Genomic DNA, 144,179 nt, shown 5'->3' on the forward strand with positions numbered 1-144,179 from the left:
AATGCTATTTGGCAGATTCATAAATCTAATATATCGCCGCATATCTGCGATTAAAATTAGCCGATACCGGTAGTCTCTTGAAACGCTGATATCGACTGATATTTCACGCTGCTGTGAGGTGCATGTGTGAACATCCAGGTGAAGTCATCTAGATATTTTCAGGAGTTCATATGTGAAAACTGTTGAAGAAGTTAGACTCCTATAAAAAAAAATGTTGTTATAAAAAAACACAATCAGGGTAATATGGGGGTCAGGGGCCCTCAGCTGATTCCGCCCTGAGGGCCCTGTAGTGGGTTAATCCGGCCCTGTTTCTCATCACATAGATCTCCTTTGCATCAACAGGCATTTCATCCAGAGAAATAGCTGTTGGAAAACGATTTTTCTTACATCAGCTTGGTGTTGTAAAGTATTTCTCACGCTCTGCTCTGAGGAGGACCCTCGGGAGTCCCCGGGGTCCCGGTCGGAGCAGCAGCCGGTGCCAGAGCTGCCACAACACAGCGGCTGGTTAGGGGTGATGGAGAGAATGCGGCAATCCATTGGCTGCAGGCTTAGTAAATTTCAGGCCGTGTAGTCCAATAGAGAGAGAGAGAGTGAGAGAGAGAGAGAGAGAGAGCTCTGCTTGCTCTCTCTAATCTTGTCCTCGGAACACACTCTCTCTATGAGAGCAATTAGATTCAGCAGCGCTCCCGTTGCCTCTGCAATGACTCATTGAAACATCTTCTGCGCTGATAAAGCCGCATCTCTATTCTCCCGCACCACACACACACACACACACTCACGCACGCACACACACGCACACAGGACGTATGGTTGGGCTGCCTTCAGTGCTTCGGGAGTGCTGCGCTTCTGACTTTGGATTTGCGGAGCGGCAGGCTGGACGTGGACTTTATTCTATTTTTTTTTCGTGCGTCGGGTGTTTTGGGCGTCAAGTCGGGACTTACAGAGCGGAGTGAGGCGGTGCAGATCCGGGTTGAGGTGAGTGAGCTGTCGGGCTTTTTCCCTCCGGCAGGAAAACAGACTTTAATGTATAGACCAGCGGCTGATTTCTGTGCGTTTTCCTGCGCTGACCCCCCTCCTCCGTGCTCCTCTGTCTGCTTGTCCGGACGCGTAATCTAAATCTAACACATCCACTGTTTACCTCAGCTGGACCATCGTTTTTTCCTTTAACTATTGCATGAAAAATCTCCTAATTTGGGCTTCATTTTGAGGTTTTTATCTAGAAACCCCGCAGCAGCAGAGGCTCGCTCTTGCGCACTTTCACCAGACTCCAGCTGATCATTTTTAGAGCCTAAATGATGACAGAATGGTGCTAAAAGGCTGCTCCCATTACAGATAGCACTCACCACACCGATTTAAAAGCAGCCCATTGTAAATTCATCTTTTATTCTTTGTGTGAGAATCGTTGCTGGAGCGTTTTTCCTGCGCAGACTGTGACGGTGCTTTATCCAAAACTCGGTGCAACAGCTCGGTTAAGTTTAATGCGACAGGACGGACAGCACGAAGCTTTTTCCTTCGACATGGCAAAGCATTCAAAGCCCATTTCACACCTGCGTTTTGTGCACAACTCGTGTTTGTGTGTGTGTGTGTGAATGAGCTGCAGCTGAGGGAGAAATCTGCCGGCATCTCCAGAACCCCAGACCCCTCTCTGCGCCGCGCGTCTCTTTCCATCCAGCCACAAGATGGTGGTGTGGATATCTGGATGTGGGGTTTTCAGGGAAAGTGGAAAAAAGAGTGGGGGGGAGGTGGAGGGGGGGAGGTGGAGGGGCTGCTGCTGCTGGTGGTGGTGGTGGTGGAGGAGGGCTGAGTGGGGTTTGTGCATGATTCTTTACAGCTACACCGCTGCTAATGCTGTGATTTTCAGCTTGTATTCATGCTGGGTGGCATTCACACTCCCTCTGCAGAGGAGCTGCAGCTTCCCCACAGGCTGCTGCTGTAACATGGGATGACCTTGTGTGTGTGTGTGTGTGTGTGTGTGTGTGTGTGTGTGTGTGTGTGTGTTGTCATGCACACACCTGCTGCAAGATTAAATCATCATGTTCAGAGTGGATTTAAAGAGAATAAGGCTTATGCATGAGGACACAAATGTCTCTCAAATCTGTCGTCATCTTTGCAGAAAAGCTGTGAGGTGTGTGTTTGTGTGCTCGACAAGGCGTAGGTGCAACCTTTTTTTTTGCATTCATAACCTGCTCAGGTGTGCATCTATGTTGCAAAATGCTCCATGAATGGTCATAAATGTGTCTTAAACGAGAGTCATCCTTAAAAACTTGAATATCTCGGATTTAAAGTGCTGTGAATGGCTGCCTTCCTTCGCCATCTTTAGCAGAGAGGGATAAAAAATGGCCATGCAGGTGTAAGATTCACCTCCGAGTGTCTGCAGGAGACGTGACTTGAAGAATATTCCTCCTGAGATCGTTGTGTGATAAAGATTCAGAGAGCAGGACATCTCCAACTTTTATTAATCTTGTAATAACGTTAAAAAAAAAAAAAAAAAAAATACTCAGTCATCCTCTTTCAATCATTCCTCCTCTCCTGAGATGTTGTTCTCCAATTTCCAACAAACTGCACGGGCTCATTCAGGTCATCCAGAGATGAAAAAGTCAAATATCTCCAACATGCACACATCATGCTGAGCAGGCTCGCTAATCCACTCGTGCTGCACGTTCCAAATCATATCAAGGATTCCTGGAACAATAAAAAACAAACAAAAAACAACATGTCAGGGGACAGAAGCAGGAAATTGGTTTTTATTCTTCTGCCTTTAAAAAGATGGACTCTGAGTTTACTTTGAATCTTATTACTTTCACACTGACCCAAATCTTCCCTGCTGCCCTTTGCAGAACGTGCAAGATGATTTAATTGAATGCAGAAAGTTTGAGTCTGCTCCTCTCATTATGTCATCGCTCCCACTGCAGGCCTCCTGTCATGTGTTACATTAACTTATCTATCTGACAGCTCGTGGTTGACATGCAGATGCTGAGCACGCACACACACACACACGCACACATGACTCACAGGTAGATGCAGCTGGAGTTGCGTAACATGTTGTGTTGTCATGATGTGTGACGGTTGTCTTTTATTGTGTGTAAGCAGAGCTCTGAAGGAGGGATTAATGCACAGTGAGACCTTCTGCTGCGTGTGTTTGCTCGAAATGCATGTAGCATTGATAGCATTAGCATTTCTCCTCTGGCCTTGGCCGATGTTGACTAGATTTGGTTTAATTTGTGACTTTGGGAGGATTTTAGACACTGAAGGGTATACATGAACTCAAATCTTTCCTTCCATGTCGAGGAAACCAACTCGTTTTGTAAACCTGTTTCTGTTGTTTTCATTTTTAAAGCCTTAATTGACATCGTAGTTTTTCACGAGCGGGGCTCAACAGGTGGATGCAAAAGTGTTCGAAGTACGGCCGGTTAATGTGAGTAAGATCTTCCCTCCTGCACGTGTGAGAAGAGAAATGAAGAACGTCTCTGCTCATCAGCAGCTAGCACAGACAGAACAAGTTATTAGTAATTAGTAATGTTTAGTTAAATCCTGGTTGTATATATTCTCATTCTTAGTTTTGATATTTTTAGTGTTTATTTACTTTGTATTTAATATTATATTGTGTTTAGATTTGTTAATATTGTGTTTTTTGCTCATATTGTGTGTTTGACAACCTGCTGCTGTAACGCCACAATTTCCCAGTTTGGGATCAATAAAGTCGTTCTATTCTATTCTATGTATTTATGTCGAGCTGAAATAATGCTAAAGTCGTAGTCTAAGTCGTAGCTATAAACGTAGTCGTCATGGGCACAGCTGTGGCTCGGTTGGTAGAGTCGAGGGTTCAATCCCCGGCTCCTGCAGCCACACGTCTCATGTGGCTCCTCTTCATGTTTCTTTGTTGACTGTCATTGACAAACTTTGCTTTTCACAGAAATCATGCATGAGACGAGGCGCGAGTGTCCGATGGGGCCCCCTTAGGGAGGCTCCTACTCCTCGCATCCTCGTTGTAGATAGGATCTACGTGTTGTTTCCTATAGATATCGATCAAACGACGTGCAACACGAGTGAGTTTAACGTGTTTGTACCTTCTGCTCTGATTGGCCGTTCCTCAGAGGCAGGAGAAGCAAACACAGAAGCAGAACAGAAATCAATCTTTGAAAAGAGGATAATGACTCAGATTTTCAAACAGTCGATCCTCTGAGACAGACGTGGCGCTGTGTTCAGTTTGTTCACAGAGAAAGAGACTAAATGTTTGTGTTAGAAGACATTTCTCCCTTTTTTTCCCTTTTTTTTATTTTTGGAGATGAATAAAAGACGTGGAATCAGGTCGATTCTTTGGCACAGGAATCTCACTTTGATCGTTTTAACATTCAGAGAAAATCTAAGTTTGACTTTAGTCCGCTGAGTTTCTCTCCAACATACAAACAAGGTTTGATATCAATAAAACTTCAGGTCGCACTTTAGATTCAGGACGAGAAAACGATCAATGATGAGCAGCTGATTAGCATAAATAACCTCAATATGAAGCACTGTAACTTTTAATCGTGCACGAGTCCCACATTCTCTGAGTGTTCATAACAAAATGCTCCTTTGTGTGCAACATCCTCGTTTTGTCTGAGTTATCGAATGTGACTTTTGCAAACACTTTGAGAACCTTGAATGAGCTGCAGACGCTCCTCTTCAGGTAACTTGTGCATCAAACATCGGCTCCCTCCGTTGTGTGTCTGTCGATAAAACCGCTAAGAGGCCGTCGGTGCATCGATTCTCAGGATGAAGAGTGTGAAAGGAGAAACGCCTCGGGGGGGTTTGAATACTTGTGCAAGACGCTCAAATTGTGAGTGTTCTGCAAAGTAAGAAAGATGAAGACTGGAGCTCAGAGCAAGTCGAAGTTTAAAGCATCCTGACAGAATTTTGGCTTAGGCTGTGGCTCAGTCGGTCGTCTCCTAACTGGAAGGTGACCAGCGTCCTCCCTCAGCGTCCTCATTTAGGTGTTCTAGTTAAATGTGAAGGAACACAAACAACGCCTCATTTCAACCTCCTGCTTTCAGCTTCAAGTGGAAGCCGTTCATGAAAGCAAAGTTTGGGAGATTCTCCCAGCAAACGATGAAATCAAACTGACTGTGTTTGAGTTTATTTCCCTCTCATGATTGATGAAGCACAGACATAAAGAATATTTAACGTCTGAAAGGATGCCGTTCTATAAAGTTTTATGGCTCAGGTAAATCTCATCACGACGCTTCAGAAGCTTCTCTCCCCTGCTCTTCATAACACATGCATCATATACTGGATCCAGTGTGTTTGAGGCTAATTACCATCCGCAGCGGTCCGGAGCGTCCGTGACATTTCATAGAGAGGAGGACCGGGTGCCTGTGACGGGATCATTTCATTATGATTGAAATGCAAATGACAGCGGGCGCCTTCATTGATATTCATAAGACTTATCTCCTTTCATCATTAAGAGAGGGAGAACAACATCCGCAATCTCCCGTGAGCTTGTGCAGAGGAGAGGCAGCGAGCGCGCTCTGCATTCACCCCACGCCGTCTGAAGGACGCTTTGTCATAGAAAAAAAAAAAAGCCCCATTATTACAAACAGCCAACACTGTGTCAATTTATCACATTCACAAGCGCGTAACCTGAGTGAACAATGAGCGGCAATTCAACCTGTGCAGAGCGGGGCGCCTCTGCTTTCAGCCCATTTCTGAGCGGCATGCGTGAGGCGGACACAGACGCTGGTATTCTTCATTTAGTGGTAAATGTCATCATTATATAAGCGCTGTGTTGTGGGTAAACAGCTGGTGACGAACAGCCCGTGTGTGCGCACTCAGACACACGGCAAAAACGATGCAATCAAATCAATGTACACTAAAGAGGCTGCAGAATGTGCCGCCATATTCTCGGTGAGACACTAAAACTGAAATGGAGCTGCACACACTGTTTTCATTTGTACCCGGGCCTATTTTAGAATACTTTGTGTGTAAATTACAACTATTATGGGATTCCCTGCATTCGATTGCTTCAGCCTGCAGACATGAAACAGGCTACAAACGTTACCTTTTGGAAGCAAAGGCAAAAAGTTACTGTAAGTGCTTTCACACCTGCAGAAAACTCCTGAAATACTCCTGATGTTTGCAGGGTGAGCTGCATTTTTTTTGTCTCTTGACAGACTTCAATTGTTATTCTTTGTGTCTGACAACGTTGCAGAAATGATCGACCTTTTTGTTAAAGACTAACATCTTTATTTTCTTCAGCATTCTCGTCAAAGACACCAGACCACATTGATAAAAACAGTCATTTTCCCCCTGCAGAACTTTACAGTTTCTGGTCGCTTGCAGCTTTAATCTGTGAGTTTGAAAGTGTTGCTGTGTGACTTAAATGACTCCAGTCGTTAGTCTGATCCAGCAGAATATGTATGTGACACCACAGACACCCTCAGATCCTGGACGCGGTGGTAGACGAGCCTTTTCTGTGTTCTGTATAATTAAATCACAGTTTTTGTCAATGGGGTCTGGCGGCTTTGAAAACAGTGATGTAGCAGCTTTTTGTGAAGAAAATAAGGATGTTCCCATTTTAACAAAAAGCTCGATCTCTGCAGGGATCCTTCCTGTAATGTTGTCACACACTGAGAATAACAACCTGAGCCTGTCAGGGACAAAAATAACAACTTTAAGTGGAAACACTTTAGTTCCCCCCATAGATTACGCCGCAGAGTCTCAAACTGTTTCCATCTATCGGTCTTCTTCTCTCCAGGTAAAGTTTGGCCCCGTGTCCTTTAACATGCTTCTGTTGTTACACTTAATATCATAGATTGGACCTCAAAGGGTTAAAGGAGTTTAAATATGAACATGTGCGTACATCACGTCTGAGCACAGAGGAGGAGCTACATGTCAGGACTCTGGCTGCGTGATTCTGAACAGGTTGAAGTCTTACATTGTTTGTATCATCGTGCACACGGTGCACACATTTTGTGATATGAAGGAGCGTAGTTTTGAGATGTTCTTTAAATAATAAAATGTCGTTCTGGTATTTGGACGTATGACGGTCAGAGATCCCTGTTCTGCTCGCTCTATTTCAATTTATGGACTCGTCATTATTCCTTACATTTGACAACTTTTGAGCCAGAAAAATAAATATTGAAAGGATTTAGAGTTTATCCCTCATGATTATATTCTTGGCAACAGAGCTGGATGACCAACTGGCCAAAGTGGGCATCGTCCCCGGACCCCCGGGGGACAGAAAGGCTCCCGATCCATCCCGCTGTTAGTTTGTGGTAATTAAATTAAAAGCATGTGAAGTTTACTTCCTAAAAAGCACAAAATGAACTGAAATGAGGAAGAGAGGGCCTAAAGCAGAAAGCAGTACCATGCATGCAGAGTTTGTTTTAGTGCTTCAGTTTGCACCAATTAAAACTTGATAAACTCAATAATAACTTAATATAACATGAGCTTTTGGTGTGGCTGCACAGAACAGGCTGTTTCTGTGTCTGTACCTTTAAATATGTAAATGAGCTGTGTCTGACCACGCCCCCTCTCTGGAAGGGCTTGGGTGTACTCGGGCTTTCTCGCTCCATGTCCTATTGTTTACGGTGAGAAGGCAGACTCAGAGGGCAGAACAAACACCTAGCTGTGGGAGTGTCACCCACCTGGGGGAGGGGCTACTGCCCTTTGTGATGTCACAAAGGGAAAATCTCCAAAACGAGCAGTTTGAGCACACATTTTCTGAAAAGTGGAGCAGGCAGAAGACTGAGAGGATGGACTTTTCTCATCATTGGGGGGTTTGTAGACAGAGTATTGAAACATGTTAGAGTTAGAGGAACATGATGAAGAGGATTTTACAGAATATGTGACCTTTAAAAATCTACAAAGCTGAATTGAATCATTTCCAAAGATCTAAAATGTGACTAATGCAGCGTCACGTCTTAAGTAAAAACCTTTTAAGAAGATCTGAGTGAGATGTGACCAGGTAGAGAGACTTTTTGACAAACGTGCATCGTGATGGAGTTATTCCAGCCTCCTCCTGAGCGAGCGTTTGGAGCGAGCGTGACCTCAGCATGACTTCAAATATCGCAGACTCTTAATTGAGTGGAGCTTCACGATGCTGAGGCGGAGACGAATGGATGAAATAGTCTTTTTGAAATGTCAGCAGCGCGTGTCTGTCCACTCTGTGATATGACTTCGCAGTCAGCTTGATCAATACGTGGACGTGCTCGGTCCCACAGCTGCTGACACTTTGTGGAGACGCTCCATTAAGAGCGCGGCGATCTGTGACGCGGTGGACTCGCAGCGTGTTTGTCTGAGTTCCTTCACACAAACGGCTTTTATGAAGAATACGGCTGGAAGCTGGAGGCGATGCGTTTACTGTTTAATGTGAGGAAGGTGCTCAGAGTCCACCGAGACAGAAAGAATAGAAACTGCTGCATGCTTCTGCTGGAGGAGTTTGTAAATGAATCACTCAGGAGGTCTAATAAGAGAGTGAGATTGATTTAAATGTGCAGAGAATGTTGCATGTGACATCCTGAAATCATCTCTTTTCAGTTTTATTTTCTGATACTGTGAGGTTGGAGGAAGTTTGCGTCTGCAGACGGAGCATCCCCTCTGCGCGGTATCTGTCAAAACTTTAAAATTTGATCTTCAGGAACACCTCTCCTCCTGCAGACTGCGTGCACACGCTCTGCCGGATGTCAGCAGCAGTCGATTCCAGATTTAAGCAACCTTTAAATGTGTTTACTTCTGGTGCAAAAAGTATGAACGAAAAACACATCCCACTGAGATCTGTTCCTCCTCTGCAGATTTACTTTGCAAAGACAAATCGATGTAAATGAAAGAGTGTGTGTGTGTCGTGTTTGCTTGTGTTGGAGTGTAAACTAAGCCTGAGAAACATGAGCTCAAGTATAGATTTCAGTGTCATGACTTACACAAAGAGTCCTGCAGCATCGGAGTGACATCTGAGCTGTTTATAGTCGACAGAGGGCCACACAGCTATATGTGCATGCTGATTTACACAAACATTTGCACAAAAAGTCGGATTATTTGATTATAAACGAAACCTCGAGCATGCAGGCCCCTCCCCCTCCCAGTTCGATTGACAGCTGCAGGGTGAGTCACATGAGCCGAAGTTTGAGACGCTGTTTTCCTCCGTATAAAACTTTTCTCCTCTCGTGAAATAACTCTCTCTCTTCACATTGCCGGCTCCACATCCTTGTTAGTGTAGCAGAAAATATAAGACATGTTTTCCTCCATTTTCTGGCAGTTGTCACTGATTGTTACCTTGGAAACGGAGAGGATGCCTCGGGGCATGATGGGAAACTTTTCCGGCTAAAAGGGTCGGTTTATATATGAAAAAAGGAAAAGAATATAAGTTTATAAGAACCCTGGCTAGTTATTGAGTTCTGCATTTCATCGTGTTTGTCAGTGTGCTCTCTCTACAGCTCCATACGTTCCTTCTTAATATTTAATATTGCAGCTTTCACAGTAAATAGTTTGAGTAAAAAAGAAAGCCTCAGCTCACCGCTGGAGTTTTTTATGAAATGTTACTCAAACGGGGGGGATTCTGCATTACTTTGGGACTATTTTCTGTGGCGGATGAATCCATTGTAGGTGTGTTTGTGGCAGCAGGACGGTCGGTGTGTGTGAGATGGTTCGATGGACGATTTTGGACAAACAGTGGAGCTCCATATCAGACTGCAGGAAACACAAACAAAAGAGATGCTAACTGGCTTACCTGTCACAGCACCACCTTTCATTCATGACACAGCTGTAGAGACCGTTTAAATACTCGAGTACCAGATTTTCAAGTAACAGTTTCCACGTCGTGTAGTACGACGGCATTCTCTGCCACTCTAGTCAATGCTACTATTTTCACATCAAGCGCCAAAACCGCGGTGCTGATGGAACGCAGCGCACACGGACTACGGGAAAATTGTGGGTGAGAGCCACTTTGAGGGCAAAGGTCATCCTGCAAGACCCTCTGCACCGTCCTCATGCAGAGTCGAGGTTCACTTTTATAAGGAGGACCAAATCAGACAGATAGCTTCAGAAATATGACCAATCAGCTGTGGGCTTTGTTGCCATGACACTGGCAACAAGACATGCAAATCTTGTAAAGGACAGAAACACAAATATCTCAGAGAGTCTGAAGTCAGAACAAACACACAACAGAGAGAGAGAGAGAGCGAGAGAGAGAGAGAGAGAAAAGGAAGGCACCAGAGTAGTAGACGGAGGGAGTGAAGAGAGACGCTGAATCTCCTGGAGGATGAAGACCCACATCCAAACATCTGGAATGTGGCAGCGACAGTCAGGAGAGGGAGACGAGACGGGTCCTGGGACGGCAGATGGTCCTGAACGGAGAAACAGAGGAGAGAGCAACGAGGAGAAAGTAGGAAGAGAGAGAGAGAGAGAGAGAGAGAGAGAGAGAGAGAGAGAGGCGCGCACACATCTGTGAGTGTGGGATCAAAACAAACAGTGGAGGTTTACTCTCACAGACAGAGCCCAGCTGCTCTTCTGCAGGATCGACTCCAGCGCCAGAGCTCATCGCTGACATCTTATGTTTATATAAGAGGGACAAAGAAAGGAGCAATATCGTCTGTTCCTGCAGGGGGCGCTGGAGTCCCATCGGTGGCGGTCTCCATGCTGGAAATGCTGTCTCAGTCTGACGACAGGCTGAGAGCTGGAGCTGAGGCGGGTTTTAAGACTCCTGACAAACCGTTACACCGCGCCCACCTTTAGGTCACATTTCGGTCTCTCTCACACTTACTGTAGAATAACAATCGGAGCCTTTCTGGGACTTTTAGAGAGAAATAATTAGCCGTCAAAGAGCTAATAACATCCGTTTCTCGGCGGTGAGCTTCAACAATTCAAAAACATTTTGTACCTCTCAGTCATTCAAACCCTAAACGCCTGAAAAGACTTCACAGGTTTTAGAAGAAACCACAAGCAGATTCTCTGCCTCGTCTGAGTCGATGTGTTCGCAGGCTGACACGCCGCCATGACAGCTCCTCAGTAACCGCCCCGGATCCTCTCGGTTCTGTTTCATTAATCCCAGTTGAAAGAGTGTTCAGTTTAAAAATCCTGCACGCAGAGATTGGCGTGTGCTTTGACTCTATTAGCAGAGCTGCTCTCATTTATTCATGCGGCCTTTTCATTTATATTTGATATCAGAAAGGAGTCAGTGGCGGTCAGCGCGAGACTGAATAATTGATTCAGGCAGACTTTGAGTGGCAGGCGCTGTTATTTGACCGAGAGGGTAGTTAATCAACAGTTTTGTGATTGGAGCGGGGGGCCCTGGGATTTTTCTTCAACCAAAAAACACTTAATTTATAAAGAAATGTCTAATTTAAAGCATGTCTTTAGAAAACGGGGTAATGGAATGAGACCGGATCTCCAACAGGTTATTGAATTATAACTCGCATGCATGTCATCTACTTTTGATGAAAATGTTCATGAGATCAGATTTCTGAGTGAGCAGGCTTTGTGAAATCCACTCAGAGAGGAGATTTAAATACGATTATTAACCTCTCCCTTTGACGAGTTTCTGCCAGTACATGTAGTTGTATAAACATTCAGTCGTCATGAAGAGAGAAATGAGCTCTAGAGACCCAAACTGTTTTTGTACCAGGATGTAAACATGTTTATTTCTGCTGTAAAGTTAGACATTTTAACATAGAGCTCTATGGGGACTGACTCACTGCAGGAGACAGACTCTAGTGGACACTGGAGGAACTGCAGCTGTAAAGTTAGACATTTTAACATAGAGCTCTATGGGGACTGACTCACTGCAGGAGACAGACTCTAGTGGACACTGGAGGAACTGCAGCTGTAAAGTTGGACATTTTAACATAGAGCTCTATGGGGACTGACTCACTGCAGGAGACAGACTCTAGTGGACACTGGAGGAACTGCAGCTGTAAAGTTAGACATTTTAACATAGAGCTCTATGGGGACTGACTCACTGCAGGAGACAGACTCTAGTGGACACTGGAGGAACTGCAGCTGTAAAGTTGGACATTTTAACATAGAGCTCTATGGGGACTGACTCACTGCAGGAGACAGACTCTAGTGGACACTGGAGGAACTGCAGCTGTAAAGTTGGACATTTTAACATAGAGCTCTATGGGGACTGACTCACTGCAGGAGACAGACTCTAGTGGACACTGGAGGAACTGCAGTTTTTGGCGCTTGTAACAGTGGGTGTATTGTTCAATCCTGCAGGTTGCTGCGTTGCTAAATAAGTAACTGACTGTTGTTTTTTTTGTCTTTCTTGCAGGATATTGGATCAAGCTGGAGCTCAGGTAACCAATCAGAGTCCTAGGCTTTCTCCTTCTCTGGACGGGGGGAGTCGTACAGCGGCTGCAGATCTCCAAGCAGGCTCTCATGATGGGGAGCACTGAGAAAGCTGCTCTTATTGGCTGGAGCTCTTTGGTTCAGCTCGCAGCCTGAGGAGGAACAGGAAGTATCTTGGTGGAGGGGCAGGGGGGGGGGGCGCGCCAAAGGACGACCCGAGGGTGGACCGTAACCACGACCTGCCAGGCTCAGGCTCAGCACCGCGGGAGCATGTCAGCGTCCGGAGTCTCTTCATGGATGTGTCGCTCCACGGCCGGGGTCAACCCCCTGCTGTTGGTGGGGCTAGCGTCCATTTTTGCGGCCGCTGCTCAGACCCAGCAGCACCCCGTCGTCACCACTAATTACGGGAAATTGCGAGGAGTGAAGGTTACGTTACCCAACGAGATCCTTGGACCGGTGGAGCAGTATTTGGGGATCCCGTACGCACTCGCCCCTATAGGGGAGCGGAGATTCCAGGCGCCGGAGCCGCCCATGTCCTGGCCGGGAATCAGGAATGCTACTCAGTTTGCTCCGGTTTGTCCTCAGTTCTTAGAGGACCGCTTTTTACTCAACGATATGCTGCCGGTGTGGTTCACGGCTAACTTGGATACAGTGGTTACCTACGTGCAGGAGCAGAGCGAGGACTGCCTTTACCTGAACATCTACGTCCCCACAGAGGACGGTAAGTCCACCGATACGTCCTCTTCCTGTCCTCTTCCTGTCTGTCCACGGCTTGTTTCCTGTTGTATCTTCTGGTTAATCTCTGATCGAGTATTGTTGCTTGAAGATGCACAAAGTGATTTTTGTTTTGCTTCCCACTAACGCTATAATTCATCTACATTTGAACCCAAGTTAACTCCTCAACCACCTGCTCATACCTGCAGATAAACTGTCTTTATCCATTAATTATTTCAAGGGGCTTCCCTCACTCAGAGTCCTGCAGCTGTTTTAAAGATGGAGCGGAAACAGAAACAGGACAGATTTAACCATTTATACCAGCGGTGTCCAAACTTTTTTCCTTGAGGGCCAAAATAGTCGTGTTAGAATCGCTTGCGGGCCACAGGTTTTGTTTTTTAAAATATAGTTTTAAAAATAGTAAGGCTTTGTAGATCAGAATCAAAAGGCTCGCTAAAGAAAACCTTTAATAAAAGGAAATCAAATATTTAGATTTCTTTGTTCTACTTTATTTGTTTTGTTCTCAGAATCAAGCCTGTAACGTGGTTCATGTTTCTAGAAAAGCTTTCTTCATTTAGCTCAGGTCATTAAATGGTTAAACAACAGTCCGCTTGTTTGCAAAAACTTTGCATATGTTTTTTTTTCATCGTTTACAAAAAAATGTGGAAAATAGTAAAAAAACAACAACATGTTACTGAACATTTTCTATTTTAGGAATATTGTTCAGCTCTTGTTAACATGAAAAAGAAAAATAAGATAATGTGCCGATCTTAATCGAGGCCTCGGGACAAAATCTTCTGATTCTTCATTTGAAGTCACGGGGCGCAAAAAATCCCCTCGAGGGCCGCAAATGGCCCTCGGACTGCACTTTGGACACCCTTGGTTTATGCAAACTGTTATTGAGAATCATCTGAACAGAAAGTTCACAAATCAAACGGCTCCTCATTAGACTCTTCTCCTCTGTCGCCCCCTGGTGGTGGAACAAACTACCAAACTCCATGTGATCTGCAGAGTCCCTCTGCACCTTTAAGAAAAAGCTAAAGACCCAGCTCTTTGTGAACAGTTGATTGTTGTAGTTGCTGCTGTGGACGAGTACAGAATGTTTATGTCCAGTCTGTGTTGAGCATGGTTAGGGTTACGGTCGTGCTGCTGTGGGTTTGCACAGAAACTTTCCGACTTGTGATGAAGAGCAGGTTACAATATCTGTAAGACACACAAGGAGACTAAATCTTTCAAGGCAGAGGTAGAAGTAGAAGTTGTTGTGCAGCAAACGAAGGCAGGAGCATCTCAGAGAGTGTTTTAAAGGTTCTGCCCTCCTTTTGAGCATCCTGTTCCGTCTGCTGATGGACACTTACAGGATGCACCACATATGTACTGTAAACATTCACCTTTTTATTCTGCTGCCCAGGGCTCTAAATTAGCTTTACAGCTAACTCCCGCTTAGTGGGTGTATTCTTCATGACCACACCTAAAAGAAAATCGACAAACTGATGGATAGGAGGCGGAGGGGGTCACCTTGGCTTCGCCTCAGGGTCTTTATTATGACAGTGATTGCATTCTTCTGCTTTTGGTAAGCTAATCAGTCCTAATTTAGGTTTGAAGATAGGCGTGAAATGCTGCAGAGTCACATGAGGCATGTTGTTTTTGAGTGGCAGCTGTCACATTTTCCAAAAGGTTTGATTTTCACACTGACTGGCTGCTGTTGAAATCATGAATTCAGCGCGTTGACACTTAAAATGAAAAGCTCTACGATGACGTTTTCGGCTTGTGGTTTCTTTTCTCGTCTCGATATGAAGACAAAGGAGTTGATGTCCCCTTCAGGAAGGTCAGGGTCATGTTTTACAGTAGAGGACCAGGTTAATGAAGCTCACATCTACTGAATCAGAAAGTCGCACATTCTCTCTTTAACTTGAATTTAAATGGCGTCCTTTCTTCTCAGGGCGTTTCCTGCCAGTTCAGCTGTTTCTACGCTTCTTTAGAGGCAAAGAAAGAGATATGTGTTTCCTTTAAGTGATTCAAAAATGATTTTCTACATGATTGAGATCCTTTATTTGTACAAGCTTGTAAAATCTTTTTTACCCCTGGTTAGTGTTTCGTATTCCAACAGGCCGTCTCATGACCTTGATGAGTAAAGATTTATTATTTTCTGTCTTTTAAAATCCCCCGCAGTCTAATCAGTTTAAATACGTCCCAAAGAGAGAATGGGAGCTTCTTAAAGTGCCGAGAGCCGCTTTGAGCTGCGACTGATAAGAGTTCAGCGTGAGATGGAAACAAAAGAGAAGCTCCAGATGTAAAAGTCTGCGTCGCTCTGAAAAAAAGAAGTGTGTTTCGACAGAAGACGGAGTGTCTGCAGGTCAGAGGGGAAGCACATTAACATGAGTGTGCGTGTGTGTGTGTGTGTGTGTGTGTGTGTGAGATCTCTGACAGCTCAGCTCTATATTTAGTCTGAGCTCCTCCGTACAGGGCAGATTAAAAAGTGCAGGAGGAGGATAATCTCACAATCCTGTGTCGGTGCATGGTCGGAGGCTTTTCTCAAATCTTTTATTGTAAAAAAAAAAAAGAAGAAGTTATTGTACTCGGTTTAGAGGTGAGCCAATAAATCTGCACACCTGTATGTGGAATAAAGTCTGCTTTTGTGCATGTCTGATAAAGTGGGAGATGCAGTGGACGTCTTTACTCACCCCGGTCTGTGCAGGTTTTAGTACATCTCATAACCTCTCTCCATTTTTCAGAAGCATCTCCAATGTTGATCCTAGTTTGAGCCCGCTTCCATCGCTGCAACACCTTAGGGTTAAACCTGATAACTGCTCTCATATCTGGGAAACCGAGGGCGTCCAAAACGGTGCCATCAAACATTCTGTGTAGTAAGAGAGTTTGGTGACACTTTTAATTCTGCAAGAGGGGAATAAATAGGTTGCAACACATCTTTCAGAGCAACTCATTGATGAACCATCAGCGTTGCAACGGTCAAGAAAGACTCAGATTGAATTGATAAACTCTGATGGGCCGTCTCATGTCCACGTCTGTAACAGAAGAAAGAGATCTCGTTGTGAAATGTAAAGCAGTCAAACTAGCAGCCTTGTTCGTGCAGGTTTCGAGGCAGTAAAGGAGCTTTATCTTCTGCAGCAGCTGCAAAGACTGACAAGGTTTGATTGCAGCTCTACAGAAAATACATCATAATGAGGACGGTTTCTTCTGGAGGGGCTATTTTGAAACAGGAAGACAAAAGCACTCTGCCTCTTCTGTGTTTTTAATTGTGGACATCTCTCACACCAGTTGTGTTTTAATGCCCTGCACTCATTCTGAATGTGAGAGCGTGTTCAGTATTAAAGCCGTTCCCTCCGCACGCACCGCCACCGGCTTCATGTTCCAGCAGCAGCCGTGATTTATTCCGAGCCTAAAAAAAGAGGAACATTTCTCAGCGTCCTGAGCAGAGCTGGAGCACGCCGCTCCTTAAATTAAAACAGTCTTTGCAGCACTTTATAAGGCGAAGATAAAACGAGGTAAACTGAGGGAGAAGAAAATGGCTTTAAGTCTGCATTTTCCGAGCCGCTGCAGCGCCACTGTATTTACTTACATCTCGATGCCAACACATCGAGTGATTATGTAATTTGTAAAGTGTAGAGTCAGCACTTTACTTAGAGCCCGTAGCCCAAAATCTGTGCAACACTCAGCCACAGCCTCCCTGCAGCTCTCAGAGAAGTCGAACCAACCCTGAGAGGAATATTTTTTTTATACTTTTCAAGGTTTTATTGCTGTGAAAAATGAAGTTATTAAAGCAACAATCTGTAACTTCTCCTCCTTCAAACAGTCATTTCAAAGTCGATCTAATAGAACAAAAACCTCCAACAGGGAGAATATATCATTCATCTCATGTCCACAGAGTGCCCAGGTCGCCTGTTTTCAGCACTATGTAACTTTGGCAGCAGTCTCTGTGGTGTTTGATACAACAGCTGAGGAGAAGAGGAAGAGGAGTGAGAGAGAGTGAGCGAGTGAGAATTAGGAATAAGAAGGCTTTCAGGTCCCTTGCTGTGGTTGTGTAGAAGCTGTGTGGATAGTTGCATACGGGTAAATGTTTCACCTTTTCCATTTCTGAGACTCAATTCAGGCAAAGAGACTCTTAAGTCGTGACTTGTGCACGATCCTCTCTGCACAAAATGTCACCAAAACCTGAAGTTTCCCTCCGGCTCCGGGTGACTCACGTTCAGAGGCTTTAGAAAAATGAATCAATCGGAGGCCTTCTTGGCAGAAATAAACGCTGCCACCTTCTTATAATCGGACTCCTTTTTTGGCTTTCAGTCTGTGTTTTCCTGCGCGGCGGCTGATGACGTTCAGACGCAGGGTGGAGGAAATGACTCGAGGCCGGGTCACGACGTGGCAGAGGAGAGACGGAGAAGTGATGTCTATGTCTGTGTCGCTCAGATAAGACAGCAGTGAGGATGTGACGTTTGGAGGCTATAATGTTGAGACATGCAGCGCTCGGTTAACATCAGGCTGTTTGTGAAGGAAAGACAGGAAATCACACAAACAGTGAGCGATACAGATCAACATGGAGACACTCTTTACTTCACCTTATATTTAGGAGTGGGTTTGTTTTTTTGTGATCGCTGTCTTTCAAATCACATCTCTAGGGCGCCGGTAGCCTCGTGGTCGGTGCACCACGTGTGGAGGCTGTGGCCTCACAGCGAGGAGCTTCCTGGTTTGAATCCCGGTCTGACAGGAGTCTCTCCTCTCGAGCGCTGACATTGAACTCATCTTCATGTTTCCTGTTGATTCAGTCTTGCTTGTAAGTCGTGTTTATTCCCTGTGTGTGTGTTTGTGTGTGTGTGTGTGTGTGTGTGTGTGTGTGAGCAGCCGGAGCAGATGTGTGTGTTCACGCTCGGCCAGGTTACAGCCACATGGCACCGGCGTGTGTTTGTGCAGCTTGCTCTCTCGGTGAGCGGCCGGGTTGTGCAAACAGAGGCGCTCTGCTGCCACATTAGCCGCCTGCTGAGAGCGATTCAGCTCCGTTTTACTGATCACAGAAAACGTCACGCAGTCAGAAGAGCACAATGACACCAGCGCGGGAGACGTGGCGAGCAGTGAGAGCGCCATTGGACAGCACGCACGAGCAGCCACGTTAAAAAAAAATCACATTTAGATCATGTGGTGTCACATTTAGATGTCATATCATCTGTGTGCAGCAGTAATCAGATCAGATGATATCTCCCGTTTTAAAGACGCACTCCATGGATTTGTTAGAGCACGATACCATAAACGTTTTCTCTGAGCTCAATGTTTCATAATGTTACACAGTTCACAGATTTTATTCTTCAAAACACACAGAGAGAGTTCATCTAAAGAGGAACGGTTCAATAGATGATGACGTTACAGCCTGTTTACCTGCTGCAGACGTTACAGTCTGTTTACCTGCTGCAGACGTTACAGCCTGTTTACCTGCTGCAGACGTTACAGTCTGTTTACCTGCTGCAGACGTTACAGCCTGTTTACCTGCTGCAGACGTTACAGCCTGTTTACCTGCTGCAGACGTTACAGTCTGTTTACCTGCTGCAGACGTTACAGCCTGTTTACCTGCTGTAGACGTTACAGCCTGTTTACCTGCTGCAGACGTTACAGTCTGTTTACCTGCTGCAGACGTTACAGCCTGTTTACCTGCTGTAGACGTTACAGTCTGTTTACCTGCAGACGTTACAGCCTGTTTACCTGCTGCAGACGTTACAGCCTGTTTACCTGCTGCAGACGTTACAGCCTGTTTACCTGCTGTAGACGTTACAGTCTGTTTACCTGCAGACGTTACAGTCTGTTTACCTGCTGCAGACGTTACAGTCTGTTTACCTGCAGACGTTACAGTCTGTTTACCCGCTGCAGACGTTACAGTCTGTTTACCCGCTGCAGACGTTACAGTCTGTTTACCCGCTGCAGACGTTACAGTCTGTTTACCTGCAGACGTTACAGTCTGTTTACCTGCAGACGTTACAGTCTGTTTACCTGCTGTAGACGTTACAGTCTGTTTACCTGCAGACGTTACAGTCTGTTTACCTGCTGCAGACGTTACAGTCTGTTTACCCGCTGCAGACGTTACAGTCTGTTTACCCGCTGCAGACGTTACAGTCTGTTTACCTGCTGCAGACGTTACAGTCTGTTTACCTGCTGTAGACGTTACAGTCTGTTTACCTGCAGACGTTACAGTCTGTTTACCTACAGACGTTACAGTCTGTTTACCTGCTGCAGACGTTACAGCCTGTTTACCTGCAGATGTTACAGTCTGTTTACCTGCAGACGTTACAGTCTGTTTACCTGCTGCAGACGTTACAGTCTGTTTACCTGCTGCAGACGTTACAGCCTGTTTACCTGCAGACGTTACAGTCTGTTTACCTGCTACAGACGTTACAGCCTGTTTACCTGCAGACGTTACAGTCTGTTTACCTACAGACGTTACAGTCTGTTTACCTGCTGCAGACGTTACAGCCTGTTTACCTGCAGATGTTACAGTCTGTTTACCTGCTGCAGACGTTACAGCCTGTTTACCTGCTGCAGACTATACAGTCTGTTTACCTGCAGATGTTACAGTCTGTTTACCTGCTACAGACGTTACAGCCTGTTTACCTGCAGACGTTACAGTCTGTTTACCTGCAGACGTTACAGTCTGTTTACCTGCAGACGTTACAGCCTGTTTACCTGCTGCAGACGTTACAGTCTGTTTACCTGCTGCAGACGTTACAGTCTGTTTACCTGCAGACGTTACAGTCTGTTTACCTGCTGCAGACGTTACAGTCTGTTTACCTGCAGACGTTATAGTCTGTTTACCCGCTGCAGACGTTACAGTCTGTTTACCTGCAGACGTTACAGCCTGTTTACCTGCTGCAGACGATACAGCCTGTTTACCTGCTGCAGACGATACAGTCTGTTTACCTGCTGCAGGCGTTACAGTCTGTTTACCTGCAGACGTTACAGCCTGTTTACCTGCTGCAGACGATACAGCCTGTTTACCTGCAGACGTTACAGTCTGTTTACCTGCAGACGTTACAGTCTGTTTACCTGCAGACGTTACAGCCTGTTTACCTGCAGACGTTACAGTCTGTTTACCTGCTGCAGGCGTTACAGTCTGTTTACCCACTGCAGACGTTACAGCCTGTTTACCCGCTGCAGACGTTACAGTCTGTTTACCTGCTGCAGACGTTACAGTCTGTTTACCTGCAGACGTTACAGCCTGTTTACCTGCTGCAGACGATACAGTCTGTTTACCTGCTGCAGACGTTACAGTCTGTTTACCTGCAGACGTTACAGTCTGTTTACCTGCTGCAGACGTTACAGCCTGTTTACCTGCAGACGTTACAGTCTGTTTACCCACTGCAGACGTTACAGCCTGTTTACCTGCTGCAGACGTTACAGCCTGTTTACCTGCAGACGTTACAGTCTGTTTACCCGCTGCAGACGTTACAGTCTGTTTACCTGCTGCAGACGTCAAAGTCTGTTTACCTGCAGACGTTACAGTCTATTTACCCGCTGCAGACGTTACAGTCTGTTTACCTGCAGACGTTACAGTCTGTTTACCTGCAGACGTTACAGTCTGTTTACCTGCTGCAGACGTTACAGTCTGTTTACCTGCTGCAGACGTTACAGTCTGTTTACCTGCAGACGTTACAGTCTGTTTACCTGCAGACGTCACAGTCTGTTTACCTGCAGACGTTACAGTCTGTTTACCTGCAGACGTCAAAGTCTGTTTACCTGCAGACGTTACAGTCTGTTTACCCGCTGCAGATGTTACAGTCTGTTTACCTGCAGACGTTACAGTCTGTTTACCTGCAGACGTTACAGTCTGTTTACCTGCTGCAGACGTTACAGCCTGTTTTCCTGCTGCAGACGTTACAGTCTGTTTACCTGCTGCAGGCGTTACAGTCTGTTTACCTGCTGCAGGCGTTACAGTCTGTTTACCTGCTGCAGGCGTTACAGCCTGTTTACCCGCTGCAGACGTTACAGTCTGTTTACCTGCAGACGTTATAGCCTGTTTACCCGCTGCAGACGTTACAGTCTGTTTACCCGCTGCAGACGTTACAGCCTGTTTACCCGCTGCAGACGTTACAGCCTGTTTACCCGCTGCAGACGTTACAGCCTGTTTACCTGCTGCAGACGTTACAGTCTGTTTAATCTGTTTTATATTTTCTTCTAAAGCATGAAGCAGAGTCTGATCTCCCGTCACGCTCTCAGGTTAGGAGCTCACGCTGCAGCCCCTCTTTGTCCAGCAGGTGACTTAAATCTGACAGGATGGAGACCGAATGAGCCGCGAGCTGCCAGTCAAAGTGAGCAACAGTGAATAATGAGGTTTATCTCTTGTGGTGGGGGGTCCAGCTGTGGTGTGACAGCCTGCAGGATGATGCTCTGAGTCCGTCTCTCACAAGAGTTCAGGATTAGGAGTGACTTATGGGGACCCCGTGTGTAGCTGAGTGGTTCTCAAGAGTGGCAGATTTTTTCTGAGGGAGGGGTTGGACTGTGGAAATAAAGCTGACTCGTTCTGTATCACGTGCATTTCTGCAGGCTTTGGCTGTAAACACGACTAAACCGTCATCTGCATGCAACTCCGTCTCTCAGCTCTGAAGCTGCAGCTCTGACTGTAAACAAAGGCAATGCATGTAACAGGAAGTGTCAGATATATGTCCTGTATGACTACACTGGAAGCTTGCTGTCGCTCCCAGAGGCTCAATAGTCGACAGGTGTTTATGTGATCAGCAACCAACACAAACATTTCAACCTCTGTACTCAACACTAACATAGGGAGCTTCAAGTTAAGACTGGAATCTACACCTTTAAATTTTAGTGAAATGAATATCCGCTGGATCTGCAGATGGATTTTAGCATGCAGTCTTTGTTTGTCTTGATTGGTCATTACATGCCTTACAATCGTCACCTCTCCATGCCTGATCAGATGCTTCAGTCTGCACAGTAAAACATCACATTAGAGCTGTTTTACCAAACTTTGCTTTTTTTTTTTAGTCCCTTCCAGGCTTCTGTAGTTGCTCCTCAAACACTCGTCACCCTCCGCAGCCTGTTCAGCTTCAGTATGAATCTGTTCCTCTTATATTTCCTCCACAGCAGCCCAAACTCTTTCATGCATTCTGAACTCTTTTTGAATTTCTTTTTTTCTTTTTTTTTTCAATGTCTCCCCCTTATTCTACTTTTCTCCTCAACACCATGCAGGGCCTCACAGAGCACAAGGCACTGATTTCTTCAGTAATGATGGTGGCGGAGATGAAGGTATTTTTCTTCTTTCTTTCTCCTCTTTTCTTTTTTTTTTTTGACCGCCAAGCCTGACGTTAGTGCATGACAGCAAACCTGCAGACCCTTTTCTTTTTTTTAAATCAGTTTCTTTTGACTCCCCTGAAAGTGCATCTGAGGGCACTCCTCTCAGCTCTGTCTTTTTTTTTTTCTACGAGCTTCTTTTCTTTTTGGAGCCGATGTGAATCAGGAGGAGCTTTTGAAACAGGAAGTGAACTCCTTCACTCACCTGCAGTTTCCACTCAGATCTGATCTGAATTCAGCTCTGCATGATATTCCCCCTTCGTCTGATGATTAACATTTAAAAAATGCTCCTCTCTTCCCTTTCAACGTTTCTCTTTTCTTTCCGCTCTCCTCCCATCGCTCGGTGAAGCATGAGCACTAACCCGTGTTGTTTTGACAGTGCAAATTTGTTCATCAGTGACTCAGAAAATCTAAATCTGCCACTTTTTTTCCCCCCTCTCCTCTATTAACAACTGGTTTCTCTGCATGATAATAACCACACTGTAACTTCTATTTGTCCTCACTGTGTCGGGGACTAACAGATGACTGGAGGTGAAAAATATCCATGGGAGACATTTGAGTTAAAGGGCACCATTTGTCTTCTTGTAGGGGGGGGGGGGAGCAGTGACATTTGTGGATCACATTATTATGGGCAGTCGTTCAGGTTTTACGGCTGTTGCTGCAGAGAGTGATATTTGACATAATCCTCGACGAACGTATTTAAACATGAAGGAGGATTAAACACACAGATCTGTGTTTAGATACTTCTTTTTAGTTTGGACTGCAGGGTTTCTTCTTCATTATACTAAAATAGTTTATAGTAAACAATAAGGGCCACTGAGTATCCTGGTGGTTAAGTTGAGCGCTCCCTGTGCAGAGAAAAAAGCAAGGAAAAGTTTAGCTTGAAGATTCTCTTAAACTGAAGTGTAAATATCATCGGTGTGTAAATCATTGATGCTGCGATGGAAATAGAAACTCTAAAAAGGCAGACCGCGAGTTGTGCAGGAGTGTTTGTGAAACTCCTCTTGAGCTTCATTTTGCATATCGTCGCTGCATTATTAAATATAACTGCACAGCATCATCACGTTATCAGGACTGAGCTTCATGATGTCACAGGAGTCTGCAGCTGTATCGAGCTGCTTCCGGCATATTTTGCAGAAGGTATTAAAAACGTGCAGCAGCTGAAATATAAAAAGCAGCATGTTTAAAAAAAAAATTGCAGCACGTGAAATATATCTTGTAGTCCCTGAAAAATGTTTTGTTTTAGTGTTTCATAAAAATATTTTTTCATGTTTTTCGCAATCATGAAACATTTGCACAGTTGACCTTCAGGGCCACCGTACAATGCATTTATGGGTGGATGGATGTTAAGTTGGTTTATCTGCATCACGTTGGAGAGCGGGAGGACAGCAGAGCTGAGAGGCTGGATGGAGCGTCACAGAACAGAGGAGCTGGTGTGTTTTTATTGTGATGTTGTTCCTTATGAGTCATGTTCTTCTTTAATGGAGAAATCTGTTGTTTGATGATTTGAATAACTTTGTGACAGACACAGACAAAAAAGAAGAAGAACAATCCTTTTGTTCAAAGCTGACAAAACTGCAAAGAGCTTTGGTGAAGGCCAAAAATAGAGCAAACAGAAAACAAGGAAGACAGTGGTTTGAGAGAATCTGGAAGATGGAGGAGGGTTTAGGTGGATTTAGATTGACCCCAGTGTCATATCTGAAGTGTTGTTGTCCTGGTCTAATGATGAAAGGTCAGCCGGTACAGATGGTGGGATTTCTTCTGCTGATACTTTTGATGTGGATTATCAATCAGGGTTGATGGTGAATATTGTCATATTGTCCTTTCAGTAAGTGCTGGAAAAGCTGATTCAGGGCAGCAGGGCCTACATGTCCCAGGATGCATTGCAGCTTGCCTGCGTTTCTTCAGCCAGGTGGAAAAAATTCAGCTGAATATCAGTGAAAACGTGGAAATATCTCCTCCTCTAGAGCATCCCCTGCACTTGTGTGTTTTGACATTTTAACTGAAGACATTTCAGACATGTTTGATTTGTGGGATTTCAGATTCATTTGTGGGTCAAACTCCTACAGTTCCCATAATGCAACACAACTGCATCATTAAACCATCGTGGCTACCTTGTTCTCAGACTTGACAAAGCCTCCTACAAAGCCACAGATTATTCCGGAACTGTTTGTATAAACTGAATGGTTCAATCCATGTGTAGGAAAACGATGTTTACGTGTGGAGTTGGTGGAGTTCTTCTTTAATCCGACGGCTTAGCGGTTTGTGTGTAGCGGCTCCTTCTGTCCACATGTCCCAGTGTCCTTAAATCAACCCCAACGTACTCGCAATGTATGTGTGCAGGGATAAAATCTTTGAGTCAGAGTGGTTGAATAAAAACTCTCAAGTGAAGATTATATTTATGGAAGCTGCTTCACATCAAATCACCTCTAATGGGATTTTTCTCTTTTTCTTAAAGGTCACATATTCTGTAAAATCCACTTCCCCATGTTTCTCTAAAACTAATATGTGTCTCTACTCTGTCTACAAACCCCCCAATGATGAGAAAAGTCCATCCTCTCCGTCTTCTGCCTGCTCCACTTTTCAGAAAATGTGTGCTCAAACGGGCCGTTTGGAGATTTTCCCTTCATGACATCACAAAGGGCAGTAGCCCCTCCCCCAGGTGGGTGACACTCCCACAGCTAGGTGTTTGTTCTGCCCTCTGAGTCTGCCTTCTCACCGTAAACAATAGGACATGGAGCAAGAAAGCACCGAGTACACCCGAGCCCTTCCAGAGAGGGGGCGTGGTCAGACACAACTCATTTACATATTTAAAGGTACAGACACAGAAACAGCCTGTTCTGAGCAGGGCTGAAATAGAGGGGTTTATAGACATGATCAAATACAGGATCAGAGTGGATTTAGAAGAAGATTTATTTATTAATAATAATAAAGATTTATTATTTAAACTGGTTGAAGAGGAGGAGGATATGAGGTCTTTAAGGTAGCGTTTTACTTCATTTTCTCAAAGCATGAATTTCCTTCAGGTGTTCTCGACACTGAAAAGGAAACATCATGATTTATTTTAATTGATTTGATTCGCAGCAAATGCAGCATCATCTTAAGGAGGAGCTATTCTGTTGTTAAAATTGATTAAAACTCACCATCTGCCCTGCAGCTGGTGCAGGAGAAAAAAAAAAGACATAATCCAGCTGAAAAAGCAGAAGGAAAGAGAAAAATACCTCCACAGATGTTTCAGGCGACGTTTATGTGTAATACAGAGAATAGATTCTGATGATTTAGCACACTGTGAAGTGGATTTCTAGATGCTGAAAGGTTCTTGATAAAGGGCGTCTTCAGGCTTCACCTCTGCTCGCCGAGGTTTCAGGAGGATCGATGCACCCTGACTGTGTGAACATCTGCAGTGGCGATGAATTACCCAGAGTGGATCCCCCGCGGTTCCACCTTCACCTCGGTGCTGCTGCAGAGCTGACGCCTCGCTCTCCCGCTCGCTCGCTCACTCACACGTCCCCGCTGCTGGATGTTTGATCTGTAGCGTTAAACGAGCTTTTCTCACACATGCTGCTCGCCTTAAGTTATAATTATCAAATTATGTCCCTGAAGAAGAAGAAGTGTTAAGGGCTTTATTAGAAAAACTCAAACGTACTCCTCCTGTGGAGAGAGCGACAGTGCAGGGGTCATTATGGTGGGTTAAAATAGCGTCTCAGCGTCCTGTGTCGGTGGTTGTTTAGCGTCTCCTGACAGCTCTGGCTCTCTGCGGCTCTCCTGAGACGAGGCAGCCTGTGTTTAGTTGGCATGTCAGAGGAACTGTAATAAACAGGAAGTCAGTCGCTGCCTGAGCAAAGCATGCTGGGACAGACGGCTGGTGATGGCAGTCATAGGCGAGCGGCCGCGCACTTCCTTTTTCGCCTCCATTAACCGCCGTTTGTGTTCATCGCAGTAATGGCAGAAAGCGTTGGAAAATTCATACAGAGCCCATCGAACAAGCTCCCTCTCCCCCCCATCCCCCCCCCAAACATCACCCCCCTCCCCTCCCCTCCCTTCGCCTGCCTCACCCGTATAAAGATGAGTAATGTGTGCAGCGCCGTGCAGCCAGTGGAGGAATATATTATCCCTCCTGCCCGGGTGGCAGTGATGAATGTCCCGGACGAACTTGCTGCACAGTCACCCGGGGAAGTTCGGCGAGCCCGAGAGAGCACGACGAGCGAGAGACACTCAGACTAAAAAAGAGAGAGAGAGAGAGAGAGAGGGGGGGGAGGGAGGGAGGGAGGGGGGGGAGCACTTGAAGCAGTTTGATTCCTTTAAAGTTTTTAAGTGCACTTCATGCTGACAGGACGGGGACACGGCGCCCTGAGACCACCCTCTTCTTCCTCGCAATAAAGCATTAAATCTGCAGGGCGTCTTTCCTAGTGAGCAGCCCCCCCCCCCCTCCCCCGCTCCCCCGCTGCTCTACAGGAAAGGGGACGGGCGGCAGCAGTCAATTAGCCTGTTTGTGTGATGGAGAGCCGGCTGAATAGTTTTGTCTGAGCCCACAGAGGCCCGCGGCGACCATCAGATACACATCACTTAGACGCTATGACAACTTAATGGCAGAGCTCTTGTTTTATGTGCAGCTGCCTCCTCAAGGTTGTTCCCTCCGCCCACGCTGTGTTCACCGGGCCGCTCTTAATGCTGGACTCGACGACAAACAGGAACATATTGACACCTGCCTTGCCTCTGTAATCAGCAAGGCCTGTATTTAACCCTGTGGGATACACAAAGGTCACACGCCAGTTTGAATTCTCTCTCCGGTTATAAAAACACAGAAATGAAGTCCAAGCTTTGTACTGAGGATACGTCAAGTTGTTGTCATTTACCAGAGCAGGAAACAGACATAGTGATGTTCTAATATGAGGTTTTTTTTCCCCCTATGAAAAAAAAATATGGTGGTAGTCTCGGTGATGTCATCAGCTGGTCTCTGCAGAAGCTTTTTGAAGCCTGCAGAAGCAATCTACCTCCTGTCAATCACCAAAGTGTACATTTATCTTGTCTTTTCTGATCAGCTTGCAGGAGATCGTAATGCCAGTTGATGGCGTGCTTTTGTGCCGTTGACGGAAGCAGTGGTAGCGTCACTTCTTCTTCTGGTAATATGATAACAAGGTAACCAGGAGGGGAAAGAGAAAGGGAGGAATCAGAGCCAGGCTTAAACGGGGGACATCATCCTGGCTAATGTACGCTCCCTCCGCAATAAAACAGACGAGTTACAGGCACAGTGTGTCTTCATGTAAACACACGCTGGTGCTCGAGGATCGTCGTGAGGGAGAAACTGCGCACCTTTCTATCTCCCCAGAGAATTTCCCGCAGCTTTTTCTAATCCTGGTTTACATCCACCCCAGAGCTAACGCAGCCACAGCCACTGAACACATCACAAACTTATTAAATAAACTGGAACTCATATCACCGGACTCTCCCAAATTCATCTTGGGCGATTTCAACCATTGCTCTCCTGAAAAAGCACTAAAAGGCTACCAGCAGTATATTACATGCAGCACCCGCCGGGGGAAGACACTGGATAAATGCTATGGTTCAGTTCCTAACGCATACAGATCTGTTGCTCTCCCCCCTCTTGGCTCTGCTGACCACCATGCCGTCCTGCTCGCTCCAGCATATACTCCTGTAATAAAGAGGGTTAAGAAAGTTGTTAAGAACATCAAGCAGTGGACCAACGAAAGCATTCTTACACTACAAGGATGCTTTGAATCCACTGACTGGGATAACCTCTTAGCCCCTCCAACAACATTAATGAGCATGTGGACACTGTTTCATCGTACATCTCCTTCTGTGTGGACAACATCATCCCCTCCAAAACAGTCACGATCTTCCCCAACAATCAACCTTGTCTACTTGCACACAGCTCTATATATATATATTTAGTTCTCGTTTACTGCACATAGTTCTGTTTACATCTGTTGGTCCGATCACTGTCCACTTATATCTACTCTTTTAAATTTAGTGTTTTTAAGTTAAGTTTAAGCTTTAAGTTAAATTGACACTTTATATTTAGGTTAAAATGTTTCGTTACTTGCACTGTTGTTAATGTGACTTTGAATTGCCCCACCGGGGACAAATAAAGTTTTTTGAATTGAATTGAATTGAATGACTTTGTCGGATGATACAGTTTTTAAGTTTTTGGTTTCACAGCAAACTGCCAAAAACTTTCTGCAGTACCCCCTGGGGTGCAGAGGGTGCACTGGTCCAGTACTTCCACCCTGGTTGTGTTTGCAGGTGAGGACTTGTGAAGGAGACGCGGGCACATTAGCGAAGCCGAGGCTCCCACTCTGCGCCCCGGCGAGGATTAATAACCTGTCACTGTGGGGCTGCTTTCCTCTCCTGCGCCTCACTGTTTCCTTCTGCGGAGGAGGAGAATGATACACTCCTCCTCCTCCTGCTGCTGCTGCTGCTGCTGCCTGCCTGGTTGTGCTTTCTCTGCCAACAACTTCCACACAAACAGCCAGAGTCACACATCGTTGTGCTTTTCACCACAGCCCATGGCGAGCGAAGACAAAGCAGTAATTGGTGCAGGAAAACCCATTACACACACAGGAGAGTGTTTAGGGGCGTAATGTGAACAAACATACGACCTCGTGGTAAAACACATTTTCATAATAATCAAAAACAGGCCGGTCATTTCTGGAACGATAATAACCGACGAAGTAAATCACTTCATGTACGTTTCTGCTGATTCAGCAGTTTTTCTTCTTCACCTATCTTCAGTTTCTTGAATTTTCCAGAACGACAAAGCGTCCACCAATCCACCTCAACACTTATTTTGCACTGACATCAACCGGAAATATCAATGCAGTGGTTCAAAAACAGCTCAAATAATCCATTTATTCACCATGAAGAACAAAGGAGAGGTGCATCCTGGGTTGTCAGATAGGGTTACCTTCATCCCGTTAACCTAAATCCCCTTCACGTATCAGCACCTGGAAGCTGAGGGAGGTTGCATTTCGGGTTTTATGCTTTTATCAGCGGCGTCTGAAGGGGATGAGGTAATACCGATGGAGCTATTTGTGTGATTAGAAAAACAAGCAGTAGCTGCAGAGTTAATGGGAAGCTTGCATTAACAGCAAATTCAAACAGCAGGCGACTAAAATCAGATGAATCTCCTCCCTCTCAGCGTGTTCCACATATAACCTGCATGGCTCTCTGCAGCTATAGTGAACAAACGGCCAGTTTTATTTTGCTTTAGTTGACAGTAAGCTCAAAAATCAGCTCTAAATCTCTCCCACCAGGAGCACACCGGCTGGCCCGCTCTCCCGTCAATTCAATATTTTCCTCAGCGGATGCTCTCATCGCGGATGACATTTGAGAGACTTCCAAGCAGGCTGGTCGGCAGGGCCGGGGATAATGGGTTTGTTCAGCTGCTGGTTCCAGGCTCACTATGGAGCACGACGTCTGAGAGACGACGGGGCCGTGTGAGGACAACCAGGACACTTATTTTACTCTGGTTGAAAAGAGAAAGTGAAGACAACATCTTTCTGCGTCAGATTCTGCAGGATCATTTACTGCACACCCTCGTCCATCCTCGGTGGGAGGATTCATATATCCTCCTTCCATCTCCTCTCATGCAAAGGAGCCGCTCTTAATTCATAACCGCCACCTACACATGTACTAATCACGCAGCTTAATCACAACTGGAGAGCTTCATAAACACAGCATTCATCTGCTTTAATTGCGGCGCTCCCTGCACGCCGCACTGAGAACAAATGGAGCAGCAGGAGAGGAGACAGATGTACACATGGCGGGGTCGGAAACATCCATCACTCTTATGTGCTGCGCTGTACCAATGATCAATCACTGGCGCTCAAGCTGGACGCTCTATTGTGTCCACGCCGAGCGTCTTCAGTCCCCGAGAGCTTGAAGGAAGTTTCCTTTTTCTTTAAAACCCGGAGCGGTTACTGCAGTTCAAAGAAGACTACAGCCTCAGACTGTGTGGAGACAGGACCTTATCTTTAATGAAGGTCCAAGGTTGAACAAGTGTTATCTTCTTGTTCTAAATGTCAACATTTCTTTTTCTAAAACCAGAAACTTTGCTTTAAAGTCGAATCTACATGACGCTCCTGCTACAGGCTGCACATGTAGAGTCTGTGACAAAGAGCATTTTTAACCTCTGATGCATCGACACGTTGCCAGATGTGAAGAGATCCACCCATAAATGACTCAGACAGCAAACCCCTTAGATTGTATATATTGGTATTGATGGATTTGTTTTCCTGAGGAGTTAATCGAGAGATAAATACTCTTCATGTAAGAGATGAAACATGAAGGCCGGATGATTTAAGGCCTGATTTGCTGCCTTTAATGATGGGGGGGGGCGTGGTCTGTCGCAACTGATCATTTGTCCAAAACGTCCTGAGGTGTGTGGTGTCACTATGGTTATTTTTCTGCTCCTCCTCGATCTGGAATCTTAAATATCAAACATCTTTGATATTTAGGATTCGTCACCTACCGATGTTGCGTACTCCAACATCTCTAACGCCCGCTCTGCAGATTGTTTAAAGCTGCACATAATCCGTCTTCAGGATTTCATCTGGAATCAAAACGACGAAAGATCTCGTTCACATAAATGTGGTTTACCTGTTGCACGATGTCTCTGAATCCTGTTGCCAACACGTTAATCTGACGACCCGATGAAACTCTCCTCCCCCTCCTCATCTTTAACTGCAGTTCGGTTCATTTGAATGGAACTTTATTGACCTCTCACAAGGTTCAACTATGCAGTCATCTTTTTAGTTTTACTCTTTTTTGCAGATTTGAACTTCGACTTTCTTTGTAACGTCACTCACAATAAAAAGTCAAAGCTGTAAAGTGGTTCAAACCTCACACACCTTTAATGTTTGAAAACCTGCCCAGCTCTGACATGTAACTGACTTTAATTTAAGGTGGAATATCCTGCCAAATATCCTGCACGGGATGCAGCCATGTCTGCTTCGAGGTTTTGCTGGTTAGAAAAACAATATTTTAACTTTTTTTCCCCTTGTCTCACTGCAGATATCCACGATGAGAACGGGTTAAAGCCGGTCATGGTTTACATCCACGGCGGCTCCTACATGGAAGGAACCGGCAACATGATCGACGGCAGCATCCTGGCGAGCTACGGGAACGTCATCGTCATCACTATCAACTACCGGCTCGGCGTTCTGGGTGAGTCCACCAATCTGCGCGCTGTAATTAGTTTGGAGAAGGCTGAGATTGAGTTATCGATTCGGGGGGGATTGATTTAATGACTAATTGGGTCCCATTGTTTCTCCGTCCGGCTGCTCTTTGTGCGGAGGAAAGATACGGCGTTTGCTGTTTGGGCGTACATGCAGCGAGGTCAGCAGTGGAAACCTCCTGAAGCTGTTTGTGATTCTTTAATTACTCAGAGTTAAGCATGTGTACCTCGGATTGTTTCTCACAGAGCGAATACACTGAGCAGCCAGAGATGGTGCATTGTTTCTGTTGCCTCCAGCTATCGAGAGTTTTGTTTTCCCAGATCCAATCAGCTGCTAATGGAAGCGTTGCTGGTAGTTTGGAGGTCGTCTTTATTCCAGTGGTTGTATGTTCCAACTCAGCCTGGAGTGACCCCCACAGCTCCAGATAAGCACATGCAAATGAAACAAAGACTCTTACATTTGTTGCCTTTTCGATTACTTTAATCACTCTCCTGCATCAGACATCCTGCAGCCCTGAAAATTCCATGCTGGGAAAATTGATCTGTTGTGATCCGAGGCGGTATCTCCACCGCAGAGCCGTGCATCTGATTTAGTTCCCGTCTGTTAGATGAAAGTAGCTCCTCGCTCTCACAGGGATTCTTTATCTTGCCTTTGACATAAAGGTTTGCCTTCTGAATGTCTGTTGCCCTAGAAAATGTCTGAGCCCAGGCTGATAACATCAAAGGTTTTTTTTGGGGGAGAGAGTTTTGAAAATTCAGCCACTCTATATTGAAATCCTTCAGGAGGATTTCTGGCTGTACTTCGCCCCTCTTCTGTTAAAGTTTAACCAATGTTTGCTGTGGAAATGGTGGCTGGAAAACTCTTGGAAAGAATTCTCGGCTCGGTTTGAGCCTTCAAATTTTTCCTCTTTATAATCATCTCAAAATGCCAAAGCATTCAGGCGCTGGGGAAAATAACACCAAGGTGTGGACTGTTACCTGGGTTTTTGAGCCTTGGCTGCGTAGTTACCACAAATGAACACAACAACGTGCCCCTTTCAGCAACTTTCATCTGCCGCCCTCCAAACTCACCAACACTACAGCCCCCAATACCACCGAATCAGAGAAGGGGTGTGACGGCCTGCAGGGGCAATGTGGGAAAAAATCAAATCCCTAAAACCAATCAAAGTTATCAAAGTAAGGACAGGATACGAGGTCTTTGTAAAGCATTGGAAGGTTTGGTTATTGGGTTGAAAATGTGCACATTGGGAAGAAAATCATCTTAAGTATGCAAAGGAGATGTTCCAACGCCAACACAAGCATTGGTGTTGACATCTGATGAAGTCTAGAATTCTCTATTTTGTATCACCGGTCATTCAGAGATCCAATAACGTGATTTATAGGACACCAGGACATCGACTAGTTTCAGATACATTTTTTTGCAGAGAGTGTGGTGTCAGTTCAAGCTAGCTAAATGTTGGCAATCGATGTTTTTCCAATGTTAATGTGTTTGTTTTTTTGTTGCAATGGAATCAAGGAGAAGCTTCTTATTGGTGCATACTTACAGTTAGGTATCAGACTCTGCGTCTGAAAGGAAAAGAGAAAGAATTGAAACGTCTCTACATAAAGAAAAGCCAAAGAAAGATCCGAGTCTCGGTCCTAACTTCTCCCCTTCTAGGTCGCTCGCTTGGAGCTTCTTGTTGTTTCATGAAGCTATTTGGATTTTGAAGATGATAAAACACTCTGTAAATAGACTGAAAGAGTCTGGAAATCGCATTCTTTCACAAGCTTTACATCCTGTGAGCCAACCTACTTTATTAAGCCTCACCTTTATAAACAGTTCTGTCTAATTGGTGCAGCGAGTGAAGCTCGTCCCTCGAGGGCAGATTTCCAAGGCAGTGTCAGAGCTGCAACATTTTGCATCAGCGTGGCGAGGTATTTATAGACGGGGAAAAGAGGCAGTTGACTTCATTTGAAAATAGTCCTGTTGCTGTGCTACTTAAAAGGCATTTTGTCTGAAAAGTAAGGGAAGTGAGAATCCTGAAGCTTCACAGCCAGAAACGTTGGTTTAAAAAGGAGCCATCAAAGCTGCGTCAGAGCTGCAGTCACTCTCCTCGCTCTGTAAGATGGAGGCTTTGTTGGAGGAAGCAGCAGTGTGATAATGCTCTCAGCTCAGCGGCTGAATTATAAAAATAAAAAAAATCTCATCACTGAAGCTTCTCATATCCTCCTCTGGTAACATGAGCAGTGATGTGTGATGCAAAAACAGGCCTCTCTTCTCTCAGAGATCCTCCACCAAGCCAGCAGAGCCTCTGAGGACTGAAGCAGACTCTGTGTCTGCACACCAGGCAGCACAGATTTTAACACCTGCATCCCAAACACCTTCAATTATAAATACCAGTCTTTGATACCTTCTGTTCCCGAGGTTTGGAGCACAACTATTGATGCTTTTGGCTGTAAACCAAGCAAACAACTTTTACAAGTCTTCTGAATAAAACATTGAGAAACATTATCCATGCACTTTAGTGTGACACCAACAACCAGTTTCTGATGTTTTCTACAACTTTGAGGTCCAATCAGTAAGATGTGTAGAGACTGAAATGTTAAAATGACCGTACTATATGATCAGACATTAAGGAAATATGCTGAGCAACCTTCAGTGTTAACAAATGAAGCCGATTCTGAAGTGTAAAATCCTGCAGTTCCTGGAGTGTCCACTAGAGGCTGACTGCAGAAACACAGGAAGTCACATACACACCCATTCTAAAAAGCCTGTTTTTACAGCAGAGATGAACATGTTTACAGCCTGGTTCAAAAAACCAAATAGGTGTGATTAGCTCATGTCTCGATGGACACACACTGTACGGGGGGTGAATGTTTTGATGACTCATCAGTTTTGATTTGATGAAGGATAAGAGTTATTCACAATAAGGCGTGTAGCTGACCTGATTGACAGGTGGGCGCGGTGTAACGGTTTGTCAGGAGGTTTAAAACCCACCTCAGCTCCAGCTCTCAGCCTGTCGTTAGGTTGACTCAAAGTCAGACCGAGACAGCATTTCCAACACGGAGACCGCCATCGATGGGACTCCGGCGCCCCCTGCAGGAACAGATGGGCGACGACACTCAGGCTTCAAACATTCATATTTACACTCATGCATTGGCTTAATCTGTTAAGACTAGAGGTTGCCACTTTGGAAATATCAAAGCATGATATCCAGAGTTGTCCTTTTTTTCGACCCTTGAAGCGCCATCTTAAAGGGCCACTATCTTATAAAGGCCACGCTACAAAACGACCATATTATCCCCATCTCCAAACCTACTTTAGAGTTGGACACAAAGGGTTAAATACACAGAACAGGTTGAGGATTTTGTTGGCAGTAAAAGGGACTGATGCAAATTTAGCACGTAATCAATAACGGCTTCTAAAACAGCACTGAGGCTCTTAAACTGGTACGATGTTTGAATCTATGTTGTGATCTTTTCATGCACAGCTCACATAAAAGATGATATATCTCCACCGCACATCGCATACACTACGGGATGTTCTTCAAAAAGAGCGTATAAAAAGTGTATCGACATTTCTTTGCACAGTAAATGATTTCTTTTGGTACCACTCAAGTTGCACTTAAATGATCTGAGCACAATGCATGCGGTACGGCCCGTCGATGTACCTTCATTGTCTGCAGCTTTGAATTTAAGGTTTGGAGGTGTGAGTGATTTTGATGCTTTCTGCATCTGGTTCATTGTCTGTGCAGCTCATTCAGCTGCTGCTGCTGCTGCTGCTGCTCTGCTTACCATTTGTTATAAGGCTGAGCTGTCTGCACCAGTCACTATATTTAGTTTCCTGAGAGCCGAGGGGGAAGAGGTGTGCTGGAGAAGTGTGCACTGCAGAGAGGAATAAAAAAAAGAGAGAGAGAGAGAGACGAAGAGGGAGAATGCAGATGAGGAAACGGATTCAGACAAAGAGGAGAAAACAGCGAGAGAGGAGCAGACAGAGTGACAATGTAGGAACCGAGATCTTGTTAGGCTGCGACAAAAAAACACCCAAAAATATACCAGTCCCAAATCACAAAGTGTGTGTGTGTGTGTGTGTGTGTGTGTGTGTGTTTGTGTTCCAGCTTCACTAATTGACACACAGTACATTCAATTTAATTCTGGTGCCGTCCCGGTCGCAGGAGGGGCGTCATGTGTGCACAGAAAAGTGACAAAAAGCGAAGACAGAAGCCGAATCATCACCGAGAGGAGACGTGCAAACAGAACTGGACTCACTGGAACCTTTTGGTGTCATTAACTGAAAAGATTCAAACTGGTTTCACCTTGAAGGTTTGCTCTCTCGTTGGTTTCTCGTTGGTCAGATTTTTAACATCCTGGCTTCTCTCTTTAAATAACACTTTTCTGAACAAACTTATTTTGTGTCAGATTGCACAAGAAGAAGAAGGTGTTGTTTCCCTTCCTCACACTTTAGAAAGGTGCTGCTTCACACACAAACTAAACGTGTCTGCAGCTCTGGAATCTTTTCTCTTTGTTTCAACACTTTGCACCAAAGCTGGACTAATGCACATGCAGGTAAAATGATCAGTCAGTCAGATCAGGACACAATTCCTCTATTTTCATCCTAGCAGTAAAAGTGACCAAATCAAAGAAAACCAATCACACTTCTTTCTGGTTTGTTCTTTGATCAGGAGTCTTCGTTCATCCTGCAACCACACCGGCTGATATTAAAAGTCGTCCAAAAACAGCGTAACAGCTGTCGTCTCACCTCACAAGATTTCCTGGTGTTGCACTTCAAAAGATTCGAACAGAAACCTCCAGCTGCTGTGGGGAAGGTGCTACCATGCTCAGTGCATGAAAAGTGCACGCTGTACTGAGGCAGACATCTTGTGATGGAGACGATGAGCTCTGAGGACTGAGCAGCTCTTCATAGAGTCTGAGCAGCTCTTCATAGAGTCTGTGCAGCTCTTCAGATTGTGCAGCTCTTCATAGAGTCTGTGCAGCTCTTCAGATTGTGCAGCTCTTCATAGAGTCTGTGCAGCTCTTCAGATTGTGCAACTCTTCATAGAGTCTGTGCAGCTCTTCATAGAGTCAGTGCAGCTCTTCAGATTGTGCAGCTCTTCATAGAGTCTGTGCAGCTCTTCATAGAGTCTGTGCAGCTCTTCATAGAGTCTGTGCAGCTCTTCAGATTGTGCAGCTCTTCATTGAGTCTGTGCAGCTCTTCATAGTGTCTGTGCAGCTCTTCAGATAGTCTGTGCAGCTCTTCAGATTGTGCAGCTCTTCAGATTGTGCAGCTCTTCATAGTCTGTGCAGGTCTTCATAGTCTGTGCAACTCTTCATAGAGTCAGTGCAGCTCTTCATAGTCTGTGCAGGTCTTCATAGTCTGTGCAACTCTTCATAGAGTCAGTGCAGCTCTTCATAGTCTGTGCAGGTCTTCATAGTCTGTGCAACTCTTCATAGAGTCAGTGCAGCTCTTCATAGAGTCTGTGCAGCTCTTCAGATTGTGTAGCTCTTCATAGAGTCTGTGCAGCTCTTCATAGTCTGTGCAGCTCTTCATAGTCTGTGCAGGTCTTCATAGTCTGTGCAACTCTTCATAGAGTCAGTGCAGCTCTTCATAGAGTCTGTGCAGCTCTTCATAGAGTCTGTGCAGCTCTTCAGATTGTGCAGCTCTTCATAGAGTCAGTGCAGCTCTTCATAGAGTCAGTGCAGCTCTTCATAGAGTCTGTGCAGCTCTTCATAGAGTCTGTGCAGCTCTTCATAGAGTCTGTGCAGCTCTTCAGATTGTGCAGCTCTTCAGATTGTGCAGCTCTTCAGATTGTGCAGCTCTTCAGATTGTGCAGCTCTTCATAGTGTCTGTGCAGCTCTTCAGATTGTGCAGCTCTTCATAGTGTCTGTGCAGCTCTTCATAGTGTCTGTGCAGCTCTTCATAGAGTCTGCGCAGCTCTTCATAGAGTCTGTGCAGCTCTTCATAGAGTCTGTGCAGCTCTTCATAGAGTCTGTGCAGCTCTTCAGATTGTGCAGCTCTTCAGATTGTGCAGCTCTTCAGATTGTGCAGCTCTTCATAGAGTCTGTGCAGCTCTTCATAGAGTCTGTGCAGCTCTTCATAGAGTCTGTGCAGCTCTTATTGTCTGAGCAAAGTCATCCCAGTGTTTTAGCAGCTCTCTATAGTATCTGTGACGGCTGGCTGATGGAAGAGGAGTGTGAGGAGTCATCAGACACTCATCACTCATCACTCTTCACCTCTTCACCTCACACTTCCTGCTGGACTGTTAGCAGCTGTAGTGCTTCCACGGTGAAACGTACCCTCATTAAGTGAGCTTGATCTAAGTATATTAAAGTGTGCAGTGCATGCATAGAGGGATAGAACTGGGTTAAAGAAGAACTAACACCATGAGACCATACGGAGGGTGAAGGTCCTTTTCCAAGGAGTCGGCCATGTAATAATGTTGACCTGCAGATATTTAAACCGAGCAAGTATCAGACATATAATTGTACAAAAAGAGGACGCTTTATGTGTTTTTCTGAATCACCTGCAGCATCTGATGGGGGGCTGTGAGGTGGACTATGAAGCTGCACACATTGAGTCTGCCTTCACACCTTTAGATGAGGTGCTATGATCGTGCTATAGGTATGATTGTCTTTCATTCTGCTGCACCTCACTGGTGTCTCTTACAGAAACGCAGACAGTGTTGATGGCTCTCTCTCCAGAAGGACGAAGGTGGGAATATTCGCAGACAAGTGCACACAAATCCGTGGTGCTCCAACAGGTCAGAGGTCATTGCACAAAGCAGGAATGAGATTGATCCTTCAAAGTGTTAAACCTGGACAGTGACGTCGCAGCCAATAGTCTTGATTCCCTTCTTTTAAACAAGATGGCCCCCAGGTTTTCTCCTGCCCGAGAGCTGCAGAGGGTCATCAGTGAGCACAGATTTGGGCTGCAGCAGCGGCAGCAGGGGGCGGCGGGGGCGGGGGGGGTGGTGGGACGAGGTCTCTTGGATAACACTGAGTGCCATCTGGCCTCAGGAAGCTGTCACATGAGCCGGAGTGACGGTGAGCTTCATTACACCGCTCTGGGATCTGTCAGCCGCACATGGCTCTCTCCATTTTCTCTCCTCCTAACCCCCCGCGTGTCCAGCGCGGCCGGACGTGAGGCGACTAGTGATGCCTGCCTGATGGAGACGTGCTGCTGCTGCTCGCCGCTCTGTTTGCTAGGAACCAACAGGGGGAGAAAAAAAAAACCTGCAACCCCAATTTACTCACTATTGACTCAGTGCAGACACACCTGTGCCCTTCAGAACAGAGAGAGTTTAAATAAATCATCAATAAATCACATTTATTGTGAAATCATATCATGGATTAGACGGTTTTAAACCCAGAAATAAGGAAGAGGAATGTGCTGCGTTGGTTCATTTTAAACCCTTTTGAACTCTGCAACAGAAAGTTTTACAATCCCAGCAGTGTTTATTCTGCATGAAGTCAGAGTGATCTGATGTGAGAACGCAGCAGGATATAATCAGGAGAATTCACCTGGAGCGACAGGGATCGTCTCCCGATGTGAGGTGCATGTGTTAACCAACCGGATAATCTCAGGAGGAGTCCTTCTGAAATTATCTAGATATTTTCAGGAGTGCAGATGTGAGATCCAGCAGAGCCTGTTTAGAGTTTTTCATAAAGATGAACCTTCACATGACTATGACACATAAAGGGAACCAACTGTCAGTCATGTTCAGCGGGTGTTCGCCTGGAATCATCCCAACAAGCTCAGGTCCGGGTTGCAAAGAGAAGAAAAGGGATGGCACTGTCAGAGCATCGCAGGCATCATGTTTTTTTACATCACGCTGAGCCTTCAAACAGACGTCAGAGTGGGATGGAAAAATATGATTTCCTGCTCCGACACCGACACAGACACCGACGAGCCGGATGAAAAGCGACTTTCCTGCCGTATCACTCATGGCACGGTAAACTGCTTGTTTAGTTTGAGCCGGTGACCCTGAGAGAGAAATCTCTCACCAATAAAGAAGTGTGTGATGAATGTTTGAGAGAGAGAGAGAGAGAGAGAGCGAGAGAGAGGCTGTCAAAGTGCTGCTCACCAATCAGCTGGAATAACCTGCACTCTCCTCAACCTCGGGGATTATTAGAGAAGGAGGACATCTTTCAGAGGACAGTGGGGACTGCTCTGCCATGTGGGGCTTCAAAGCAGGGAGAGGATGACAGCTCTTTGGCTTTTAGGAAGGAGGGAAAAAAAAGGAAGGGGTCGACAAAAACACGACATCAGTCACCAGGAGAGTAAAAACAGCGAGGCTTGCCAAAAAAGATTCAACCTAACTTTTGCTCTCCAGAGGCCGGTTGCCACAACATAGCGATGTAGGACATGATAAATGCTTGAATCAAATATAACAGCGATACAGCAAATCTGAAAACTCACTAATCAATGCTGATATTTAGCATAATAACCTCCAGTGAATACCTCAGAGGATCCTGCAGGACGTCTTTCATCCATCAAGCTGCTTCAAAAACAGCCGAGAGCTTTTCAGGATCTACATGTTGACTTCTTGATTTGATCATCTTGTTCTTTTTTTGCCTCCTTGATCTTTGTGCTCTCTTTGGTGCTACGCTGTCAGACAGAGATGCGATGCTTTGATCGATCGACCCTCTGCTCAGTCCCAGATTTTCAGATTACAGACCATCGGCGTCTCAGTGACGTCGCCCTCTGGTTTGTGAAGAAGCATTTTGGAGCAGAATAATGGCAGTGGCCATGTTGGAAATGCTGAATCTACCTAACCTTAGATCAATTTAGAAAGGCATAAAGAGGAGGAGCCGAGGCGGGGCTTAATCCTCCTGACAAATAGCTACAACCTGCTCACCTGTCAGTCAACTCATGCATGCCCCTCATGATTCAAATTTAAGTTTAATCTCTGCCTCAATATATTGAGTCAATTAAAATAAACTATGCAGAATTTTTACAAAATAAGAAATGAGCTCTAGAGACCCAAACTGTTTTTGTACCAGGATGTAAACATGTTTATTTCTGCTGTAAAGTTAGACATTTTAACATAGAGCTCTATGGGGACTGACTCACTGCAGGAGACAGACTCTAGTGGACACTGGAGGAACTGCAGCTGTAAAGTTGGACATTTTAACATGGGGCTCTATGGGGACTGACTCACTGCAGGAGACAGACTCTAGTGGACACTGGAGGAACTGCAGCTGTAAAGTTGGACATTTTAACATGGGGCTCTATGGGGACTGACTCACTGCAGGAGACAGACTCTAGTGGACACTGGAGGAACTGCAGCTGTAAAGTTAGACATTTTAACATGGAGCTCGATGGGGACTGACTCACTGCAGGAGACAGACTCTAGTGGACACTGGAGGAACTGCAGCTTTAAAGTTGGACATTTTAACATGGGGCTCTATGGGGACTGACTCACTGCAGGAGACAGACTCTAGTGGACACTGGAGGAACTGCAGCTGTAAAGTTGGACATTTTAACATGGGGCTCTATGGGGACTGACTCACTGCAGGAGACAGACTCTAGTGGACACTGGAGGAACTGCAGCTGTAAAGTTGGACATTTTAACATGGGGCTCTATGGGGACTGACTCACTGCAGGAGACAGACTCTAGTGGACACTGGAGGAACTGCAGCTGTAAAGTTAGACATTTTAACATGGAGCTCGATGGGGACTGACTCACTGCAGGAGACAGACTCTAGTGGACACTGGAGGAACTGCAGCTTTAAAGTTGGACATTTTAACATGGGGCTCTATGGGGACTGACTCACTGCAGGAGACAGACTCTAGTGGACACTGGAGGAACTGCAGCTGTAAAGTTGGACATTTTAACATGGGGCTCTATGGGGACTGACTCACTGCAGGAGACAGACTCTAGTGGACACTGGAGGAACTGCAGCTGTAAAGTTAGACATTTTAACATGGAGCTCGATGGGGACTGACTCACTGCAGGAGACAGACTCTAGTGGACACTGGAGGAACTGCAGCTTTAAAGTTGGACATTTTAACATGGGGCTCTATGGGGACTGACTCACTGCAGGAGACAGACTCTAGTGGACACTGGAGGAACTGCAGCTGTAAAGTTAGACATTTTAACATGGGGCTCTATGGGGACTGACTCACTGCAGGAGACAGACTCTAGTGGACACTGGGGGAACTGCATTTGTTGGCATTTCCATCTTGATTTGCAGTTTTTTGCAACCCAGGAGGTTGCCGCCTAATTCGGACGCTTTGTCAAGCCCCTAGTTGTGACATTAAGATGCTCATGGTAACATTCAGCATCTCCATGACTATTCACTCCAGGGAAAATCCTGCAGAGTACTCGCTCCAACAATCCAGCAGCTTTGTTTCTTAACCTGACCAAACAGTCTGTTGAAAACTGACCGCGTCTTTATGTCGTCCTGTTTCTGATTTTCTTATGATGAAAATATGTCAATATCTTTTTGGCAGCTTGCTTCTGCTGCCCCCAAGTGGCCAACAATACATTTGTGCTTCTTTAAAGGAGCCAAAAAAGGTATTTTGTTTGTTCCTGTCGTCTCCGTTTTCCTCAGCATCAGTCCGTTCTATTCCTGTCTGTTTGTGGCCTGTTTGGTAGCCAGAGGACAGGTACTCGGCTCCTCTTCCTCCTCCTTCATGACTCCTCTTCGTCTCTGCAAGGACAGCCATGGCCCGGAGGAGGTCATTACAGCTCCAGAGTTCCTATCCCCTGCGGCGGTGGAGCGACGACAGCACGTGATGAGCGAGAGGGAAATGTGCCATCTTCATCTCGCAGCGTCTGTCAGTGGCAGATATACACTCCAGCGGTGAGTCAGAGGATGAAGAGATGCCTCCTGACATCACACAGAAAAGGCAGAGAGGGCGGCAGCTGCAGCTCAGAAAACAAACATGCTCTTCGTCTTGGCCTGCACACATGACGAGGGCGGGAGGAGGAGGGGGAGCCGAGTCATCTGTCCCTTTGGCAAAACAGCCATTAACATGACAAATGGTGCTCTGTGTGTCACCGCCACGGTCTGACTAATCAGCAATGTCCACTCGTTTATATCTCCTCCACCTTTATGTTATTGCATCCATTCAGGTGAGCAGTGTGGAGCTTTTAAAGTCTCCCCCCGCCTGCCCCCTCCTCCTCTCTAGAGTGGATGCTCACTCAGGTCACCATGTGGTGGACTCTGAAGCTTCAGTGTTTATCCAGCTCTGCATGGGTCTGTAAACCTTTCTGTGTTCTAACCTCTCTCCATTTTTCAAAAACATCTCCAATATTGATCCTAGTTTGAGCACGTTTCTGCTCGTGGAGCTTATTAGAAACATGCAGAGGCTTTTTAGGTCGGGTACAATCACTTCTATCTGAACCACTTCTCTTGCCCGCTTCCATCGCTGCAACACCTGTTGACCTGATAACTGCTCTCATATGTGGCAAACCGAGGGGCGTCCAAAACAGCTGTGTGGGTGGGGGAGGGGGGGGGGGGGTGCCTTAAAACCGTCTATCCAGCTCCAAATTAAGGATCTTGGAGGAGAACAGGGACATTGAAATGGGTTCAAATTGGTTCACGTTTTATCTCGCTACATAGAAATGACAATCATAGACTTTCCATACATTTTGGTACAAACATTGATTTCTAACAGCCTCACATGTTTCTCTTAAATGGCACCGATGTAAAGCCCCCAACCATCGTTCTGTTCCTTGTCTCTCTCGTCCTTCACTCTGTCAGCTTTTCTAACTCATCAGAAAGTTTTCCTTCCATAACCCTATCCGCTGTTTTCCTTTCCAATCCCGCCTGTTAAAGGTCAGCGTTGTCGCCGTCCTTCGCTAAGCCTTCTCCGTGACTGCAAACAGAAACCAGAGTGCATTGATATTCACGTCGAGGTTGTGTGTTCTCTCCTGACTGTGGCGTCTGAAATAGCTGTGAGGGATGGAGTAAGTGTTGTTGGCCGAGGACACGGTACAGTGTGGAGTGTTCATTAGCTTTGGGAGCCGCTCTCGCCGTACAGACTGCCGTGTGCAGAATGCAACAGATGCACTGCGGGGATTTGGGAGGCTTGAAAAGAGCCCAGATGGTATTTCCCCGGGAGGAGATGAACGTTCCCGCCGGCCAGCCGGGCCTCAACCTGCACATGGACACGATAATAACGGCTGATAAAATGGCTGAAAGAATGATGGTGTTAAAAATGTGTTTATTTCTTTTGGTCAGGGGCTGAGCAAATGTCCACGCTCCGTAGTTGTTTCCAGTCCCCTCAATGACAGATGATCGCACACTCCCTCTTCCATTTTCTCTAAGAATATGTTAGATGATTACGATATGCTTCCCTCTGACTAAATGCTCTGAGAAGCAAAGGAAAGTCAAGATAATGGCAGTCTGAAAAATGAATTCTCAGTGATTACAGCTCTGAGTCGGCAGCTCATTCTGCACGACCTGAAAAGCCGCTCAGCAGGTCTGATGGATAATGAAAGGGAAGAGAAAATAACTCATTCAAACGGACACTTTGACAAAACAAGACGTAAAAAAAAAAAAAAATCAAGGACGGTTAAGTGAGGCAGGATGACAGCAAAGATGGCTGCATTAGCTTTTAATCTGTGATAACAGCGTGTCAGAGCTGGTGGCTTCATTTGTTTAGCAGATACACTCAATCATCAGCACAGGCCATTTCCCACAATGCGTCCTGGGAGTGCAGTGCATGACTCACTTCCTGCGACCTCGGACACAATCATCGCCTTCAAATGGAAAAATTTCACTCAGAAGCTCACATGTAATTTCCTAGAATGCCTTGTGTTTGTTAACATAATGGGACACCAATTTTGTACGTGCTGCAGAGAGCGCGCTGTGGGAGAGAGCTCCACCATTTGCAGCTGAAGGATGGCTTGATTCTGTTAGTAATGGCTCTTTCCTGACCTGCACAGTGGCATAAATGATGACACAATTTACAACAAATCTGACCTTAATAGATCCATCGAATCAGCCCAGAAGGTCTGCTGCAGTGTCATTAATCTGGGTCATTTCAAACTGCCACCAGATCAAACTTTAACGCAGCAAACTACTGTTTCATTTCTATGCACTGTATGAAAAATGGATGTATCCACTGTGACGTCACCCACTGGTTTGGCAACTACCATTTTGAAGCCTCAAGTTTGCCATTTTAGCTGCTGCCATGTTGGTTTCTGGAGCCAGAAATGACCATTGTTAGATAATAGGTTGATGCTGGAGAGCGGCGAGGGATTAGCATATGCTATCTCATGAAAGCTAAACGGTCTCTGCACATGGCTAATATGTATGTAAGATGAGGACTGAGCTCGTGGACACTGGAGGAACTGCAGCTGTAAAGTTAGACATTTTAACATGGGGCTCTATGAGGACTGACTCACTGCAGGAGACAGACTCTAGTGGACACTGGAGGAACTGCAGCTGTAAAGTTAGACATTTTAACATGGGGCTCTATGGGGACTGACTCACTGCAGGAGACAGACTCTAGTGGACACTGGAGGTTCTACAGTTGGTGGCTTTTCTTTTCTCATCCTTGGAGGTTTCTGCTTGGTTTTTCTGGAACAACAACGTCTCCATTACCTTGTTTAATCAGACGGACGTGTGGAAATGACTCAGAAGTTAAAAAGGCTTCAGATAGACCTTCAATATTTGGAAATATTCAAACAATGTGGCCAAACCCAGGAGAATTCATCCTAACCTGTTATCAGAATGACACTAATGTATTGCTGTGCCACTTTTCTGCTTTCAACCTTTGTCTTCCATATTTAGACTTTTTTCTAAAGTGTGTGTCACCGTTTAGCCATTATCCCGACGTTACAGTCAACATGTCACGTCAGGACTAAATTTTCAAAGCTCTTTTTATCTGCACGGTTTGAGCCCTGGCCCTGCAATCTGAATGACAACTGAGCTAAAGCAACAAAAAGAAACGTTAAAGAGCGCCGAAGAGAGATGACTTCTTTAACAGCTTTGTTCCCGACGACTCAAAGGTGTGTGCGTGTGTGTGTACGCACACCTGTCATTGTGAGGCTTAAAATCACACTTGCTCTCTATTACAGCTGAAGAGCAGGCTGTCTGCACAAAGGCTCAGTATACTTTCATTCAACTGCGGCAGACAGTTAATACATCAAAGACAGCTCCTCTTTACACCTGCAGAAAGGCGAGCACTGCCATCGGAGGATATTATTAAGTTCTCTTATCTGCAGGCTGTCGTATCCGGCGTTAAGGTGGGAGAGGAATGGAAATAAGAGAGATAGAAGGGAGGGGAAGAGGGTGGACATTCCTTCTTATTGCTCAGGTATTATATGATAACCAGTGAACTGTGCACGTTCTTCTACAAAGGCAGAGGCCTAGTTCCTGTCGATACCTGATTGGTTGGTGATGTCAGAGTTTCACAGCTGGAAATGTTTCACAGATCTTGTTGGTAAACAGAGAATGTCAGGTTTTCATCGACATTCAGCCGACACACTTTGGACCTTGGAGAAATCCAAGGTCACATCTTCATCCGATGGATTGGGAACATTGAGTCTCTGGAGCGGCTTTTCAAGGAACTGAATTGTTTCCTCTTCTTGTTGAAGTTTCCTCTGCAGTCTCAGTGCCCGTCAAAATGAGACAGATAAGTCTGCTGTTGTTTTCTTCGATGATACAACGATGATGACGAGCTGCGGACGGACGGACGTGTGTGTTTGAGTGACGTTGGAACAGCAATAAACTGGATTTCGCCTGTAGGCCCTGGACTTTGTTGGATCTGTCTGCTCGTTCCTTTATCTTCAACGATGTGTCTGAGTCACAACAAAGCTTTGACACATGTAAAGTCCTCTCAGGAGGGTTTATTGCTGCAGCTACAGCCCATAGTTCTTCAAAGTACTACTTCCAATCAGGGGCTTTTTGAATTTCGATTAAGACCTTAATCCCAGAGGTAGAATTGTAGCATGTTCCTCCAAAGGTTCCTGACGCCTGACTGCACCGTCTTTGTGTCTCACTGTGTCAGATTAGGAGATCACAGAGCCATCAATTTGAGCTGTGACTCGACCGACAGACATGATGCTACACGGTGGCACCTGACCAATCACCACGACCGACATGATATTTTGAAGGGAAGAAGGGCGGGGCTAGACAACACCTGGAAAACAGATTGCAAACAAATTAAAATTAAATTGCTGCCAGAGCTCGTAATACTTTTCCTCTGTCTCAAGTTCCATCTTGCAGCACCAACTTCATTATTCTTTGTAAGGAGATCGTAGCGATGGCGTGCAGACAGCCTATAGTCGTGCATCAATCACAGTGATATAAACATCACCAATCGCTCGAGGTGAATTCTCCTGATTATATCCTTCTGTGTTCTCACATCAGCTCACTCGGACTTTCTGCAGAATAAATACTTTAGGTTCAAACAGCTTGAGATTCAAAACATAAATGTGCTATTGTTTGAATCATCGTATCAGTTCAGAAGGAGAATGAACGTTAGTTTGATGTCGGGATATTTTTGCAGAGATTCAGACACCAAAGAACAGTTTACAGCTGTCACCGGCTAAGGTTACAGACCCTTTTTGTTCAGTCGGTTTTCAAGCCACCAGGACTTTACAGAGAAAGCTGGCGAATGTAGCCGGCATTAATGTGTTCAGTGACCTCGTCTCACACCCACAGATATCTCATGAGCCAAAAGAAAAGATCACTTTCCAACGGCATCCATCTGGAAACCCACACAAACAGCTCCATTCTTACCCGAACAGAATGGGAGGTTCAGAGGTAAACTTTGTGTTCCTGTGAGACGTCTCAGGCCTTCACAAACACAATCTTACATAACGCCTCAGTGTTTGAGCAGAGCGGCGGACCACCAGCGTTCATCAGGCCTCATCAGGCTCCGCCGAGGAGCGGCGGGCTGATTTGCATGATATCTGAGGGGCAGAGCGATCCCCAGATGCGGCGCTGATTAAAGAGCGATGTCGCTCAACAACTTGAGGGCAGAGACGGAGAAGAGTGAGATGGCCGACCACCGAGCGAGCCAACAGCGCTTTGATGTTCTGAAGACACAAGCGTGGAGGCGGCGGCGGCTGCTTCTCTCCCTAATTAACCCGTCTGAATGCTAATGAGTGAGCCGTGATGAGCTCCTCCACGCACATCACCCAGGTTCTCTAGTCTGAACAAGTCTGCAAGAGACGTCAATCTTTCTACATGAAACTTACCTTACTGCAGCGGCGCACACCGACAGTTATTCTGCACATATTTACAGAGAAAAAGGACCTTCTTTAAACGTTGTTTGTACAGCTAGTGACATATGCAGCAAGGCATCATACAAGTAAACGAGGACATATACTATACATCTTTTAAACTTATATTAAGAAGAATTGTCTTTAAGATTTAAGTTCAAAGAACAAAGAACAGCATGTGAGTCCTGAGTGCTCCTTTGTGTTTCATTCGGGGGGTAAATTTTCTTAAAAATAGCCTGTAACCTGACGTCCTCCGCTCCATGAATCCGTCCCATATGGTCGAGATCATCTGCATGAGATGAGTGATGTCCTGTTCTCTCTTAGCACCCAGAGGAGATCACCTGTCACCCTGCCGCACTTCACTGCATTCATGTGAGATAATTACACAAGCAGCCAGAACGTCTGAGTGAAAACTCCTCTGTCATCTCGGCTTTAAAGGGCAAGATGGAGGATTATAGAACTTTATTTTCACTGTTATATTAAAACGTAGGTACAAAATCTTAAAAGCGAGATGGCCACGAAAGCAACAAAACAAACATTTCACATAACAGCATGAACTGTAGGCTTGAATAATATTTAAACCAGGAAGGTTCATCTTCAAAACATCTACATTCACATGTCAAATAATCTTTAAGAATGACCCCTGCCTTTAGAAAAAGCAAAATAAGGTGACTCTGACGTTTGGAGTCAAAATGCATGAAATGACTATGAATATCAAGAATATCACCATAGCCACTTTCTGATAAAAACAGTGCATTTTCCCCCTTGCAGTAAGGGGGCATGACTCAACCGATTGGTCATCTGCACTTTGAAAGTGTTACCTAGGAGAAGAGACAAGGATTGTTATTTATTTTGATTATGTTTGAATTATTCTAGTAATGATTTCACTCTATATTTGGGGTAGGGACATGAACGTAAAGCTGTCCCTCTCTGCATTTCTGAAAGCTTGAAAGGACCCGGAATGGAGCCTTGTGGGACGCCACTCTGCCTTGTTGGAAATCTAGAAGATACAATCTCTGTTTGGGCGCTTTGCATCCTTCAGTTAAATCTGTTTTTAAACTTTTTTATCACCTTTTCAAAGCTCTATCTATGATTTTTACAGAGTAAAGACAAGAAGGGACATTTGCTCGGAGTATATTTTTATAAAAAATCCTCCAATGATTTTACTTTCATGGGAGACGAAGGTAAAAGCTCTCTTAAGAGGATTAGCAGCCGCTCCACCATGCTTGTATGTATGCTCAGTATTGATTTCTTATGTAATGTTCCTCTTTGCTTCTGTCGACTTGGCATGATGGTCGAGGTGATGAAACGCAGCCTGACAAAATGTCAAGTCAGGGTGCAGACAACGGCGCTCTGTCATCAGTGGCCTCAGGAGTCAATCTAATGTGTTATCACAGGTATTGATCGTTTATTATATGGAATTTCTCCACTCAGCCTCCTCATAAACCTGTCAGAGCTTCAACACTACACGGCTGCAATTTGATTTGGGCGCTCCAGAGCTGTTCGGGCGGCGTTAAAACAGCTCGACATAGCCAATAAAACGCGAGATAATGCTCGGTCGCACAGAATGTGTGCTGGCGCTCTGTGTCCTCTTGTTTTAGTGGTGGAGGTCAGTTTTTCTCATCTTCCCCTCGATTGATTTTGTGAAGTTAGACGGAACATCAGAACAAGTGGAGCGTTTCATGTGGGAGTCTGACAGCAGATACCAGCAGCTGTGACGAGGTTTTCTCCTCAAAATGCGGCTGATGTGGTTATTTTGGTTTCCTGATCTCTGCCCATTAGACTTTCTTGGAAACAGAAAGACAACCCTTCCTCCGAAGTCTCTCTCTGGCTGCTCTGAGGCCTGTTAGCTCTCCTTTTTATGGTCACGTCCATCAGTCGGCCCGGCGCTCCAGCAGCAGCAGCCTGCCCAAGAATGGTAAGGTCACAATATGAAGGCACTGAGCTATGGAAGATCACTGCTGCAAGAAAAATACATTAAAACTGAAGATAGCGTGTTGGCACAGAAAGCTGCAGGAATGAAACGGTTCAAAAGCCCTTTAGCAGTAAAACAATGTTATCTAAGACAAAATTATGCATCAAAGAAAACAGAAAATATTGGCTGAAAGAGTGGTTTATATTTTTAGCTTATTTCACAGAAACCCGGCAGTATATTGACAAATCGGCTTCTCTTGTATAAATCATGAAACCATGTATGTCCAGCATTAGTAGAAACAGCGCTCAGATGTTATTTTATCAGACACTTTGACTCAGATGTGGTTTATGGCTGTAGATTTCTGATAACTCCAGAGATTGTGCAATTTAAAAAAAACTTATTTTCAATACATTAATCTATAAACTCTGACATATATACCATGATTCATATCCAAAAGGTTTTGCATGGTTTCATCAATTAACAAGTGGTGTAGTGGTGCCTGTTGAAGTGTTTTTTTTATAAGTGTCCCATCCTCTTGCACATTAAGGTCACCTAACGTATGGGCCTTTAGTATTTACACACTGACTCTCAACTTCTGCTGCTTGACTTCAGGGAGTAGAGGATTGTTATCGACACAGAGCGATGCATTTGGAGTGATCTATTCCTGATTAAGCAATGCTGGAGGTAATGTGTCACAAAGCAATGCTGTACTCTGATTACTTTTTATGAAATGTACCGAGCAGTGTGGCTATTTTCTCCCCAGAAAAAATACAATATACCCTTTTTTATCTTCTCGTTTTTTTTACTAACCTGCGTCTGAGTAAACCTGTGTTATACGGACCAATAAACATGCCGACTTTTCATGCATTATTTACGACTGGCTCCGTGTTCAACCTTCTTGTGAAAACAGCCCAGTTTGCATCACAACACAGATAAAACAACGATTCTTTAAGAGGCTCACCTACATGTTCCAACAATATGTTTAATTATTTAAAGGCATTTAAATGATTCTAACAAAGACTCTGCTTCATCTCAGGTAGACTCAAATCTGAAACTGGGAGCTTTTTTTTTTCCACGTTTGTGGAGATACTGTCTTGATATTCGTCGCATTGTTCACGTTTCCATCTATGAGAGAAAACCTGCAAACTTTCTGCACGCTTACATCAGCTAGACGCATCATTCATGCAGAAAACAGACGAGGTAGAAGAGTTAACATTCTCTGCACAGATTAAACCACGCGTCTTCTGAGTGTTGTTGCTTTGTGAATGGAGGCTGCTGCACGTGTATGTGTGTGTGTGTGTGTGTGCAGAGGTTGACCTCTTAGACCCTGATGCATTTGATAACCCCGCTTTTGGAGGACAGATGGTGTGTGGTGAGGTGATTGTGTGTGTGTGTGTGTGTGTGTGTGTGTGTGTGTGTGTGTGTGTGTGTGTGTGAGGGCAGCTGATGAACAAGGGGATTTAATGCCTTGTGACCCAGATCCAGCCTGAGCGGCGGTGTGTGTCCGGTTTTCAGTGTAGTAGTATTGTGTGTGTTTGTGTGTGTGGCTCCACATACAGTACAAACACACACACTGTAAGATCTGCTCAAGCTACACAGACCTACAAACAGTCTCCTGGTTCTAGTTACAGATGCTCAGATTAAATTTTTGTCCTTACGATATCTGAATTTCCTAAACGGAGGATGTGAGTAACGGTCTGAAGCTGCAACATGGGGCTATATGGGGACTGACTCACTGCAGGAGACAGACTCTAGTGGACACTGGAGGAGCTGCAGGTTTTAAAACCCTTTATCCAAACCGTCTAATTTAAGCAGGAGAGAAAGCCTGTGAGACAGAATAGCACAGACAACAGGGAGGAGGTGACAGTGTGTGTTGGAGTTACTCGCCCTCCATCACTGTCACCCGGCCGTGCCCCACCTGGACGAGCTGTCACTCTGACGGAGATTCCCCCTTTCCTCTCCTCTCCCCCCTGTCCAGCCCTCCATTACCTCCCTCGCCACAGTCGGTGGATTTTCCGCACACTGCCTTGATACCTGTGACAGCTCTGTCACACATCATACACCCCGGCAGTGTGTGGACGAGGGGTCCGAGGAGAGGTCGAGCTCAGCTGGGGTCAGAGAGGGAAGCTTGTTAAGCCTTTCGCTGCCGAGTCGACCGAGCTGCTGCAGGCTCCAATTTCAACGTATTTCCTTTTTTCTGTCCTCCAGTTCCCTGAGTAACAAGTGCTGAGATGACAGTGAACGCACCACCCACTGTGGAGAGTTTCTGTGAGCGATATTCCCATTTTCAGAAATTAAAGAATCAATATGACAACGTTAGAAGTTAAAGCCTGCAGACAAATCTTTACTAAAGTCAAAAATGAATCAATGTGAGGAGGAGTGTGAACCTTTAGGGGATGCTCGTGTGTTTTTCATACAGTCAAGGAAGTTAATCAAAGAAAAAGACTCAAGGGGACGGAAGAGGAACTATTGAAATAAGAGAAGACAGAAAAAGAGAAAGGAGGAAAGCCACCAAGGAAGAGAATCTGTGTGGAAAAGAAGAGGAACGACGCACACATAGACAAAAGGAGGGATTAGGAAACAAGGAAGGGTAACCAGCGAGGAAGGAGAAAAGGAGCTTAGGAGGAAAGGAGGAAGGAGAGCAGGAAGTTAGTATTGAAATAATGAAAATAAGATCGAAGAAAATAGTTTATGAGAGGGAGGTAAAAACAAGTGGAAGGAAGGAATGAATATATAAGATAAGTCGGGATAACCTGAGAGTCAGAGGAGAGAGAAACACACACACACACACACACACACACACACACACACACACACACACACACACACACCTGGCTGCAGTAATAATCTCATCATTAGAAATCTCCTCCTCGTCCTTGCTCGGCTATCCTGAAGGTCGACTTTTATCCTCCCCCGTGTGACTAAGTGGCTCTGTCACCCTCCTTTAAAAAAAAAAAAAAAAAAAAACCTGACTCCCCGGCGGCCATGTTGCTCAGAAACATCTCCATGTTTTCATTTTGGGAGTCGTATTTCCTTTTGCCCTCATTCTGTCCGCAGATCTCTCTGCCATGACTCGATGGGTTTCAGGAGCAATTTGGAAAAAAGTACGAGTGGAGTGATGGCGCCGCTCAGCCGCAGGACGGGAGGGGAGGGGGTGAGAGAGTGTTGTGGGGGGAGGAAGTAGGACACACGACCGTTTTGGACGCCCCTCGGTTTGTCAGATATGAGAGCAGTTATCAGGTCAACAGGTGTTGCAGTGATGGAAGCGGGCAAGAGAAGTGGTTCAGATAGAAGTGATTGTACATGTGATCACAGAGATGCTACAGCAGGACTGTGGGTCTTCTTTTGTGTGTGTGTGTGTGTGTGTGTGTGTGTGTGTGTGTGTGTGTGTGTGTGTGTGTGTGTGTGTGTGTGTGTGTGTGTGTGTGTGTGTGTGTGTGTGTGTGTGTGTGTGTGTGTGTGTGTGTGTGTGTGTGTGTGTGTGTGTGTGTGTGTGTGTGTGTGTGTGTGTGTGTGTGTGTGTGTGTGCGTGCGTGCGTGCGTGTGTGTGTGTGTGTGTGTGTGTGTGTGTGTGTGTGTGTGTGTGTGATGGGTCTTTAATGATGTGCTAGCCGGGCTGCAGCCCTGCCCCAGGCCGCCGTCATGAAGGGAAGTTAAAGACAGAAGGAAGAGGAAGTGGCCCTGACTCGCTCTGACACGCGGTCCGAGCTTGACGACTCGGCTGACATTTATGAAGTGACAAAGAGTCCGGCGCTCGCACGCCTCGGGGTCTCAGCATCACACTCCACTCTGGAACGTGACAAAAGGAGTTTTTCAGCGTGTTTTTTTTTTTTTTTGAAGGTGATCGGTGCCGATTTGTGACGTTTGTTCTGAAAGTGAGCCGCGGGTTTTGTCGCAGCGTGTGCGTTGAGTTTGAACATGGAACAGACGCAATGAGACACAGAGTCACACGCTGAGATCAGATTTATAGGAGGACGTGTTCCTCCACAGGATGGACAAAAAACACACAGCTGATCGGAGATAAATCAGTCGGCATGACAACTGAGAAATGATGAAAGGCGACTTTATTTAATCATGACCTGCTGATGTGGGAACAGATGAGTTCTTGTTGAGCGCTGAACAATTTAAACTCGGTTATTGATCATCATTTTCACATCTCAGCTTTAAGTAGAAACATGAATCCTAATTTACCGTGACCCCCCCGAGACGAAATGAGATCTGCAGCTTGAATCTGAAAATCCTCCTTGAATCAGAAGAAAAAGGGTAATTAATATTCAAATGAAAAAGATACTGGATGTGTTCTAAGAAAGGTTTTATGAGATTCAAAAACCATGAAAGGCTGAGGAGTAATTAGAATAAGAAAATGTCTGCAGTAGAATTAATCATCCTGTGATTACGAGACGTTTTAAGTGAAGAAGCGGTAAAGATCCAAAACTACTGGATCAGGGTCTTAAAGACATCTGATACTGATATCATGTCATCCTCTCCTTTAGAGGATCAGGGTTAGAGCTGAATGTTGAAACAGTAACTATGACATTAAAGGCCCAATCAGTGAGATGTGTAGTGAGTGAAATGATAAAGTGACACGGTTGTTTTTGACGCCCCTCCAAAAATGAAAATAATTAAAAATAAATGCATTGATGCAAAAAGACGTTTTCAATCGTCTTATAATGAACGCACGCCGGTTAATTGCGGAGTCGGATCCCTGTTGCTATCAGTAATAAATCAAAATCTGACACATTTTAAGTAGAAGTAACAACACTGCTGTCTCTGAGAAGACATCAGGAGCTTATGAGTGTTAAAATATGCAGCGTGGGAACATTCCCAGTTCTTCCCAAAGTCTTTTAAAACCTGTTCTTTAATCATACAGGACTTTATTCTTTCTTGTCCTGCTCGTCCCAAACGCCCGACAGAAAGTCAAAGAACACCAAACAGAAGCTCGTTAAAAGATTTGTGAGCTCAAAAGTCAAACACACACACACACACAGAGAGTGTGTGTGTGAGAGAGAGAGAGAGAGAGAGAGAGAGAGAGCTCACAGCAAATATTTGCTCCAGGCCTCATTAGCCCGTTAATTGTTTCCATCGTCTGAGCGTTTTCTGTCACTTCTCCGTCCTGATTGGTCGTCCTCTGCTGTCCAAATTAAAAACAGCATGAGATGAAAATCTGAGGCCGCCAATTTGGAAGACCTGGACTGTCGAGTCACACGTCAGATAAATATCATGACGGATCCTGCTTTAAGACTTTAAAGGAGGAGTAATCGTCATTACGTGCACGTCCACCTTTAATGAGACATTTGAAGTCGTGTATAGTCCCATGCTTTGTTTACATGAGCGCCCTAACGGCATCCCCCCCCCGCCGCTCAGACTGCCTGCAGTGTGCACGGCTGCTTGTGCCCGTGAATTGTTTGTGCAGATCTGCAAGCTGTGCAAATGTCTCCCCGCGGATGTCAAATAGATTCTAATTAGCTCTGCAGAATTTAATGAACAGACGCCGGTGGATCACTGGGGTAGCGCCCCGGCTGAGTGCATGTGTAACCAATCGCACTTCTCCACAGTTGAGAGGAGGTTCGCTGCAGCAGAAATCTCTCCCTCTCTGGCACAAACCCATTCCCCTTTTTTTCTCTCGCTGCATGCAGACGGCTTTCACTCTGCAGATGCATCCCAGGGAGCTTCCAGCTGAAGGCGACGACGACTTGGCAGGAAGCTTCTCGAACTCGTTTTTTTTTTCTTTTCTTTTCATTGAGAAGTCATGTGTGTAAATGTTTGCTCTCTGTTTTGTTTCCCCTTCCCCGTACTTGATTTCCACATGATTGGACTCATTTTCAGCTCTTGACTTAATGAGAAGTCGTGATGCAGTGGACACAGAAACAGAAACACCACCTGCAGAACCTTTCAACAGATTCAACTTGAAATGAATTTACTGTCAACATGCTCCCAAATGACGACTTGCATCTCTTTCACAACACGGCTGATACCCAGAGATTTGTTCACATTCAAAGTAAACAAACTCTCTGTGACTCTGGAAGCATTTTATTTGCACAGTCTTCTCAAATGCAGAATTGTCTTGTTTGCACAGACCTCGGTAACATTCAGCAAAGTAACAGACAAACTTCCTTAAACAGGCAGAAAACCTCGAGCAGAACCAGACTCGTGATGGATCAGGGGTCACATCATCAGGCTTGCATCATGAAACAGATGAAAACCCAGATGATTGACTTAGCAACTGTTACTAAGGCCCATTAACAGTATTTTGCTGCAAATTTGTTCCTGTCAGATGTTGCAGAGATGTTCATTTGATCTCATGATACAACATGAAAGCTTCACCCCTCAGGAGGGGAAACTTCGGGCTGAAGATAGGGACTGTCCCTAAAGTGCACTAAACTGAAAAAGCTTTTTCAACCGTTTCTCAACTAATGTCTTGCACATCTAAAAAAAAATAATAATAATAACTACAGCCCAATGCATGTTGTAACTTGTTTTTCCAACTTTTAAAACGTAATGTTTGGACCTTTCACTTCGAACCAATGAAATTTAAATGACATAGATACAAACTTCATTTTTTGATTTTCAGCGTTTGAAACATGGTGGAAATATTTTATTCTGCACATTCTGACAGCCACTGAAAAGGAAACAGTCGAACAGCTTCAAGCATGGAAGTCCCCAACAGCAACACTTCAGTGATTATAATATTATCATTAAAATGTTTTTGTGCCATACGGTTCCGAAGCACCAGTTCACATGCAAACAGGTGTTTCAGAGTGCCATCTTTTTATTCCCTGTCTTTATTTGTAGGTGGTGTGAAATGTGAGTCTCAGTGGATTTTTACACCTGCAGTTCTGAAAGCATCGTTCAACACTCTGTTCTGTACTTCTACGACTGCAGCAGATCCTTTCGACTGTTGCATGATTTCTTGAGGACGAGATTAGTTGTCCCTACTTCCACACCGCGTTCTGTCTCTGCCGAAGTTTTTCTCCGTCTGAAGGCGAGCGCCCTACCTCACTGCGTCTGTATCTGAAGCGTGGGCCGACACAGAGCAGCTGGACTCACCGGTTCACAAGATCGCAGGTCGACTTGTTTTGACGTAATGTTGATAAAGTGAGTCCGTATATTGTGTTTTATTTTGAAATTGGCCGGATGATAAATGCGGTTCCTCGTCTGACTTCCTGTCCAGGTGGATCTGCTCTATTGAGGTGGACGGGTTCTTGCAGCGAGCTCCGTCGGACGTAGACTTGGAGCATATTCGGGGCGGAGCAAACCCACTCAACACCACGTGTAGCAGTTAATAACCTCGGCCTCTTCCAGCTTTTGAAGTTTGAGTTTAACGAGCGGCTCGTCTCCTTCCTCCTGCAGCGGTATCATGCAGTGTCAGTATTCTGCTCACACTTCAGCTGTCTCTGTCCTTACACTGATGCTATACTGTCACTTTCTTTTAAGAGCTGCTGCTGCTCTTCTAGCAGCTCGTATGTCCCCCCTCGGGCCCAGAAACTGAGCACTACCACTCCATGTGAGAGGGGACCTAATATATCTAGATGTTAGTACCTGATAGAGGCCTCGTAGAGCTGTCTGCTCGTCGTATAGATCAGGAAAACGAACTGCATGCTGTTTGTTCTTTGATGCGGAGAGGCAGACGTCTCTCACCGACAGAGAAAACAACACGGAGCACACTCAGACTTTGTTATTCAGGAGAGAAGTCACAACTCATCAAAGAACCCAGAAAAAATAAGCGACACAACCGATTTTTATTGTTTACCTGCTTCAAAGAAAATAATGAAGCTGGGGAACATCTGTGTGCGGCTGCTTCGGTCTGAACTGGAGACGAATGATCAGGGTGGAGGAGCTGCCGTCAAAGCTTCCTCGTCTCTCTCATTCTATAGTTTATGAAGCGCCCCAAACCTCATCTGAAGTAACCTTTAGGAGTGTTTTCACATGTTGTCAGTGCTCGTGTAAATATCTCACGCTGCCACTGTGTTGGAAAATGTCCAAGCTTTTCATTTTCCTATGAAACACCTTGAATAAACGTGTTCTCTAAACGAGGAGAGACAGTTCTCTCTGGCCGTAACAGAGGGGCGGAAAATTTGGGTTTGCAATCAAGCTGCAAGAAAAGGCCGTCGTTGCCTAAATGTTGATTATTGTTTTATTTCTGCAGTTTCATTTGTGCAGTTGAGCGGCTCGGTGCATTTCTCTCTCCTGGAGTCTAGCTTCTTGAAGGCTGACTGATGGACTTGGACTAAAGTTCATAGTGGAAGTAGCTAGCAGGACATCACCCAGCGGTTCACTGACTTCTGCTCTGAAGCCTCCAGTTTGACATTTTTGGTCGTCCACATCTGTCTGTGTTTGGACGACTCCAACAACCAACCCCCCACACCCGTAATCCTCTCTCTCTCTCTCTTTCTGGTCTAAATGGGACCATAATCCACTAAATGAGCATCACGCTGTGTAGAAGAAGACTTGAGAGCAGAAACTCGTTTTACTGAGGGAATTAATCAAATGAGAAGTGAAAACATTTTGTCATCAAACTTTGATTTGCAGCCCCTGTAGTCGCCCCCTGCTGGTCGTAATAAAGAACAGTAAACAACTGTGAAGTAGGACCATTTTTATTATAGACTCATCAGACTGCTTTAAAACCAGGGGAGTCGCCCCCTGCTGGACAGTAGAGAGAATGTAGACACTTTGCTTTGGAAACCAAGATGCTGCGTCTACAGTCTGTGGTGCAAATCCAGATTTGTAATGATTCTTTCACTTTTATACAAACCACCTTTGAGTTCACAGAGATGGATTAAGGTTAACTAGTCTGGTTAAACTGGTCATCAGCTGCTGATAAAGTATGAAGGAGAACCTGCTGCAGAGTCTGTGTTAATGATGAGGAGAGACACGACACATCCTCTAAAATACCTTCAGATGTGTCTGTGGAGACGGGACCGAGCCGAGCCAGCCCCGGCTAATCTGCAGATTAAGAGAACAGAGACAAGTTGCAGAGGAGCGTCCACATTTGTCTTCTCCGGTCATTATGATAATGTGACTGTGGCTGTGACACATCGCTGTGCTGTCACGCTGCAGGACGTGACCCTCAGATGGCTCGGCGTGGGCTGACGAGCTCTGACAGCCGTGGTGTGTTTGTTTGTGTGTCGTCGCGTCAGTCAGGAGAGGTTATGTTTAACACCGGGCGTTTCCTGTTTGGGCTTTAATGCTTCGGTCTAATTACAGACCGAGCCGGGAGAAGTGGTCTGACTTTGACGGTCTTCTCTTCACCTCCCCTCGTCCCTGTGACGTGCTGGAAGCAGACAGACAGGAGGTTTGAACGAGGCCGCAGCTGAGCTCAGCTGACCTTGCTGAGCTTATCCTGAACCGTTGCCTTCCCATCATTCCCTCTGATAATTAACATTTCATCTGGGACCCGCGGGAGAGATTATCTCGTGGACAGAGAGCACAATTAAGAACTATTACTGTCATGTTGTCAGCGTGCCCGGCCTCGCTGCATAGGAGAGGATGATAAAAGACTTCTGCTTGTTATCTCTCTGCTGGATTAGGATTCTAGAAAAATGTACAAATGTGCAGATTCTTTTCTGGTTCCTCTTTATGTTATTGTGTAAACCATTTGATGCTTTTGGCTGTTAAACCATGTATCATTTGTAACAAACTCAAACAAGCGTGGACTCGCAGGATGTTTTTCTTTTTAGAACCAGGAGACGATCTCAACAACTTCAAACAGCTTCCAGACACTTTGAAGTTCGATGATTCACCGCAACATCAACAATCTATCACGATTGTTCATACCTCTGGGTCACTTCACATAAATGCAATAAGAGACGTTTTGGATGGATGGATGAATGAATGAATGGAAGGATGGATGGAAGGATGGATGGATTGGTGGAAGGATGGATGGATGGATGGATAGATGGATGGATGGATTGGTGGATGGATGGATGGATTGATGGATGGGTGGAAGGATGGATGGATGGATGGATTGGTGGATGGATGGATGATGGATGGATGGATGGATGGATGGATTGGTGGAAGGATGGATGGATGGAAGGATGGAAGGATGGATGGATGGATTGGTGGAAGGATGGATGGATGATGGATGGATGGATGGATGGATGGATTGGTGGATGGATGGATTGGTGGATGGATGGATGGATGGAAGGATGGATGGATTGGTGGAAGGATGGATGGATGGATGGATGGAAGGATGGAAGGATGGATGAATGGATGGATGGATGGAATGGATGAATGGATGGATGGAAGGATGGATGGATGGATGGAAGGATAGAAGGATAGATTGGTGGATGGATGGATTGATGGATGGATGGATGGATGGATTGATGGATGGGTGGAAGGATGGATGGATGGATGGATTGGTGGATGGATGGATGATGGATGGATGGATGGATGGATTGGTGGAAGGATGGATGGATGGAAGGATGGAAGGATGGATGGATGGATTGGTGGAAGGATGGATGGATTGGTGGATGGATGGATGATGGATGGATGGATGGATTGGTGGATGGATGGATTGGTGGATGGATGGATGGATGGAAGGATGGATGGATTGGTGGAAGGATGGATGGATGGAAGGATGGAAGGATGGATGAATGGATGGATGGATGGAATGGAATGGATGGATGGAAGGATGGATGGATGGATGGAAGGATGGAAGGATAGATTGGTGGATGGATGGATGGAAGGATGGATGGATGGATGGAAGGATGGAAGGATAGATTGGTGGATGGATGGATTGGTGGATGGATGGATGGATGGATTGGTGGATGGATGGAAGGATGGATGGAAGGATGGATGGATGGATTGGTGGATGGGTGGAAGGATGGATGGAAGGATGGATGGATGGATTGGTGGAAGGATGGATGGATTGGTGGATGGATGGAAGGATGGATGGAAGGATGGGTGGATGGATTGGTGGATGGATGGATGGATGGATGGATGGATGGATTGATTAGTGGATAGCTTAGTGGATTGATGGATGGGTGAATGGATGGATGGATGGGTGAATGGATGGATAGATGGGTGAATGGATGGATGGATTGACCATGAGTGGGGGATTTTTGGGCCGTGGTGGCTGACATTCCCAGTAGTCAACTTAAATAGAGCAGAAGCTTTTTTCCCAGGAGACTTTTATGACCTCGGGACCTTTAAGTGATTTGTTAAAGCTGTTATCTAATTCCTCACAAATCAGCCGCGTCTGTAAAATGTGAAGACAGAAAATTCCACCATATTTAATGAGATCATGTGACAAATTAGTCCCATTCAGCTCAGAACATGTGTGATTTGTAGATGTATTTTTACCCTGTTTCCTCGCTTTTCAGCCAAGATGTTTTCATATTGCTTTTGCATTTATAGACTAAAGTTTTTACAGAAGTCTGGGCACAAAATCAGCTTACATGCATTAAGTCAGGAGGCTTTATTTCTCTTTACAAAGGTTTAACAGAGTAGAAGTAGTAGTCTGTGTCAACACAACACAAGAAGAACATTTTCTGCAGAGCTCTGACATCATATCCGAGCGATCACAATATAATATTCGAGTAAGCGTCTCTTTTAGTCGGCAAAGGTGGAGATTTTTTTTTAAACCTCATGAGGCTACAGGATGTGAAAGGGGCTTAAGTGCACGTCTTGTTTTTCTTCTTGCATCCTTGAGTTCAAAACAAGAAGCAAATCCCTTTTGAGAGCGAGTGATTTAATAAGTTAATCACATGCATTGACTCAGAAGTCTGGCCGCTGAACATTTAGTGCTGAAAGCCGGAGCGCTTGGCATTCAGCCGGGTCGCCGTCTGTCCACAGAGCCGCACACAAACATTTCACTGTGTGTCGTTTGTGTCAGTCACTCGGCTCTGCTGTCATCTACTGCTTTTTAACATGAAACTGTGCACAGAAACAAGCGGTGGCATTTAGACAGCGCTCTGATGGTATTTTCAGGACTTTCAGGGGAAACAGTTTTTTTTTTTTATTTCAACTCAGATGTTTTTGGCAGATAAAGTCAGTGCAGTGCTCCAAAAACATCGGTGCAGGTGTTTGGCTGTGCAAACACATTTCTGCTGTCAGCTGAAAATCTCTGGTGTCTCTGAAAATGCCAACTTATCATCAGGTTGTTCAATTTGACCACATGGAGTTTGGACTTTATACAGCAGGGTGTTTGCAGCTTTGAAGGAATGGAGGCTCCATGCTGTACTGCATGGACTTCACTTCCATTTCTCCTTGCAGATTTGTTGTTAACCACATCACACACAACAAGACAAAACATTTAAATCTCGATTAATCCTGCAGTTGTGGCTGCAGAAGCACAGGAAGTCACATACACACCCATTGTAAAAAGCCTGTTTTTACAGCAGAGATGAATATGTTTACAGCCTGGTTCAAAAAAACCAAATAGGTCTTCTGTCACTTTCATTTCCATCCTCGTTCTGTATATTCTGTTTGTTCGTCAATGAAGATCTGCATCTCCAAACAGAATCAACAACAACTTCTAAACGTCCTTCTCATCGAGTCGTAAATCAGAGCAGATAGTTAGAAATAAATAAGCAGGAGTTTTGCCTTTTATTCCTCACATGCCTTCAGGGCTTCCGTAGCTGAAGAAGTTTATTAATATGCAACATTTTCTTTTTTTTTAATCATGTTGAGAAAATGTCAAATAGTTTGTTTGGAAATGTAAATTCTTGAGGACAATTACCATCTGCTTGTGATCCAAAGTGGTGGACGCATCAGACTGGGCTAAACAAGGTTTGAGAACCGTTGCCGAAACACACCCAGTGGCACGCTTTTTAAAACCAGATACTAAAAAAAACAACCAATGAGAAGAAAGAAAATGTTTTTGTTTCTGCATTTAGAAATATCTGACACTCGTCCAGCTCCTCTCTCATCAGACCTCGTTGTGTCAGCTCCGTCATGACTGACCTACATTAAGCTGCTCGTCGCTGTCAAGGCAGCGTTAATACAAATGGTAGAGGAGGAGGAGGAGGGGGGGTGGGATTAATGCAGAGAGAGTGCTGCTGATGATGACGGGCTTTGTCTGTTCTCAGTGAGAGATCACGGCGCTGCTGACAGCACGACGGACAAAAAGCTCATCAGAAAGCCAAACACAACCGAAGAAGAGAAATCGAATTATCTGACGTTTTCTGTCCTAAATAAATTATTTGTAACCTTCAAAGATGATTTAAAAAAAAAATGCTTTTTATTCTCAAAATCATGACTTCAAATTTCTGTCCATTAGAAATATTTTTGCATGTAATGAAATATTTTTTTGGGGTTGCAGGAAATGTTTTAGGAGTTAACCTCCAGGGCCGCCGTCCTGATTGGTAGACTGGCGATCCTCTGGCCAGAAATTGAAGCCCACATTGCTCTTGATAGCTCATGTTAGACGCCATTACTGGTTCCTGATTGGCAGCCTGCACCTACACAGCTGCTGTGTAAATCAATCATTATTTGTAAAGCGCCAAGTTTTACCTCGAGACGCTTTATGAAACAGCACATGGGATAAGATGCAGGAAGGATTTCTCCTTTGTGTCCACACTTCCTGGTTGCTGAGGTGGAGGTCGGAGCAGGCTGTGCATGAGTACGGCGGTGGTTGAGGGACGACACAGTTTGATGGTGGAGGCTGAGATGTGCCTCAGATTTCTTTGTGTTATTATTACATTTCATCAACCGGGCACTTATGTGCGCTTTGAGAATCGACACCGTTTGTTTGAACTTGGAGTCAGCGGTCCAGACAGAAAAGATGCCGTCTCCATGTGATTCATCCTGCAGTGATTTGTTCTTTAAATGAACCATTAGAGTGCTTTTCCATTGCAGCATTGACAGCTCTCCTCTGGCTCTAATTCCACTTGGCCTCTGAAAGATGCAGCGGGGGTACGGCGTCTGGAGCCCACCGGCTCTCCAGGCAAGCCTCACTTCTTTAAAGCCTGTTTTATTCTTCTTCCTCCTTACATTTAAAATACTGTCGGGCTTTTGAAATCATGAACCTGTCAGATGAATGAAAGGCCTTCAGAGAGCCGGCAGGAGCACGCCAACCATTCCTCTCTCTCTCTCTCTCTCTCTTTCTTTCTTTCACTCCCTCGCTCTCTCCGGGTGTAAACATGGACTTTTAGTGGTTTATGGCTCTTTTTCAATAAAGCACCGCATGGATTCAGAGACTAATTTCTGCATGACTCAGGGCTGTTTTTCAGGAAATGTTTATATAATAATGAAAGCCGCGAGAAGCAGAAATACGGAGACTATAAAGTGCAAACATTCGTCCCATAACTAAACTCACCTGCATGCGGGGCAAGCGGAGAGAGCTCGAGCTTCTCGGGGAGTTTGGAGGCAGAACAAATGAGAAGTTTAACTTCGGCTGGGGATGAAATGTCAAATAAGTGATTTCAGGATTCTTCTGAATGTCTTCCAAGAGGCAGAAAACTGTCTGACGGACGAGCGGTAAAGAAGATATCGGAGTCTCTAGTCTCTTCTTAGAGACGGGGTTGGTCTCTAAGAAGTCTATTTTGGGGACCTCTTGCTCTGAAATGAAGCTTTGACTTATCTTCACACGTCCTGGGGAGCGCCTGGTGGGCTTCTTCCCTCCTCGACTCCATCATGGTGACAGGGGAGAGAGAGGGAGGAGGGGTGGAGGGGGGGCAGGGGGAGCGGCGGCGCAGTGCCTGTGGTCATCCTACAGGATGTGTGAGGCTGCCAGAGGCCTTGTAATCCTCCCCCCACCCCTGCTCTGCTCCCCTCTCCATCATCCCCTCCACCTCACCATGACAAACCGGATCTGCTCTCTATCAAAAAGCCACAGGCTACCTCTCCTCTTTTTTTTTTTTTCTTGCTTTCCTCACCCAGCGGTCCTCATCCCATTTGTCATTTACTCTGCCTCGGTTTGGTCCGCCTGCCCGCTCGCTCGCAGGGACAGGCTGCGGCTGCCAGGCCTGGCCGTGGAGCTCACAGACCTGGCATGGAGGAGCCACCAGTTCCCCCAGTGGCAGCATTTAGAAAGCCACTTAATGGGTTTAGGGGCATTTGCTAATTTGTCAACAAGTTTCGGATGTGTGCGTGGAGATCGCTGCCAGGCCGGTTGGTCTGGCACTTGACTGGAAGGGATCTCTATTGGCCGACTATTTCTGGAGCCATGGGTGAAATCAAATTCAAAAGCCTTCTCATTCCACACTATTTGTGTGCTGGCAGAGTCTGCAGAATGCAGCGCTGCATGACTACCAAACAGGCTGGTTGTCGGGAAAATGTTTTTATTTTCCTGTGTTTTTAGGACGGATTCATACAATATTCAAGGCAGGAGAAGAGCAAGATATGAAAATGCTTTAATTAAATCATCACATTGTGGCGTGTTTGTCTGCACAGATTAAATGTCCACAGTACCTGCAGAGCGGCCGCAGCTTCAGGGCTCTGTCAGGGGAACGACAGGACGAGTCGAACCACAGTGTTAATGCATGCATGATCTGTATTTTCATTTATATTTACATTCAACATAGAAACGTAGAATCAGGAGAAAATTGCTTTCTTTTACGGGCTTTAAGTGAAGCTGCTGTGTAACTTAGATTCTTATTGTCTTTTATTATCATTTTTCCGAAGCTGTTAAGGTGACATGTTATGAAAAATCCACTTGTACAGTGTGTTTGAACATATATTTGAGTAACCTGAGCGTCTACAAACCCACAACATGTGAAATAAACCCATCCAGTCCTTGGATCTGTTTGTGGCTTACAACACAGAGAAAAATGCTCTGTTTCAAATGTGCTCTCCTTGTGATGTCACAGTGGGATTCTGGTAAAAAAAAAAAATCCCCTCTCCTCCCCTGGTATCTCCACCCATGGACTCCACCCCCAGACTAGAACAAAACTTTTGAGCAGGTCCGCCGTTTTTATTCTCGCTTCAGAGGAGTGATGTCTACGGGGAAAACTCAGGGGGCGGGGGTCATTTCATTTAAAGAGACACACACACCAAAACGGAGCGTTCTGAGAGAGCTGGTTTATACAGGGTCACAAACCTCCTCTGGTGCTTGATTCATGTTATATTTTGACCAAAGCACAGCACAGATGTTTCATTTAGACCACAGGGGGACTGTTTGAAAAGGTGGAGGAGGAGGATAATATGTCCTCTTTAAGTAGCTTGGGTCAATGTGAGACGTTTAAATTCATCATTGTGAAGGGTTTGGAATCCCTCCGTAAGGGCCCCCAAACAGCCTCTTGCACAGGACCCCTGAAATAGCCAGGCACGGCCCTGTGAAGATGTATCCAGGCGGACATTGCACATGGTATCGAGCTATAAGCAGTCACTGCTGGGAAAATAAACCTGAAACAACGTTAGCTGGAGCTTTTTACTGGTCAAGCCTTGCTCAAAAAGAGAATAAAAAAGCAGTTTGAGTGGTGCAGTGATGAAGCTTTACTGCTATTTTTATGACCCCTTCTTAATTCCCCCCTTTAGAGGGGAAATGAGGGAGACTTTAAAGGGAAAAGAAAACGGCCTCTTCCCTTCACCTCGTCTATTTTGAGCTCTGAGTCTGGATAAAAATCAAAAGCAAACACCTGTGTGAAGTAAATCTGTTTCTCCTCTTGTTTTGTTTTCATCCATCCAGGGTTTCTAAGCACAGGAGACCAGGCAGCCAAAGGGAACTACGGCCTGCTGGATCAGATTCAGGCTCTCCGGTGGATCAAAGAGAACATCCAGGCCTTCAAAGGAGACCCGAAGAGAGTGACCATCTTTGGATCTGGAGCCGGAGCGTCGTGCGTCAGCCTGCTCACCCTCTCCCATTACTCAGAGGGTACGTCTGCATTCTCAGCGGCATGCACACACACTATAGGAGCCTTTTTCATCCCTTTTTTGTCCTTCTGCATCTTCTCCTTATAACGCATTAGACTCCGCTGAAGGAGTGTGTTCACAGGGAGATCTCAAGTGTTCTGTTTCATTCAGCGCCGGAGGGAGCAGCTACGTTTGAACTCTGGTTTTAAACCTGGGTATGCTCGGAGAAGTTAGGTATTTTGTGAGCACATTTTGGATGTAAGAATGAGTATAAAGCGACGACTTGCTCCAGGAGATCAGTTACAACCGGCAGCAATGAAAGAGGCTGAAATGGCTGCGGTGTTGCTGTCACAGTGTGTCCACAGAAACAGCTTGTTTGCAACACTGACGGACTCAGGGTGTGTGACAGCATGACAGAAAAGATCCCTGCAGAGCCAGATGCTTTTATGTAGATAGGACCTTCATTGTGCAGATTTGAAAAGGCGAGGTTGAGCGGTATGTTATATTTGAATCTGCTGGAGGAGATCGTAAAACTGCTGAATCTGTTCGTCTTTAAGATCCTAAAATGATTTCTAAATGGGATTAGATTTGACTCCAACATCCTCGTTTATAGTTATCAGATTTGTAGTTACTCGTCGTCACCAGCAGGGCCTCCGGTCTCGTCTCGTTCATGTCGTGTATTTCCATAAATATGTTGCCTCAGAGAGGTTTGCAGCGTTTTGGGAACAGAACAGAAATAATTCCTGACTTTGTATGAAACACCCGAAGGACACACGGAGACCTGGAGCACAGAGAAGACAACAAGGCAAAGACACATGCATCCTTTATTGAAATGTTGTTGTAACTCCTCGTCAGATTACTCAGATCAGCACACGCAGAGAAGGAAAGAGAAGTCTGTTCGTTCAAGTGTTCGGCCTCGCTCTGAAAGCATCAGAGGAGAGCGGCTGGATTATCATGCTTGTATTTACATCTGCTTTTTAAAATGTTTTATTTATGCACCGCTTTAACTCCGGAGCCAAAAGGTCTTCTTCTTTTTCAAAGTAGTTTCGTGCCACTCAGATGCATTCATCAGATGCGGGGAAATTGCCTGACCCATCTGTCAGAAATAGGAGGATTTGGAGGATTGCATCTGAGAAAGTGCTGCAGCAGTACTGGGGCTATTTCCCTCTCTATGTGGGACAAACACAGGCTTTGAGAAAAATACACTTCCCCACTAAATCACGCCTTTTATCTCGCTGGTAGAAGTCCGTCGAGGTTTCCCTTAAAGGCAATCACAGCCAGGGAGACTTTCTATTTGCTCTTTTTTGGACTTGTGCTGCAGTTATTATGTCTGTTTCTTTTTTTTTTTCTGGATGCTGTACCTTTGGAGGGAATGGCTTACTTTACATTTAGATAAAGGTCGTCATGTTCTGACGGATAGCAATCACAACCGAGCGGGTGAACAAACACTCGATTCCCTGCCAAACATTCCTACGAGATGCAGAATACATCACAGAGGAAGGTAGAAAATGTGCTTCTCTTGTAAACTGCAGCTCTGTCGCTGAGAAGGGGAGACGTCTGCAAACATACCAAGGTCGTCAAAATCTCCGAGTCATTCTGTGTATGTGTCTGATGAGACTGGAGCTTCAACTGAAACATCTGACAAACAGCAGCAGCTAACCAGGCCGTCTGGGAAACGTCTGCTGTGCGCTCAAAACATACTTCTCAAATCTGCCGGGTTGAGTCACCGCCACGGTGTGTTTGCATGCGTATAAATAGCACCAAAAAACACACATATCTCCAGCGTTCCTCGTGTTTAGCGTGGCCTACTTGCTGATTGGCAGACGCTGAAGCTGCAATGTTCCAGGATGTGCAACCCGCCGGATGTGTTGTTTGTATATAAAGAATAACTTTAATGTTTTGTTTTCCTCATTAGGGACAGAGGAGGCGACGTCAGTAATCTGAATCATCCTTTTTCTTTGTCTTACGGTGATGTAGGGAAGGACAGGTTTTTAAAATAACTCTGGAAATGAAAGAGGGCTCTATTTTTAAATATGGAAGGAAGTCGATGACTAGTGGCTGCAAAAGTTTTGGAATGACTCCAGGAAAGTGCGTCAGCCGAGAAACAGGCTGTAACTGCCGATTTCCACACAGTCCCAGCACGCCGCGGTCCATCAGCGGCGTTTCTCCTACTCACAGAATCGATTTTTGACGGAGCTAGCTGCAAGAACGCCTCAAGCTGAGCAGAATAGAACGACCTGGACAGGAAGTTAGAAAAAGGAAACAGCACAGAGCGTCTGGTCAATTTCAAAATAAAACACTATAAACACTTACAGGCACTGAATGAACAACAAATCATCCTCAGACTCTCTTTATTCCCGCGTGATCTTGTAGTTCTCCTGTGATGTTAGTACAGCTGATACCGCCATTGGACGGAGCAAAACCGTGGCGCTTATGAAACGCAGCGTGCACGGACTATGTGGAAATAAGCAGTAATGGCTGCCATGCTGTCCTCGTGGCAAAACGCCTGATCCAAGTACATAACCGCTAAAAGTAGTTTTTGTCCCTGATCAAACTCTGACACATCACAGAAAGGATCCATACAGATGTAAAGATTTGATCACATCACAAACAGCTGATGTATTTCTCTCTTACAAGCTTCCAGACTTTAGTTTGCAAACACAGAATTTGATGATCTCGAGCCGACTTATCAGTGAGTTTGTTTTTGTTGTTTTGTGAAGAACAAACTTTCAAAGACTAAAACACAAAAGCTCTACACATCAGATTGGGAACCAGTAAAAGGTGAGACCTTGAGTTTAAGATTGGTACTGTGCCAAAATCTCTCAAACAAAACGAGTTGTTCCCAGGCGGCATGTTTTAATCCCCTTTCCATTTCTACCTCACAACAAGCTCAAAGCATGAACTCTCTGCTCTCAGCATTTGTTTGTGTCCTGGTGAGTGTGTTCCACTAATACCTATCTCCACTCTCAGATCTGTTCCAGAAAGCCATCATCCAGAGTGGCACGGCGCTGTCCAGCTGGGCGGTGAACTACCAGCCCGCCAAGTACACGCGAGCGCTGGCTGAGAAGGTGGGCTGCAACATGCTGGACACCATCGACCTGGTGGAGTGTCTGCAGAACAAGAACTACAAGGAGCTGATCGAGCAGTACATCACGCCCGCCAAGTACCACATCGCCTTCGGGCCTGTGATCGACGGCGACGTCATCCCGGACGACCCGCAGATCCTCATGGAGCAAGGGGAGTTCCTCAACTATGACATCATGCTGGGGGTCAATCAGGGGGAGGGGTTTAAGTTTGTGGACGGGATCGTGGACAGCGAGGACGGAGTGTCCGCCAACGATTTTGACTTTGCGGTGTCGGACTTTGTGGATCACCTCTATGGTTACCCCGAGGGGAAGGACACTCTGCGCGAGACCATCAAGTTCATGTACACGGACTGGGCCGACAAGGAGAACCCAGAGACCCGACGCAAGACCCTGGTGGCGCTGTTCACCGACCACCAGTGGGTGGCGCCGGCAGTCGCCACAGCAGACCTCCACGCCCAGTACGGATCGCCCACCTACTTCTACGCTTTCTACCACCACTGTCAAAGCGACATGAAGCCCAGCTGGGCCGACTCGGCGCACGGCGATGAAGTCCCGTACGTGTTTGGAATCCCCATGATCGGGCCGACGGATCTCTTCAACTGCAACTTCTCCAAGAACGATGTGATGCTGAGCGCCGTGGTCATGACCTACTGGACCAACTTCGCTAAAACAGGGTGAGTGTTTGTTCCGTCCATCTTTTAGTCCACCGCCTCGTCCTGCATGAATAACGTTATGCCATCATCTGTTCCTCTGTTTCCTACCTTTAATCTACCTTCACAGCTTATGCAGAATTAGTTTGTGATACCCAAAAGACAAATGTGGGTAGGAGTGTCAACAAAAGTTAGATTCTGACAACTGTGTAAATGATAGAGCCGTGATTCAAAGAGATCAAGGGAAGGTTAATAAAACAAGTCAAATCCCCCTCGGGTGCTGCGGCGGTGTTATGAGAGGATTTGTTCCCTGTTTATATTTGGATCACGTTTTCGTTCCACGCACCTTGAGATTAGGTATCAGGCTTTTTTTTTTTTGCAGCCTAGTCATACTGAAAATTCACTTTAAGGTGAATAAATAAGTCTTGATCAGCTTCACGGGCCATGGCGTTCGCTCCCCTGCTCTCTCTCCGTTTTGGCTCCCATCCAGCTGAAGCCTGATCACCGGGGGAACGAGCTCCCTCTCTCCCTCTCTGCTTCCAATAAAGCACTGACTGAAGGCAAATTCATCACCGGGAGTGTGGCCATTTCTCAACAAGTCTCCCCGCACTCTTTTGCAAAGTCTCCCACTTTGAATCAGCGCGGATTGATGTTGTGAAACTTTTTGATGTCGCAGAGAAAAGATTTGGCAGTTTGGATGTACGCACAATGAGATCGAGTGGCGCCGCCATTATGTATGGGCTGAGTATGCTGCTATTATTCTGTCACTCAGACGTGTGGCGGCTGGTTTGCAGACGCAGGCGAGAGATGTTTTAAGACTGATATGATGGGGAATCATTTTATTCTAAACCCTCAACATGTTTTTATTTATTTCAGAGTCTTACTGACTAAAAGATATTTGTTGCTTTTGGAATCGCTCCAGTAGATTCGGTTTGCCAAAGGGAGATTGGATAATGTGCAGGAAGGATTTCGCCTTCCTGTTGTCCACACTTCCTCGCAGCTGAGGTGGAGGTCGGAGCAGGCCGTGCAGGAATGAGGACGACACGGTCTGATGGTGGAGGCTGGGCGTCAGGTGGTCGTAGTGCTCGATCACTTCGCTGAAGGTTGAGGAAGCTCCGTCGACTCGAGAGCTCGGCGTCTGCTGCCGGGACCAAAGTCCTGGTCCAAAGCAGCCGGCCGTCCCCACCAACAATCCCGAGGAACCTTCAAGACCTGAGAGCTCAGGAGCTCCTAGAATATCTCAGTTTTAGTGTTTGATATACTCACAATAACGTCCCTGCTTCACTTTGTATTCTCTCTTTAAACTCTGAATGCTTCTCTGTTTCCTTGTCCTTGTGGCCATTTATACATTTTAAGTTCTTTGGAAACCCGACGGTTCATGGAACAAATCATAGTCAGTACACGGAGGAATTAAACTGAAGAGCTCTATGTGTGTGAATGAAGTTAATAGTCAAAGGATTAAAAAGCTAGCTGCCTTCCCCCTCAGACACTTAAAGCTGCTCTGGTGTCAGATACTGAAAACCTCAGAGCTCATAACTACAGGAAAGCATCTGTTCCAGCACTCTGCTCATGCTAATGTGTGTTTTCAGGTTTCATACACCTTGTCAGACTCGAGACGAGTGCGGATGTAGCTTCTAAAGCGATGTCGTCGCTATCATCAACAGATTGGTTCTTGATGGAAACATGTGCAAGCAGGGAGAGTATTTTGCTCCTCGATGAGCGCGAGGCCTGAAGCGTGTCGTTTTTTTTGTTTTTTTTATAAAACTGATTCAGAAGCAGAGGAGTGGCATATTGTTCCAGCATATGTTAGCACTGAGACGACAGCCCCGCCACATGCTATAGCAGTGCTTTATGTATGGGTCCATATGCAGACACCAGTTGGAGGGCCGACCTTACATTATGGCTCGGTCCAGACTCTTTAATGAGACATTAGATGAAGGCACAGGTGGAGCTTTGATGCACTTCACAGATTTCCTTGTTGACTATTAATCCCTATTGGATCCAAAAAAAGAAGGAAATTGTGTTCATCAGCTGTTACTCCACTTTAAAGCTCAAGAGCTCCGAGGAACATATGTGGTTAGTCAGTAAGATTTACAGATCAATCCATCTTTATTTGTAAAGTGTTATCTGGAGACGCATATGGGATAATGTGCAGGAAGGAGTTCTCCTTTGTTTTCCTCATGTTCCTGTTGTCCACATTTCCTGGTTTTGGTGTTGGAGGTCGGAGCAGGCCGTGCATGAATGAGGACGGCGGCGGTTGAGTCCGATGGTCAGGTGGTGGTTGAGGTAGCGGCATGCAGAAGTTCATTCACTAAATATCTTACAGATTGATTTCAGTTCTCAGAAAAGTTCCTGAGACTGTTTGGTCTAAAAAAGGTGATAGCAGAGTGAAATGTTCCTCGGGGTCTCTTTGGGTCGACGTGTTCCGAGCAGCTGGTTTAGTGAAGACACATGTTACAGCGAGCTGGTGCTCTGCTCCGTAATATAAACATAACTACTGGAATAAACACTCTGAAGATTCACTCCAGGTTGTGATTTAATTTTTATGGAATATTGAATAACTCGTAGTCCCAAAAAGCATCTTATGAAATAACCTAATCTAGTGACATAATTCAGAATGTTGTTCTAAAAAGAAAAACGGCAAGCAAAGCAGAGGTCTGTAATTGTTTGATTATAACAAATAAGCCGCGGGCCTGCAGAGAGACAGAGAGAAGGAGAAAGCAAACAAAGAGGCAGCGGCGAGATCCTCTCGGAGTCTGCAGCTCTGTTGTTCTGCTCGCAGATATACCCCTCCCCTCTCTTCTCTCTTTTTGTTCTGCACAATCAGTGGAACAACCTCCCCAAAAATAAAAGAGCGTGATTACTTTCTTTCAGGACTCTCGTCTCGGCGTTGTCTCTCTGAACACAAGCCTCTCGGTTTCCATCTGAGCCGTCAATGCAGAGCAAACACAGTCTGAGGGTTCAGATGTGATGATTCTGCAGGACCATGAGCTCAGCTGGTCGCTCTGACTCGATGTGTTGCTGCACCCCGGATCCTTAGTTGTCCTCGGAGGGATCCCTGAGAGATCATTTTAGTAACTTTCAAATCCTTAAAAAACTAATTCAGTGCTTTGCATACACAGAAAAAGAGGCACAACCTTCTGACGACTTATCTCATAATTCTAAGAGCTTTCAAAAAGAGGAAGTCGATGTTTGAGTTCTTAATTGAACAGCTCAGCAGAGAGATATCCATCTTTGTCAAAACATGTCAAAAACCTGCGTTTAATCTGCTTGTGCAGCTTTTTAAACGTCGATCAGAGCGATGAGGTGTTTCAGATTTAAGTCTGCAGTTTCATTAAGTGAAGCAGCCTGTTCTGAGCAGCTGAGACTTATTTACACTGGTCGATGAGGAGGCGGGTATGTGACCTTTACATTTTGTCTAAAGATAATTTGTAGTAAATTATTTGAAAACAGCTAGCACACACGCTTCCTTAAAAACTCTGCAAATCCAGACTCCAATAAATAGACTGCACAGCACCCTCTCTTCTGGATGCATTCATCAGTACTCTTGCACACACACACGTGCACACACACACACACACACACACACACACACACACACACACACACACACACACACACACCCTCACACCCTCACTGACTGTTCATCTCTCATACAGAGACAGGACTTCATCAGGGCTCCTTGGTGGCCCCCAAATTCAAATGCAATGCATGACTCAAGATGAGTCCTTCTTATTAAGTATTCAAATATACAACTCCCCCTCCACACCCACACACACCCACACACACACACACACACACACACACACACACACGCCAGTGCAGAAACACTCCAGTGTGTGCACTCCAAGGTTGTCATGTAGCCTTCACTCCCCCTCTCCTCTTCAAAGTTGATGAAAAGTTGCTCGAGAGGCGTCTCTCCTCCACACTAGAACGGGGGGGGGGAACCCCTCCCAGGTGAGATTGAATATTAAGAAAATGTGACAACACTCCAGAAAAGGCTTTTACTGGATTTTGTCTGCTCATGCGTTTCAATCGTGAGTCACCTGGAAACACATTATCTGTGAACGCGGGGAGCAGAGAGGCGGAAGAAAGGCTGCGACTCCTCAGAGTAACGACTCGTCCGAAGGTGTCATAAATGAGTGGAAAGTGGATCTAATGGACAGCCACGCTCCTTAATTGTACTGTAATGGTGCTGTAAAGTGATTTAAAGGGAAAAAGACAAATCGCAGTGTCACATTAAACTTGTGTTTTAAATGGCCGTTATGTGTTAATGCATCTTCACCGTCTCTGAAATGATGTGGAGAGAGGTGTCACGTTTTTATTATCCAGCCTTATATCTCAGGCTGCGTACAGGTGTCGACATGTGTTCATATCTGAGGCCAGCTTGTTTTGTCGATGTGACATTTTGAAGCTCAGAATTCAAGTCTGTCCTGTGTAAATGTGTCTCTGAGTCCTGACTGTTTACAATGAGGGAGAAGCTCGAGTCCTGCTGGCTGTGTTGTTTACATGGACGGGACGGCCGGCTCCTCCCCTTGTGTATAAAAACAGTTTTAGTCAAGGACTAGAGAGAAGAAGAAGAACATACTCACTGATTATTTGGATGTTAGTAAGAGTTTTTAGATCTCTGTCGTATACATGTGAATGCAGGACACCGGAGATTGCAGCTCGAGCTGAGGAGAGTTTTGTCAGCTGCTTGCGCAAATTTTCTCTGTGCAAACTCGAGGGGAGGGGGGTTGGAGGTGTGTCGCTGGAGGAGAGCGGAGGCTTCAGTATGGAGGAGGCGTGGCCAAACTGTTTGTTTTGGTTTCAAGGGCGACATCTACTGGATCCAAAAGTCTTCATTTAATTAATGAAGGGACGCTTGGCAAAATCGTTCAGGCATCAACTACTTTAGAGGTGTATTTCTTTCTCTGCTCGTTCAATGCCAGCACGCCTCAAAAAGTGTGGAACCTTTTGTTCTTTATGCCAACTTAACCTCGTAGCCCCAAAGGTCATGATACTACATGGTACTGAGATTGTCTTATTCCAAAAGGTAGAGCACTGACCACGCCGCCGTACATCATGAGTTTGGAGGGACGCTGTGTCCACATGTCACATCTTTGATTCTCTTCTTTCTTCTGTTTTCCTTTTTTCAGGGATCCAAACCAGCCGGTCCCACAGGACACAAAGTTCATCCACACGAAGCCAAACCGGTTCGAGGAGGTGGCGTGGACCAAGTACAACCCCAAAGACCAGCTCTACCTTCACATCGGCCTCAAACCTCGAGTTCGAGACCATTACCGCGCCACCAAGGTCGCTTTCTGGTTGGAACTGGTCCCCCATCTGCACAACATCAATGAATTCTTTCAGTACGTGTCAACCACCACAAAGATACCTCCGCAGGACACCACGCCCTACCCTTACACAAAACGCTTTCCTGGTAAGAACAACTGGCCCTCCACCACCCGCCACCCGGGTGTCCCGCCCGCCAACACCAAACAGACCACTGACCAGCGCAAGAGCGGCGACCTGACCGACGAGTCGACGGTGGTGATCGAGACGAAGAGGGACTACTCCACGGAGCTGAGCGTGACCATCGCGGTCGGAGCGTCGCTGCTCTTTCTGAACATCCTCGCCTTCGCCGCGCTCTACTACAAGAAGGACAAGCGGCGGCACGAGTCCAACCGCCGCGTCCCCACCCCTCAGCGCAACTCCAATCCGTCCAACACGCCGTCCACCGCCAACGACGTGGCCCACCTGCAGAGCGAGGAGCTGATGTCCCTGCAGATGAAGCAGCAGCAGCTGGAGCTCGAGCACCACCACGAGTGCGAGACGATGCAGACCCACGACACGCTGCGCCTCACCTGCCCGCCCGACTACACCCTCACCCTGCGGCGGTCGCCTGACGACATACCCCTCATGACCCCCAGCACCATCACCATGATCCCCAACTCTCTGGCTGGCATGCAGCCTCTGCACAACTTCAACACGTTTGGTGGCAGCCAGAACAGTACCAACTTACCCCACGGCCACTCCACCACGCGGGTATAGCTCCAGCGGGACGGGACGCCGCCGGATTCTCTCTGGACCGGCCAGCAACCTCGCAAGGCAAGACGAGATCAAACTGTGTGAAGCACAGGCTCAGCAGATGTTATTTTGCTACCACGCCTTCTTGAGAAGTATTTACAACATGAATGGAAAGTGAACTTCAAAGTGAATGTTCTTATAGTGATAACTCTATTTGAAGGTTTCAGAGTTTGACCAAAAGACGAGGCGAGCAGGGCGGCGACTGTGAGCGTTCTTACAACACGACGGGAACAGTTTGAGTGCGAAGCTTCTGCTGAGGCTTTTGTGCCATAAATACTCAACAGTTAGACGACGGCAGCAGCTGTTGAAAAGCAACAATTGAGCGTCTGGGACTGCGTCAGACACTTGGGCACACAATTCTACACCCCAGCCTGAAATGTATTTATGAAACTTTGTATAAAAGAGAAAACAAGAAAAAAAGCTATATCGATGTGTGTGGAATTTTAAAAATGTCAAAAAAAAGAAGAAAAATATTCAAAGAGCTCCTCCTGTTATTGTTTTCTTTTTCGGGCTGAGATCTTTTTTTTTTTTTTTTTGGTTTTTCTTTTCCAGGTTGTAGATTTTTTTTCCGTTCCGGTGCGTGTAAATATCCCTGAAACATTCGTCATTCTGTTTCTGATTACGACCCGTGTTTCATCTGTTTGTTTGTTTTTTTACAGAATGACCAAAATGCGAACACAATCCCACCCTCGGAGAGTTGCACAGTGTGCGTCTGCAGGCCACCTCATCCAGCACTGTCTCGTGTGTTGCTTTTTTCGTTTCACTCTTTTTCCACATTGCATGTGCAGGACGAGCTTTTCCTCTCCGTTTTTCAGACGAGTCTCGCGTCTGACAAGGACGACTCGCCCCGCTCCCATCACCTGCCGCCATCCTGTTCTGCTCTCGCTAGTTTTCTTTGTGGGCTTTTTTCTGTCTTGCGATCTCGGCGTTGCCTGAGCTTACAATGTGACCAGCAATGTATTATTTAGACATAAAACAGGCAGCGGGTTTTTGTATCGATATTAGTTGGATATGTTTGTAAAGAAATATATGTTAGATATTTCAAATTGTCATATGCTAGCAATATGTAAAGTATTGTGCCGGGCTTGTGATACTTTGGGTTACAAAAAGCAAGTGAATGAGTGTAAATATTAATGATATTAATTATTATAAAATGACAAACATTAACTCTCGTTCTGTTTTGCATCCTATTACAACAAAAAAAAAATGGACGAACATCCAGAAGATTTTAAGCTACGTTTGTAAATTCTATAAAAGATATATTCTTGCCGTTTGGCCCCGAGACCAGTCGAGACAACGAGGGTTTTAATGTGGACTTTGGGAAATCTTTAGTTTGTCTTTTATTTGTTTGCAGTTTTGCCTTAAGTGATGATAGAGATATTTCTGGCTGGACACCTGTATAAACTTTTTCTGCAACATTTTTAATAAAATATCACAGTATTTTCTAAAAAAAAAGAGAACAGAGACATGTGGGGGCTTTCATTGGTGCATGTGTGTGTGCGTGTGTGTGTGTGTGTGTGCAAATGTGATTGGACGCCTGTTTATATCAGGTAGAGCAGTGGTTCTCAACTGGTGGGTCAGGACCCAAAAAAGGGTCGCAGAGCTGTTTTTTTCAGCGGGTCCTGATGGTGTGTCTTTTTCAAAGTCTTTTTGTTCTGTCACATTTTCTGCCAAGCTGTGCAATTTTTTCATCAAACAAATCTCATTGGTTAAAAAAATATCAGAAATTTGGGTCGAGATTTCTCCTGGAGCAGTTGGCTGTGGGTCCAACTGTAGGAGGCTAGACTAGCTGAGAACCTCTGGTTTAGACTTAACTCTAAATAATCGAAAAGCTGCAGTTTGTAAAGATAAAGCTGTTTGCAATTTTTTGCATTTAAACTTTTCCTTTGAGCAAAATTTACTGCAACTTTAACTCCTTCCACCTGAAAACCACTGCAGAAAACACAGCTTCACAGCTTCACAGCAGTGGAGAAAACTCAAATACACAAACTGCGTTTCACATTTGATACAATACAAACTCCGCCATTATCCCCGAGCCTCTTGCTGCACTGATGCAGTTGTACCTCTCATTGAGTCGGACTCGATCAATACGGGCAATCTAGCCGCTGAAACTTTAAAATCGTTGAATTGCATCTGCAAACAGTTTGTGCTCTGCCGGCTAAGCTGAATCCTCTTTGTGGATTGCTGTTGTGCTCCGTAAGGGAAAACAAGACGCGCTTCTGAGCTGAATGGCAAAGTGAGCTGCTGCCGTGGTAACAAGGCCTCCCCCGACGCCCCCATCATGTACTCAGGAAAACTGTCTTGAAGTCGCCCTCCCCATCAGCACCACCTTCGCTCACTACTCAATCTATTGATCGTGTTTGCAACAAGCCACGATAATTAGCTTTTGACTTAAAACTGAAGTGACAGGAGGAAAATTGAAATCTTTAATAGTAATCTGCAGTTACTGAGGCGCAGTGAATGTCTCCATACAATCTCCTGTGACATTTACAAAGCCCCCACCCCCCCCCCACCCCGTTCCCATGAGCACAGGGTGACGTGTGAAAATCTTTTATGAGACGGGGAAAACTTTCTTTCATTTGCTAAATTGTTTGATCCATAATATATGATCCAGAGAACAAGCCGCATGCATACGGAGATGAATATTTATTTTGAGACTCGTGCAAACAAAGCTGGGGGAATGAGCAAGAAGCCTTTTAATTGGCACGTTGTTTATGCTTAGGGTAATGGGGTGGAGGCTTGGAAGGGGGGGGGGGGGGGCGGCTGATGCAAGAGAATGACGGTAAGGGGTTCGGGGTGGGGTGGGTGCTGAATGTGAGACTTGACTGGAAGTTAATTAAGCCGGCAACAGCGCTCCATCATTCAACCGCGGTCCCAGAACTGTCATTCAAGAGCAGCGCTCTCCAGGCAGCCATTACCGAGGCGTATCGATCGCCACGGTGACAAGGTGGCGCACCAAATGGGAGTGGGCAGAGATGAAGGTTGTGTGAGTGTGTGTGTGTGTGTGAGGTGAGAGTTGGTGAAGTGTTTTCTAGGCACACAGAACCCAGCTGCAGAGAGAGCCATGCTCCCCAAACATGAATTAAAATGCAGGTAAATACACGGCAGCAGAGCCGCTTGATTGCATTCCCCTCCCTGGGTAGCTGCAGCCTTAATAGATGAATATGAAATCTTCAGAGTCAATATATATGCAGTTAAGTGGTGAGGGAAAGAGGCAGCGGTAATGGCCTCCAGAAATCTCCCTCTGCATCTTTTACTTTGGGAAATATTGTCCTCCACTCCCTTTCAGACTCCTAAATAGTTTTTGTGTTCAGCTGCAGCACGACGGTGTCCATGTTAATGAGGGGCTCAGAGGTGATGGCCGCAAAGGATCATGGGATTCGTCTAAATCTAACACAAGATTTCTAAAATAGTGCTTCCTGGGGTTAATGAATGTAAAGTTGTGACACTATTAGTGTGTTTGAATTGAGACAGAACGTCTGCACCATCCTCCTCATGGGCCTCTCTCTGACGTCAGACTTTCACTTTGAAGCTCACAGATCCAGAACAGACAGAAGCTCTGTGTCCGTTATTTGTGGTCAAAAATCTCTCTGGAAGAAGTAATGTTTATTGGGACCGAGCTGAGCCATTAACGACGTCATGTTTCCCAGAATAGTCAACAGAAAAGATTCCCGGTTTCCTCTTTGGAGACTGGAGGAGGACTAAGATGTACGAGCTGGTTTTGTGGAAGGTTCATTTGTTCTGAGTTAAAAAGGAAAAATGTGATGCAGCAGTTTACTGGACTGTAATTTGGACTTTGATCCGGTCCGATTTATGGGCTTTATGTGTGTGTAATGGACTGACCAGCAGGACCCGGCTGATCTCAGAGGGGCTAATGCTGGAGGGTAAGGGGGGGGGGGGGCGTCTGGGGGAAGCAGCTGGTCCGCTCTAATGTCCCTGTTTCTCCTTCTCATTGTCTGGCCACAACATCAAACAGACGCCAATGGACTCACATGTTTAATGCACAATGTTTACAGTGGACGGCGTGGCGTGGAAAGAGAGCAGAGGAGAGGGGAGGAATGAACGAGGGAGTTTATTTTAGAGGACAGACGGAGGGGGAGTACAAGGCCCAGCGTCTTCCTCCTTCTGATGCTGGACTTGAGGGGATACATCGAGAAAATATCGTCTTATGATTGTTGGGATTTTCCGCTCCGGTCGAAAGCAAATTGTCTTCAGATTCACTGAAGTGTTGGTGCCAAAGATGTTCCTAAGGTAGAATAGTGAGTGAAAAAAAAGCTCAAGGTGAAAAAAAAGCTCCCGTCCAAACCCTGGCGGAAGCATCTGGTGCAGAATATTCAAATCATTTTCAGGCCCGCAGCCAAACCTCGGGCTCCGGATTTGCAAAATGTTTACCTGCTTGTCAACCGTGTGAGTGAGATTTAATTGAAGCCTTCAGAGGCTGCATGTTTCATTAGTTTGAAGCTTCTTTGTAATTGAATAAAATCATCAGTGGCATGAATATTCTGCAGCTCCCCGAGCGATTGCAGCAAAGATGCACCGACGGCTTCAGTTGGAAGGAAAACGGATTCTGTTACAGAACGAGTGAAAAGCTCTTTTTTTTTTGAACATAATAAAAATGAGCAGCAGCTACTTCCTCTTCAGATGAATGTGTTACCTTCACGACAAAGTCATGCACAGTGTGATGCATAGTTCAACCAGGAGGCCTAACGCATGAATCAATAATTCAGGAGTCTTGAAGGGAAAGCATGTTATTATTATAGATGATAATCACTCTGAGGTCCAATGTGTTTTTTGGGATTATTAATGTGCTGCATAAAACGTTCTTCAGGTGGTTTGCAGGGCTGACTAGCATGAACGTTTCTACCATGTTATGTGTGATTTTTATTGACTGTGCCAGAGCTGTTTATCCTCCAGCAGGGAACAACCGTCCTCCACATTCTGTACAATGCCAACAGACGACTGTCATCATGCAATTGGCGTTTCCTGCTCAGACGACCGAATTCATGCAGCACATCTCTGATAGATGTCACAGTGAAGACAGCAGTGACGCTGGAGGGGTTAGCACTAAAAAAATCACTGACAAAATGTCGTGAACATTATGTCCCTGTTTAGGTTGATGTTCTTCTTTACAGCCTGTAACATTTTCTGCAGCTGGAGACAGTCAAGATTCTCTATATTCAGCTGCAGCTCTATATATAGCCGCAGAGTGAGGAGGGCGAGCGTCTCCCTCTGATGGAAACCACAGCATGTAGGACATGGAGGTCAGAGCAGGGTGATATTCTGCCCCGCCGCTCCGTCGCTGGATGAAACAGCACCGATGATTTATGGCGGCGGGCTGAACGGGGAGCAGTGTTTTCAGCGGCCCCAGCAGACACACCAAATTGGGTTAGTCACAAAATGTAAAAGGCTCTGTCTCAGACTAACAAATTTAATCATGGCCTTCCCTTCCCCCGCATGGTTGTTTTAATACTGCAGGATTACACAGGTCTCTGGTCCGTCCCTGTGTCCTCACTCACACAGATGTAGTCCTGTCAGAGAGGCTCTCTGGAGGGCTGGGAGCTGCTGCTTGTTCCACAGGTTAGAACATAAATCACAAGTTTGAAGGCACAAACATGAGCTCAATCTAAGAATAAAGGTGACCAGTGAGCCCGAGAGCACAGGGAGAACGCTTCAGATCGGCTCCAGTTTAAGGTCAAATCTGAAAACATCCCAGCAGAAATTGGAAATGTGACACAAAGGAAGAATGTAGGCTTGGTGTGGCTCACTACCATGGCATGCTCAAAGAAGACCACTCGTTAACCATTATTAATCACAGCTGTGTCAGTTGTCTGCAGGGAAACAGAACAGTCAAACATTGAGTCTGTACAAGTCACGTAAGGGAAATAAAGTAAAACAAAGTGATATTTTCAAGCTTCAACGAACTGAATTATGAAGCTTGTCAAACTTCTTTCTCACTGCAAACTACAGAAAGTGAGCAGATCAACAAAATATGCTGGATACTTCAGCTAGCTTTCTGCTGTTGCTAGTAGCAACTGCATTGGGTCTTAACCTTAAGACACCGACACATTACAGAAAAGAGAACGCCTTCGAGAAGTAAGTAAAATGTGAGTTGAAAGTGTTGCACTTTCTGTCTCAGGACTCGTTTTCTTCTTGATGTCTAACGTTCTTAAACTTGACTTAACAGACACAGAGACCTGATATGACTTGGACATCATCTTGCCATGAAAAGAAACGTCCAAATGTGAGTCCATTTTTCATTATTTATTTTTCTGTCTCTATCTCCTCTGTCCAGTTTTCTTTGCTAAACCTGTCTGCTGCTGTGTTTGTTTGTTTGTTTGTTTGTTTGTTTGTGTAACTGCTGGCTGTGTTCTGTTGATGATTTGGAGGTTTTGCTATGAGCTGTGTCTTGTTCTTTATCTCTGTGTGCTGTGTTTTTTTCTGCTGCCTGGGTATACACTATGAGTGAGAAAGCCCGCCGAGGCTTTTTAAAGTTTTAGAACTTATTGAACTTTGCATTGTTTAGAAACCTGTTTGCTGTTTGTGCGGAGGTCTGCTTGCTGTCGGTGTGCAACTTCTTCTTCTTGGCTTGTTGGTTTAAATGCAACTTTTTATAAACAAAGCTTCTGAGTTAAAGTGTACTATTCATGCTTTTGATACGGTGGTCTATATTGATAAGTTTTGCTTGTGTTTTTACGTTGCATGAGTTGCTTCACCACCTTTTGAATGTTTGTGTGGTTGTTTGTAGCCTGGGCACAAAGCCTGCTAGCTGCTGGAAAATCTCCTCTTGCTTGGTTTGCTAAACTTAGCAGGGTGCTTTGTTTCTGAATACTACGCTATTAAATAACAGTTTTGGAGTCATGTTCTTGATACGTTGATACTTTTTTGTTGTTTTTTGTAAGACTTGATATGTGTCTGTTTGCTTAAAGTTCCATTTTGAAATTCACCTAAAAAGTCATAGCCCTCATAGAAACATATCTCGCGATGGTGATTTGTTTTTTTAAAACTTTTGGCTGCTTTTAGCTTCTGTTATGATCAGTGTCAGCATTTATAAAGAAGAAATATAACACTTAAAGTCTTACTTAGAAAAAAAAATAAGAAAAGGGATATTTTCTATTTTCATGACACAACTGAAATAGAAAGAAATATATAACAATTTGTATTTATTAACTTCAATTTTAATTAAGTAAAAATTCAATCATAAATGGAGGTTATCTTTACATCCCTCCTACCTACTTTGTATTCTTTTTTTCCCATCTTTTGCTACTTTTTTCTCTTTCTGCTTGATTGCTGATTTGCTTCCTCATTACTACCTGCTGTTTTAAATAAGGGATAATAGTAGTTAAGAGGAATGTGTATAGAAAACATATGCGACTGTTACCTCCACTTGTCTATATTGAGTTACATTAGTATGCAAATATTAATAACAAATATACATATTTCACAATATCAGTAACAGGCTCAATTTCAGGACCACCGGTACAGTTACAACTTTTTTTGGTGAGCAGTGTGTGAATGTGTTTGAATGGATGAGTTAATACCGATGGACTCCTGAAGGCTTTAATCCATGTCCATGAGAAGAGAAAAGTTGCAGCTCTTCTCAGGCGCGGATGGACAGACGCCACGGAGGAGGAAAAAAAAGCTTCACTTCTTGGATTTCAAAGCAGACTTTCAACCTCTTTTCAGTCTGCCAAAAGTGAACAGTCTGTGTGTGAAAGAAATGTAACCCTGCACATGAAAATACTCACTATCAGAATTATTGAAGAAATCCACCAAATGTTCTGAAGTGGACTTCAAACACGCTCTCCTTCTGTCGCCTGGTGACTGTGTTTGCACCCTCCAAAAGGAAAGTGTTGGGGCGTCTGTGAAATAAGCTGCATGAGGCAAAGAGGGATTTTTGAATAGGTTTCCCAATCAAAAAGTTCCTAAAGGTCTCACCTGAACCTTCCTGCCTCTGACATTGAAATAGATCGTCTTCTTCAGTGTGGAGGAAACAGGAGAGCACAGAGGAAACAGACTGACACTGATGAGCTTTAATGTTTCTCACAGAGTCAGAGAAGGGCTCAGGCAGGAGGTGAATTATTTTCTTTTTACCGTGAAATTCTCCAAGTTGTTGATCCTGTAAGTCTTCTCTCTGTCTTTATTGCATTGGCTCTTTTTAAGTCGAGCAGAAAGCATGATAATCCAATTTCCTGTCTAGCAGCGATTAAAGGCCATTAAAAAAACAAGCAGAGACGAGTCCTTTTTTTTAAACTCGGTTTTCTTTCAGGCCGAGTTGCCCCGACAAAAAACTAAATATGCTCCTCTTCAGGACAGAAACGAGTCATGATGACCACTATGTTTACCCTGTGCAAATTCTTTTACATCTTCTGTAAAATACATCTTGTTCTAACACTAATATGTGTTACTAGTCTGTCTTCAAAACCCCCAAATGACTAGAAAAGTCCATCCTCTCTTGTTTTTACCTGCTCCACTTTTCAGAAAATGTGTGCTCAAACAGCCTGTTTGGAGATTTCCCTTCATGACATCACAAAGGGCAGTGACCCCTCCCCCTGGTGGTTGACACTCCCACAGCTAGGTGTTCTCTGATCCGACTTCATGACTGCAGTTTGAAGCTTGAAGCAAAATTTGAACATCCTTCTCGCGGTCTTATGACGATTATTGATCCCAAACTGGGAAATTGTGGCGTTACAGCAGCAGGTTGTCCAAACACACAATGAGTAAAAAACACAATATTAGCAAATCTAAACACAATATAATATTAAATACAAAGTAAATAAATACAAAAAATATCAAAACTAAGAATGGGAATATATACAACCAGGATTTAACTAAACATTACTAGTCTTAAATAGGAAGATTAAATATGGAAGATTAAATGTGTAAAAACAGAGTAGTAAATGGACAGTATTGACATAAGTTAAAGTGCAGAGTGTAGACAGATTATCAGCAGAAACTATTCAGTATAACGGCGAGTACACAGACAAATGAAGTGAACATGAGTGCAGGGATCATTTGTAAATTTAACATGTGCAGAACAGATGACAGTAAGGTGAGACAGATATTATCATGATGTAAAATATATATATATAATATATGTGAGATATAATCTGTCTGTAATAATTGTTCACATGTTTATATCGCTGCCAAAGAGAGATGAAATGTAAACTGGCAGACTCCCGTTAGTACATTTTTCATGCGATGTTTTCTTGTTAGACAACTGAGAAAACGACTGGTGGATGCCGGTGTGAAAACCGTCTCAGTCCTGAGATCTGCAGGCGACACAGATGGAGAAACGTATCCTTCCTGTAAGCTGACCCTTGAAGCCTCCTGCTGAGAAAAGAGTCCAGGACTCTCTGACCAACTGACCCAGAGTCAGCCCCCATCTGACGGCCCGATCATCAGTCACCAGACACCTGCTGGGATCAGGGCTGAAGTGGAGACAAAACAAGCTTTCTAAGAGAGAGAGGGGGAGGGGGGGGGGGTTGTATTTAGGCTGTGTTTTCTTTATTTTTGGCTCATGACAGGTTGGGTCACCGTGCGTAGTTAGCCTGCTTTTTCTTTCTGGGATCATGAAACAGTTTGCAGAGCCAGAAAAGCTTCTCTGCATTCATTAAGAACCTCTGCCATGATTGTTTTTTCTCATATTATGCAACACGGAGCCGCAGCAGAATGCTAATGCGAAGACAGACCGAAGCTGTGAGGCTGAATTATTTTGGGATCTTTAATAATTGAGCGAGCGCCGACATGAAACTAGTTTATTCTGGTTCATTGTTTGAAGTGAGTGAACTACTAACCCCCAAACCACAACAATTCTCCTTCATCGGGAGCTGGACTGGATTCATCAGGAAGTACAGACATGGCTTTCCATCAAGGTTTTATAAATATCAGCTCATTAGTCGCTCTGAATAAACAGACTGGTTTTGACATATTGTGGCGTCTACATGATGCATCCAAAGGAGCCGGCTGAGGTGGTTTGGGCCTCTGATTAGGATCCTCCTGGTCAGCTACGTTTGGAGGTCTTCCGGAAAAGTCCAAATGGAAGGAGACTTTGGGGTAGACCCTCGCGAGTGATTTTATATCCCTTCTGGCCTGGGAACGCCTTGGGATCCCCCAGGAGGAGCTTGGGAGAGGGACTTCTGGGGCGACTTGTTGCTGCCAACGGGACCCGGCCTCGGATAAGCGGAAGATAATGGATAAATGAGGAAACAGTGCAAAAAGTTTTGGTGTTAATCCAGCTTTTATCTTCAGCCTGCAGCCGGGAGCCAGGCTGTAATGATAGGAGATGTCGATGCAGTGTGATTAAAAGATCAGTTACATTTGGGGATGAAGGGAGGTGATGTTTGACTTCAGTGATTAATATCAGTCTGAATGTGAAGTCCTTCAAGTTGGAAAAGTCAAAGTCTTATTTGGAATGCACCCCAGTCACCGTCCTCAGAGCGGTCGTCCTTTCAGCACCACGGACAGCGACTCTTTTCAGTTTAGTTTATTAATGCAGCCCGATACCACACGATCCAAACCTGCCTCCAGAGGTTTGATAACAGACTGAATCAAACCAGGAAAACCTAAAACGAGGTCTCTACAATGTTTTGAATTGGGACTGCAGTACCCATTTTAAACCCTAGGTGTCAGAGTTACATATTGCTCCTTTTAACAAACCAGGAAAAAAGAGACAGGAGTTAATTTTGACTGAGTGCATTGAACAAGAAAAGGTGTAAAGGCGCGCTCTCTGAAAATATGAAATCTACATCAAGAGATGATTGAGGAAGAATTAATCTTCTCAGGGTCATACTAGCGATTTCATTTGAATGTGTACGATTAAATATAGAACATCTCGTGTCTTTATTTTGATATTGAGTGAAAAACATGGCTTGCTGTTGACTCTAAAGGTTTCCGTTCAAGGCTGGGAGTAGGCGTAAAGTCATTATTAATGTTCCCGTTGAGGATGGAGGTCTTATTCATGCTGACATTATTCACAAAGAAAAATAAATAAAAATAAAGCGCTTAGCCGCTTGGCTTTACAAGGTGAGAACTCACCGTGCACAACACCAGCTGCAGGAGCTTTATTAGCACAACATCTCCCACAGCTAACAATGACCTTGATGCTCCATTTACCGGGCGAGACCTGCTCAGCGCTGCGCTCCGAAAAATGCCCACAGGCGTGACATAAAGAGGCAGAGGAACATGCAGAGGCCTGAGCACATGGAAAACACCGACGGGGGACATGAGTACGAGGAGAGCAGCGGCTATAAGATCAATACTAATAGATTCTTCTGCTCCACATCAACTTAGCACTTGTTCAGAGGAGCAGGGTGCAGGGAGAGAGGGTCAAGAGGAAATGTAAACCCTGCAGGAAACACATGTATGCTGCACATATTCCCCGAGTGCCTGTGGAGTGAGAGACATTATTTATTTAACAAGCGGGAGCACGATCTAAAAGTCCTGATGTGTGGGCTGAAGACTCACTGAGGTAAGAGATCCAGCCGGGTTTTTTCCTTTTTTACACACAAGTGATCAACACATAATTGAATTAACCTAGCTTCAGACTGCACGTCTATTTTTCTCTGACATACATGTGTAACCATGGTAACTGTGTTCTGAGCTCTGCACTGATGACCTCAACTCATTACTGTACCTGAGGACGTCCTGGTTAGACAAACATGTCTCTTCCTTCTAAGAAAGACAAAAACAAAAGGGAGACTCCTGCTCACTTTGGGAGTGATGGCCGCTGTAGGAGAGGTTGTGGGGGACGACACAGTCCGATGGTGGGGGCTGGGCGTCAGGGACGTCGGGTGGTAGTAGTGCCAGATCACCTCGCTGAAGGTTGGGGGAGCTCCCTCTACTCCGGCCTCTGCTGCCGGGACGAGGCCTCCTGTGCCCCTAAGAAAGAGAAACAGAAAGCCTTCAGGTGATTACAAAGACTAACCAGGTGTTGAAATTATTGATTTAAAGCACCATCAGCATCAGACCACGCCCCCCCCCCCCCCCCCAATCATTGAAGGAGGCAAATCAGGACTGTGTGACACCTTCCAGCTACACAGAGGATTTATACGGCTGCTGTTCTGATTCCTCATCCATACTGCTGCAGTAAACAGGGACAACAATTAATGAGTAATACTTATAAAGCAGGATGACTAATTGATTTACCCTTTCCCAGTTCTCCCATCTTATCGCCCAGACTTTAATTAAACCAACAGGTCTAGCATAACGCTCTTTTAGCACGAGTTAGCATTACAGCAACATCGCCAATGTTTCATGCATTAATATGTTGCTGCAGAACATCCATCAGTGAAGCTAATGTTTGACTGGAAACCATTTCCAACGGACGCTGTATTCATGTTAATGTCCCTGCACTCAGTGTGGTGCGCTGCATGCAGGCAGGATCGTGTTTTATTAACCCAACCAGGAGCTACCGCTGGCTAGCTTTGAAGTAAGACCCCATCCATCCAAACATCCATCTTCATCAAGTATTCTGAGGGCGTTCAAGGGGGCAGCAGGTGACCCAGTTCCCCTCTGCCCAACTTTGTTTTTTGAGAAACCTCTTTAGGCATTTCAAGATCTTTCACTACCAGAAGGTCAGCAGGTTCCTGGTCCCCCTTAGGGTCTCCTAGGAGTGCTTTGAAAAGCCCCTTGGAATCCTGATCAAATGACCAATTGATTATAGATGGGTCCTTTAAGGAGCATGAACTCCACCCTCAGCTCCCTCCTTTAGTGTGAGCTCCAAAGCTGAGTCCAACCCTTCTGCAGAGCTAACTTATTTTAGCCGCTTACATCCATGAATCAGTCTAAAAAGCTCATAACTTGAGGTGAGGGTTGGGATCTAGATTGATTGGTAAATACAAGTGCTTCGTACACTCTATTATCCCCTCTCTGGTGAGCAAGATCCTGGGAACGTAAACCCCCTTTCCTCTCTGTAGTAACTCACTCCCAACATCAGCACATAATTTGTAATCCGGACGATGAAGCCATAAAGCTAATTGGATTGTTTCTCCGACCCTCTGCCATCAATAAGTTCAAGCCCAGATCAATTTACGGCACCTGAGAGGTCAAGCTCAGCTCCTGAACCAGGCGAGGGTTTTAATTATTTGAGGTGAGAGGGCAGACGCTCGAATGAAGTCCAATGTCAAGTCTACTCTAGCCAAGGTGTTTTTGATTTAGTCTGAGTTGAAATCATTTGATGATAACTTCTCTGTGAAGTCTGACCAGCTTCTGGATTGTGAGCTTTGCTGCAGATTCTCAGTCAGATGAGAAGATGGATATAAGTTTAACTTTGCAGAGACTACAGGACCAGGATGTCAACCCTCCAAAAAAAGCATTTTAACAATCCCTGAAAATCCAAAGTCCTGACAGATAACAGCGATGTGGATGAGTGTCTGACAGTGCAGACGGGCACAGCGGCCAGAGTTTAGTGATGTTTGTGTGGAACCGTCTAAAAATAAAACCGGTTGGAGGACGTGTTTCTCCACAGGGCTGCAGCGATGGAATAATGAATCAGCTCAAAGTTCAGCCCAACAATTAAAGAGAAGGCTATGCAGTCGACTTGAAAGGTCAGATATCTGGGAACTGAGGCTGCCAGAGTCCACGGCCAACAAGGCAAAGACAGAAACACACAACTTCCACTTTCACTGTCTGCAACTATCCAATCAGAGACACAGCTACACTGGTTTCAATATTTGACTAGTTTATATTATTCTGCAGATTTCAGCCGCTCTCCAAACCTGCCCCGATGAGTCTAATCAAACCAAAGTCTGGTCTGTGGCCAGCCGGAGACCAGTAAAGAGTGCGTGGACACAATGACCATCACAAACACGGGTGGATGAATTTAGGTATGCTCATTTATCCAGAAGATGAACGTTAACATTTGGCTTTGCTGGTTTGTTTAAACAGCACCGTAGGAAGAGCAAACATGCTGCAACGGGCATCACCATTGGAAGAAACAGTTTCCAAATTCTAACATGATTGAAATGTTGACCTTTGACCTGTGTCAACACCAGAGAAAAACTTATTTTCAGATCACAGCGAGCCGTTTATTGACGAGCATCTGAGTGTCAATACAAAGCACCACACTTACCTTTTTTAAACGTGTGTGTATGTGACTTCCTGTGTTTCTGCAGCCAGCCTCTAGTGGACACTCGACCAACTGCAGGATTTTACACTTCAGCGCTGGCTTCATTTTTTTTAACATGTTAATATCTTGTAATGAAGTGAAAAGAAGGTTTTTCAAGCAACAATGAAAGCTGCTCATTGAATCCTGTGAAGCAGAAAAGCATTACTCACACTCTAATCGTTTTAAAGTGGAGTGATGCAGCATAAACGATGGAATCATTTCAGGTTTTAAAAGTGTTACAGATTGAATCTGTTGGAAATGTGACTCAAATGAGTTTCACATTAGCAGCCGTGTTCTGATGGCACAGTCGGTGGCGTGACATTTAGACATGGCTTAAATAAAATCATGTTTTAAAAAACCTAAATTGAATCCCCCCACCTCATGCTTCTGACAGGCATTCAGCCACACAGTGGCCCCCCAACCTCGGAATTTGGTGGCAAAACATGTGAGTCCTGACGCAGAGTTCAAACCGCCGCTGATATGAGCTGCCAACCGCTGTCCGCTTAAAATGCAAAGTAGTCTTAGCCTGATGCCGGGCCTAATGTTAACAAATGAGCTGCCAGCTACAGCAGAGACAAACACATGAATCATAATCAATCAATCCGCCAATCAATCATCGATCAGGCCGGCGCAGCGGTGGAGCGCACAGACGCCTCCACCATAAGCTGGTTAGAGCCGGCTGCTGTGGCGTCTGGGGGCCGGGGGGGGGGCTTGTAAATGATGCATTGGTAAATTAGTCCCAATGGGACGCCGTCGGAGTGGGCTGTGTGTTCCCCCAGCAGGAATAATAAGCCTAAAGTCGGAGTCGTAATGGAGCCGTCCCTCGGTACAGCGAAGAAGAGCTGTCTGCTGCAAAGTCGCCACAATTACTCCACCTGTCACCCCCCCCCCCCCCCCCCCCCCCCAAAGATCTGCACGTCTAATCGACTCTGCATCGTCTGCACAATATTCCGGTTTAATATGTGTAGAGATAATTACGGGGGTCGGGGGCTGCAGCACATAAATAAGTATTCTGTGGGAGGTATGCGTCGTCTTTTTGTCTGCTCATAGGACGCTGATTATCCGAGCCGGGTGTCACAGGAAGAACACCCGTCACCATTAGCATTCTGTGGCATCTGGTGTTTGATCAGTTACATTTTGATTCAGCATGTGCAAATAGAGCGAAGCAAATCAGTGTGACATGGAGGAGCCTTTTAGAGAGCGAGCTGTGTAAAAAAACAGCAACAGACTGTGATTGATCTTTGGAATAATCCCCCTTAATTCTCATTTCTCTTCACGAGGCCAGGTGACATGTCTGTTTGGTTTACAGGAGACGCTCTGTCAAAAAGCCAGGCAGCGACAGGTGGCTAATATAATCCAGGCGTCGGCTAACATTATTTGAGAGGACCCGAGTGTGTTCATGTGTGTGTGTCGGCTTGTCATGAATCTGTCATGTTTTATTGTCTCCATCTACATGTACAAGTATGTGCGCTGATTCTCGCTTTGTTTGTTGCCCTGACAACAGTGCAGCGCCGGAGTCAGAGAAGTGGCAGCTGATGTGTGTACGCAGACGCTCACACACACACACACACACACAGCGTTCAGTCATTTGAAAGCAGGGTGGCAGAGTGGGGATACGACACTAATGAAAAAAACAGACTCCGGCAGAAACGGAGAATGTTTCCTCTGCAGGATAAATACTGAGTCGTACGAGCAGGTGTCGGAGAGTGCAGAAGAAGGAAGCTAATACGTTTTAATTCCAGACTAATTCCACGCACGAGCTTGACAGCCAAACAATCTAGAAACACGTTGAGTACGACGCCCTGCAGTGTCTGCAGGACTAACGACAATCACGTCTTCTTTCAGTCCCTGACAGATTGTTCTCCTGGGAGTCTGACTTCATTACAGAGAAAGACCTTAACCCCCTGTTTCCACATACTCCACACATCCGTCAGCGCCGTTCATCTCTAGTCAATCATCGTGTTTCCAGAGGGAGCGTGCGTGCACCCTTTTTAGAAGATCTCGGTTTCATCTTGGAATCGGAAGCATGTTTACTCGGCCTCCGACTGGGCGGATTTTAAATCAAGACCCAAAACCCCCTCTGAAAGGCAATGACGAGCGGCCTGGTTTCTTGTCCGACCTGTGCCTCCTTTCCTGCATGTCATTCCCCACACTCTCTCTCTCTCTATATATATATATATATGTATATTGTATAAGTATTTATCTGATGATATTTTGGGATGCTGGAAAGCTCCTAGAGTTATGAACTCAAACTGAATTCAACTTAAAACGACCCGTTTCTGATTAAACGTTTGTGCCTGTCGAGTGTTGAATTCTAAAGCAGTGAAAATCAACTTAATGGTTATTCGACTTTTTTTTGGGGGGGGGGGGTGGGTCGTTTCCATTTCCTGTTTTGCAGCCGGGGCGGCAGCAACGTCACGGACCATTAGCCAGGAACCTCGAGGAGAATTGACGAAAGTGTCGAAAAGTTTCAACGTCTCCATCAGAGACTCTGAGCACAAACTGTTTTACTTTTCTCCCCGCTCCAATTTGCAATCCAAACATGGCTCGACCTGCCGGGGAGTTACCAAGGTGATTGCTTCAAAGCAACAAGGAAGCAGATTCAGTCGACAGCTGCAGCGCCACATGATGGATTATAGGTTTGAATTGATGAAGACATCTGTCATAGTGGTCTGTAATATAAGTTTCAGACACAGTGGGACTGGACTCTCAACAATCACTGCATCTTAAAATGATGATTCACACTGTTGGATCAGTTTTGGATGAACTCGGATATTTGAGGGGCAGACCTGACGCTCGTGAAAATATGAAGTAGAAAAGTAAGGTGATAAAAACAGCAGAGTGGCTGTTCTCTCCCACAGACAGGACTGACACGGGGGGATAAATGGGCCCGTTAACCGCCCATCAGCGCTGACTGACAGCTTTAAGTGAACAGGAACGAGTCAGCATATCTGATAATTGGCAATTGTCGAAGGAGAGACGAGCGTGTGTGTGTGTGGGTGTGTGATGGCAGAGCGAATAAAAAGGTGGAGTAGAGGTGATGAAGAGTCTGACCTCCTCCTCCTCCTCGCCGTCTTTATGTCTTGTCACTTCCTGGCGAGGAGCCCTTCCTTATTTCATCTTTTCATCATTTCCACTGACCTTTCTGTTGGACGGCCTCCCTCAGACTCGTTCCCACAAGAACGCTGCCAAACTCACCTTCCAATGTAACCCCCCCCCCCCCCCCCCCCCCCCCCCCCACCACACCCGCCCACCCGCCATCCTCCACCTGAACCCACAGAAGTATCAGAAGTGCGAACTGTCAGACTCGGGCAGGTCTCTCTGTGTCACCCGTTCATTAATTTAAATGACTGTCGCTGGCTGGGAATCCTGTCCTTCTCTTCTCCAAAGTGACAAACCTGTCAGCGGCAGGATGTGCGTCACCGATCAGGAATCCTGGAGGATAAAGAAAGGAATGTGTTGGGAGAAAGAGTCAAGTTTCAATTTTCAACAGTGGTTTGTAGAAATGATGTCGGTGCTCCTTCCCTTGTTGTCCCACAGCGAGGCACATGCTATGAAATAGAATACATTGGATTACACCATCAGCAGAGATCTTAGTGGACGACCATCGGTTGAGCAATCAACTGATGCTTTTCTGTTCTGGAAAGTAAAAAAACATACAAAACATGGCAAGTTTCAGTATTTGTGAACTCTGTGATCATTAGGCTACATGATCTCCTGAGAGGATTTTGGGTAGGAGTGAAACAACGAGCTCTCCAACTTCAATTACCTTCCAAACAATGACGCCGCCCACTTTTGGCTCTCCGTGAGGATTTCTGTAAAAATTAATCTGCCGGCCTGACGAGACACAGCCCACCTGCATGTCTCTCTTTTCAATACCTCCGGCGGTTTCACAGAAATATTATTCATGAACACTACCCATGCACGGCTAACACTGCCTCTGTTTCTTTTTTAAAGATGATTTCTTTGTAAGAGACTCGAAAATGAACAACAAGATGGGCTTGATGGAGCAGCAATATTTGAAGGGAAATCCACTCAGAGTTTGGAGGAGACACTTTGTTCTTGTGCTTTACAGAATAATTTGTTGATACTTCAAATATAATACTGGAATTCTTCTTCTGAAGGGTGAATTGAAATCAAAGAACAGGGGGAACGGTGCGGCATGTGTTCTCATAGATCCTCACTCTGCATTGAAGAAAAAGTGTAAGAATGTAGTTAATGGGTGGATGGCATTAATCTCATCCGAGGGCTTGTGTGCCCTGAATTGATGTCGCTGAAATGAGGTTGTATAGATTAGATGACGAGTAGTGATTACCCTCTAATTCACAGCAAAGAAAGTCAATTGATTCTAATGAGTTGATTTATGATGGAGTGTGCAAAATGAAGAAATCATCGCACAGACCGGGGGGGAAGGCGTTCTGTGGGTGTAATGAACTTTAAACGAAAAAGAAAAGGAAATGAAGACTCAACAATCACATTAAGTGGAGAGAAAAAAACATGTTGAGGCACTGATCCAACGAGTTCATGGTATTTCACACTCTTCAAGATGTGCCAGACTTAAATTACGAGCGTTTCATTATTACTTTAATGAAATAAGCAGAGAGGAAGTCACTTTGCATCCATGGTTTGAAACGGAACGAAGAAACAAGACTGATCAAGGGTCAAAGATTGTGATCAATGACTGTAGTTTATGTGGACCATTGCACCCTATTTATCTCAACTTCTGCACCCAACGGCCAAAAAAATGCCAAATCTTTCAGGGTCTTAAAAGGCACATTCAGGACTTCCCTCTCCACAGCAACGTTCTCCAGCTCCTCCTGGGGGGATCCCGAGGCGTTCCCAGGGTAGGCGGGGATAGATAATCCCTCCAGCGATCAGTCTCCTCCCAGTTGGTCATGCCCGGAAACCTCCAAAGGGAGGCGTCCAGGAGGCATCCTGATCAGATTCCCAAACCACCTCAACTGGCTCCCTTCGATGTGAACGTGCAGGGGCTGTACTCTAAGTGCCCCTCGATTGTCTGAGCTACTTTTTTGGCCCTTGAGATGGCAATAGTGGGGGTGGACTAGTGGTTGGTGTGTGCATCCCATGTGCTTCAACCCGTGCTGACGCTTTAGTCCATGAGAGCGGGCGGCCAGGGTTCAGGTTCCTGTCCCACTCAATCTGCCCTGCGGCAAATAGAAGCCCTGCGTGTTTGCTGTTGGACCCCTGGTGGGAGACGATCCTGAAGGCTGATGGACCGCTCTGTGATTCATCATCAGACTGGTTTGGGTCCTTTGGCAGCCTGTAGGCGTGTCTGGTCTGGTTCAGTCCGGCCCCTTCAGGGATGTGAGGGCAGCCATGTCTCCATGATGTCCGCAGAGGCTCGGCTGTCAGCACGCGTATCCATTAACGCATGTAAAGGGAGGCGTCTGCACACACGAGGACACATCATGGAGGAGAGGCATGCTGCTGAGTGAAGGAACCTGTAATGAAATATATTTTGTGTCCACACTCGAGTGACTCGAAGAGGGGCTATAAATAAGCAGTAATATGTATGTAGGTTAACTCAAGGGGGACTTTACTCTCACACCTCTTGACCTTCAATGAAGAAACTCCAGAACTAATCAGAAAAATGAAGAAGAGCTTCTCCTTTGTGGTGTTTTATTTTTAATCTGTCTTCATGCTATGTCTAGCATTTATTTTGCAGAGTATTGAATTGTACCAGCCCTTTTTCTAATAGAGGCCTTGTTCTCTTGAGATCAGAGGTGTGTTTAAAACAGCACACAGCATCAAATGAAAAGTGTTTCAGTGGACTGTAGCATCGCTGTAGATGTCCTTACTTCTGAGCTGAGGCTAATTCAAAAAGATTTCTTGAGTCAGTTGGGGACGTTGCCAAAACAAAAGCTGTGACCGTGAGGCTAAAGGAACCTCTGCCAAGAGTTCTGTTTGAATTGATAAATGAAGGTGTCGCCAACATCTTCAATATTTATTCTCCGCTGCTGCCCGAGCTACTGAGAGATGACGGAAAGTGCAAACAGTTGGAACGCAATCAACCCTGAAACATTAAATGTCTTTAGGCTTAACAGATAAAAGAAAAACCGGACTGTTTGTTTCTGATGTTTCCATTTGGCAAAGCTCAGATACGACCAGATCTCTAACTCTTATCTTCTTTCAAAGGTCTTTTTATTGAAAGATAATAACAGAAAATAGCGTTTACTGTACAGGGAAATATTTTTCTTTTCTTCCCCCCACCCTTAACAAAAACACTCATACAGGTCGCAAAACATCCGAACATGAGAGAAGCCTAATCCAGACGACAAACAAATAAAAGGTCAAGGTCAACAATAAATACATCTAAACAGATAAGGGCAGTCCTTCCTGCGAACTCTAAAGGAAGCCGAGTTGCATTTAAGAACTATGTTGGTATATAGGATGCAGTAACACAGCCCAAACTAACCCGCCCCCCCCCTCACCCATCAAAATACTTGGAATAAAAAATAAATAAATAAAGAACATTACAAAAATAAATAAATCATATCAAGAAAAATAAGGAAATAAAATAACTAAAACACAGTAATAGGCTACTCAGATATGACAGTAGTGGGTCTCTCAAAGAATTTCAGGAAGGGGTTCCACAATTTCTGAAATTTGCTTTCCGTTCCCTGGGTAGTGTACCGTATTTTCTCTAGATTCAAGCAGGTCATTGTATCTCTGATCCAGTGCGAGAAGGACGGCGGGATAGGGTCTCTCCACTTAAGTAAAATTGCTCGCCGGGCCAGCAAAGACGTAAAGGCCAGGACATTGAGTTTTGCTTTTTGGGAGGTCCGAATCTGGAGATATGCCAAAGATAGCGGTCAAAGGGTTTGGCTGAAATTGGTGGTGAAGTATCGCTGACATAGTTTGGAAAAATGATGTCCAGAATTGCTCTAACTCTTATCTGAGACACGTCTCTGCCTCCATGAGTGGACTGAAGGTTTTTGTCCAACATGACCTGATGCGCCACGACCTCGGCTGAGTCAGATCAGTTCACACTGCTGCAACTAACAAACTTTAGGAAGCGTTTTGTCTCATCATGAACCTTGGGTCTTAACCAGCATTAAAGTTTCAACAACAGTTCTTCTCGGGCTGGGTCCCCCCCCCGCCCCCCGAGGCACATGTTAATAATTCAGGTGGTACAATGTTCTTCCACTCTGCAACACGAGGAAGTGAACATTCACCAGGTATCAGTCCTGTGGCTTCACTGAGCTCTGCTGTGACTGCAGAGCGAGCGGGGAATTAGCATGACTTAACTAGCTGCTGGTGGATCGATGTGGCTTCCAGCGAGCGAGGGAGGGAGGAGAGGGGTCTGAAGTCATCACAAAGCAAACCCCTCCCCCCCCCCCCCCCCCCCCAACGGAATCCACAGCATCAACCTCATCCAATTACCACGCTGTCTTACCCACCTCAACAACAACCACATCAACATCTTAGAGGTCAACATGCTAACCTCTTCACACTGCTATTCAACCCGCTAAGTCTCTCAGCCGAGGGTCCAATTAAAGGCCCTAATCTGCTTCGTCACTGTCGAGAAAACTGCAGAGACCCCGAAGCTCCGTCCTTCCAGTAAAACACGCTTGAACGACTCGGGCCGGGGCTGCAGCAGACAGGTTCACAAAAGGTGCAGAAACACATCAATTATTGAAGGAAAAAGGTGAATATTTCACGTGTACGGGGAATACGGGGAATACGGGTCAGGTCCTGTGGATGTTTGCAGGATAAATATTTAAAGATCAATATTTTATGAGTGTGAAAGGGAGTGGGGCGGCCTCGGGGAAGTACGGATGAAAGCAAATAGTGACTTTGGTGACTTAGTGGAATGAGAAGACACTAAGTATATTCCGTGGAAGAGAGCGAGCGAGGTGTGTTCTGAGTTTGAATTAAAGATCTTTAAAGTTAGAGAGACGGGAGCACAGATTGGCCCAGTTTGCATTCTCTAAAGGAAGCATTAGCTCCATGTATTATTGATGGTTAGGAAGTCTTTTCAAAGCAAACTAATGAAACCGCGGCCGAGGTGCGAGGCTGGATATCCCTCATCACCGACTGACAGAGGAAGATAAAGCGTTTTCCTCGCCTGCTTCTGTGTCACTTGATATTGGCCAGGTGTTAAGAGATTTACCTGCATGTGGTGGTGCAGATCCTCACATTCAAACTTAATTACAAATCAAATCGATTGGCTCGAGAGCAGGTGTGCTGCGCGGAGTGGAGATAATCTGAACGGACACGGTGTTTGTTTGGTTATTTGTTCAGATCACTTTAATCCATTCCCCGTGATCATTTCAGCATCTATTGTTCACCACTAATTGTTTGACAGGTGGGTGTTTATTTTGGGGATTATTTCTTTGAAAGGAGATCAGGTTGGACTGTTTTCAGAGTCCATTAAAGCTGCTGTTTAACACCAGAGCAGTGCATGAATGTGCAATATATATATTTACCTTTTGTCGTCCTAATCATCATATTTCCTGCTCCTCCTGCTAACAGCTGCTAAAACGATGTTCACTCAGAGCGATCCTTCTGGTGAGTCCTGAGTTTAAAGGAGCAGTATGTAACTCTGACACCTAGTGTTTAAAATGGGTACTGCAGTCCGTATTCTAAACATTGTAGAGAGCTGTCTCCCGCCCCCTCCTCTCTAGAGTGGATGCTCACACAGGTCACCATGTGGTGGACTCTGAAGCTTCAGTGTTTATCCAGCTCTGCATGGGTCTGTAAACCTTTCTGTGTTCTAACCTCTCTCCATTTTTCAAAAGCATCTCCAATATTGATCCTAGTTTGAGCACGTTTCTGCTCGTGGAGCTTATTAGAAACATGCAGAGGCTTTTTAGGTCGGGTACAATCACTTCTATCTGAACCACTTCTCTTGCCCGCTTCCATCACTGCAACACCTGTTGACCTGATAACTGCTCTCATATCTGGCAAACCGAGGGGCGTCCAAAATGGCCGTGTGGGGTGGTCGCCTTAAAACCGCCTACCTTCTCCGGTCCAAACAAATCCAGAGCATTCAGGAGCAGAATCTAAAGTTAGAAGGAGGACATACTGGCTGCTGCATTGTTGTCAGAGAAGCCAGCACTTCAACATAGCACGTTTCCTTAATGTCTGATCATACAGTAAGCTCACTTTATCATTTCACATCTCACTGATTTGACCTTTAAACATGCAAAGTCTCCTGACGTAGAATCACATGTTTAATGTATACAGTGTAGCATCTATAGTGAAGCTCGACTAATTAACTTTGGTCAGACTCAATCTCCATAATGAATAAAGTCAGAGACCTACACTCCAGCATGCTAATGGCTCTGCATTTACAATTAAAACGAGAGGCTTCTAAATGTGGAGCGGCGTGTGTAATGATGATAACTGTTGTGTTCCTCTGAGATGATCCACACGCTGAATCACACAGTGAGACAAAGTTGTCATTATGCTGCTGTTGTGCCAGATGGGTTCGGACAGCCTGCTTTAAAGCACTTGAAAAGTCATTTATTTTGCAATGCATGGAATAAACGATAGCTCGGCAGATGATGGCGGGCATCTGTTTCCAGCTGGAGGTGATTATGATGTATTGAAATAGAAAGAATGTGGAGGATGTGGAAGGGATGCAGTCGCTTTACACTGAAAATATTACACAAAAGAGGCCAATGAGAAGAAAGCACAAGTTCAGTATAATCAGAAGAGAACAAGGATTTATTCTGTTTTTATTATATTTCCTTTTGGTGCAGATGAGATTACTTTTTTTTTAAAGGATATAAACATATAGGGAAGCTTGATGATGCATGCATGATTTATGCTAAGCTAAGCTAGCCAGCTGCTGCCTGTCGCCTTCTACTTAATAACCAGAAATGAAGGTGGTATCAGAAAACATGAAAGCATATTTCCACGTATTCCTTCATTTACAAGTAGACACCGAGAAAGACATAAAGGTCAAATTGTCTGCTGTACCACTTTATTTATGCTCTAAAAACTGAAGGATCAGCACTTCACCCTTGAAAAACAGATAAAGGCAGCCCTGTAGATGTTGCATCAATAGTGTATTGGTCTCAGTGGAAGCGTAATGAGTTTTTCAGCTGCAGTGGCCGTGAGCTTTCTATAGGGACTGCCAGAATCAGGTGGGCTGTGATGGAAAATCATAAGGCTCATTTAGCCGTGCCTGTCTTGTGACGCTGAAGGACCCTCATTTACATGTCACAAGGTGATCCTGAGCTCTCTATCGACCGGCGGGGGCGAACAACTGATGTGTATAAATTGCGTCTGTAACAGGTATGGACATTTGGTTTCAGGCTTCGTTACAGGACTGAATATGTGAGCGGTAATGTGCGGCAGGTCGATGCTGGATTCATTTTGCCATTTAGAAAAGGTCTCTTCCTATTATATCGCCGAAATGAGACTCCCTTTTCATTCTGTCCGCTCGACTTAAAGTTGGCTAAATATGGGAGAAAGTGAAGCCGGGGCGGCGTGAGTGGCATGCAAATCAGGATCACAAGGACAGGAGAGTTGGCCGAATGTGTGATGTCCTGACAAGCTGCTCTGCTCAGGTTCCTGGGATCATTTAAGGATCAGAAGCACTTTGTAAAAGACCATCACAGGACTTTCTCCTTCTTAATAATTATTATTTTAAGACTGGCTGTCGGGACGTCAACTCATCACCGGTCCCTGTGATTTTAGAAATGTCACAATCTTTCAGCTTTTACTCTCGTATCCACTTACGTCCACTTAAAATCCCCCCGAGGAACGCTGCTGAAGGTTTGACAGGGACTAAAAATACTCCGTCCTCACAGGCAGATTTGACAAGTGTTTATGAAGCATCCTGTTTGAACTTTTAAGTAAGGAAAAGTTTAACCATGAGACTGAAGGACATCAGTCAAAGAAGTCCAGTCAGCATGAAGATGAATGACAAACAGTGATGTCCTTCAGCCGAATAACATCACTCAGGAGAGCGCTTGACGAAGACCTGTCGCACGGATAAAAGCAACCAGATGTATTTTAGGAGAATCTGATAAAAATGGACCGACCAACAAGCGTTCTGGAGGTCAATCCAGAGCTCAGTCTGGAGGATCTTAAGGATCTGTCTCAGTCACTCATGGAGAAATTTCACAACACAAAAGCTACAGCAGGCGACCAACTAGTGAGTATGTTTCACCTGCATGAGAGTCAATATTCATCCACAACAGCAGGGGGCAGTAATCTGTATTTGATTGAGCATCTATAGAAGGGACTTTTGGATTAATTCCTCTACTTTGAGAATATTTGCCTAAATTGAATCACTCTGAACGAAACATGGTGTTTCATCTCTCACTGTGTTTTCTCCTCTTGTGCTCAGTTTCACTGAAATGAAGAGCTAACATTAGAGAGTTCTCAGACGAGCTTTGACGTTCAATAAGTCGACAGCAAAGCCGGAGACGAGGGCCAATACTTGAAGAGTCTTTGAAAAACAAGAGTCAGAGGTGCTCACCAGATATGGGGCATTGGTTTCCCCAACAGTCTGGGTCTCCAACATATTAAGACTTTATTTGTTGCTCATTCTGTATTCTGACCTAACTGAGTCCACTGTCACCTCACACATCTGAGTCTTTATCTGCTTAATTTCACAAAGTATGATTGCTATCGAGCTGCCTCCTTGGCTGCCTGTTTAAAAGGCAAAGCAGGAAATAGAGCCGAGAGAGAGGCAGCAGTAATTCCTTCACGCCATCCAGCCTCTCTGCCACGGATGACCCTCGAGTATCTGTCCTGGCAGAGAGCTACAATTATCATTCAGCAGGAGTGAAGGACTCTGTTTGATATCTGCCAAGGTAATTTAGTGGGAAAGATTGAACAGAGCGCCTCTTTTCCTCTCTTGCTCTGATTGTGACTGACCTCTCTGCATACGGAGTGAGGATGCCTCCAGCAGCATCCCGCTTCATCCCCCCCCTCTGAACACATTCACAGCATGTCAGGGTGGAGCTCGGACAATTATTTAACTGACTGTATCTGTCTCATGAAAACAGGATCCGGTGTGAGAGGACTTTTAACCTCTCAAGATAGTCCTGTTTTATTTTACATCTTTATCAATTTGCAGATGATATCATTATTTACTTTACTCTTCACCATGTTTCTCTAACTCTAACATGTGTCTCTACTCTGTCTACAAACCCCCCAATCATGAGAAACGTCCATCCTCTCCGTCTTCTGCCTGCTCCACTTTTCAGAAAATGTGTGCTCAAACAGGCCGTTTGGAGATTTTCCCTTCATGACATCACAAAGGGCAGTAGCCCCTCCCCCAGGTGGGTGACACTGCCCTCTGAGTCTGCCTTCTCACTGTAAACAATAGGACATGGAGCGAGAAAGCAGAGCAACAAAGGCGTGGTCAGACACAGCTCATTTACATATTTAAAGATACAGACACAGAAACAGCCTGTTCTGAGCAGGGCTGAAATAGAGGGGTTTATAGACATGATCAAATATAGGATCAGAGTGGATTTAGAAGAAGAAATGTTTTGAGGAGCTCTGAGACTTATTTACCCTGAAGAGGACGATAATATGAGACCTTTAAGACATGTCTCCATAAATGTTCGAGTGAGTTCAGGAGACCCTTTAGTCTACTGGTATGTAAATAAATTCAAACTATAGATTACAAACGATGATCTCCTGCAGCCGGTTAGCGATACCTTAAACCTAAACTGTTGTAAATTGTTGTTTTATTTGTGCAGCAGAAGGTCAATTGACCGCAGCAGCTCATGCTCTTTATGTCCTCTGAAGTGCGATCAATAAGTGTGACAATCCACCGCACACATCACAACAAATCCATATAATTTTACTGGAGGATCCATACACGTGATCAACTTATCGCTTTTATTGACTGTCATCGCAGCCGAGACGACGAGGTGTAAAGCAAACAAATGAGACACTAACGTGACATGTATCAATCCTGATCAGCAGAGCGACATGGGAGCCTCATAAATCCCTCACGTCTGATCGAGCGGCACACAAAGGTCGCTGTAAACTCGGGCTGAGACGCCGCGCGGAGGGACACAGACGTTTTTGACATTTTCCAATAAGTCACCGCTGTCAATAGAGAAGGTATATAAAGTTCAGAGAGTGTTGGGCGAGGATTAAGCGGGGTACAGTCACGTTTGGACGGCTCCATCTATCAAGCACTAAAAGTGAAGCAGATATGCATTGGGTCATCCCTCTCCTTGTCACGCCATAAGAGTCGACGAGCGTGTTCATAAATCTTCGGCCCGTTTGCCTCTGAGAATTAGCCTGACACATGGAGAGCGATCCTGCAGCAACAGATGCTGCTCCTGATATGTATGAATGGACGATAATACACGTCGCGTCATCTGATTATGCGTGTTGCTCGTCACACGTCGGCACAGCTCAGGCGAGAAAAACAACATTTTATCTGAGTAGATATCAAATCCTCTGCATGGAGAAGATTCTTTTTATTCATTATGAGTCTTCGGATTGTACTCGAGTGAAATAGATGATGCTTTTAATTCACATAAATGTCTTTAAAGGCTTGTTTTGTCGTCTAAATTTCAGAGATCTTGAGTTAAATTTGATTCTAAAGGGAAGATGCTGGAGCTGTTAAAATCTATTTATTATGTTAACAAAACGGATTTCTGTGCACTCATCTTTAAAGAATAACAGTTTAACTCCTCCCCCGGTGTTCAGTTACCGTCTGCTGGTTAATAAACATCTTAATTAACCGATAAGTACTTGAAGATATCAAACCTTGGTTGTATATTTTTATTTGTTTAATGTAGAAACTTGGTCGAGTGCTCGAGCCTGTAGACTCAGATGTCAAACACAATAAACACAAAGCCTCGGGTGTGAATGAATTCATTTACATTAATTAAGTCCAAACGTTTCAAACATGTCCAGAAGTCTCCATCAGCTCAGGCTGCTCTAATCTCTAAAGGAGCACGCGCTCGTGTGCACAGATAAGGTTTGTGTCGAGCTCCACATGAAGAATTCAAAATTATAACATTTTAGTTGTTTTTTTTATGATGCAAAGACGACGTGTTCGATTTCTTAACAAATGGCTGAAAAAGACACAGAGATGTAAATATCTCCGGCCTTTTAGACGTCATTTCAAGGTGCAGCAGACTCTGAAGGAGAGCGTAGAGTTGCATCTCTGCACCGTGGAGCTCCTCTGTCAGGTTTTCAGATACTGCAGCGGTCAGAGCGAGCGGTGCAGAAATGATTAATGTTCATCTGCAGACGGTGCAACAGTAGCAGCAGGGAGAGGATGATTAACACGGTTTAGATGAGGGCAAGAAACTGTTTCCAATCTTTAGTAAATACAGGGTTTGAACTGTTTGAACTCTGCAGCAGAAATGAGTCCACTCTGCCTCCAGTCAGGTTTGATTTCTTGCTTATTGTGCATTTTGGGGGAAATGCATGTTTTTACCATTTAAAGGTCACTTATCCTCCTCCTCTTCAAGCAGTTTAAATAAGTCTAAGAGCTCCCCAAATCCACTCTGATCCTGTTTTTGATCATGCCTATAAACCCCTCCATTGTTCTGAGCTGGGATGTTTACCCAAACACGTCACCAATTGTTTTTAATCTACATTTTTATTGCAGATTCTACATTTTACTCAAAGTAAATCATGCGTCTATAGCCTAGTGGTTATCGGCGCGACCCATGTAGGGAGGCTGTAGTCCTCAAAGCGGACAACCCAGATTTGAATCCAACCTGTGGCTCCTTTCCCGCATGTCATTCCCCACTCTCTCTCTAGTAATCTAAATAGTGAAGGCATAAAAAGCCCAAAAATAAACCTTAAAAAAAGACTACATGGGCGGCGTCATCTATTGACCAGCCGCCACTGGTCGGCAGGTTTTTATAAATGTTTCAGAGACAGATGTCCTGCAGGTTCTTCAAAAGTAGCCTTCAGTAAAGCAGTTTAAACTTGGCTCTCAGTTTTATCAGGGCCCGTCCAAATCTGAAATCCCGACGCCGCGCCCGATACTAGCGTGTGGTGGGATGATTTGTCCCTTTGCCCTTTACCTGAGCTGTCCTGTTCCCCAAACAGCGTGCTTTAAAAAAGACTCAAGCTCCAAACATCTGCTCTATTTTCTGAGAAGTGCTTAGTGAACTCTATTATATCCTGTGTCACTGCTTTTCCAAACGCTTTAATTAGACCAGCAGCTGTAATAGTGATCCCCCGTGGACTGACAGCTAACGCCCTGTGGGAATATGCTGATCGCCGTCTGGTCAGGCCCAATCACCAGCAATTTCTCTGTAGCTCATCACCTCGGGCAAAGCTTAAGAGAGGGGGCTCTTTATGCATCACATTTCCAAACATATTTTCGCTCTGCAGGAAATGGGAAATGACATGATTAATTGTAGATTCCTCTATTATGTTAATTAAAATGATTGCCCTCCGTTCCCCGCCTTTAAGAACTTTGCAGAGACAGAAGTGACTCATCGTCTTGGGCGTGCACGTTTAAAAAAAGGACGTGACTTATGGCTTCTTTACATTGTCTGTAAGTGCAGAAGGCTCTTTGTGATTCACTTCCTCCTTACAAAAACCTGCTCTCTGTTAAACAATCGCAGCCAGAGAATGGCACTTAAATTTCTGCAAGACAAACACACCTTCAGCGGCGACGTTATTACCTCTCGGTGGTGTAAATCGAATGCAGCTTAGGCTGAGTGATGGACCGCGGCAAGACAAATCTCCGTCCTCTGAAAAGTGCTGACTTTAAGGCAAAAAATGGTAATAGATTCTCAAAGTGAGGGGCCATTACTGGGGCAGCATGCAAATGATGGGTGAAGAAATAATCTACAAGGTGTTATTGAGCCCTCGGTTTTAGGCGGAAGGGAAGGCCTCGCCACATTCCTCCCCCCTCGCCCCGTCCGAGCGGCGTAATGTGCGGCTTGTAATTAGATATTGATTCACTTTGTCGACGAGTATTTCAAACCGGTGTCCTCCTCCCTGGGAGAGGAGATGCATAAAAGTCTGAATGCATCTTGTTAGGGCTCAAATGTAATATCTTCATACAGGTGAATAATTACTCCTCTCTGACGGAGCGAACGAGCGGCTGGTCATTTGATCAGTGATGTCATAGTTTAAGTGTCCTTGGAGCTATGAGCATGCTTTTACTGCACGACAAATGTTCATGCATGCTGTTTACTTCAGGCTCTGCTTCTTTCAGGTGAAGATTCATAATCAATAAGTGGTAGGAGCAGGGGCGTGTCCAGACCATTTGAACTGGGACTGGCCCACCTCGGGGACCAACTTAAGCAGCGGTGCACACTACAAGATAATCGGCACCTATGATAGAAAAACCCCCAGAAGACTGACGCTGCATTCATGTGGTGTTCTGATAAACCAGTTTCAGAGTTGTCAAATGCAAATTGAACGCCTGCTCAAGTGGGAAACTCGGGAAATAATTAGTTACCTGACTTGGCAGCTACATGGGCAGAAAAACATGTTTAGTTAATGTTAAGATACTTTTTATTAATTCACATTTTGCACATCAACGTTCTGCTCAAATTGAACTCAAATTGAAGCCTTTTGTTGTTGAACACATTGAAGTCAACTCTGAAACTGGGAGCGTCTGAGGAGCACCTGAACACAGCATTAGCGCCCCAGAGAGTTTAACATAAACATGATGGTTTCATGATGCGTTCAGGTCACAGATGTTACCAATGTGGACAGAGAATCTTGTTCCAGGTTCAGATTTCCCTCGGCTGCCCTGTAGCCAACCTTCTCTGCTGTTCTGCTGACGCGTGGACCCCGTTTGTCAGACCAAGTTTGAGGATAAATAATCGCAGGCCGACATGAAGGAGATGAATATTAAAATGGGCTCTGATGTGCCAGCTCATGATTGGGTATCTCCTCCTGTCAAAGTGCAGTCAGCAGCGCTTGGCCGGGTGTGCTCATCTCGACAGCGGTTTGATCGGTCTCCGCCTGCTTAAACTGATGTATCTGTCCTATTAAACGAAACAGACGGCCGAGGCTTTACCTGGCTGATTCAGGCAGGTGTCGAGTCAGCAGTCTGTCCTTCCTAATGGCTTTCTGCTGTAGTGAACGGCTCAAACTTAAAAGACTGGAGATGGATTTTTGCCACACCACTTTTAAGACGCTAATCCAATCCTCCAATACTCTAGCTGCAATCCATGTTCTGTCCTTCCTTCTTTGGCTCTTACGCATTTCAAAATTAGATATATTTGGGTGCAGCATCATGTTAACTCTTCTCCTAGCTTCCCTTCTCATCCCTCTCAACCCCTCTTCACTCTGCAGCTTTTAAATTAATGTTATTGTGAGATAAACTTCTCTACACGGCTAACTGGAGCTAGATCATGCCTCCTGCAGGTATAGTCCTCAACCTTACCTAGAAAGAATTCAAAAGATATGTGACTCATGCGATCACTTCAAAGGTGTTACTGAAGTGTGCACCCCTTCCTGAGAAGTGAAAAGTCGAGTGCATGAGAGTAAATCTTCTTTCAGGTCTGTCTTTTTAAAGCTCGGGGTGCTCTTGTTCCACAGCGTGTGTTCTTGTTCACCGCCTTGTCCGTCTTCTCCTTGTGTCTAAACGCTCTCATCCTTCCCCACAGCACATCTCGTACCTCAGATCCTTCATCCCCCCCCCCCCCCCCCCTTCATCTTCAGGACTCCTCTCCGTCTGCATCAATACTGAGCCCTTTATGTGCCTGTTTCAATAACGCCGTGTGCTTTTTGGGCTCAGGCCCCTCCAGGGTCCCTCCTTGGTAAATAAGATATTGAGGGGACAAATTAAAATGCCGCTGTGATTTTCTATATAGTCTGTAGGAGTGGGTTTGCACTGATGTCTCCTGGGGGAGGAGGGGGGTGGAGATTACATTAGAGTGAGAAAGAGGAAAAGATCCACACCGAGAGGTCTCGTCTCGAGCCTTCTCCAGCTTCCTGCACCTAATGCTACTTCATGTTTTCTTCACTCTTGATGGACAAGCTTGTCAAAACTGTATGCATGTTTTAGTAGAAACTCACATTTCTGGGTAGTAAACTTTCCAAAGAATCCTAAGTGAACTTCTATGATGTACTGCAGAGTTACTGTGTGCAGCTTTAAATTAAAAAGAGGCTCATAGCGTCTCCATATTTCTCAGCTAATGGCGCTCAAGCTGTGTAGAATGAGTGCAGATGTTAATCACAAGCTGTGGCAGAGCAGTGTGCGTCCCAGAACACAAAGGTCACCTTTAAACTCTCACAGGGGAACGAAGTCGACCTGCGTGAGGCCCAAAAATCATTAGTTTAGTCTGTTTAGAATCAGGCGTGCATGTCTAATTTCTGCAAAACAAAACATTCTACACATATGTCACCAGGACGGAGTTAGTGAAGAAACTCTACACGACCACGACTCGTTAGAAAGACGGATTAACGGCAAGCAGAGTTTAGTTAAAGGAGCAGTATGTAACTCTGACCCCTAGTGTTTAAAATGGGTACTGCAGTCTAAAGTCTAAACATTGTAGAGAGCTGTCTCCCCCCCCCCCCCCTCTCTAGAGTCCATGCTCACACAGGTCACCATGTGGTGGACTCTGAAGCTTCAGTGTTTATCCAGCTCTGCATGGGTCTGTAAACCTTTCTGTGTTCTAACCTCTCTCCATTTTTCAAAAGCATCTCCAATATTGATCCTAGTTTGAGCACGTTTCTGCTCGTGGAGCTTATTAGAAACATGCAGAGGCTTTTTAGGTCGGGTACAATCACTTCTATCTGAACCACTTCTCTTGCTCCGCTTCCATCGCTGCAACACCTGTTGACCTGATAACTGCTCTCATATCTGGCAAATCGAGGGGCGTCCAAAACGGCCGTGTGGGGGGTCGCCTTAAAAATTAGTAAATTTAAAAGCTAAAAAAAACAGATCAACTCACTGTAAAAGGGAGTAAAACATAATATCTGAAATACATAAAAATGTTCAAATCAATTCCTGAAATCACAGAAATAATATTTTTATTGGCATGTTACCCTTCAGTTTTCTTATTTGAAGATCTGGCAGAGGGAAAATGTAATGTTAGATGTTTGTATCACCTTGACTGCATGTCTTGAGAGTGGTTTGCAGTTTGCAATACTTAATTTAAAGAAACATTGCTGCGAGTTTTTCCACTCTAACCTGAGAGGACCTAAAGATTCTGTTGTTGTGAGACACTCTTCTTGTTCCTTGTTGTCTTTTGATTCATCGTGCATACATTTGATCAGTTGAGCTTTCTTTGTCCAGGAGGAGCGATGATATTATAGCTTCACAAACATGCACACTTTGATTCTGCAGCGAGCTCGGGTTTCTGTTGTCCTGGGAGACGGCGGCAGAGAAGCGCGTGCGTTTTGGCATTTTAGCTCTCCTCCTGAGACGTGTTCATCGATACGCCGGTCGGTCCCAAAATGATTGTCCCATCCTCGCAAATTATTGACGTCTTGGCAGGATCGGCCTCAGAGATGCGTTAAACTGATGATGACTCAATTTGGTGGCCCGGCCCGGGTCGAGGCCCGCGGCTCGATACGTCAATACCACAGAGCGGCCTGAACGCCACGTGCACAGAAAACAAACAAGCCTGGACTCACACGCACAAACACACACACACACAACTACACACAAACACGTCTGCATGCTGATTCACACTCGCTTTGACACGTTGCTCGATGCACACTTTCTGTGCGTTTATAGAGCGATGGAACAGCAGGGGGTGGACATAAGTACCATTTTACGCAGTCCTTTACATCCGCTCCACAATAAGGACTTACATAGTTATATATACATAATAACAGTTCACAAAGGGGGGGCCAAGATGTTGCCTTCCTGCCTGCTGACAAGCAGCGCCATCCATTATTTTGACGTTTTTAAATTATCGTGCAAACAGATGCTGTTTTTTGTGTGCAAAATTGGTTGAATGCAGCCTTTTAAGGAGTCAATCGACTTCAGTCACAAGAAATGCCATCCTCCCTGACTCTCATATCTGAATGATGTACAGGAGCAGCTAACACTGAAACAGCTCAAGCAAAGCTGAGTCACTGCCTCCCTGCAAACAAACAACAGTAAAAGCTTGACAAAGATCGCATTTTGTTCAGCAGGGCTATTTTTAAAAGCACTGTATTAAAACCATCTCGGCCCCTCAGGTCACATTCCAAATGTGCCCACCTGCGAGCTCAGAAAGCTGATTAAGGAAACTCGCCGAAGTCAGAGGGAGAGTTTAAGTGGGAACACCACAACCTGAGGGACGCTTCAGTAGCTGCAGTCGATTTTTGCCAGCAAATCTTCTGATTCCTGCAGGTCCCATTTTAAGTATTCCTTTTGATGACTCCTTTTTATATCTCCCTTCATTACATTCCCTCTCATATAAGCTTTTTGCATCTCCAGTGGGCACGTAATTATCCATGAATCCGCAGGGAGAAGAGCCTCGGCGCTGTATGGGCATCTTAAGTGTTGTGAATATTTGTCTCATCCATTTTCTAATTCAAAGAGTCAGAGGCCCCTTTGGAATTCCCACCTCTCATCTCCCATGCTTTTACACGCTCTTTGCCCAGAGTTTGGCTGTTTTTTGTTTTTTTTTCCCCCCGTCTGTATTTTGTGCCATTAAGTTTACAGCCGGCTGTGTTGCTGCTACATTTTCAACAGAAGATGAGGGGGAGTGAAATCCGAGCGGACCGTCACAACAATTCCCAAAGTGCAGGAATGAAGATTAATGATTGCCTGACCCAGCCGAGCCTGAAATCACGACTGAAACCAGGAAATATCTTTGAAATGAAAAAAGAGCTGCACAAACATTCTGTCTGTTTGCAGATACCTGCCGTTAAGTTTACAGATAATGTATCCAGCGCTCACCTGCGGGAGATTAATTCTGCAACATGATTAATTATGTAAACAGTGTTATCAGGGTGAGATGCTCACAGATCGCTGCAGCCGGACTTTTGGATTCTGTCGGCGTCGCTTTGTTTACCCTCATTAATGGAGAGCCGGCCGTCCAGCCACAAGGTCGTTCAAGGTTGCAGCTCCTCTGCGGGCTCTGATAGGAGGAGCTGGGTACAGGAAGGCAGCCTCCTCCGTATTCCTCATTTCACCAAAGCTGTAATCATGAAATGAAAGAGAAAATCTATCCTCAGTGTTTGGATCCTTGTCAGGTTAGACGATAAAGAATGAGTACCGGTGTTTCCTGAGAGATGGAGATGTCCAACTAAGATGAAAGCCCTCGCCTCGGTGACGTCAAACATACACATCATACTACAGTCTGAAGGTCTTTAAAAATAAATTCCAGTTTTTAAACCTCCACGACGGTGACAGTCGGAGCCGGGGGCTTCATGTTTAGGGGTTGTCCGAGCATCCTGCCAATTCTTGTAATCACAAATCTCAGGAATGCCTCGAGGTGTTTTCATCAACTCTGCTAAGAAATGAGCATTTTATCGAAAATAAACAAGAGTGATGCATTTTTCACCCAGATATCTAAAAGGAAACTTCAGCATGTAATCATAATTCGTTATATCTGCACAGGGTCCATTGTCCTCTGACATACAGCTCAGGGTTGGATGCTCTAATGCGCATACTGTATAATATGAAACTGCTGTTTTCCAGGTTGACAGGCCACATACATGTAAGAAATGTGGCTTATTATTAGCGGTTCACAACCCTGTTCTGCTCTGTATTACATGACCCTTAGACTTAATCTGCGCTGCTCTATCACATGGTTATGACATCCTGCCAGCTGTGGAGAGAAAGAGGAATATATTGGCTGAAATGCATTTTGAAAACCAGTCTTACAACCTCTTTTTATTTAACTATTAAAGATAGACCAACATGTCAGTGCAGATAACAATCTGTCTGATAACATACTCCTGCAACTCAAATTCTTTCTTGCATCTTGCACATAACTCATTGCATCCCCATAATTAAACTGTAAACAATATACAGAAGCGTGAATGTTGGTCCTGATAGCTCACTTAATGGTTGTAAAACAAAAGCCAAGCAGCTCCCAGATCTGTTAAGAAGAGCCTAACATAAGACTTCTGGTCAAATCCCGAAATCTTAGAATCAAATGCTGGTCTAAAAGAATGAAGATGTCTGCGGAATCTTTGTGAAAATCAGCGCTGCATTCCTAAGAAGGTGTTAGAGGTAACACAGAGTCTGATGAGTGATCATGAGCAGAATAATTGAACGTTTCAGCCGTCCACTCCGTCACTGTTTAAATGAAGACGAGGCCGCGTAACCATGACGACCGCATTACACAGAGATGGCGCCCACGTAATCACAGAGTCCATATCCACACACACACCCTGTCACTCAGCGGAGGTGACACATCATTTGTCAGATGTCAGAGCGGCAGCAGTCAGAGCTCCACAGGACGGGAGGAGGTCTGCACGCCGCCGATGACCGCAGCTCCACGGGCTACAGGATTAATGACACGTCAACGCAGCGTTTTGAAATGAGAATAATGAGCGCTACGGAACAGGACAGACAGTTCCTGCGTTTAAAGGACGGCCTCACTGTCTCCTCGCCTTCAGTTTGACTCGTTTGTTTATTTAATTATTTCAGCATCCTTTCACTGAAAGTCTTTTTGTCAGTTTGGTGTGACAGATGGCGTCCAATCAAAGCGTCTCTCTTGATTCCCAAAGATCCAACTTTTGTCTCTCTAACTTTAACACTTTCAGTTTGATTTTCTCTCCATCAGCATTCATCGTGTAGCTGTCAAACTGGAACAGGAGAGCGAGATGAAGCAACACCTTTTCATGTGGAAATGAGAATAAATAGCAGTCTGATCTACGCTTCAAGAGGACATATTGTCCACCTCCTCCACCTTTTCAAACAGTCCCTCTGTGGTCTAAATGAAACATCTGTGCTGTGCTTTGGTCAAAATATAACATGAATCAAGCACCAGAGGAGGTTTGTGACCCTGTATAAACCAGCTCTCTCAGAACGCTCCGTTTTGGTGTGTGTGTCTCTTTAAATGCAACGAGCCCCCCCTGAGTTTTCCTGATAGACGTACAATCCTCTGTAGCGAGAATAAAAATGGCGGACCTGCGCAAAAGTTTGAGGGTGGAGTCCATGTGTGGAGATAAATAACTTAATAAATAGTCAGAAAATGTACTTTTGATATATCGTGGAGGCCTAAAATAACTTCTCTCTGAACTATTCCCAGCTGACTCGCTGTCTGAAGAGCTGTATCCTCCTCTCTGATCAAAACTAAACCGTTACCCTTTTCTCCTACTTGATGTTAATTATCATTTTTAACCTCAGAACCACCACAGACGAGGCATCGCAGCGTCAAGCTCCGAGACTCTGCTCGGTCATTAGCTCTTCAAAATCCCTCATTATGTTTCCTGCTCTTATTCAGCCAGAATTAGATTATTAACTTGTTTGTTTTTGCATAAACAAAACATTTGGACTAGCTGTGATCTGCTGCACATTCAATAAATCAGTTCTTTTTTTCCTCCTGCACAAATACTTTTATTTGTCAGAGCTAAGTATGTAAAGCACTAAAACTGCCGACTATTCCCGGCCTTTTGTTGGAGCAGTAATGGAAATCTAAATCTTAATACCTTCAGTCTATTCAGCATTTACTAATTGCTCTAAAATCCCAGATGTCCTTGTGTTTTTATTTATTTTATTTTTTTTGCAAAACAATTAGTATAAAAAGAGCCACTTGTCTTACAAAACTCTGGTAATGCATGACAAATCAGAGGATGAAAAGAACATTAAAATATGATTAAAAAAGGTTATTATGAGCAGTTTTCAATCTTGTGTGGAATAAAAAGGCTGACGGACATGAAGCAGGAGGCTGTTTGTGTTTGCTTCCTTCAAAAGTGACCACAAAAGGAGCTTCATGTCTGGTTGGTGTTGCCTGATGCCACAGTTCTGGGTGTGATTGTCCCAGGTTAGTAAGGTAGGTAGGAATGTGTGTGTGTGTGTGTGTTTGTGGGGGATGCAGGTATATAGGTGATTGTTGGATATTGCCCTGTACAGATGCAATTCAGCATAAATGTGCTGTGAACAAAGGGAGCGCTGCGGATCATTGGTCAGAAGCAGCAGCAGTAATGGAGTCCCGGGAGCTGTGTTGTGCTTTCTCATGGGCTCTCTGTAAATACAGACATCCTGTGTGTACACACACACACATACAACACACACACAGCCATTAGGACCAGGAACATACAAGGGCACATTATCGAAACAGCCAGACATATCGTCACCTCGGAGGAAAACGCTCCGCCCCGACCTCCTGACTCTGCTGGGGAGATTTCATCAGGCTGCACATTTCACACCTCATCTCTCCCCGGGAACACTTGTTTTTCTGCGCGTCTGCAGTCGATAGTCAGTCAGTGAAAACTCAGTTACACTGAAATATTAGTGCAGAGAGGAGGTAATGGCACCACGAGGGGAGTGGAGTATGAACATGAAGGGGCAGCTACGGCAGCAGGAGCTCAAAGACGATATATTTGTAAATAGAAATGAGGGTTTTAATGGAGGAAAGTTAGCACAATATTATCCTTAATTACCATCTGTATGCTGAAGTATGCAGAAAGTTATCAACAAAAGCTGCAGCTCTTGACTAAATCTGTTTTCACATCTGCACTCTTGAAAATATCTCGATAATTTCAGGAGGACTGCCCCACGAAATCCTCCTGATCTGCTTGTTCACACACGCACCTCACAGTGGGAGACTGAACCCTGTTTGAGTTTAGTGTCCACTCTCCTGCTCTGATCTGACTCGTCATTGTCCCTCAGACAGACGTTAATGACTCCCACTTTGATTTTAATTTGGAGTCATCAGGTGTTGAATGAGGTCGCAGCAGACGTAACAATCACTATCAGCACGCTCTGTTGTTCAGACTCTGAAGGCTAACAATGGCAGTAATGGTTTCATTTTGTGCTGCTGGAGAGAGAGGACTGAATCGATGCAATCACCTGAACGGCGGCGTCGTTCAGGCTGCTGCGTCTGTGAGCCTCGCCATTCGTCGATGAATCCAGGCCGTCGAAGGGACGGCGGCTCGCTCAAGATGATGTCTGAGGCTGATGGGATGAAGAAGATCGTGATGATACTGTAAAGACTTGGCGGCAGAGTCAACTGGCAAGGCATGCAACTGCTCGGGGGCCCCAGACCAGTAGGAGGCCCCCAGAGGGCTCACAAACCTAAACCAAAGGCTAACAATGAGTGGAGGGAAGATGTTGAATCTTCACTGAAGCCCGGTCACTCCACACTAACTTGATGTTTTATTCCAACACAACTTTGGCGAGGCGACCCGCTTCCAACTTTTACATTTTATGAACTTCAGTAAAAAGCTTGTTTTTCATAACTGAACATTCATGTTTCCAAAACACCTCCGCTGTGCCGTCTGCTGTCCTCCGCCGCCGCTCTGATTGAGTCTGATTGTGATTATGAAATCATTTATCACATCAGATAAACAAAGATTTGCACATTCACATCATAACTCATTAAATGCAATCAGCGCCGTTTTAACTTCTGATTAGACCGCTGTGAGACGCCCGCGTTCATGTTTCGCATCGCCAGAGTTTTTCCCGTCTCTCTCTCCAGGCTGGAGGTCAAAGGTCACGGTGGTCACAGAGCAGCACCAGAGCCTGCAGCACAGAGGATTGGATACTGCTGTTTGTTTACTCTGGATTCTTTCACATCATGTGGACGACTGGACGAGACAGAAACATCCCTCTGGACGGCTTCTTTATCTGCTCCGAGCTGCAGGATCAGCACCACGGACAGCTACGGCTGCATGTCGGTGGAGGTGGTTTGGAGGTCAGGGTCTGTTTGGGTGCTGGATTTAAGCAGATTCATGTTGGTTTGTCATTTCAGAGTAGCTCAGATAAATTATCTTTAAGCCTTTCTGGAAAATGCGTCGTCAAACTTCCTAATAAAGACGTCACTCAGTGTGCAGTAAACTTTGACTTTGACCTACTGAAGCTCAGTGAAAGCCAAAGCGATGAAACCAGCCCACGACATGAAATCTTCTCTAAAATATGAAGCAGAGGTTCAGCGGACATCTTTGTTGTAAACATGTGATCAAGATGTTGGTTAAGAGAGAAACACAGTTTGTAGTTTTCTGACAGAGTTTATTCTGTAGTTTTCAGCAGTATGAGGAAAGAAAAGTAAACAGCTCCTGAACGTGTTGAATATCCAGAGCGGAGGGAAGCATATGTTTGCGCTCCCATGAGGCCAAAAGGACTTTTATTTATTTATCAGACTATTACTCACAGTCTGTTGTATGCACGGAGCGTTTCTCCCTGGAGGAAATGAGTCGCAGGTGTTTTCATGGTCAGGACTCCGATTTACAAACAGACACAAACAAAGACAATTACTTTTTCATACCCGGGGTACCAAACTGAGGACAAAAGGCTCCTTCTTATGAATGCAGGAGAGGTCATTCACCAGGATACTTTCACTTTCACGTCACATAGTTTTCTTTTTTTTAAAGCTTGAAGGTTAAAGAATCATTTTAATGACTGAAATTAAATTCTTGCAGCTTCCCGGGAAACAGCACGTTGATAGAAATATTTGGACACAAGGACACAGCCTTGACTGAAGTGTGAATGATTGACGGCATGCAACCAGGACTCAAAACTGGATCACCTAAAAAACAGAACCAGTATCTTCCTCCTTCAAAATAAAAGACAGACTCATCCTATAGCTGCTTCATTGTCCCTTCTGGGCCTCCGTACATGTGTGGTGGTGACTGTGTCTGCAGAGACTCTGGATTTTACTGTTCTGGGTGGAGCTGGTGTGTTTCCTCCAGCCAATGACAGCGCAAACCGGTGAATATGTCGGACGTGGACGTAGCGGCAAAGACGAGAAAATATAATCACATTGTGGTGAAACACCAAGCGGATAAAGCTCGTTCTGAAACGAGGGTGAACCTTGCATGCACGGCTGTTACGTCGTCCTCGTGGGCAAACCTGGGAGATGCTGGTCAACAGCTGCATTGATTGGTTATTGTGAGAATTTGATGTTTTAAACGGTGAGTTCAGATCCAATAAATCCTTCCTGCAAAACGTGTTAACACACAAAGGCGAGGGTAGATCAGTAAGCTCAATGAAAGTGATGTCTTACATGTGTTTCTAGTCTCTGTTCCTCCCCTTCAGAGGTTGTGTTGTTCAGCAGTTCAACCCGAAACTACAAGCAGTTTTTTGTACTTTGTGACTCATTAAGGTAGAAATCTCCACACCTGCTTTTCCCATTTAATGCACAGTGCAGTCCTGCAGAGCGAACAGCAGAAGGATTGTAGTTAAGGGGGACTACTTAGTCCCTCTGCTCCTCATCAATCAGACTAAATGTGCTGACCGCCCACTTCTTAGATACGCCGTCTCCTGCTCGGAGAAAACCCTCCAGTCCTGCATCCCTCTCTGCGTCCTCAGGGGAAATAAACTGACGATAAAAAAAGATCAGGTTGAGCTGGGGAGGTGGCCAGGAACGTCCAAATTCCTCATAAATAAACCACTGGGCCCATAAACAGTCAGTGGTTTTGACTCGGGCGGCGCTGTGCGAGCTGTAACGAGCCCGCTCTGCTGTGTTTGGAGAGTCGTGTGCTCCTGATGATAACTCGATTGTGACTCCACAGAAAGACGCTCTAATGACTCGACTGCGACCACATGAGCGGAGGTAAAGGGCCATGAAATGGAGCCATTAGGCCGGAGGTAAGAGCGAGCTGGGGACATTAGACTGGAACACACACACGCCATGTCACGCTCTCACAGATCTTTATATACCGTCCTGAGTTGACGGGGGTTAAACGCTCCATATGGTCGGTTTGTACAGATGAAGCGACCGGACCGTTACCTGAGAACAACTCTTTCTCTTTCTAGTAGAGCCTACAGTTTTTCCCATCATCATTTGCTTAATGAGTATTTTTCTCATTTTCCAGCGGAGCTAATGGTTATTTCTTTTTATCACATTCTGGCGCCACGCCTCGAGGTCCAGAACCGGGAGGTGCTGGACCAGATTTGACAACGCAAAGATTTTATTTTAACTGGATTAATTCCACTATCTGTTTTGCCATTAAGTCCTGCATAGAGCAACAGACCCTAACCCCAGATTTCCACATACTCGTCAAGCTGGACAGGAAGTCAGACAAGGACACGCACAGAGCATCCCGTCAATTTCAAAATAAAACAAAATATACAAACTCAAGATCGTCTATTCCATCATTTTATCAACTTGACCTCACATTAAACGCGAGCGATGAGGAGACGGTGTGTTTCTGCAGAGACCCGGCCTGCTGTCACTCTCCCAGCACAACCATCACGTCTCCCATTATGGAACTGAACTCATTATGGGATTGTGCTCAGAGACAGACCGGGAATGACTTCAGGACGTCACACGCTGCTGACCTGAATTAAAGAACGAGGCGCACACACACACACACACACTGGTCCATATTCCTGCAGGTGATATCAGGCGGCGGTCGGGGCAGATGTCACATAAGAATCCTGTCTGATCGTTTTCACACTGCCCATGATTGCCACCCTTTCCATGAGCCCATTAGCTTCCACAGCAGCCTGCTGTTATTTGGATGTAGCCGGTTGTTTTCTGCCGTGAGCTCTGATTACCCGAACAGGTGCTGCACCGCTCTCTTCTGGCTCCGAGCCCATCAGGGAAGAAGAAGAAGAAGAAAATGTGCAGAGGAATGGAGGAGGTTTGGATGAGCAGATGTAGCTCCGATTGATCTTCGCTGCTTCCTCACGATTACATTTTCTTACTCTGCTTAAAAAACTTCTGAGAGCTGAGAGGTGTCAAGAGGAAGAAAGATTTTGGCATCTTACTTATAAATTTATAAATCTGCAGTGGAAATAAGTTTTTCTAGTGTGGTAAATGGCTAAATTGGCCGTGATGCAAAATTATTATCAAGGAAACTTGTATAAAAAAGTTTTTCTTTTGCGGGAGAAGTATTACAAAGTGAAAGTTTCCCACTTCTATCTTGTGAAATCTTTAAAGAAAGAAGTCCACAAGTGGCATAAAAGGGAAAAACATTTTAGTTGATCCTGAGAAACTTCTAAAATCCTGACATTCCTTTCTAGATAATATCTAAAGATTTAAACCTTCTTTTCCCCCCTCGCCACATGTTTCCAAGTGGAAACCTCCAGTGTTGAAAGTGTAAAATCCTGCAGTTCCCTGAGTGTCCACTAGAGGCTGGCTGCAGAAGCACAGGAAGTCACATACACACCCATTCTAAAAAGCCTGTTTTTACAGCAGAGATTAACATGTTTACAGCCTGGTTCAAAAAACCAAACAGGTGTGATTAGCTCATGTCTCGATGGGGAGGTGAATGTTTTGATGACTCATCACTTTTGATGTGGAGTTTCAGTTTTGATTGAAGAATGTGCTGAAGTGTCGGACATGAAAATCCTCTCTCCTGATTGGTGCAGATGTAAATGAGCTTGTCAGACAGGGTCGGTCCAGATGGTTTAATACACGGTGAAAGTTTATTCATCATATTTTAGGGGCACGTCTTCTCCAGCCGGATTTAAAAAGTGAATTTAAAAATGTTTGTCTCTGCGTCTTGTGCAGAGCTTGTTTGTGTTCCAGCAGAAACTAACTTTTACTTTTCTTCTTTCTTCCTTGTTTCTGTTGTTTTGGGTCACCACATTATAAAACGGCAGCTCAGACTGAGCCGTGTGTGTTTGCATCAGCCGAGGATGACCTCGTTAGCTCTCCGTTAAATCCTCCACACTCTGCAGCATTAACACTTTAAACAGCACAAACACACAACACAGTCTGCACATCAAGTGTAACATCATCCACATACTCCTCCTCTTTAATGAATATATTTACCGTTCTCTGGACCTGAGCGTCGTACTTTTGAACTTAAACTCATGTCTCCATCATGTCCTGCTCTTCCTCCATCAGGGACACACCTCCAGCTCATCGTCTTCATCGCTCATAAAAGCCAAACACACACATTATTTATTGGCCCGAATATTAAGTCAGAGCTCTTTTTTCCCCCTGTGAGCCCGTGGCTCAGCATTTTGCTGACAGATTTACTCTGAGAGGAACGTATAGACGAGCTGAGCGTGAGGCGAGAACCGTATTTCAACCGGAGGAGGAGGAAGAGGAGGAGGATGAGGAGGAAGAGAAGGAGGATGAGGAGGAAGAAGGAGGTAGAGGAGGTAGAGGAGGAGGAGAGGAAGAGGAGGAGGAGGAAGGAGAGACAGACTAAAGCACAGACAGTGTGGGAGAGCTCCAGATGTTTACAGATGTGGTTTTAAAGAAGCTCAGCATTTTTGCTGCTGTCTCTTTAAGGCCTCCTTCCCCATGTGCCCACTTTCGTCTGATTGGCCAGCTCTCTGGAAGCGTTCCTGTGGGGGGGGGGGGGGGGGGCAGAACACTGCAGGGCTGCCAGAGGAGGGAGAATAGAGTCTATGTGAGAGGTTTCAGTGACTTACATCGAGGCTTGACGGTTTCATATCGGGGGGGGGGGAACCATGAGCTGAAACTTCACACCTGTTTCCCACTTCCTTTATCTGCTCGTTAGAGGCCCCGCCCTCCTCCTCACCTGCAGCTCGTGTCCTCATCAACCCTGCAGACGAGCCGACATGTTCCCACTCAGTCTGTGTCGAGTCTTTCATCTTCAATACGACCTCTCTGCGCCTCTCTGACACGTGAAACTCCTCCATCATCACTTTTTTAAAAACAGTGTCAGGTACTGAAGAACGTAAACACACACAGAGCTCGATGCATAGTCATGCTTTAAGAAACAAATGAGATACTTGTAGACAGTGGGAGTGTGGCTTGTCTCAGAGTGTCAGCACATTATTTCAGCGTCTCCTAGAAACATGTCCCCAGTTAACATGAAGGTCTCACACACACACACACACACACACACAGTGTAATGCTGCGTGTGTGTGTAGGTCACACTCTAAAGACGCCATTAATCTTCTTTTTAATTATGGATCTGCTGGTGGTGTGTGGAGGAGGATTAGATGCACAGATTGATCATGATGTGTTTCCTCTTGTTTGTATCTGAATGACTGTGTGTGTGTGTGTGTGTGTGTGTGCGCGTGTGTGTGGAGGGGGCTCTGATAATTATAAGGAGTTGGAGGTAAATGTGGAAGCGCACACACACACACACACACACGACTGATATCCTCATCCATGCAGCGGGAGTTCAGAAATATTCTGCTGCAGATAAAACGTAATTTTTTGCACGTTTATTTTCTGATAGAATCTGTTCTCTCACTTCCTATCAGAGTCTCTGAAGCAACAATTTTTCTTCAAAGCAAACTCAGAGTCTCTCCTCTGCGTCAGTTAGACGCATCTCATTAGGGCTGTAATCACCTCCACCTGCATGAGCGACTGTCACCTCTCTGACTCTCAAACTAGCCTGTGATTAATAAAAAAAGGAGCCGCAATTAAGACTAAGGCAGGAGAGGGATCATCAGAAGAACGACTTTAAAATACATGAAAATAGAGCTTAGGGAGGCGTCTCACCAGCAGCGGGACATCTTTGTTTGTGATTTTACACATTTCAGGGATTTGGAGCGTCTGAAGATACTCCAAGAAATGACATCAGACTGAAGGAAAACACCTCTGATAACCGCTCTGCTTTCATAAATCTGAATATCTAACGGATGAGACGATACTCAGGGCCCTGATTTTGATGAGAACAAACACTGATCCTAATTAGACGTCCTGATTGGAGGAGCTCACTGTGTGCAGAGCAAAGTTAACAAGTTCACGCCCGTCCTCCTAACTTCTCTCATTTTCCTCTCTGAGCACATCAAAGCCATGATGGCGTCTGCATGTTTAATGTGCGATCTGACCCTGGAGTCGCACGGGCGTCGTTCCTGCACGCTCTGCAGTTTACCGAAAGATCATTATCAGCACATTTAAAACAATTAATGTATGCATTCATCTCCGGGGCGAGAGCTGGAGGTCGCTAATTATCAACACTTCCCGTCTTTTGTTGCTTTATTGAGAGAAACGAGCTGCGAGGAGTCGGGGAGGAGGAGGCTGCAGGAAAACAAAACATGCAGGTAACTATGAGCACGGTTAACTATCACTAACTCTCCCCAACAAACCACAAAAACACCAGAGGTTAAAGGTCACTGACTGAATTAGGTGAGGTGACAGCTAGCAGCTCCCACCTGTCACTCAAAGAGGCCACGCCCCCTAATTATAGTTGTTTTCCTCTGTGGGCATTGTATTTAGAACTAAAAAACCCTGCAGGAAATATTACCATGGCAACACATATTGTAACCTGACACTTTGGTAAGATGTTAAAGGAAGGTCTCTCTTCTTTAAAGAGAGACACCGCGACGTCGTCCTCGCCTCCATCTTCACACCTCAGTAAACTCTCTCAGAACAAGTCAGCCATCTTCTCCGGTCCTTGAAGAGTCTCGGAGTTTAAGCGTCTCTCCCAGCATGCACCGGGGAGGCCGATGAATAGCAATCTGGCCTTGCCCCCTTCGACGCTTTGTGAGTGTGTTGTGCATAATGCATCGCAGCAGCAGGACAGGGGTAATTACCACAATCAGAGGAGAGGATCATCAATCTCAGGTGAACCGCGGGGAGTAAATGAAGCAGAGACGAGGAGGAGGAGGAAGCCGGCGCTGTGCGGGAGAAAGAAAGAGTCACAGCTCGGTGTTTGTCGGCTCCCTCCAAAAAAAAAAAACTCCAAGGCTTTATATCAGAGGATTGCCACCTGCATAATTAATCACAGTGAGAAAATCTATTTATCTGCCCTCCTTTCTTTTCCTTTTTTCTCCTCCTCCCGTCTTTCTTTTCTTTTGTTCTCAAACGAGCTCCATCAAATCGTCCTCTTCCTTCATCTTCTATCTGTTCTCACTGCAAAGCTTCCGGCCATGTCCATGACCTCGGATAAATGATCGACCTCAGCATCCTTTTACATCAACTTATTCCAACCCCCAATTCATCTTTATGTTCCAGCTTTCCTGTCCCAACTTTCCAGAACATGTTTGGCATCCTTATCGTCTAACAAACAGCTGATTATTGTGTCAGAAAACAGCTTCTCCTGTAATGTGTCATATCTTCTCTAAAGAAGACGCCTTGATGAATGAGAGCAGACTCGATTGGCAGACAAATCTCTTCCCCTCTTTATCGTTGGAGACTGACAACGGCATCATTAATTACACAGATATGAGAACAATGACATGAAGCTAGAAAAGTACATGATCAATCAACTCTGAGATCATGTTCAGCATTTCAAAAGAACAACACAACAAGCTAAACCGAGCATGTTTTAAAGAGATACTTGAAGTCTGATTTCAGCACTTAAAATAACTGCACACACATGCAGGTCAGCAACGATGGACTCCAGAGTTTCCAAACTTTGTCGTCTATCCTCAGAACTTTTTTGAAAACTCAAACAAAAAAAAAAAAATTCAATTTTTGTTGAAGGGTGGCCTCAGTTTCTCTCTGGTCACGATTTAAGTTGCTGATGATTGACGCAGATTTAAAAAAGTGATGAATAGGAAAGATCTGCGTGCTGCAAAGATTGTGGAAGCAGCTCACAGAAAGTGATTCTGCAGTCCTGCTCTGTTGTTTGTAAATGAATCTGCAAACTGCCTACATGCTGCGTCATGCATAATGTATAATGTTGAGCGCACACATTGAGGAGACACTGATATGTGAGCTGCATGCCGGCCTCTGTGTGTCGTTGCAGCAGACTGTCCTGACTGCCATCTTCCCCCCGTGTCATCAAACTTCTCCACCTTTGTTTTGTCAATTTCCCTCCTGCTCTTCCTGCATTCTTTCACTCTTTAGTCGACTTTCTCGTTGCACAATTTCACTAATCTAAGCCTTTTGTTTCAATCCTCACCGTCTGCATCCGGGTCCTTTCCATCTGCATCTTTCTTTGTGTAAACCTGACTCTTATTTCATGCATTTCTCGAGACACAAACTCTTCTTCAATTCTTCATCCGGTGCCATCTTTGCACACGTCTCCACATGATGGAAACCCGTCTGCCTGCAGGCCGTGCACTCTGCGTTAAGAGCAGTTTGGCTTTTTTAAATTACCACCTAGCTCCGCACGCCTGGAAACAGCCCGGATACAGTTTGACATGGAACATATTCGGGGGGAGTAATGACCCAGCGCTCGTCTGTTTTGAAGGAAGAAGGTGGAGTGTAGATGAGGTGTGTGTGTGTGTGTGTGTGCGCGTCCTCTTCAGCCTGCGGACACATAACTCTGGTGCCCTCCTCTTGAACACATTTGCTGACGAAGCAGCCTGAAAGTTAACGTTGCAACACACACAAAAAAAACTCCCTCGCTGCCGGGAACTCGCTCTCTCTCTCTCTCTCTCTCTCTCTCTCTCGCTCTCTCTCTCTCTCCTGTCACACAAAGGCTCTGATCTGATCAAATATAAGAAGTCTTTTTTTCTCCGCTCCGAGGCACAGCGAGCACATTTTGGACTCGGAGAGGCTAAACAGGCTGTTTTCTTTTTTTTTTCTTTCTGGACTCTGCCTCCCAAACACTTTAAAAATGAGCGTCCGTGGGGAGCGAGGGAGTCGTCTGCTGGAATAGAGATTAGGAGGAAGGATGGAGGAGGAAAAAGAGGAGAGAGGGAAGAGGCAGAAAAGCATCACCCAAAGCCTAATGCACCAGCAGCACCCGAGGGAGCTGCAGGCAGGTTTATATGGGCCACTCGCTTTATTATGGAGAGGAGGGGAAGGGAGCAAGAGGACAGGATACAGGAGGGAGAGGGAGCAAGGGAGGGAGGATGAATGGGAATAACTGAGAGGAGAAAAGACGTGAGGGACGAGTGGAGAGCCTGAGGAGATCACAGAACGGGAGGAAAAAAGAGGTGCTAGGGGAGAGGAGGGCAGGAGAGGAACTAAGGTAAGGAGAGATGGAAGGACAAATAGGAAAGAAGAGGAAGAGTGGAGATGAAGGTGGGACAGAGGAGGAGCTGATGGGGAGAGTATCGTACGGGGGAGAAAGTGGGAGACAAGGGGAAGAAAGAAAATATCAGATATACAAGATTGTGAAAAGGAGGGGAGAGGAGAAAACAGGAGACTGAGAGATGACCGAAGAGGGAGATAAGGAAAGGATGAGAGGAGTGAGAGAAGGAAAGGTAAGGAGGAGGAGAGGAGAAAGAAGATGGAGGGAGAGAAGACCCTGAACTTAAAGTGCTCAAGTTTTACACACAAACACACACACACACACACACACATCTCTGTCAGCCTCCGTCGGGTTACAGAAACCCAATCGGGGAGCTATTTTCTCCCAGTAAAGTCTAATTGTGCCGCGCTGCTCCTATTCCAAGTGTTCTCCTATTTGTCATAATGAGGAATTGATAATGGCTGCACACCTGCTCGCCTGAATTATGAGCGCGAGCTGCCGTCAACATTTCTCACAGAGTCCTTCATCCTCAGTCTGCACGCTGACGTTTAGGATGTGGACTCCCGGCGAAAATGAAAATCCAGGCCGAGGCTCAGAAGCCGAACATTACAGGACATCCTTTAAATCGGGTGAAGACGAGGTCAGACGAGTGTGAGCCCCATCGATGCAGCCTGCAGAAACGTCCTTTTACCGCCAGGTTAAAGGTCAAAGGGCAACACTACCCCAGAAGTATAGCCGTATTCATTTGATCACATCTTTAAAATGCATCACGAGCTTTTACATTTCATCTGAAACTGAAGAGTTGTCTGCAGGGAAGTCGTCCTCCAAAGAAGATGTAATGGAGAATGAAACGTTATTTAAAGACGCGCGTCGTCGTCTTCTTCATGAAGACGTGTGACTATTTACCTCTCAGGACAAATTAATGAGTGAGGATGATCTCTGAGGTTATTTCATTATTATTATTATTATTGACCTGCAGAGCAGATTTAATCCTGCAGACTCATTTGAGCCTCCAACAAATCATCTCGTCACTGCAGCTGCCGCCGCTCTCAGACGAGGTTTAATAAGAATTTAATTTCATGCGCTCTTCCTTTGTGCTGCAGCGAGACGCCCTGCTCACTTACAACAAACGCTCTTTGATTGCAGCGCCCGCATCACCATGAAAAACATGGAGTGTGTGATAAAGAGTGCAGGGGATGGAAGGAGGAATAAAACGCTGCATCAAGACGACAGCTGCCATCTTTATTGATTGAGTTTACACTAAACTAAAGTCGAGGCCTCCAAGCTTCATGTTTGTGATGAATCAATAATCAGACATCAGACTCACTTTAACGTCGACTGTAAGTTATTGGTTGTTGTTTTAAAGTGACTCAAAGCTGAAGAAACGACAGATTTAAAGGAGACTTAAATTTAATCTGTGCTGTTTTTCAGTTTTACGTCTCTCCGTTCTGACGTTTAGAAACTCAGATCTCATCGTAGTTTAAGTTTATCAGACAAATCCTGCAGCCTGATGTTATATTCACATTCAACTTTTAGGGCAATGAGCATGTGCAGAAAGTCTGTTTTCAGAGGAAGTGCACGACCCCAGTCTACCCGACAAAGGACTCAGGACAGTGACTCTTGGACTGCGTCCGTCTGCGTCATCACAGTCACTCTTTATGAGCTCCAGCAACTCGGCCTGAAGCGTCTGCGTGCGAGTCCCTCGAAGGCTCGTCTCTTCCGCTCGTTTTCTCCGGTCACCACGCTCACTGCTCCTAACCTCGCTCGCTCACTGGTGCATGTGCTGCTCTGAAACCGAGCCCCCCGTCTCTGTGAGCAGCTGCCGGCCAAGAAGAGGACAAGCATGAGAGAGAGAGAGAGAGAGAGAGAGAGCGCAGACGGTCCCCGTTGGCGACGCGGTGGTACGGCGGGTGGAAGAGTCACTTTCGGTCAGCGAGTCCTAAACTGCAGGCGGGGTCCAAAAAAACTGGGTCAGCGATCTATTTTTGGAGAAAACATAAGAAAGTATGTTTCCATAAGTCCCAAGGCATGCTGGGTATAATTTATTCTTTGAATCTTTAAGCCCAAGGCCAAAGTGAAACGCTTAATGTGTAATAAGTATCTCATTTAGGCCCGAGGCTGCGGCGCTTTGAGAAGGCCTTATCTTTAAAATCCCTATTGAGTTTTGAATATCAAAGCCTCCTACAGGGCCACGATATAGATTTCTGGGAGCCACTTTCTCTCGACGCTGCACTTCCCGCCGTCTTCTGTGGCTTCACCTCCTACACATATAGGTGTCCTGATGCCTTTCATCATCTCTTTCTTTATTCGGACACAACTTTTTTCAAAGTGCTGGCTCATCAGCGGCGCGGTGAGAGGCCAATAACTCTGCCGCTGTTTTTGGATGTGAGGCACCTTCATCATAATGGACACTCTGCTGGGAGCGCCTGCAGAGATTGCAAACCTCCAACTCTTCACACACACACACACACACACACACACACACTGATCAGCACTAATGAGTTTGTGCCCACTTACGTCTAAAATAACTCTGAAAGTGAAGCGGAGGTCAAGCACACATCGATGGCGTCTCATGTTGCTTTTGATTAGTATTCACCGATTCTCCTCTCCTGCGTTGCTCGCTCTCTCTCTCTCTCTCCCTAAAAACGCGATAAGATATAGACGACACAACACTCGCTCAATCTCTCTTTAATGACATTCTTTTATTTCTTCTCTGCAAAACAAACCGTCTCACTGGAGACAGAGTGGAATGATTAACAGGGAGAGATTCCTCAGAAGCATGCACGATTTGAAATATCATTTCTTCTTCTAGTGTTTTATTTTTTTTCATCTGGACAGATCCTGGTGGAAAGTGATTGGACTTTTTCTCCAGTAGAAAACTGCTCTGCCTTTAAAGGTCACTTATTATGTAAAAAATATCCTCTTCCCCATGTTCCTCCAACTCTAATATGTGTCTCTAGTCGGTCTACAAACCCCCCAATGATGAGAAAAGTCCATCCTCTCCGTCTTCTGCCTGCTCCACTTTTCAGAAAATGTGTGCTCAAACAGGCCGTTTGGAGATTTTCCCTTCATGACATCACAAAGGGGCGGTAACCCCTCCCCCAGGTGGGTGACACTCCCACTCCCTGGTGCTCTCTGAGCCCTCCAGGTTTGGCTCTGCCCCTTGAAACATTGCCATAACGACGCCTTAGTCATGGAGGGGAAACTCCAGCTCAGCCGTGAAGTCGTTAAGTTCACTGAAGTTTATTCCCTTGAAAGTAAAAAACGACCTCCGGTGTGTCTCCGTGAAACAATCCTCTGACGTCCTCCCTGCTCAGCGACCGCCTCATTTGTCTGCAGTAATTATACTAATGTCTCAGAATTAATACGCCAACCCTTTCCTGATGATGGATGCTGAAAGACGGCGCTCTAAATGACCTTGACTTGTTGGCGTCTTGGCTGGAGTTCACAGCTCGGAGCTCGGCCCAGGAGGAAATGATGCGTCTCTTTTTTACTGCGTGTGAAGGAAAGCTGTATGCAAATCTGGGCAGCACTAATGGGCGTCATGGTCGAGCATCACGCCGGCTTCATTTTCACATTTTCTGCTACAAACTCCCTCGTCTCCTCGCCGCTCTGCGCCCTGACCATCCCAGCAACCGGTGCAAGTGGCAATTCTCACTTATTTGTGGGACCCCCGAAAACCGCCCGCTGGACCATGAAATGAGCTCATTTCTTCACAGCGAGATGCAAATGACTGCTGATACAATAATATCACTCCCTGTCATAATCGCTTATGCGTGTTGAAAAGAGGAGGAAATGCATCGCTCAGTCACTCTCCCGGGTTTTGTCTCCGCTTTGAAAAGACGACGACCTCAAACACACAAGATGAAAAGGCTTTTTTCGGCGTAAACACGTACTGTCCGCGATTCATCCTCGCTGACTTTTACACGCTTTTTCATCTCGCCGTTGGAGGCTCTGCTGTAATGGATTCACTTTACTTGTTCTGCTCATTTCCTCTTTTCAAAGCCGAGTGGCATGATGAGCTCCTCGCTCCATTTTAATCAAAACCTCCACGCCGTTTCCATCAGACGGCACATCATTTCCAAAGAGGACAGTGATTGCTGAATCCGTTAATCCACAGATAATTTCTGCATTTTTTTAATATGCCAATGAGTTATGGATTCAGAACCGGTCTGGTTAAAGACCCGAGGACCTGCTCCCACAGTGCCGGCCAATTTCTACATCTGCTCAAACACGAGAACATTGCAGTGAAATCGGTTTAAATGAGCAAAATGATCTGCAGACAGAAGAAGAAAATAAAGTTTCCAGAGTTTTATTCAACAAGTTTAAAAAAACAGATTTAAAATCTTCTCTGTGTGGAGGACATCGTGCTTAAACTTCAGATGTTGAGTGATTAAATACGGTCATGTGATGTAGAAATACGGTTTTGTATCCGGAAATTCAAAGGGGAAAAATTGCATGTGCTGACCAACCATTTCATGTTACTGTGGTTTACATGGTAAATGTTTCAGTTACTGTGAAGAGAGAAACTGTGTTAAATGATGTTGTTGTTCCATCTGTTATCTATTAGTTATCGTGTTTTTGTGAGCTCACACTTTGTCCTTTTGCATTTTTTAAACCGTTAGCTGCAGATATGAAACGTTCATGAGGTTCATCATCCGTGTGAGTTTCTGCAGCGCTAAAAATTCAAAACAGGCCTGAGGGCGAGGAAGGTAAAATAAAGGTCAGGACGACTCGGCGTCAACTCTCTTTGTTAAGTGAAATAAAAAGAAGATTGTTGTTCAACTTGTATCCGTGGAAACTGAACACGAGGCTGCAGCGACTTCAGGGTCTTCACAGAGCTTTCACACCACACTGATGGTAGAGGATCTTCTCTCTACGGCCTTTACACCTGCAGCTCTTGGAGTCTGCAGATACGTTCTTTTTTTGTTTTTGTGCAGGGAGCAACGCCCAGTGTGTGTGTGTATGAGCAGCTAAATGACGGTCACACTCCTGCTAGAAATGTAACACATAAGTTATTAGGCTGCACGTCTAAAAATAGAAGATTGCACATTTACACGGCCCGCATTATCATTAGGCAACAGATGCACCAGGGACCGAGCGAGAGAGAGAGAGAGAGAGGGCAGGCGCTGAAACAGCCCATTTAGTGCTGAGGAGTAAAACTCTATTTGTTTTAATCATTAAACAAGAGGAGGGGGAGTTATTGAACTGAAATATGTGTGCAGATATTGCGTGATGCTAAACAGCTCGGCTGCACTGACGACAATCTGAGGTCACGCAGAGTCCAACAACAATGGATGTGTAGATTAAAGAAGTGCGGGGGTGGAAATGAACGTGCACTCATTACTGCACGCTTGTTTTTCTGCAGCTTCACCCTGAAATTAAAAGGAGGAGCAGACGAATGAAGATGGGCCAGATGAGGCCGCGTGTCTGCAGCTTCATCTGTGGAGGGAAACTCACTTTACTTTAGAGAGAGTGTGTGGGATAAAAATCACACGTTCAGGCCTCTTTAAGGGGATGTGTCAGAGTCTTCTTTGGTCTGTTGGCTTCTTTCCTGCAAAAAAAACCCACAGTGAATGGAGCAAGACTTTTTGAGCACTCGTTAGAAAAAATCATATTTGGGATCCAAAGGTCCAATTTTTGTGTCATAAATAAAGAATAAGCGATCTTCTCGTCAGTGCTGTCTGCTGAAAACAGCCAATAACAATCCTGACTCCTATAAAAACATTGAATATATGACAAACACTGAAAGAGGATACAAGCCAGGCATGTCGAGCACGATGTCGACAGACTCTCGTGGACACTCGGGGGGCTTCACTCCGATTTTCTCTCATGATTCATTTTGCATCAGAACACATTTTAGGCTAAGTTTTTTTTATTCCACGGCTTGTTCAGATAACTGTCTTTTTTCCCCACACATACTACTTTATATGTATTGGGGATTTAGACAATGTTCCACCCAGAGTGGCCTTAGATCTTGAATTTCTTAGGGACTCTAAATGCTGTGTTTTAAATGGCAGGAAAAATCTAAATGATGATAATTTTACCTCCTTATCAGTAAGAGGTAAAGCTGTAGTGGACTATATAGTCACACCCCATAATTGCTTTGAGTCTTGTCTTGCCTTTAAAGTAATTACTGCCACAGATCTTATAGATCAAAATGCTGCAACCTGTATGAACCTTATTGGAGAAAGATGTCACTTACCGGATCACTCACTTTTATTGCTAACATTTAAAGTTGGAGCTCAAATAACAGAAGAAAATAAATCAGTTTCACAATCAAAAAGGAGATGCAGAAGTTTTCCTGAGAACACAAGTCCTCTGACATGTGTCGATTTGCATGGAAGTGGAGAGTGAATCTCATTTTCTTTTTTTATGAGGAACTGAGAGAACCTCTTTTTGATGAAATGTTTGCTCGAGACCCTCAAGTGTTTTGGAGTAATGACGATGTCAGGATGGAATGTTTGTTTACTTTACTTTCTTTCTTTTGTCACTAAAGCCTGGAGGAAACGTCAGGATGGTTTATATTGTTAGTATTGTTTGGCATCTAGTTTTGGTTTTTGGTCTGTTTGTGTGTTTATATTGGTGTCTCATGCTAATGCATGCATGACACAATAATAACATGTATTCATTCATAAATTTACTACTTTTGTGTTGCTTGTTGTGGTTTGTAAATCTCTGGATGTTCGGCGGGCACAGCTTCACACACATTCTGTACATGTGTCGATGTAAAAAGTCTTCTGCTCCTGTCGTTGTCAAAACACGCGCTGCAAACGGGCTGCCATGTTTTCACAGCATGTTGGGAGATGCTCAGCAGTAACTGTCAGCAGAGATGTCTCACACACACTGAACCTTTTCTTTTCCTCTCCCGAACACACACCTGCACCTTCTCTTTCGGTTTGTTGTGAGCCTGCAGCACCTGCAGCTCAGCGGGGAGGAGGCGGAGGAGGAGGAGGCACAGTGTGTCGGGTGTGTGATCACTTCTAATCAGAGGTGTCTCTGACACACACAGGAGTCACTCTGCACACCGATCACAGCTTTGTTTGCTCACTGAATGCATTCAGGTAAAGAGGGGAGATGTGTTTGAGTAGGATTTGTGTGTTCATGTGGACGTCCAGACGTGTACAGAGAGGCTTTAAGACATTTATTTTGTTGTTTCTCCTCTTAAAGTCGACAAATGAACTCTCAGGAAGAATCATGTAAAGTCAGCTCCGAGCGTCAGGAATCTGCAGATTCACAAAATGATCCTGAATGTTGAAGAGGAAGACGGTGTGAGAATAATGTCCGCGCAGGGTCCCACGGCTGCACGCAGAGGGACGCAGAGACACGGCAGAGTCTCCAATTAAAGCAAATCAAACCTAATGAAGAGCATGATGTGTTACTTAATGAACTAATGACACCCTGGGATTCTTCTCAGAAAAACAATGAAGTGAGCTCCGTTATTAAACATTGAAGAACTGTGTAAAGACAGAGTCAGCAGCTTTCTCCTTCAAAATAAAAGACAGATTTATCCTAAAGTGAAGCTGCTCCATCGTCCCTTCTGGGCCTCCGTACATGTGTGGTGGTGACTGTGTCTGCAGAGACTCTGTCCACCCTGATGTTGGTCTCAATGCTGTCCCTGGTCCACACCTTTACAGTCTTGATTTGAGGTTTTGCTGTGTTCTGATCGTGGGGATGAGGTGTAGTGTGTTGTGGTCTGAGTTGGACCCACATTAAGTATCATCGCCTACTATCATACCTCCGTCGATAATGGATCCTCCCTCTGTGGATGTATACTGGGACAGGAAGTAGTCCAGTAAGACGGGCTTAGTAAGTCGACTTCTCTGAGCATGCAGACGTACTGAACATCATGCTTCACTCGTTCTGCAGCCGTATGCTACTCGCAGATTTGAAACACTGTTTTCTGTAACTTGACAAATGTGTAAGTGTCCTTTTTGTCATTGCACGGTGAGATAAAACGGGCCCTCTAGCTCACATTTCTCACTCGCTTTAACGTCTTAAAGCAGATTAGAGTCTGAAGAAGTCATTGTGTGCTGTTGCATAAATGTACAGATACTTCTCCAGCAGCTTACTGCACTTTATCCGCTCGCCTTCCTGACAATAAAGTGACTCTCTGGCGGGATGAGTCTGCGAGGAAGAGGATTAAAGAGAAGGAGTCGTGATGTGCTCTCAGCCCGGTGCCGCCACAAAAACGTCGTCGCACCGCGGCGGGGAAATGAGTCACCGCTTAATTTCCTGCGTCGGACCGGTGGACAGACGAGAATCAATCTTTATGCAAAGTTTCCCCCGTGCTGATCCTAAAAAATGACAGCCATTATGCAGATTTACTTTTTTATCTCCTGCTAAAATAATGACAATAAATCATCGGGGGTGTCACGGCTGTCGATAATTACACGGAGAACGTCCGGAGAGGAGTTCAGTCTCAGGAAGAAGAGGAGGACGAGGAAGAGGAGGACGAGGAAGAGGACGAGGACGAGGGGAGGTGACAGTGAAGAATGAGGCTGCTTCATCAACACGGCCAACAAACAGAGCATGCATCATGAAGAAGTGATTCTCGTCGCACTAATGTCGCCTCTGTGAAAGTGATTGTCCTGCTCCTCTTTCCCAGAGTGCTTCATGTCAAACAGCGACGCCAGACGCTAACAGCGAGGAAATAATATCAGTCAGGATCATCATATCGGTCATTTAGTCTTTGTCGAGTTCTTAAAGAAGCTTTCATTTGGAGATCAGGAAAAGTAAGAGCAAATCACAGGTTAAAAAGTTAAAACTATTGATCTTTGGCATGCTAGATGATTTCAGACCCCATTTTGGGCCCGTTCCCCCCCGATGACCAGGGATGGGCGAGGCCCGACTCGAGGCTTGTCTCCACCGATTATAAGTCCAAATAATCCTCAAGTGTTTACTACAATTCTACAATTCACTCAGCAGACTCTTTTATCCAAAGCGACGTACATCAGAGAGTAAGAACAACACAAGCAAGGATCTAGAAAAAAGGGAACAATGTCAGTAAGAGCAAACGATCAGCTTTGAGTCTGATTGGACACACAGGTGCTGACAGGAAGTGACCAGAGGCAAAGCACAACATTGAGGGCAGTTCTTGAGAGCTCTAATCAGTATAGAAACCATCTTATAAGTCGTGGTTATCAAACAAAAACCATCGTCATTACCATCATCATCATCAATAATATGGAGACCATCATCATTAAGTTAGTAGGTATTCATGAAAGAGCTGGGTCTTTAGCTTTTTCTTAAAGGTGCAGAGGGACTCTGCAGATCACATGGAGTTTGGAAGTTCATTCCACCACCGGGGGGCGACAGAGGAGAAGAGTCTAGTCAGAGACTTAGGACCCTGTTGTGAAGGTTGGATCAGACGCCTTTCATTGGCAGAGCGTAGTGGGTAGTAGTGTTAGTGTCACTACCATTATTTTACTGCTAGTCGACTCCAGATTGGCAGATCTTCCCCCTGACGCAGTACCAGCGATAGCCAATGAGAGCGAGCAGACCGGGAAGCGTCACAAACCGGATGTTGTGTTCTTTTACAGCTCACAAACATAAACACAACGTAGCCCAAAGCAGAGTGGAATATGGACAAAAAAAAGCTGCAAAAACGAGAAGACGGCGTCGACTGCCTCCATATTTGTTCTCCGTCTGAAGTCATGTTAGATCACATGAGCATGAAGATCCTCCCTCTCCTCTCTGCAGGAGGGCGACGCTCTCACATCATCTTCTAAAAAAAACATCAAATTAAAAACACATCCAGAGTCGTCCTGCCGTCTGACTGCTTCATGTCTAAAAAACAAACTCCTGCACGAGTTCGTCGTTTGCCTCGTCTTCCTCTTGGACGATATGGAGATGTTAAATATCCATGCAGGTATTTTTCAGTCTGACTGGAGGAGGACATGGAGAGCAGAGATGTGTCAGAATATATTCTCTGACATCCGTCACTCGGATGTGCAGCCGCCTCAGGTCAACACATTACTGAGATATTGAGCCCAGAAAAGTGAGTCTCCCTCCCGTCAGCAGGCCGCCACATTTCTGCAGACATCATTATTATCATCTTCTGCTCTCACACGTCTTCTGCTTCTCCATTTCTGAACGCTGAACACACTTTTCTTTTGCCGTCAAACTCGATGTTTATGTCTTCTTTATCAATGTGAATATTTTCAGTGCAGCACCATGACGCTGGGCGGACGATGTGGGAGAGTGGAGATGAAAGTTAAAGGCTTTAAAATATTCTAAAACTAAAACAACAGCATCAGCTACGATCTCATGCAACTTCAGATAAGAGAAGATAATCCTTTATTTATCCCACAATGGGGAAATTTACATTGTTACAGCAGCAAAGAGCAAAGATTGCAGACAAAAAGTGAACACAGTACAATTTAAATTAAAAAATAAAATAAAATAGATCCTAAAAAATTGATTTAAAAAATAGATCAGCTATTGACAAAAGTGTAATCCGGGTATGTTTTGTTGCTTTTTACATACTGACAGTTTGACCTCGAGTGCAGAGTTTGAGGTTAGACTTTGGGAGGTGGATATGAACAGGTGATCATTCTCAGTTTTTAAAAGTGACCGTGGTTTAAAAAGGACGAATGCAGAAGGATTTCTGTGCTTTGATAACTGCAGATGTGTTTTCAGTCCGCTCTTCATCACCTCTCCACGATCCGCTCTCCAGGAGCTGCATTAAGGACATTTATTCAAGTGCTGTCCTTACAACCACGAGCTTCATTTAATGCAGCTCACGAGCATTTAAGTGCTCGATTCTCTCCATCGAGGAGGCGGAGGTGACGGTGGTGAGAGGGGGGGGGGGGGGGTTAATGCTGCTAAAAGAAAAGAATGGTGACCCTAAACTGTGTAAAATAACCTTTTTAGAGGTAATGCACTGAATAGAAAAAACTCTCATTGATGCTTCTGAACTCCAGAAACAAACTTTATGTTACAACAAATCCATGAAGCTCTCAACAAAGTTTCAGTTTGGGTCTGACCCCCAATTCCCACACGGGCGCCGCGGTCACATACGTCAGAGGAGAACTACAAGCAAAATTCAGATTCTACACAGAAGTGGTTTTATTAGACAGCATTAGCAGGAGGATTAGCGCTCAGATGATCGATCGCTGTGAGAGCATGTAACCTGTGTTCAATCAGCCTCACTCTGACTTTCACTGTGATGTCGGTGTGTGCGTCTTTATTCTGACCTTGTGGGTAGACGTGGAGTTTATCAGGCTGCAGTGAGGGTCTCTCTCTGTCAGACTCATACAGGAGGGGGGGGGGGAGGTCAGACCTTCTGCTGACCGGCTTAGAGTCCACATCACCTCCCCGTGCCGCCTGCAGACAGCTTTAACCTCCTGCCACCCAGCGCTGTGTCAGTGATACGACCTCGCCTGAGCTCGCTCTGTTCAAACACTGAGAGAGAGTCAGGAAAAAAATACTGAGGGCTCGATTCAGGACAGGATTGTGAGTCACACAAGCCCCGTTCAGATCGCAATTTAAAACCGGGATATTAACGCCCTGGTTCCGTTTGTCTCTGAGGTGTAATGGGGGGGACGAAGTGATCCCCCTCTGAACCGTCTTAAACCTGTTTTGTGTCTGAAGCTGGAGCACATTTACAAACTCTCTGTACCTCTCAGTGATTCAGACCAGCAGTAGAGAGGGCCCAGGTTTAAAAATAATCTACTCCGGGTGCAGGTGCACAGCTGCGGCAGGCTGTGGACGTGTACTTGAGACTAATTGATGCAGTGAATCGCAGCTCTTCAGCTGATTTAAACCACTGAACCACTTTTGGTGACACCCCGGCACTCGGCTGCTCCTGTGTTTCCAGCTCTCAGTGACCAGATGCCATCAGCCTCCTCTTCACCTCCCACAGGCCGCTCTCTGCAGGTGGCTTTTATGCAGATGGAACGCGAGCCGATGCCAGACACACACACACACACACACACATACACATCCTCACTCAGCGCTCGGCTCACCTCGGGGGCCCGACGTGGGCGCCGTGTTCTTCAGGGGGGCCACACACTGCAGCCATCTGGAGTGAGAGCTCCCTGTAGTACAGATCCTGAAACCCTGTTTCTCTCCCTGCAAAACAAAAACAAACAAATGTTTAGGTGCACGGATCCGATTAGAATGCAGAGAGTCGCCTTGAAGTCGCACGCTTTATGAATGAGTGGAAAACTTGTCGCTGATTGGGAAAGTCGCCCTTGTAGATCTAGATCCTGGTAAAGATGAAAGTTATTCACAAAGAGTCTCAGCCCTTAAGAGAGCTCCTCAGGTGTAAAACTGTTAGGAGTGAGGACTTTTAACAGGATGAAGAGTTTCTCAAGCTGAGGAGAAAATGAAGAAATGTTCTTCAAACACGACATGAAGAATATTTTTGACTCATAGTGGGGCCGAACAGACTAAAAACGTTGGTAACACGTTGGAGCTTTATTAACTCTTAATAAGTGCATAATAAAGTATTTATCAATCTTTATAAGGATTTATTTCCTTATAAAGTCTTATAAATGTTAATAAACATCGTATTAATGTTTTTCGCGGTATATAAACTGTTAATAAGTTTCTAATAAGACATAATAAAGGTTTTAATTATACCTCTATTAACACTTATATAGTCTTATTTGTGTTAATAAGAATCTAATAAGGTCTTATAACGTCTTATAAGTGACTAATTACCGATTAATTACAGCTTATTACAAGCACCTTAATATAAAGTGTTACCAGAACGTTCTGTGCAGACATTTCAATCCATCTCTGACATTCTTCAGTACAAAGTGAGACATGCATGTTGAGTTCCTCTACATGTGATCACCTCCACAGGTGAATCCAATCTGTAATTAAGACTCTTCACATGATGATGTAACGATCAGCATATGAAGAAGCTGCAGCACAGGTGAGCATGAGATTTAAACATCTTGTAGGCGTTATACTTTTCAAATGATCCCACAGATGCTCATGTGATAGTGTTCATAAGTACAACTTGTCTGAATAGATTCTGTGATTGACTTTTTATCTGAAAACAAGTTGTCATACCTTTGGGGCAATGGGGTCGACGTCGCCTCCTCACTAGATAAAAGATTCAGTCTCTGCCTCGCTCAGAGAATGTTCCTAAGTCCCTCCTGTGCTAAGACTCCTTGCTGTGATTTTTTTTAAGCTGAGTTAGGATCTCTCTGAGAGGATTCTCAGGATGTTTGTGAATACGGGCCCAGGACGTTAACAGGTTGATCAACTCGTACATTTTCATTGAAGGGGGAGGTCAAAGCAGGGCTTTAAGTGTGAAGTGGTTGTAGCACAAACATGAAGTGTCTAGTTTGCCCCTGAGTGAACACTGTTGATAAGCGTCCCTGCTTTGAAACATTTTAATGACCACATGAAGTGGGAGACTTGGCCACCCTGAGTGATTCACAGAACAGCGGACGCAGGAAGTCAGCTGAAAGTTTAAAAAGCTGAGCATCGTTTACTCCTCTCCGTCCGGCTAAGAAACTGTGAAACTCCGATTGAATGTCTCATCAGCAGCCGTTCAGAGGATTTTTTTTTCCAGAGATATTTTCCCGCCTGACGTTTTGTTTTGCGAGTTGCTGAGGCGGCATGTTGTCCGACAGTCAGCACTTTTCTTCATTGTGAGAGGACAAAGCATGAACACATTTAAAACAAAGTAAAAAAAGAAAAGGCTCCAGTAGCAGAGCTGTGGGTTTATTGAGCGGCTATAAGAGGCTTAACGCTGCAGATGATTAATAATGTTGTCAAACTCTTCATTTGACTTTTATTGTTGTTTTGTGTACTGAACGCACACGTACACACCGCAGGCGGAGAGTTTGAGGTGTGGAGACGGACGCAGGTATCAGAGTTTATATGGAGAAAGGGAAACCTCCTGACACTCCTCCCGGGTTGTGTTGTTTTAAAATCAGTCATCATCAGAGAACGTCTGCTTTAAACGTGTTTTCCTCTTCCATCAGAATCTTCCTCTTCCTGTTGACACACATTTGCTGATTGCTCTCTTTAATCACGCATTAATGTCACTTACTGTCAGGTGCCTGAGGACTGACGCCTCTTCTGTTAAACTGCATTTATAATCAAGGACTCATGAATACGCAGAGGGCCGTCTGATGATACCTCTGAAGATGTAAACACATATAATGAACGCTGTGATTATCAACTTTAGACGAATTAATTACTTTTGATGTGTGAGCGTCTCCCCTCGGTTTAAAGTCTTGTGAAGGAAGTCGGTGAGGCTGCGTTCAGGAGTCACAAAGATGGAGACGTGATGAAGATTCGCTTGAATCAAAACTTTACCAGAAACATGTTGCAGAAGAAAAAAGGGAAACGGGGAGATTTGATGAGATGCTCGAAGGATTTCGACTTTGAATTCCTCATGTTCCTGTCGTCCCCATCATCAATCCAGAGCAGGGATGGGCAACTTTGGTCACAGCAAGGGCCACATTCATTTTACTCTCACTGCCCGGTGGCCAAATTGTGGGATCCAAAAACGATTACAGTCAATTATGTCTCAAATTTAACTCAACATATACCAGTGATCAAATAATTTTATGGACATATATTTGGTTTTCATGATTTCATGGCAGATTTTGTCATTTTTTCTTCATCTTTGCAATTAATTGATATATCAAAATTGACCTGAGGGCCACATTGAGGGTTGATGAGGGCCGTATGTGGCCCATCGCTGATCCAGAGGAACCTAAAAGACCTGAGAGATAGTTTAATGGATGAAGCGTTTCTGCAGAACATTTGTCCAAACACTGAAGATGCATATTCCAAAAAAACCCTTTCATTGCATCCTGGATGGTGCATCTGTCCAACGTTTGAGTCGTGCAAACCCTGCGCCCTCCAGGTCGAAGGTCAGAGACGTCGATGATGCTGATCTTTGGAAAAGTCTGCACTCGATGGTTGAGGGTCGAATGAGCAGATATTGAATCAAAGCTGCAGAAAGAGAATCTCAAACGTTTAATGAGAGTTTCATGTGAGCCAGAAATCTCTCAAGCCGTGAAGAGGAAGTGTTCTTTCTCCCCGTGCTAAAGGACAAACTCCAGTAGAAAGTCTGGAGGCGTGCAGAGGATCCACTTAGTGCTCAGTAGTTTTGAGCCAATCACAGGAACACGGGGACTCGTTCCGGGCAAACAAAGCTGATTTTGTGGTAAAAACCTCGAGTGGCTCCTTGAAGGTTACCGCTAATTGGGACTATTTATCAACACACTGCAGCCAATAGTGACAAGAACATGCTCTTTTCCCTGTTTCTCATTACCACTATCTGTAATGAGGGACGATGTATCTTTGAATTTACATACAAGGGCAGCGAGGAGAGGCGGGAACCGGGGAGTCGCTACGAATGGAAGGAACAATTTGGTGTTTTGTTTTTTTTTGTGGAGATTTGGGGAACCAAGGTGGATGGAGGTGACGGTGAGCTCTGCCAAACACGTTCCTGCTGTCAAAACGCTTCTCTGTCTCACTGATCCGTGTTGAAGAAAGGGTGAATGAAAGGTAAAACGACTCTTGTGAATTGTGACGCAGAGAGCGCAGAAATCCACCGAGACCAAAACCCAGCCGTCTTACCAACTTAAACGTTTGAATTTTAAGGTCGGGGGTAAAGAAGAAAAGCTTTAATAACCACGATTCCAGCTGCTGCCTTTTTAATATCCTGATTCTGTTTCCTAGAGACTAACTGCAAAAACCAGGCCCGGGGAAAAAACCTGGAGCCAAAGCTGCAACCTCCGCTGTTGAAACAAAACAAAGAGTCCGCCATTGTTTTTGTAGTCCATCGACTGGCGTCTAATGAGCATGTGCAAAAAGTTTCCAGTTGGAACATGGCGATGAAGACGATGGATGCAAACCTGAATGAATTACAGAACGAGTACTCGGTCTCCAGACCACTTTTTGAAGGTCTCGGTCTCGTCTCAGTATCCAAATCATTTTTTACTCTGTCTTGTCTAGGTCTCAGACTGGACAGACCCCAGATTTTAAATCAAGACCGGCCAAGACCACCACTGATTGGCACTTTCTCCACGTCATTTCTGAGATCATTTTTATCATTTGATCTTCCTAAAAGAACAAATAACTTGATTTTTATCCCCCGATTACATCTGCAACCTTCCCGGTGTTACGGTGAAGGACGCCCCCTGCACACAAGATGAGGAATTTTCAGAGATATTTATGGTCTTGGTCTTGGTCTTGACCCGGTCTCGATCCCTAATTGTCTTGGTCTTGGTCTCGATCCCTAATTGTCTTGGTCTCGCCCTACCTTGGTCTCGGTCTTGACTCAATCCTGAAATGTCTCGGTCTTGATCTCTAAATGTCTCTAAACCCACTTGGTCTCTGGTCTCGGGTAAGTCTTGGTCTTGGTCTGTGTGGTCTTGACTACAACACTCGCTAAGTGAAACCCTTTGCTTGTTCCTCAGAGGACTCATGTTGTAGTTTCTCTTTGGTGCTTTAGCTGCAGGCTGGAACACAAACCTCAGACCCTGACTCTCTTCACTTTTTTAAAAGTCGTATAATGAAAAAAAAAAACTTTTGTGAAAGGATTAATTAGGTTTGAAGTGTTGGAATGAAGAGCCACCATAATGAACTTTATTAACATCAGTGTCAAGAGTGTGATAAGAAGTTCATGAGCGCTTGTAAAGCTTTGGATAAGTTTAAAAAAAAATGACAAAAGTGAGTTATTTGAAAGGTCTGAAAGCATTAAGTGACCTTAGTTGTCTGCACAATGACGTCTCTTCACAAAGACCCGGCGTGACAGGAGGAGGTGGATTTGTGCGGTAAAACAGACGTTCTTATCTTGCTAATTACGGCGACAATAGCGTCACTTTTCATTCCATTTGGTACCTGCTATCAGAGCTGAAACAAACAAAGACTACATCTCGCCTTGAATCCAAATGTGACGTACAGTTTGCTCTCAGAAACTGTCAGCGACGAGCTGGAGGGAGTATCCTCGCTCAGGATTACTGCCGCTCTCTCTTTGCTCAGAGATTACCGGTGCCAGGTTGATTTAATCATCCACATTAACTGCTGCTAATTAAAAATTTCTGCGCCCGTGTTGGTGGAAAGGCCTTCAGAACAGAATTACCTTGAGATTGCGTCCTCCGGGACATCAGTATGCGGGGGACCGCGCCTGCTTCTCAAGTCTTATCTTCAGCCGTCGTCCACAGGTGTTGGCTGTCACAGGAGTGCGCAGGGGAACTGGGCTGCAGCCAAACGCTGTTTACCCGCCAGATTACACAGAGACAAAAGCGTCACCACATGCATCTTCACTCATAATAACAGTAACAATCCCCAGCAGCTACAACCTTCAGACAAGCTAACATTTCCATTTAGGAGCTGAGGGATCCTGCAGAGAGACAGAAACATTGTTAACATGAACGTTTAAAGACCCGTTTCCTCCGAGCGCTGCAGTTTGGTACGTTAACCCTGATCTCTCCCGACGGTCCACAGCTAACCGTACTCTTACTTAGTAAGCCAGATGGCGTCAGCGACGTCATAGCAGCGCGACACAGCGTAGCTCGCCAAGAAATTCAACGAAGGAAAAGAATGCAACACAGTAAACAATGAAGGACGTCCAGCAGAGTTCAGCAACATTAAGTAAACAAAAGGGTTTCTTACAGCTGCATTAAAAGTGGGAAACACTAAAAGATAATCTGGCCAATGTTGGGCCTGATTCCCCCTTCCTGTAAAACAGGGGTGTCCAAAGTGCGGCCCGAGGGCCATTTGCGGCCCTCGAGGGGATTTTTTGCGGCCCGTGACTTCAAATGAAGAATCAGAAGATTTTGTCCCGAGGCCTCGATTAAGATCGGCACATTATCTTATTTTTCTTTTTCATGTTAACAAGAGCTGAACAATATTCCTAAAATGTTAAGTAACATGTATTTTTGCAAACAAGCGGACTGTTGTTTAACCATTTAATGACCTGAGCTAAATGCAGAAAGCTTTTCTAAAAACATGAACCACCAGGTTTGATTCTGAGAAAAAAACAAATAAAGTAGAACGAAGAAATCAAAATATTTGATTTCCTTTTATTAAAGGGTTTCTTTAGCGAGCCTTTTGATTCTGATCTACAAAGCCTTACTATTTTTAAAACTATATTTTTAAAAACAAAACCTGTGGCCCGTGAGCGATTCTAACACGACTATTTTGGCCAGCAAGAAAAAAAGTTTGGACACCGCTGCTGTAAAACCTCAGCAGAGTCCTGATTTCCTCCTGTCAGATGTTCCTGAGGTGTGTTCAGAGAGATCTGATATGATCAGAAGGACATCAGTCTGGGGCGCTGGTGGCGCGGTGGTTGGTGCGCGCGCCCCATGGGTGGAGGCTGTCGTCTCGGGCGGGCGGCCCGGGTTCGCCTCCCACCTGTGGCTTCCTTCCCGCATGTCGTTCCCCCACTCTCTCTCTCCCTGATTTCTGACTCTGTCCACTGTCCTGTCTCTCCATTGGAGGCACGGGAGGCCCGAGAATAGATCTTTAAAAAAAAAAAAAGGAGGACATCTGTCTCATTTTCTCAACAACGTTAAAGAGCATTTTTTTTTAAATTCAGCTTCAAACAGAGAAATCAAAAACAGGCTTTTGATTTGTGGGTTTTTGACGGACATATCGGAGACATTTTGTTACATCAGTCAAAGAGTGGAACTAAAACCTGACATCAAAGATGGAGTCACTAAGCTCACCGTAACCTTCACGATGTGCTCTTTAGTTCAGTGATAAAAATGAGATCAGAAAGAGCGGCTCTCTTTGTCTCTGTGCCGATTTCAGCACCACGGACAGAGACAGGGCGACTCACCAGAATGAAAATCAAGTCTTCAAGCTTTACAGAATAGAAAACATGCTTCTTTATCTCAGGTTACCTGCAGGTGCTCAAACACGACAAGATAAGTCGAAACTCTGCAGAAAAAAAAAAGAGTGAATTTAGGTGTTTTTAAAGCACTGAGGCCCGACCGTGCAGGCTGAGTCTCATCACTCGGAAATGTAAGGAATAGAACGTTATGGATGTTTGTGTTAAAAGTACAGATACATAAAGAAGTATCTGGATTTCCAGACGTTTACAATAAAGTGAAATGTCATCATTGATGCTTTCAAGTACAAACACTGGAGCCAGACAATCAGAACTGAATGGTGCATTGTGGGTGATTTTCTGTGAATGTGCAGAGATTCATTCTTTCTCAGACAATAGATACAATATCAATCACCGCCTGGAAACGCTTTAGGGCATTTGCACTGAAACGTTTTTTTTTTTTTTTGGCTGGGCGTCGAGTCGAGTCTGC

General features: G+C 45.1%; 1 protein-coding gene and 1 long non-coding RNA gene across 2 annotated transcripts; both read left to right on the forward strand.

Moving 5' to 3' along the window:
• Positions 1 to 630: 630 nt before the first annotated feature.
• nlgn4xa (neuroligin 4 X-linked a) lies at positions 631 to 77,545 on the forward strand. The gene is made up of 6 exons (XM_061032142.1): positions 631 to 975; positions 12,242 to 12,979; positions 31,303 to 31,455; positions 66,111 to 66,296; positions 69,245 to 70,034; positions 75,149 to 77,545. Exons 2-6 carry the CDS (start codon positions 12,529 to 12,531, stop codon positions 76,041 to 76,043), a joined length of 2,475 nt encoding a protein of 824 aa, XP_060888125.1. The 5' UTR covers positions 631 to 975; positions 12,242 to 12,528; the 3' UTR covers positions 76,044 to 77,545.
• A 4,216-nt stretch (positions 77,546 to 81,761) lies between these two features.
• LOC132959378 (uncharacterized) lies at positions 81,762 to 82,407 on the forward strand. The gene is made up of 3 exons (XR_009666981.1): positions 81,762 to 82,104; positions 82,135 to 82,172; positions 82,264 to 82,407. It is a non-coding gene; the product is annotated as an uncharacterized LOC132959378 (long non-coding RNA).
• The last annotated feature ends 61,772 nt before the right edge of the window (positions 82,408 to 144,179 follow it).

Source organism: Labrus mixtus, chromosome 24 (assembly GCF_963584025.1).
Source record: "Labrus mixtus chromosome 24, fLabMix1.1, whole genome shotgun sequence".
Lineage (NCBI taxonomy): Eukaryota > Metazoa > Chordata > Actinopteri > Labriformes > Labridae > Labrus > Labrus mixtus.

What these genes read in the sequence shown, in the direction of transcription:
- nlgn4xa (XM_061032142.1), top strand. Translation starts at nt 12,529, where the DNA reads ATGTCAGCGTCCGGAGTCTCTTCATGGATGTGTCGCTCCACGGCCGGG. An exon ending in CTACGTCCCCACAGAGGACG is followed by an intron (nt 12,980 to 31,302) that starts GTAAGTCCACCG and finishes GTCTCACTGCAG; the next exon opens with ATATCCACGATGAGAACGGG. An exon ending in ACCAACTTCGCTAAAACAGG is followed by an intron (nt 70,035 to 75,148) that starts GTGAGTGTTTGT and finishes TCCTTTTTTCAG; the next exon opens with GGATCCAAACCAGCCGGTCC.